At 44.5% G+C, this 144,179-nt stretch overlaps 6 protein-coding genes, 1 long non-coding RNA gene and 1 other non-coding gene across 13 annotated transcripts in view; 5 read left to right on the top strand and 3 right to left on the bottom strand.

The window, feature by feature from the left end:
• The window catches only part of LOC120056144 (insulin receptor-like), a 135,989-nt gene extending 131,013 nt beyond the window's left edge, over positions 1–4,976 (top strand). For 2 of the 3 annotated variants that reach the window (XM_039004347.1, XM_039004350.1), the window contains one exon: positions 2,176–4,976. In XM_039004347.1, the coding sequence (XP_038860275.1) occupies positions 2,176–2,602 (427 nt within the window). In that variant the 3' untranslated portion in view covers positions 2,603–4,976. The remainder of the gene's footprint in view (positions 1–2,175) is intronic. The other variant, XM_039004348.1, reaches the window with a different exon arrangement.
• A 264-nt stretch (positions 4,977–5,240) lies between these two features.
• On the top strand, positions 5,241–10,913 carry LOC120056145 (insulin-like growth factor 1 receptor). Its single transcript, XM_039004351.1, has 3 exons — positions 5,241–6,290; positions 8,158–8,320; positions 10,780–10,913. Exons 1-3 carry the CDS (start codon positions 6,165–6,167, stop codon positions 10,911–10,913), a joined length of 423 nt encoding a protein of 140 aa, XP_038860279.1. The 5' UTR covers positions 5,241–6,164.
• Positions 10,914–28,959: 18,046 nt separating this feature from the next.
• Positions 28,960–29,032, bottom strand: trnaa-ugc. Its single transcript has one exon. It is a non-coding gene; the product is annotated as a tRNA-Ala (tRNA).
• Positions 29,033–31,886: 2,854 nt separating this feature from the next.
• LOC120056147 (rho guanine nucleotide exchange factor 18-like) lies at positions 31,887–67,205 on the top strand. Of its 2 annotated transcripts, none has more exons than XM_039004352.1 (22): positions 31,887–32,111; positions 40,818–40,888; positions 41,187–41,324; positions 41,538–41,678; positions 43,409–43,530; positions 43,698–43,808; positions 44,039–44,282; positions 52,430–52,684; positions 53,022–53,101; positions 53,214–53,392; positions 53,764–53,837; positions 53,995–54,180; positions 54,906–55,118; positions 55,774–55,853; positions 56,124–56,171; positions 56,869–57,051; positions 57,973–58,125; positions 60,647–60,769; positions 60,875–61,252; positions 63,015–63,216; positions 65,073–65,177; positions 66,351–67,205. In XM_039004352.1, exons 3-22 carry the CDS (start codon positions 41,219–41,221, stop codon positions 66,521–66,523), a joined length of 3,156 nt encoding a protein of 1,051 aa, XP_038860280.1. In that variant the 5' UTR covers positions 31,887–32,111; positions 40,818–40,888; positions 41,187–41,218; the 3' UTR covers positions 66,524–67,205. The 2 variants fall into 2 exon arrangements, with proteins under 2 accessions (XP_038860280.1, XP_038860281.1); XM_039004353.1 differs by having other exon boundaries at positions 41,212–41,324.
• Positions 67,206–72,909: 5,704 nt separating this feature from the next.
• On the bottom strand, positions 72,910–103,527 carry LOC120056148 (signal peptide peptidase-like 2B). 2 transcript variants are annotated; one of them, XM_039004354.1, is made up of 16 exons: positions 103,462–103,527; positions 102,823–102,939; positions 102,372–102,554; positions 101,247–101,336; positions 100,529–100,668; positions 93,347–93,489; positions 92,432–92,528; positions 92,013–92,129; positions 86,637–86,718; positions 84,241–84,315; positions 83,034–83,096; positions 82,800–82,899; positions 82,250–82,327; positions 75,517–75,677; positions 74,305–74,453; positions 72,910–74,198 (listed from the first exon to the last, which is right to left on the bottom strand). In XM_039004354.1, exons 1-16 carry the CDS (start codon positions 103,507–103,509, stop codon positions 74,054–74,056), a joined length of 1,788 nt encoding a protein of 595 aa, XP_038860282.1. In that variant the 5' UTR covers positions 103,510–103,527; the 3' UTR covers positions 72,910–74,053. The 2 variants fall into 2 exon arrangements, 1 of the variants encoding a protein (XP_038860282.1); XR_005477757.1 differs by lacking the exon at positions 72,910–74,198 and having other exon boundaries at positions 74,340–74,453; positions 75,427–75,677.
• A 14,351-nt stretch (positions 103,528–117,878) lies between these two features.
• lsm7 (LSM7 homolog, U6 small nuclear RNA and mRNA degradation associated) lies at positions 117,879–122,681 on the top strand. The gene is made up of 4 exons (XM_039004355.1): positions 117,879–117,942; positions 121,301–121,403; positions 121,618–121,689; positions 121,987–122,681. The coding sequence occupies exons 1-4, from the start codon at positions 117,937–117,939 to the stop codon at positions 122,127–122,129; spliced, it is 324 nt and encodes a 107-aa protein (XP_038860283.1). The 5' UTR covers positions 117,879–117,936; the 3' UTR covers positions 122,130–122,681.
• A 284-nt stretch (positions 122,682–122,965) lies between these two features.
• LOC120056150 (death-associated protein kinase 3-like) lies at positions 122,966–137,756 on the top strand. Its single transcript, XM_039004357.1, has 12 exons — positions 122,966–123,051; positions 124,032–124,127; positions 128,183–128,312; positions 128,437–128,528; positions 128,742–128,880; positions 129,157–129,286; positions 130,032–130,080; positions 130,199–130,225; positions 130,515–130,667; positions 130,931–130,976; positions 136,383–136,594; positions 136,712–137,756. The coding sequence occupies exons 2-12, from the start codon at positions 124,066–124,068 to the stop codon at positions 137,025–137,027; spliced, it is 1,356 nt and encodes a 451-aa protein (XP_038860285.1). The 5' UTR covers positions 122,966–123,051; positions 124,032–124,065; the 3' UTR covers positions 137,028–137,756.
• Positions 137,757–143,711: 5,955 nt separating this feature from the next.
• Positions 143,712–144,179, bottom strand: part of LOC120055663 — a 2,691-nt gene continuing 2,223 nt past the window's right edge. For both annotated transcript variants that reach the window (XR_005477710.1, XR_005477709.1), the window contains 2 exons: positions 144,018–144,179; positions 143,712–143,897 (listed from right to left, as the gene is read on the bottom strand). The exon at positions 144,018–144,179 is cut by the window's right edge and continues 29 nt beyond it. This is a non-coding gene — a long non-coding RNA (uncharacterized LOC120055663). The remainder of the gene's footprint in view (positions 143,898–144,017) is intronic.

The following is a 144,179-nucleotide window of genomic DNA, read 5'->3' on the forward strand; positions in this document are numbered from 1 at the left end:
TGATACTGGGGATATTGGTGATCATGATATTGGGGATATTGGTGATCATGATATTGGGGATATTGGTGATCATGATACTGGTGATATTGGGGATCATGATATTGGTGATATTGGTGATCATGATATTAGTGATCATGATACTGGGGATATTGGTGATCGTGATACTGGGGATATTGGGGATCATGATATTGGGGATATTGGTGATCATGATACTGGGGATATTGGTGATCATGATAATGGGGATATTGGTGATCATGATATTGGGGATATTAGTGATCATGATACTGGGGATATTGGTGATCATGATATTGGGGATATTGGTGATCATGATATTGGGGATATTAGTGATCATGATACTGGTGATATTGGTGATCATGATATTGTTGATATTAGTGATCGTGATATTGGGGATATTAGGGATATTGGTGATCATGATATTGGGGATATTAGTGATCATGATATTGGGGATATTAGTGATCGTGATATTGGGGATTTTGGTGATCGTGATATTGGTGGTATTTGTGAGCATGATATTAGGGATATTGGGGATGTTAGGGATATTGGTGATCATGATATTGGTGATCATGATACTGGGCATATTGGTGATCATGATATTGGGGATGTTAGGGATATTGGTGATCATGATACTGGGCATATTGGTGATCATGATATTGGGGATATTGGTGATCATGATACTGGGGATATTGGTGATCATGATATTTTTGGATATTGGTGATCATGATACTGGTGATCATGATATTGGGGATATTGGTGATCATGATATTGGGGATATTAGTGATCATGATATTGGTGATATTGGTGATCATGATATTAGTGATCATGATACTGGGGATATTGGTGATCGTGATACTGGGGATATTGGTGATCATGATACTGGGGATATTGGTGATCATGATACTGGGGATATTGGTGATAATGATATTTGGGATATTGGTGATCATGATATTGGAAATATTAGTAATCATGATACTGGGGATGTTAGGGATCACGATATTGGGGATATTAGTGATCACGATACTGGGGATATTGGTGATCATGATATTGGGGATATTAGTGATCATGATACTGGGGATATTGGTGATCATGATATTGGGGATGTTAGGGATATTAGTGATCATGATACTGAGGATATTGGTGATCATGATAATGGGGATATTGGTGATCATGATAATGGGGATATTGGTGATCATGATATTGGGGATATTAGTGATCATGATACTGGGGATATTGGTGATCATGATATTGGGGATATTGGTGATCATGATATTGGGGATATTAGTGATCATGATACTGGGGATATTGGTGATCATGATATTGGGGATATTAGTGATCGTGATATTGGGGATATTAGTGATCATGATACTGGGGATATTGGTGATCATGATATTGGGGATATTAGTGATCATGATAATAGGGATATTGGTGATCATGATATTGGGGTTATTGGTGATCATGATATTGGTGGTATTTGTGAGCATGATATTAGGGATATTGGTGATCATGATATTGGGGATATTAGTGATCATGATATTGGGGATATTAGTGATCATGATATTGGTGATCATGATATTGGTGGTATTTGTGAGCATGATATTGGGGATATTAGGGATATTGGTGATCATGATATTGGGGATGTTAGGGATATTGGTGATCATGATATTGGTGATCATGATACTGGGGTATTGCTGATCATTATATTGGGGATATTGGTGATCATGATACTGGGATATTGCTGATCATTATATTGGGGATATTGGTGATCATTATATTGGGGATATTGGTGATCATGATACTGGGGTATTGCCGATCATTATATTGGGGATATTGGTGATCATGATATTGGTGATCATGATACTGGGGTATTGCTGATCATTATATTGGGGATATTGATGACATTGGGGATAGTGGTGATATTGGTGAAATCCTGATTGAGTTGTTACAATAACTTTGATACAACATCTATCATCGCCTCTCTCCTTTTCTCTTCCTCTCCTCTCCTCCCCTCTTCCTCCTTGTCTTCTCTCCTGTCCTCTTTCTCCATTCCTCCTCCCCTCTTCCTCCTTGTCTCCTCTCCTCCTCTCCTCTTCCTCCTTGTCTTCTCTGCTTCTCTCCACCTTCTGCTCTTTCTCCCTCCTCCTCCTCTTCTCTCCTCAGACACAATCTGATGTCAATGTCCTGGCAGTACAACCCCAAGCTGCGTCCCAGCTTCCAGGAGATCATTGAGATGCTCCACGAGGACCTTCACCAGTCCTTCCAGGAGGTCTCCTTCTACTATAGCCAGGAGAACAAGCCTCCGGAGCAGGAGGACTTTGACCTGGACATGGACAACATGGAGAGCATTCCCCTAGACCCATCCTCTTACTCTCAGAGAGGGGACCACAGTTCCTCTTACTCTCAGAGAGGGGACCACAGTTCCTCTTACTCCCAGAGAGGGGACCACAGCTCTGAGCGGGACGAGGCGGGTTCGTCACTGGGGTTGAGACAAAACAACTACGAGGAACACATCCCGTACACACACATGAACGGGGGAAAGACTAACGGACAACAGACACTAGCCCTCCCTCGGTCTAGTCCCTCCTAACAGAACATTAAATGGGGTAAGGGTCTAGTCCCTCCTAACAGAACATTATATGGGGTACGGGTCTAGTCCCTTCTAACAGAACATTAAATGGGGCAAGGGTCTAGTCCCTCCTAACAGAACATTAAATGGGGCAAGGGTCTAGTCCCTCCTAACAGAACATTAAATGGGGCAAGGGTCTAGTCCCTCCTAACAGAACATTAAATGGGGCACGGGTCTAGTCCCTCCTAACATAACATTATATGGGGTAAGGGTCTAGTCCCTCCTAACAGAACATTATATGGGGTAAGGGGCTAGTCCCGCCTAACAGAACATTATATGGGTTAAGGGTCTAGTCCTCCTAACAGAACATTATATGGGGTACGGGTCTAGTCCCTCCTAACAGAACATTATATGGGGTAAGGGTCTAGTCCCTCCTAACAGAACATTATATGGGGTAAGGGTCTAGTCCCTCCTAACAGAACATTATATGGGGCAAGGGTCTAGTCCCTCCTAACAGAACATTATATGGGGTAAGGGTCTAGTCCCTCCTAACAAAACATTATATGGGGTAAGGGTCTAGTCCCTCCTAACAGAACATTATATGGGGTACGGGTCTAGTCCCTCCTAACAGAACATTATATGGGGTAAGGGTCTAGTCCCTCCTAACAGAACATTATATGGGGTAAGGGTCTAGTCCCTCCTAACAGAACATTATCCCCATGTCTTTCCCTCACACAGATGAATTGATATGAATATAGTTTTGTTGTTTTGTATAGATGATCACTTTTTTCACTTGTTCAGAGGCCTCCTGGAAGTACACATCTCAGGACATTATTGCTCTCTGTTGTCAAGATGCCACCCTCATTACACTACAGTATGTAGCCATGTTGTCCAATGTCAACCAGGAGAGAACATACAACCAACCACACGTACACTTTTTGTATTCAAGAAAGACAAACCTCCCTCTACTGCTTCTCTCTTGTACTCAACCTTTTTTTTCTTTTTTTAATATTGCCAAGTTTCCACGAATGTGTGGCGGAGGTAGAAATCAACTGTGAAAAGAATTCAACTTTGGGTCAACCTGAAGGCTGCTAACCCCAGGACTCTCCAGACTGTCCCTTCCCCAAGCTGAGGCTCTCTCCCTGGGCAGCTCAGCCCTCCCTGGGCCATGGAGGTCCCCCATGGTGTCGCTCAGTGTAAAAGTGCCCTTTTATCTCTGTCTGTGACCTGCATCTTATGTCATGGAGCTGTGTCTGTCTGACCTGCATCTTATGTCATGGAGCTGTGTCTCTGTCTGTGACCTGCATCTTATGTCATGGAGCTGTGTCTGTCTGTGACCTGCATCTTATGTCATGGAGCTGTGTCTCTGTCTGTGACCTGCATCTTATGTCATGGAGCTGTGTCTGTCTGTGACCTGCATCTTATGTCATGGAGCTGTGTCTGTCTGTGACATGCATCTTATGTCATGGAGCTGTGTCTCTGTCTGTGACCTGCATCTTATGTCATGGAGCTGTGTGTCTGTCTGTGACCTGCATCTTATGTCATGGAGCTGTGTCTCTGTCTGTGACCTGCATCTTATGTCATGGAGCTGTGTCTGTCTGTGACCTCCATCTTATGTCATGGAGCTGTGTCTGTCTGTGACATGCATCTTATGTCATGGAGCTGTGTCTGTCTGTGACCTGCATTGAATGTCATGGAGCTGTCTCTTTGTCCTCTGAAGTTGTCAAGGAACGACAGACTTTCTGAGACTTGAGAACTAGCTAACTTTTGGATTGATGAATGTGTCAAATCCATTTTCGAATCTTCGAAACAAACTTTATCGATCCACTGGAGAAGCTTGTTGTCATCTCTCCTCACACTCTGCAGTATTACAAACATCACATAAAGAATTAACATATTTCTTTGGTTATATATTTTTTATTTATTTAGGTTTCATTTTCTCATTTTGAGTTTTCACATTTACAGCTGAAGGATATTTAAAAATCTGTTTGAGGGGGGGGGAAAAACATTTTTACAAAAAGAAAACGAGTTCCTCAGATGACCAATAGATGCTTCTTTTGGTATATTTTAGTGGGTATAGAAAATATAAATATATATATATATAAATATATTATTGATGGTTTTTTCTACATAGTTGTTGACATTGTGTTTCATGAGGTATTTCCGGTCTGTAGGAAAAAAAATGTTTTTACATGTTTGTCTCTTATGTTTATTTTTTCTAATCCAGAAATCATACTAATAATCATTTGGACTTGTGATCAACAAACAGCACTTGGTCTTTCCTCTCCGTATCAGATGCACAGTAAGCGGAGGAGGAGGAGGAGCTTGGCTTGGCCCGTTGATATCAAATCAAACTGTCTGCTCTAGATAAATAAAGCAGTGTGGTGCAACATGACAACGCTCTGTCTCTGTTTCTCTCCTCATGCGTCTGTTATTGTTTACTATGTAGTTTATTACGTCAGGATGTGGTATGTGTGTACAATTGATCTCAGAGTGAGGTCTTTGTGTAATCAATATACAGTACCAGTCAAAAGTTTGGACACCTACTCATTCAAGGGTTTTTCTTTTAAGTTTACTATATTCTACATTGTAGAATAATAGTGAAGACATCAAAACTATGAAATAACACCTATGGAATCATCACCTACATCACGAAGGGCGTTACTTGCCGCTACAGTGTAAGACCTACATCATGAAGGGCGTTACCTGCCGCTACAGTGTAAGACCTACATCATGAAGGGCGTTACTTGCCGCTACAGTGTAAGACCTACATCACGAAGGGCGTTACTTGCCGCTACAGTGTAAGACCTACATCACGAAGGGCTTTACTTGCCGCTACAGTGTAAGACCTACATCACGAAGGGCGTTACTTGCCGCTACAGTGTAAGACCTACATCACGAAGGGCTTTACTTGCCGCTACAGTGTAAGACCTACATCACGAAGGGCGTTACTTGCCGCTACAGTGTAAGACCTACATCACGAAGGGCTTTACTTGCCGCTACAGTGTAAGACCTACATCACGAAGGGCGTTACTTGCCGCTACAGTGTAAGACCTACATCATGAAGGGCGTTACCTGCCGCTACAGTGTAAGACCTACATCACGAAGGGCGTTACCTGCCGCTACAGTGTAAGACCTACATCACAAAGGGCTTTACTTGCCGCTACAGTGTAAGACCTACATCACGAAGGGCGTTACTTGCCGCTACAGTGTAAGACCTACATCACGAAGGGCGTTACTTGCCGCTACAGTGTAAGACCTACATCACGAAGGGCTTTACTTGCCGCTACAGTGTAAGACCTACATCACGAAGGGCGTTACTTGCCGCTACAGTGTAAGACCTACATCACGAAGGGCGTTACTTGCCGCTACAGTGTAAGACCTACATCATGAAGGGCGTTACTTGCCGCTACAGTGTAAGACCTACAGTGTCTATAGAAGGTGATGCCACTTTACATTCACATTTGAGTAATTTATCAGCTAATGAAGGTGAGACCACATACCATGATGATCACAAGACATCTTTGTTTAAAGTGTTGGTAGCTACCGAGGTGCACGAATCAAAGCAAGCGACGGAAACTAAATGTTTCCTTCTCAGGTGCGTCTGATGGGTGTGGTCTCTAAGGGCCAGCCCACTCTAGTTGTCATGGAGCTGATGACCCATGGCGACCTGAAGAGCTACCTGCGCTGCCTCCGCCCCGACTCTGAGGTACACACACACACATTATTGGGATCCCTGTCCTGGGGGCTAGTCTAGGGGTAGAGCTGCCTCCCCCTGCAGGCAGCGGCTCTATCCACCCTGTATCTCTCTTCCCTCTCCACCCTGTATCTCTCTCCACCCTGTATCTCTCTCCACCCTGTATCCCTCTCCACCCTGTATCTCTCTCCACCCTGTATCTCTCTCCACCCTGTATCTCTCTTCACTCTCTACCCTGTATCTCTCTCCACCCTGTATCCCTCTTCTCTCGCCACCCTGTATCCCTCTCCACCCTGTATCCCTCTCCACCCTGTATCCCTCTTCTCTCTCCACCCTGTATCCCTCTCCACCCTGTATCCCTCTTCTCTCTCCACCCTGTATCCCTCTCCACCCTGTATCTCTCTCCACCCTGTATCCCTCTCCACCCTGTATCTCTCTCCACCCTGTATCCCTCTCCACCCTGTATCCATCTCCACCCTGTATCCCTCTCCACCCTGTATCTCTCTCCACCCTGTATCTCTCTCCACCCTGTATCCCTCTTCTCTCTCCACCCTGTGTCCCTCTCCACCCTGTATCCCTCTCCACCCTGTATCTCTCTTCACTCTCTACCCTGTATCCCTCTCCACCCTGTATCTCTCTTCACTCTCTACCCTGTATCTCTCTCCACCCTGTATCTCTCTTCACTCTCCACCCTGTATCCCTCTTCTCTATCCACCCTGTATCCCTCTCCACCCTGTATCTCTCTCCACCCTGTATCCCTCTCCTCTATCCACCCTGTATCCCTCTCCACCCTGTATCCCTCTCCTCTATCCACCCTGTATCCCTCTCCACCCTGTATCTCTCTCTACCCTGTATCCCTCTCCTCTCTCCACCCTGTATCCCTCTCCTCTATCCACCCTGTATCCCTCTCCACCCTGTATCCCTCTCCACCCTGTATCCCTCTCCACCCTGTATCTCTCTCCACCCTGTATCCCTCTCCTCTATCCACCCTGTATCCCTCTCCACCCTGTATCTCTCTCCACCCTGTATCCCTCTCCTCTATCCACCCTGTATCCCTCTCCACCCTGTATCTCTCTCCACCCTGTATCCCTCTCCTCTATCCACCCTGTATCCCTCTCCACCCTGTATCTCTCTCCACCCTGTATCCCTCTCCTCTATCCACCCTGTATCCCTCTCCACCCTGTATCTCTCTCCACCCTGTATCCCTCTCCTCTATCCACCCTGTATCCCTCTCCACCCTGTATCCCTCTCCTCTATCCACCCTGTATCCCTCTCCACCCTGTATCTCTCTCTACCCTGTATCCCTCTCCTCTCTCCACCCTGTATCCCTCTCCACCCTGTATCTCTCTCTACCCTGTATCTCTCTCTACCCTGTATCCCTCTCCTCTCTCCACCCTGTATCCCTCTCCTCTATCCACCCTGTATCCCTCTCCACCCTGTATCCCTCTCCACCCTGTATCCCTCTCCACCCTGTATCTCTCTCCACCCTGTATCCCTCTCCTCTATCCACCCTGTATCCCTCTCCACCCTGTATCTCTCTCCACCCTGTATCCCTCTCCTCTATCCACCCTGTATCCCTCTCCACCCTGTATCTCTCTCCACCCTGTATCCCTCTCCTCTATCCACCCTGTATCTCTCTCCACCCTGTATCCCTCTCCTCTATCCACCCTGTATCCCTCTCCACCCTATATCCCTCTCCTCTATCCACCCTGTGTCCATCGCCACCCTGTATCCCTCTCCTCTATCCCTTCTTCTCATATTGAACTATATCACAAATACCCCAAAAACATCTATATTTATGACTAGCAATTGTTGTGATCTATGCGCCCCCTTGTGGCCTGTTGAAGAATAGCCCTAGTATTAATACATGTCTTGTCAGAATAACCCTACTGGGCGCCCGCCCCCCACGCTGAGGGAGATGGTCCAGATGACAGCAGAGATAGCAGACGGCATGGCCTACCTCAACGCCAAAAAGTTTGTCCACAGAGATCTGGCCGCTAGGAACTGCATGGTGGCACAGGACTTCACTGTCAAGATAGGAGGTAGTCTACACTCACACTGTCTCTCACTCACTCACACAGTCTTTACCCTAACTTTAACCCCAAAATCACCCTAGCCTCTAAACCTAGCCTCTAACCCTAACCCTAGCCCCTGACCATGGTCCTAACCCTAGCCCCTAACCCTAGCCTCTAAACCTAACCCTAGCCCCTGACCATGGTCCTAACCCTAAACTTAACCCTAGCCCCTGGCCATGGTCCTAAACCTAACCCTAGCTCCTAACCCTAAAACTGACCCTAGCTCCTAACCCTAGCCCCTGACCCTAAAACTAACCCTAGTTCCTTAAACTAACCCTAGCCCCTAACCCTAAACCAAACCTTAGCTCCTAACCCTAAAACTAACCCTAGTCCCTAACCCTAAAACTAACCCTAGCTCCTAACCCTAAACCCAACCTTAAACCTAACCCTAAAACTAACCCTAGCTCCTAACCCTAAACCTGACCCTAGCCCCTAACCCTAAAACTGACCCTAGCTCCTAGCCCTAATTCGAACACTAATTCTAACCTTAACCCTAAACCCCCTAGATATAGCATTTGACCTTGTGGGGACTAACAACATGTCCCCAGTTGGTCCAATTTTTGTTTGTTTACTATTGTTGTGGGGACTTGTGGTCCAGTATAGTTAAACACATTCACACACACATATCAAGATAGTAGGTATGGGAACTCACTTCCTCACATATACAATGTAATACTTTTAAATACATCTACATGCATGTTTAACTGCCTTCTGCAGTCGGAAGTTTACATACACTTAGGTTGGAGTCATTAAAACTCGTTTTTCAACCACTCCACAAATTCCTTGTTACCAAACTATAGTTTTGGCAAGTCGGTTAGGACATCTACTTTGTGCATGACACAAGTAATTTTTCCAAAAATTGTTTACAGACAATTATTTCACTTATAATTCACTGTATCACAATCCCAGTGGGTAAGAAGTTTACATACGTTAAGTTGACTGTGCTTTTAAACAGCTTGGGAAATTCCAGAAAATGATGTCATGGCTTTAGAAGCTTCTGATAGGCTAATTGACATAATTTGAGTCAATTGGAGGTGTATCTGTGGATGTATTTCAAGGCCTACCTTCAAACTCAGTGCCTCTCTGCTTGACATCATGGGAAAATCAAAAGAAATCATCCAAGATGTCAGAAAAATAATTGTAGACCTCCACAAGTCTGGTTCATCCTTGGGAGCAATTTTCAAATGCCTGAAGGTACCACGTTCATCTGTACAAACAATAGTACACAAGTATAAACACCATGGGACCACGCAGCCGTCATACCACTCAGGAAAGAGACGCGTTCTGTCTCCTAGAGATGAACGTACTTTGGTGCGAAAAGTGCACCTCAATCCCAGAACAACAGCAAAGGACCTTTTGAAGATGCTTGAGGAAACCAGTACAAAAGTATCTATATCCACAGTAAAACGAGTCCTATATCGACATAACCTGAAAGGCCGCTCAGCAAGGAAGAAGCCACTGCTCCAAAACCTCCATAAAAAAGCCAGACTACGGTTTGCAACTGCACCTGGGGACAAAGATCGTACTTTTTGGAGAAATGTCATCTGGTCTGATGAAACAAAAATAGAACTATTTGGCTATAATGACCATCGTTATGTTTGGAGGAAAAATGGGGATGCTTGCAAGCCGAAGAACACCATCCCAACCATGAAGCATGGTGGTGACAGCATCATGTTGTGGGGGTGCTTTGCTGCAGGAGGGACTGGTGCACTTCACAAAATAGATGGCATCATGAGGCAGGAAAATGATGTGGATATATTGAAGCAACATCTCAAGACATCAGTCAGGAAGTTAAAGCTTGGTCACAAATGGGTCTTCCAAATGGCCAATGACCCCAAGCATACTTCCAAAGTTGGGGCAAAATGGCTTAAGGACAACAAAGTCAAGGTATTGGAGTGGCCATGACCTCAAAGCCCTGACCTCAATCCTATAGAAAATTTGTGGGCAGAACTGAAAAGCGTGTGCGAGCAAGGAGGCCTACAAACCTACAAACCTGACTCAGTTACACCATACACAAAATGTTTGACCCAATTTAAACAATTTAAAGGCAATGCTACCAAATACTAATTGAGTGTATGTAAACGTTTGACCCACTGGGAATGTGATGAAAGAAATAAAAGCTGAAATAAATCACTCTACTATTATTCTGACATTTCACATTCTTAAAATAAAGTGGTGATCCTAACTGACCTAAAACAGGGAATTATTACTAGGATTAAATGTTAGGAATTGTGAAAAACTGAGTTTAAATGTATTTGGCTAAGGTGTATGTAAACTTCCGACTTCAACTGTATTTGCCTTTTCATATAGGTCATTTGTATTTTCTCTCCTTTCTCTAAATGTTTGTATGAATTGTTGACAGCTTGTTACAATGCAGGTTCCTGTTCTGGGATAATAATAAAATATATTCTCTACTCAACCCTCAGACTTTGGTATGACCAGAGACATCTATGAGACGGACTACTACCGTAAGGGAGGAAAGGGTCTTCTTCCTGTCCGCTGGATGGCTCCTGAGTCTCTAAAGGACGGAGTGTTCACTGCACACTCTGACTGCTGGTGAGGATACGTGACTGTGTCTCTGTCTGTCTCTCTGTCGCTGTCTGTCTGTCTGTCTGTCTGTCTGTCTGTCTGTCTGTCTGTCTGTCTGTCTGTGTCTGTCTGTCTGTCTGTCTGTCTGTCTGTCTGTCTGTCTGTCTGTCTGTCTGTCTGTCTGTCTGTCTGTCTGTCTGTCTGTGTGTGTGTGTCTCTCTGTGTGTCTGTTTCTGTGTGTCTCTCTGTGTGTCTGTTTCTGTGTGTCTCTGTGTGTCTGTCTGTGAGTGTGAGCCTGCTAACTGGTTCCTCAAGTTTTTTCCCTACCTATCCACCTATGGAGTTTTTCCTTGCCACTCGTGTGTGTGTGTGTGTGTGTGTGTGTGTGTGTGTGTGTGTGTGTGTGTGTGTGTGTGTGTGTGTGTGTGTGTGTGTGTGTGTGTGTGTGTGTGTGTGTGTGTGTGTGTGTGTGTGTGTGTGTGTGTGTCCCAGGTCATTTGGGGTGGTGTTGTGGGAGATCAGTACCCTAGCAGAGCAGCCGTACCAGGGCCTGTCTAACGAGCAGGTCCTGAAGTTCGTCATGGATGGAGGATATCTGGACCGACCAGACAACTGTGCTGACCGGCTGTAAGTCTCACCTCTAGATCAATGTTTTAAATGATAATGTCTGTATAGTCCAGCTCAATGATATCACACTGTAGATATCTATGGTGTAGTCGTGGTCATTGTGGGATGGGAAGACCATTTATAGATGACAACGTTAGAACAATCACTGATTATTGCTCTTCTTTGGTGATCATGATATTGAGGATATTGGTGATCATGATATTGGTGATCATGATACTGAGGATATTGGTGATCATGATATTGGGGATATTAGTGATCATGATACTGGGGATATTGGTGATCATGATATTGTGGATATTGGAGATCATGATATTGGGGATATTGGTGATCATGATACTGAGGATATTGGTGATCATGATATTGGGGATATTAGTGATCATGATACTGGGGATATTGGTGATCATGATACTGGGGATATTGGTAATCATGATATTGGGGTTATTGGTGATCATGATATTGGTGATATTAGGGATATTGGTGATCATGATATTGGGGATATTAGTGATCATGATATTGGGGATATTAGTGATATTGGTGATCATGATATTGGTGGTATTTGTGATCATGATATTGGGGATATTAGGGATATTGGTGATCATGATATTGGGGATATTAGTGATCATGATATTGGGGATATTAGTGATCATGATATTGAGGATATTGGTGATCGTGATATTGGTGGTATTTGTGAGCATGATATTAGGGATATTGGTGATCATGATATTGGGGATGTTAGGGATATTGGTGATCATGATATTGGTGATCATTATACTGGGCATATTGGTGATCATGATATTGGGGATGTTAGGGATATTGGTGATCATGATATTGGTGATCATGATACTGGGCATATTGGTGATCATGATATTGGGGATATTGGTGATCATGATACTGGGGATATTGGTGATCATGATATTGAGGATATTGGTGATCATGATACTGGTGATCATGATATTGGGGATATTGGTGATCATGATATTGGGGATATTGGTGATCATGATATTGGGGATATTGGTGATCATGATATTGGTGATCATGATATTGGGGATATTGGTGATCATGATATTGGGGATCATGATACTGGGCATATTGGTGATCATGATATTGGGGATATTGGTGATCATGATACTGGGGATATTGGTGATCATGATATTGAGGATATTGGTGATCATGATACTGGTGATCATGATATTGGGGATATTGGTGATCATGATATTGGGGATATTCGTGATCATGATATTGGGGATATTGGTGATCATGATATTAGTGATCATGATACTGGGGATATTGGTGATCGTGATACTGGGGATATTGGGGATCATGATATTGGGGATATTGGTGATCATGATACTGAGGATATTGGTGATCATGATATTGGAAATATTAGTAATCATGATACTGGGGATATTGGTGATCATGATACTGGGGATATTGGTGATCATGATATTTGGGATATTGGTGATCATGATATTGGAAATATTAGTAATCATGATACTGGGGATGTTAGGGATCACGATATTGGGGATATTAGTGATCATGATACTGGGGATATTGGTGATCATGATATTGGGGATATTAGTGATCATGATACTGGGGATATTGGTGATCATGATATTGGGGATGTTAGGGATATTAGTGATCATGATACTGAGGATATTGGTGATCATGATAATGGGGATATTGGTGATCATGATATTGGGGATATTGGTGATCATGATACTGGGGATATTGGTGATCATGATATTGGAAATATTAGTAATCATGATACTGGGGATATTGGTGATCATGATTTTGGGGATATTAGTGATCATGATTTTGGGGTTATTAGTGATCATGATATTGGTGGTATTTGTGAGCATGATATTGGGGATATTAGGGATATTGGTGATCATGATATTGGGGATCATGATACTGGGGATATTGGTGATCATGATATTGGGGATATTGGTGATCATGATACTGGGGTATTGCTGATCATTATATTGGGGATATTGATGACATTGGGGATAGTGGTGATATTGGTGAAATCCTGATTGAGTTGTTACAATAACTTTGATACAACATCTATCATCGCCTCTCTCCTTTTCTCTTCCTCTCCTCTCCTCCCCTCTTCCTCCTTGTCTTCTCTCCTGTCCTCTTTCTCCATTCCTCCTCCCCTCTTCCTCCTTGTCTTCTCTCCTGTCCTCTTTCTCCATTCCTCCTCCCCTCTTCCTCCTTGTCTCCTCTCCTCCTCTCCCCTTCCTCCTTGTCTTCTCTCCTCCTCCCCTCTTCCTCCTTGTCTTCTCTGCTTCTCTCCACCTTCTGCTCTTCCTCCTCCTCCTTATCCTCTCTTCTTCCTCCTCCTCTTCTCTCCCTCCTCCTCCTCTTCTCTCCTCAGACACAATCTGATGTCAATGTCCTGGCAGTACAACCCCAAGCTGCGTCCCAGCTTCCAGGAGACCATTGAGATGCTCCACGAGGACCTTCACCAGTCCTTCCAGGAGGTCTCCTTCTACTATAGCCAGGAGAACAAGCCTCCGGAGCAGGAGGACTTTGACCTGGACATGGACAACATGGAGAGCATTCCCCTAGACCCATCCTCTTACTCTCAGAGAGGGGACCACAGTTCCTCTTACTCTCAGAGAGGGGACCACAGTTCTTCTTACTCTCAGAGAGGGGACCACAGTTCCTCTTACTCCCAGAGAGGGGACCACAGCTCTGAGCGGGACGAGGCGGGTTCGTCACTGGGGTTGAGACAAAACAACTACGAGGAACACATCCCGTACACACACATGAACGGGGGAAAGACTAACGGACAACAGACACTAGCCCTCCCTCGGTCTAGTCCCTCCTAACAGAACATTAAATGGGGTAAGGGTCTAGTCCCTCCTAACAGAACATTAAATGGGGTAAGGGTCTAGTCCCTCCTAACAGAACATTAAATGGGGTAAGGGTCTAGTCCCTCCTAACAGAACATTATATGGGGTAAGGGTCTAGTCCCTCCTAACAGAACATTATATGGGGTAAGGGTCTAGTCCCTCCTAACAGAACATTATATGGGGTAAGGGTCTAGTCCCTCCTAACAGAACATTATATGGGGCAAGGGTCTAGTCCCTCCTAACAGAACATTATATGGGGCACGGGTCTAGTCCCTCCTAACAGAACATTATATGGGGTAAGGGTCTAGTCCCGCCTAACAGAACATTATATGGGGTAAGGGTCTAGTCCCGCCTAACAGAACATTATATGGGTTACGGGTCTAGTCCCTCCTAACAGAACATTATATGGGGTAAGGGTCTATTCCCGCCTAACAGAACATTATATGGGTTACGGGTCTAGTCCCTCCTAACAGAACATTATATGGGGTAAGGGTCTAGTCCCTCCTAACAGAACATTATATGGGGTAAGGGTCTAGTCCCTCCTAACAGAACATTATATGGGTTACGGGTCTAGTCCCTCCTAACAGAACATTATATGGGGTACGGGTCTAGTCCCTCCTAACAGAACATTATATGGGGTAAGGGTCTAGTCCCTCCTAACAGAACATTATCCCCATGTCTTTCCCTCACACAGATGAATTGATATGAATATAGTTTTGTTGTTTTGTATAGATGATCACTTTTTTCACTTGTTCAGAGGCCTCCTGGAAGTACACATCTCAGGACATTATTGCTCTCTGTTGTCAAGATGCCACCCTCATTACACTACAGTATGTAGCCATGTTGTCCAATGTCAACCAGGAGAGAACATAAAACCAACCACACGTACACTTTTTGTATTCAAGAAAGACAAACCTCCCTCTACTGCTTCTCTCTTGTACTCAACCTTTTTTTTCTTTTTTTAATATTGCCAAGTTTCCACGAATGTGTGGCGGAGGTAGAAATCAACTGTGAAAAGAATTAAACTTTGGGTCAACCTGAAGGCTGCTAACCCCAGGACTCTCCAGACTGTCCCTTCCCCAAGCTGAGGCTCTCTCCCTGGGCAGCTCAGCCCTCCCTGGGCCATGGAGGTCCCCCATGGTGTCGCTCAGTGTAAAAGTGCCCTTTTATCTCTGTCTGTGACCTGCATCTTATGTCATGGAGCTGTGTCTGTCTGACCTGCATCTTATGTCATGGAGCTGTGTCTCTGTCTGTGACCTGCATCTTATGTCATGGAGCTGTGTGTCTGTCTGTGACCTGCATCTTATGTCATGGAGCTGTGTCTCTGTCTGTGACCTGCATCGAATGTCATGGAGCTGTGTCTGTCTGACCTGCATCTTATGTCATGGAGCTGTGTCTCTGTCTGTGACCTGCATCTTATGTCATGGAGCTGTGTCTGTCTGTGACCTCCATCTTATGTCATGGAGCTGTGTCTGTCTGTGACATGCATCTTATGTCATGGAGCTGTGTCTGTCTGTGACCTGCATTGAATGTCATGGAGCTGTCTCTTTGTCCTCTCAAGTTGTCAAGGAACGACAGACTTTCTGAGACTTGAGAACTAGCTAACTTTTGGATTGATGAATGTGTCAAATCCATTTTCGAATCTTCGAAACAAACTTTATCGATCCACTGGAGAAGCTTGTTGTCATCTCTCCTTACACTCTGCAGTATTACAAACATCACATAAAAAATTAACATATTTCTTTGGTTATATATTTTTTATTTATTTAGGTTTCATTTTCTCATTTTGAGTTTTCACATTTACAGCTGAAGGATATTTAAAAATCTGTTTGAGGGGGGGAAAAAACATTTTTACAAAAAAAGAACGAGTTCCTCAGATGACCAATAGATGCTTCTTTTGGTATATTTTAGTGGGTATAGAAAATATAAATATATATATATATAAATATATTATTGATGGTTTTTTCTACATAGTTGTTGACATTGTGTTTCATGAGGTATTTCCGGTCTGTAGGAAAAAAAATGTTTTTACATGTTTGTCTCTTATGTTTATTTTTTCTAATCCAGAAATCATACTAATAATCATTTGGACTTGTGATCAACAAACAGCACTTGGTCTTTCCTCTCCGTATCAGATGCACAGTAAGCGGAGGAGGAGGAGGAGCTTGGCTTGGCCCGTTGATATCAAATCAAACTGTCTGCTCTAGATAAATAAAGCAGTGTGGTGCAACATGACAACGCTCTGTCTCTGTTTCTCTCCTCATGCGTCTGTTATTGTTTACTATGTAGTTTATTACGTCAGGATGTGGTATGTGTGTACAATTGATCTCAGAGTGAGGTCTTTGTGTAATCAATATACAGTACCAGTCAAAAGTTTGGACACCTACTCATTCAAGGGTTTTTCTTTTAAGTTTACTATATTCTACATTGTAGAATAATAGTGAAGACATCAAAACTATGAAATAACACCTATGGAATCATGTAGTAACCAAAAAAGTGTTAAACAAATCAAAATATATTCAAAGTAGCCACCCTTTGCCTTGACAACTTTGCACACTCTTGGCATTCTCTCATCCAGCTTCAACTGGAATGCATTTCCAACAATCTTGAAGGAGTTCCCACATATGCTGAGCACTTGTTGGCTGCTTTTCCTTCACTCTGCGGGCAAACTCATCCCAAACCATCTCAATTGGCTTGAGGTTGAGTGATACTGGAGGCCAGGTCATCTGATGCAGCACTCCATCACTCTCCTTCCTGGTCAAATATCCCTTACACAGCCTGGAGGTGTGTTGGGTCATTGTCCTGTTGAAAAACAAATGATATTCCCACTAAGCGCAAACCAGATGGGATGACGTATCACTGCAGAATGCTGCGGTAGCCATGCTGGTTAAGTGTGCCTTGAATTCTAAATAAATCACTGACAGTGTCACCAGCAAAGCCCCCCCTACACCATCACATTCACACCTCCTCCTCCATGCTTCACAGTAGGAACCACACATACAGAGATCATCTGTTCACCTACTCTGCGTCTCACAAAGACGGTGGTTGGAACCAAAAATCGCAAATTTGGACTCAAAGGACAGATTTCCACCAGTCTAATGTCCATTGCTCGTGTTTCAGGGCCTAAGCAAGTCCTTTAGTAGTGGTTTCTTTGCAGCAATTCAACCAATCTCAATTGCACTCCACACTGCCCTTTCCCACCTGGACAAAAGGAACATCTATGTGAGAATGCTGTTCATTGACTACAGCTCAGCATTCAACACCATAGTGCCCATCATTAAGCTAAGGACCCTGGGACTAAACACCTCCCTCTGCAACTGGATCCTGGACTTCCTGACGGGCCGCCCCCAGGTGGTAAGGGTAGGCAACAACACGTCTGCCACGCGGATCCTCAACACGGGGGCCCCTTAGGGGTGCGTGCTCAGTCCCCTCCTGTACTCCTTGTTCACCCACAACTGCGTGGCCAAACACAACTCCAACACCATTAAGTTTTCTGACAACACAACAGTGGTAGGCCTGATCACCGACAACGATGAGACGGCCTATAGGGAGGAGGTCAGAGACCTGGCAGTGTGGTGCCAGGAAAACAACCTCTCCCTCAATGTGAGCAAGACAAAGGAGCTGATCGTGGACTACAGGAAACGGCGAGCTGAACAGGCCCCCATTAACATCGACGGGGCTGTTGTGGAGCGGGTCGAGACTTTCATGTTCCTTAGTGTCCAGATCACAAACAAACTATCATGGTCCAAACACACCAAGACAGTCGTGAAGAGGGCACGACAACGCCTTTTCCCCCTCAGGAGACTGAAAAGATTTGTCATGTGTCCCCAGATCCTCAAAAAGTTATACAGCTGCACCATCGAGAGCATCCTGACCGGTTGCATCACAGCCTGGTGTGGCAACTGCTCAGCATCTGACCGTAAGAAGCTACAGAGGATAGTGCGTACGGCCCAGTACATCACTGGGGCCAAAATTCCTGCCAGCAGGACCAATGTAATAGGCGGTGTCAGAGGAAAGCCCAAAAACTTGTCAGAGACTCCAGTCACCCAAGTCACATGTTTTCTCAGCTACTGCACGGCAAGCGGTACCGGAGTGCCAAGTCTAGGACCAAAAGGGTCCTTAGCAGCTTCTACCCCCAAGCCATAAGACTGGTGAGCAATTAATCAAATGGCCAACGGACTATTTACATTGACACCCCCCCCCCATTTGTTTTGTACACTGCTGCCACTCGCTGTTGATCTATGCATAGTCACTTCACCCCTACCTACACGTACAAATTACCTCGATTAACCTGTACTCCCGCACATTGACTCTGTACCAGTACCCCCTCTATATAGCCTCCACATTGACTCTGTACCAGTACCCCCTCTATATAGCCTCCACATTGACTCTGTACCGGTACCCCCTGTATATAGCCTCCACATTGACTCTGTACCAGTACCCCCTGTATATAGCCTCCACATTGACTCTGTACCGGTACCCCCTCTATATAGCCTCCACATTGACTCTGTACCGGTACCCCCTGTATATAGCCTCCACATTGACTCTGTACTGGTACCCCTGTATATAGCCTCCACATTGACTCTGTACCAGTACCCCCTGTATATAGCCTCCACATTGACTCTGTACCGGTACCCCCTCTATATAGCCTCCACATTGACTCTGTACCGGTACCCCCTGTATATAGCCTCCACATTGACTCTGTACCAGTACCCCCTGTATATAACCTCCACATTGACTCGGTACCGGTACCTCCTGTATATAGCCTCCACATTGACTCTGTACCGGTACCCCCTGTATATAGCCTCCACATTGACTCTGTACCGGTACCCCCTGTATATAGCCTCCACATTGACTCTGTACCGGTACCCCCTGTATATAGCCTCCAAATTGACTCTGTACCGGTACCCCCTGTATATATCCTCCACATTGACTCTGTACCGGTACCCCCTGTATATAGCCTCCACATTGACTCTGTACCGGTACCCCCTGTATATAGCCTCCACATTGACTCTGTACCAGTACCCCCTGTATATAGCCTCCACATTGACTCTGTACCAGTACCCCCTGTATATAGCCTCCACATTGACTCTGTACCGGTACCCCCTGTATATAGCCTCCACATTGACTCTGTACCGGTACCCCCTGTATATAGCCTCCACATTGACTCTGTACCAGTACCCCCTGTATATAGCCTCCACATTGACTCTGTACCAGTACCCCCTGTATATAGCCTCCACATTCACTCTGTACCGGTACCCCCTGTATATAGCCTCCACATTGACTCTGTACCGGTACCCCCTGTATATAGCCTCCACATTGACTCTGTACCAGTACCCCCTGTATATAGCCTCCACATTGACTCTGTACCAGTACCCCCTGTATATAGCCTCCACATTGACTCTGTACCAGTACCACCTCTATATAGCCTCCACATTGACTCTGTACCAGTACCCCCTGTATATAGCCTCCACATTGACTCTGTACCAGTACCCCCTCTATATAGCCTCCACATTGACTCTGTACCGGTACCCCCTGTATATAGCCTCCACATTGACTCTGTACCAGTACCCCCTGTATATAGCCTCCACATTGACTCTGTACCGGTACCCCCTGTATATAGCCTCCACATTGACTCTGTACCTGTACCCCCTGTATATAGCCTCCACATTGACTCGTTACCAGTACCCCCTGTATATAGCCTCCACATTGACTCTGTACCTGTACCCCCTGTATATAGTCTCCACATTGACTCGGTACTGGTACCCCCTGTATATAGCCTCCACATTGACTCTGTACCAGTACCCCCTGTATATAGCCTCCACATTGACTCTGTACCGGTACCCCCTGTATATAGCCTCCACATTGACTCTGTACCGGTACCCCCTGTATATAGCCTCCACATTGACTCTGTACCGGTACCCCCTGTATATAGCCTCCACATTGACTCTGTACCGGTACCCCCTGTATATAGCCTCCACATTGACTCTGTACCGGTACCCCCTGTATATAGTCTCCACATTGACTCTGTACCGAAACCCCCTGTATATAGCCTCCACATTGACTCTGTACCGGTACCCCCTGTATATAGCCTCCACATTGACTCTGTACCGGTACCCCCTGTATATAGCCTCCACATTGACTCTGTACCGGTACCCCCTGTATATAGCCTCCACATTGACTCTGTACCAGTACCCCCTGTATATAGTCTCCACATTGACTCTGTACCGGTACCCCCTCTATATAGCCTCCACATTGACTCTGTACCAGTACCCCCTGTATATAGCCTCCACATTGACTCTGTACCGGTACCCCCTGTATATAGCCTCCACATTGACTCTGTACCAGTACCCCCTGTATATAGCCTCCACATTGACTCTGTACCGGTACCCCCTGTATATAGCCTCCACATTGACTCTGTACCAGTACCCCCTGTATATAGTCTCCACATTGACTCTGTACCGGTACCCCCTGTATATAGCCTCCACATTGACTCTGTACCAGTACCCCCTGTATATAGCCTCCACATTGACTCTGTACCGGTACCCCCTGTATATAGTCTCCACATTGACTCTGTACCAGTACACCCTCTATATAGTCTCCACATTGACTCTGTACCAGTACCCCCTGTATATAGTCTCCACATTGACTCTGTACCGGTACCCCCTGTATATAGCCTCCACATTGACTCTGTACCAGTACCCCCTGTATATAGCCTCCACATTGACTCTGTACCAGTACCCCCTGTATATAGCCTCCACATTGACTCTGTACCAGTACCCCCTGTATATAGCCTCCACATTGACTCTGTACCAGTACCACCTCTATATAGCCTCCTTATTGTTGTTTTATTGTGTTAATTTACTTTAGTTTATTAGGTAAATATTTTCTTAACTCTTCTTGAACTGCACTGTTGGTTAAGGGCTTGTGAGTAAGCGTTTCACAGTAAGGTCTACACTTGTATTCAGCGAATGTGACAAGGTTTGATTTGATTTGAAGGCCTGATTCACGCAGTCTCCTCTGAACAGTTGATATTGAGATGTCTGTTACTTGAACTCTGTGAACCATTTATTTGGACTGCAATCTGAGGGGCAGTTAACTCCTCTGCAGCAGAAGTAACTCTGGGTCTTCCTTTCCTGTGGCGGTCCTCATGAAAGCCAGTTTCATCATAGAGCTTGATGGTTTTTGCAACGGCATTTGAAGAAACTTTAAAAGTTCTTGAAATTTTCCGGATTGATTGACCTTCATGTCTTAAAGTAATGATGGACTGTCGTTTCTCTTTGCTTATTTGAGCTGTTCTTGCCATAATATGGACTTGGTCTTTTACCAAATAGGGCTATCTTCTGCATACCACTCCTACCTTGTCACAACACAACTGATTGACTCAAACGCATTAAGAAGAAAATAAATTCCACAAATTAACTTTTAACTAAGCACACCTGTTAATTGAACTCCATACCAGGTGACTACCTCATGAAGCTGGTTGAGAGAATGCCAAGTGTGCAAAGCTGTCATCAAGGCAAAGGGTGGCAGCTTTGAAGAATCTCAAATATAAATTATATTTTGATTTGTTTAACACTCTTTTGGTTACTACATTAGTCCATATGTGTTATTTCATAGTTTTGATGTCTTCACTATCATTCTACAATGTAGAAAATCGTAAAAATAAAGAAAAACCCTGGAATGAGTGTGTCCAAACTTTTGACTGGTCCTGTAGATTCACATTCATCTAAAGGCTTAAAAATATTGTTATGAAAGTGCTATCCCAAGAAGATTGCATAATGATGTATGTATATCATACATACACTGTGTTGCTTTTGACCCCACGCATTGCATCGTATAGAAAGAGTCTTGAAATAGTTTGGACATTACAGTGTAAATGGAAGGGGGAAACAGAAGTTTTAAAATGCATACAGTACCAACAGCCAATTCATAGCCTGCAGTGTCTGATTTCTACCACACAGGGGCAGTGCAGTACAAGGTCAGTTCAGGGTCATCTTTACACAGTTCTGCTTACTGCAAAACAAGGTCCACCACATTACACTCAATAGATTCACATATTGGTTTTCTACTCAATAATATTCAGTCAGGTGTTGTTGCATTGGTGTCTGTTCGTGACAAGAAAAAAGGTTATTGGTGAGTAGTGACAAGTGTTTTTGTGCAACACACACACACACACACACACACACACACACAGCTGACCTATAAAAAGTAAACAAAACCCAACTGTCATCAGATGGTTTATCAGCAGATCAGAGAAGCTGAGTGCTATATAAACCTCCAGACTTGGCTCAGACACCACTGCACATTACATTTCTGTAATGCTTGGTCTCATTGGAATCCTTACTAACAAATATCAAAGCCAATAGAACAGAATTTCAAAAAGATAACCATCTGTTTATTTTCTACTCTAGTATGAAAAGGATTTTCTTGGAACTTCAGTAGGAGACTGCAGGACAAGTGATAAATACTGTGAGGTATAGGTGCTGTCCTCCCTGCTTCTCCACATCCCTGACTTCCTGTCTGTTTCCGAGTCTACTTCCTCCACTGGTCCTTCTCTCCATGGCCCTCCATCTGTCCACTGTTCCCCCTCCTCTCCTTCTTCCCCCTTTCCTCACCCTTCTGCCTCCCCCTCCTCTCCTCTTCACCCTTCTGCCTCCCCCTCCTCTCCTCCTCCTTCCCCTCGTCCCCCCAGATGATGACCTCGTCCCAGCCGTCCCAGCATGCCCAGTACTGGTCGTCAGCCCACGACACGCTGCCCGTCATGCTCACGCTCTTCTTCCGACGGAACGGCATGGGGCCTCTGTCGGCATGCAGGGGCAAGTTGCTGTACCAGCGTACCGTGTCGACCCCTCTGGGGCCCCACTGTCGTCCCCCACCTTGAGGCATAGGCGCCAGGGCTCTCTTGTCTTGTCCCTTCATGGAGCTCTGCTGATGAGCCTCTCCCTCCTGGTTCTCCCTACTGGTTCCAATGGCTTGGGACAGGGCAGGGTGGGAGGTGTATGGGGTCCACTCCTCCCTCCGCTTCAGCGGAGCCCCCCCTACACCCCTGCCTGGGGTGTTGGCTCTTTTTGCCTGTATCTCTGTTCTCCCTCCTCCAGGCAGCTTGATCACCACAGTGGACTGCTCACCCAAGGCCTCTGTGCTCTTGCAACGCAGCTCACGGCCAATCCCTGTCGCCCTGTCCACTGTCCTCCCCTCAGACCTTCTGGCCCCAGGGGCCACGGGCTCCCTCCTCAGGATGGTGACTCGGGCAGGGTCGGGGCCCCGACAGGCCTCCTGACCCCCAGCTCTGCTCCTCCTGAGGCCCACTGGCTGGTTGATGGTGTCCCCACAGCCATGCTCTGCACTGAGGCCTCTCACCAGGCCACTCATGCTCCTGGTTATGTCCATATCCCCCTGGGCTGAGTGTTTTCTCCTCTTGTCTACCCTCACCATCTTAAAGTCTCTTTGGTGCCCACCAGCCTTCTTGACCAGTGACTCCCTCTGCTCTACAGGTGGCCTACTATGGCACTCCATGTTTCACTGTCTGTCAGTCTGTCCAATTATCTGAATGAATGCACAGAAATTACTTTTTAAATTACAAATAAATTGGAAAGTTTGACAGTTGGAAAGCTAGGCCTAATTATTTTTGTTTACTTCAACAGCTAATGTTATTTATGAAAATTGTTTAGCAAGCTACTGTGGCCTAGAGAAACGTTACAGGCTAGGCTCGGCATTTCCAGTTCTTTGCATAGGGCTAACTATTTGCACATGTATATTGAACCTAAACTTAATTAACTATGTAACTTCAAACTCGCACAGTACCTGTTCATATGTCCTGATGTGGAGAGATGTTGTGATTGAAGAAAAAACTGCATCATTTCTCAATCATCTCGTTTCCATGGTCACAGACTGAGATGACAGATGTCAAGGATCGTTCCAGCACAGCTGTGGATAGTTCTAGAATGATGTCACTGGTTGACAACGCAATGCGCATTGACTCCACCCCATTTTCGAACGTTGCTATGGACACAGCAAAACAACGGAAAATATAGATTCGACTTCAGCTTTACTCCCATACTGCAGCTCGCTGATGGCAAACTTGCCATAGTAAATTATTTGATAGTCAATTTGTAGTGTATAAAAGTCAATTAAAGAAGTGTAAGTGTATAAGTGTTCATTTATATTCATTTCAGTCACGTTTGCCAACGTTAGCTAGACTTACTAGTAGGCTCGTTCTGTTGTGATAATAGCATTAATTGTGTTGTGTCTGGGTTTACTTCTGCCCATCCACCAGGCCAAGAACTATAACGATAACGATAAACTATTGGCTACATAACTATAAAACGTTGGTGGGCATCCACACTACAGGACAGTTTATGGTTATACTGTCCTACACCTGTCAATCAACGGATCAACGCATCCTACTGCAAGCTGCCTATTAATAAGGGGGTAAAACTAGACCATTCATGAGGTCTAGCGCACAGATACTGGTTCAGACCATTCAGTGCTTTCAGGGTGTGTTCATTGTCATAGTGACAACTGCAAATAATACTTCAATGTACATTTAGGCCTAATGAAAAATTATGTATTAACTCATATTTAAATATAGCAATTCAACAACATAAGAAATTTAGCCTGCGCATCTTTTAAACCAAATCAAATTTTATTGGTCACATACACATGGTTAGCGGATGTTAATGTGAGTGTAGCGAAATGCTTGTCCTTCTAGTTCCGACAGTGCAGTAATATTTAACAAGTAATCTAACAATTTCCCAATAACTACCTAATACACACAAATTTAAAGGGGTGAATGAGAATATGTACATGTAAGTATATGGATGAGCGATGGCCGAGCGGCATAGGCAAGATGCAGTAGATGGTATAGAGTACAGTATTTACATGTGATATGAGTAATGTAAGATATGTAAACATTATTAAAGTGGCATTATTTAAAGTGACTAGTGATCCATTTATTAAAGTGTCCAGTGATTGGGTCTCAATGTAGGCTGCAGCCTCTCTGAGTTAGCCATGGCTGTTTAGCAGTCTGATGGCCTCGAGATAGAAGCTGTGTTTCATTCTCTCTGTCCCAGCTTTGATGCACCTGTACTGACCTCGCCTTCTGGATGATAGCGGTGTGAACAGGCAGTGGCTCGGGTGGTTATTGTCCTTGATGATCTTTTTGGCCTTCCTGTGCTGTAGGTGTCTTGGAGGGCAGGTAGTTTGCCCCCGGTGTTGCGCCTTCTTCACCACACTGTCTGTGGGTGGACCATTTCAGTTAGTGATGTGTACGCCCAGGAACTTAAAACTTTCCACATGTAATTTACAGCATGCCATTGCCTCGTTGCGCAAGTGGTTTGTTTGCAAGTGATTTCCATTTTTCTAATGGTTGTCAATTCCTTTCGGTGTTCTTTTTCACTGTGCTCATCACTGTATGTCCTATTTGGTATTTATTAGGATTCCCATCAGTTACTCTTCCTGAGGTCCACATGAAACATGACAATACATAGTAAAGAACACTATTAGTCAAGGACTGAAATACAACTATTTGCAATGCATCAGTGCAACAATGTTATCATAACCGGCCAAAGGTGATCACACCAATGGGAGTGTGTATGTCTGAGGAGTATTTCTGTCTGTAATAAAGCCCTTTTTGTGGGGAAAAACTCATTCTGATTGACTGGGCCTGTCTCCCCAGTGGGTGGGCCCGGCTGCCAATTGGGTAGGTCTATGCCCTCCCAGGCATATGTATTTGGCAGATGATACAAAAAAAAAATTGAAAGCCATTTTGAAGTTTCTCTAGCCCTTGATGTAATTACACATTTTTCAAAGATGTCATGTTTAAATCGGAATTTGAAAAACTATGACGTTTTTGCATTGAAAGGTACTAATACCACTGAAGCTTGCTGTATTCCAGTCAAAGACACAGTGACTTATTTAGGGATAACAATTACAAAAGAAAAGGAAAGAATGAAGAACCTTAATCTTTTCCCAGATGTCTCATCTATAAAAAAATATATAAAAATAAGTTCAATTCATGGTTAGACAGAGATTTGTCCATTCGAGGAAGAGTTTTGCTGACTAAGGCTGAAGGTATGTCTAGAGTCTCCTATGTGTTCTCTTGTCTTGACAGACACAAATCTATTTGCTCCCAATTAGATAAACCACTGTTTAACTTTATATGGAAAAATAAACCTCACAAAGTGAAAAAATGTGTTCTTAAACAGAGTGTGTGAGGGCGGTCTTAAAGATTTATTGGATAAAGCGTTACTTTAAAGACCCAAACCGTTTTATTTTGTTTACAATACCAAATCTTATTTTCAATATATTTGGTGGCTTAAGTTCCCTTTTGCAGTGTCCTTATGCAGTTGAAACACTTCCTGTTAAACTGGCTGATTTCGACAAACAAATGCTTAATTGTTGGTTCCTTCTATACAAACAATTTTTCCCCTCATAAGGATGTTATATGGAATAATCTTGTCATTAAAACAAGTCACTGTTTTTAGAACATTGGTTTAGAAAGGACTTTGATTTGTGGGCCAGCTGCTCAACTCAGATGGACATCTGTAAACATACAATGACTTTTTAACAATGAAAGCTCACTGTCTCACCAAAGGAATATGAAATGGTGTGTAAAGCAATACCAGGTGATGTAGAAACAAACTGTTGTCAATGCAGATCCATCCCTTGTGAAGTCAATCATAGTAGTTAACAGTGTCTCAATTACTGATGAAAAATATATACAATTTGTTCATTAGAGAACCTTTTTATGAGTAATGTTCCAATAGAAAAATGTAGGTGGAACTTGCAATATGTTGTAAATTGGCCAAAGGTATGGACTTCATTATACAAAAATGTGCTCTCCACTAACAGAAAGTATGTGATAAATTTGATTATAATTCTTGCTAAATATCACAGCCATAAAAGAAAAAAACATCTTATTCATTCTTTTTTAAGGTAGACTTAAATAACTACGTTGCCACATTATAATATGTAAGAATAAGAAGGTATTGTAATCAATTGATACTCTTAAGCTTTTAAAATTTCTTTGAATGTAAAAACCCTACTCTATTCGTGATGTTTTATGTTACTTTTTTAAAGAAGGATGTATCGATTTTTTTGTAACACATTTGAATTTGTATCCTTCAAAATGTATAGAATTTCAATTTAACAAAACATTACAAAAATAAAAACATGCCAGGATGTGAAATCAGTAAGTTTATGATTCAATATTTGCTGTGATTTGTTGAGTCATTTTTTATATTATTATTATTTTATTGCAGAAAAACCAGTATGCATACAAGAAGTATACAAATAGACAATGATAACATATGCTAGAGGGTACAACAAATTACAGATTATACAAAGACCTTAAACACACACATTGATTGTTTTAACAGCTTTCATCTTTGAAGAATGTAGACTGGTCTTAATGTACTGCTTGAATTCCTTATAGAGAAAACAGTGTTTATTAGTGAATTTACATTTATGAATATGACATTTTGCCATTGGCACAATTAGATTTATGAGGTTAAATTGTTTTTCTTTATCCTTATGGTTAAGGAAACCGAGCAGCACATTCTCCCATTAAAAAAAGTCATCAAGAATATTAACAATTATAAAACTGAATATCTTTCTATAATTTTTTGTACATGTAGACAATGCGAAACTGTTTCTGGATGCTCAACACAAAAAGTACAGTCAATGTTAATGTCTTTTTAAAGTTTCTTCATGTAGTGATTCGCAGGGTAATACTTATGGATCATTCTGAAAGAGACCTCTTTGACCTTGTTAGCAAGCAGGTATTTGTGTGGTAATAACCAGACTTTTTTCCAACAGATATTAGTGACCAATGTATCGCAGTAAATCCCTTTGAAATAAAGCACGTATAGATCTGTTCTGACGGCGCAAGGAGAAACACATTTTCCCTATTGGAGAATCAACTGGATTAAGCGAGGGTAGGTTAAGATTAAGAAAGTGAGGTCTGGCTATACCTCTAAATAACATGAGAGTTCCAGGTGGAATAGCATCAAAGACTGGCGAACTCTAGGTGTAACAGGGATATTGTAACGGTATAAAAAAAAATCCTCATAATTGAGTAACAATCCTTCTGCATTAAAAAGTTGACTCACCTGCAGGATATGATTATTGAACCAGTTCTTTAAAAATAAAGATTTGTTGGTATACAAAATATCCTTATTGTTCCAAATGAAATACCTGTGGGGAAAAATGATGTTTATACACTGCTCAAAAAAATAAAGGGAACACTTAAACAACACAATGTAACTCCAAGTCAATCACACTTCTGTGAAATCAAACTGTCCACTTAGGAAGCAACACTGATTGACAATAAATTTCACATGCTGTTGTGCAAATGGAATAGACAAAAGGTGGAAATTATAGGCAATTAGCAAGACACCCCCAATAAAAGAGTGGTTCTGCAGGTGGTGACCACAGACCACTTCTCAGTTCCTATGCTTCCTGGCTGATGTTTTGGTCACTTTTACATTTACATTTAAGTCATTTAGCAGACGCTCTTATCCAGAGCGACTTACAAATTGGAAAGTTCATACATATTCACCCTGGTCCACCCGTGGGAATTTAACCCTGGTCCCGCCGTGGGAATTGAACCCACAACCCTGGCGTTGCAAGCGCCATGCTCTACCAACTGAGCCACACGGGACTTTTGAATGCTGCCGGTGCTTTCACTCTAGTGGTAGCATGAGACGGAGTCTACAACCCACACAAGTGGCTCAGGTAGTGCAGCTCATCCAGGATGGCACATCAATGCGAGCTGTGGCAAGAAGGTTTGCTGTGTCTGTCAGCGTAGTGTCCAGAGCATGGAGGCGCTACCAGGAGACAGGCCAGTACATCAGGAGACGTGGAGGAGGCCGTAGGAGGGCAACAACCCAGCAGCAGGACCGCTACCTCCGCCTTTGTGCAAGGAGGAGCACTGCCAGAGCCCTGCAAAATGACCTCCAGCAGGCCACAAATGTGCATGTAGACTCCGTCTCATGCTACCACTAGAGTGAGAGCACCGCCAGCATTCAAAAGTGACCAAAACATCAGCCAGGAAGCATAGGAACTGAGAAGTGGTCTGTGGTCACCACCTGCAGAATCACTCCTTTTTTGGGGGTGTCTTGCTAATTGCCTATAATTTCCACCTTTTGTCTATTCCATTTGCACAACAGCATGTGAAATTTATTGTCAATCAGTGTTGCTTCCTAAGTGGACAGTTTGATTTCACAGAAGTGTGATTGACTTGGAGTTACATTGTGTTGTTTAAGTGTTCCCTTTATTTTTTTGAGCAGTGTATATATATACACTTGCTTGATATGTTTTCCAGTTTCTTGAAATACTTAGCAAATGTAACTTATTTCTATGGTCTATTCATTCCTTTTACATTTTAGTAGATGCCCTTATCCAGAGCAACTTACAGTAGTGAGCACATAAATGTTCCCCAGTGGGAATCGAACCCACAGCCCTAGTGCTGCAAGCATCACACTCTACCAACTGAACCACATCATTACAAATCACTTGATGTCTCAATGTGTTTAAATACTCTATTGGTCATTGTTTTATCTCCATTGTGATAGAAAGTCTGCAGGTACAAACCTAGATGACCAGCCTATGTACAATACAGTAATATACATTTACATTGTGGTTTGTAAGGATGGTAAATTTAATGCTGCACAAAAATTGGTGGTTTTCCATATTATTTGATCAAGAAAAATATTTAATTTGATGTGGATGTTTTGTGTCTTTGTCCATAACTTTGCATCTTTTGATGTAAATGTTTGAGGACAGGTTTTGTTCTCTCTGGATTCCATTAGAATGACATCACAGAGAAAGGGACAAGGCAACTCTGACAATTCCAACTTTTGAATACTGCAAGATACTGTTCTTAATTATACAACCTTTTTTTTGTTTGTTTCCAAAGTAGAGATGCTGAAATGTTTTATTGTTGTTGTTGCCTGCTCTGCAGAAGTCTATATCAGCCACTGATGCAAGTAAAGGCCCAGTGCACTACTTTTATGAATAGATTATTTTTATTCAGATTTTTCTGGGGGTGCTACAGTAGCTATGTCGATAGCCCTATATTTGTATTATTATTAGCAGCTCATCGTGTCTGTTTTAATATGGTGGACAAGGCCCATTTTACTTTCTCTGGTCATAGGAACAACATGAATATGTGCCGGAGGCAGATGCAGTGCGATTTGAGTTTCACAATCAGGTGGAAGACTGTGTCCCCTCTTTCTGGTTAGTCTCACCGGAGGAAAGGAAGGAGAGAGCAGGGACCACTAGAAGCGGACCCTCTGCTGCTCTCTCCCTCCCGCCGCTGAGACTAATGCCATGTTCAAAACAACTAGGAACTCAGAAATCTCCGACTTCAGTGTATTCAAGACAACTGGAAACTGCAAAAAAACGACATCCGACTGGGGAAAATCGTTTTGCACGGTCATCCAACTCGGAAACTCGGGCATATTTCTAGAGCTCCAACTTTCCAAACTGAAGTTCACTGACGTCATGATTTTACCAAATGTTTTCAGAGTTCCCAGTTGTCTTGAAATCACCATGACCATCATGATGTTACATAGTGGCAATTTTAGCATGTAAATCTTGGTGGGACAAACTCCAAAAAGCCACAACACAACACTAAACAATACATTAATTGCACTATAGCGAGGACGGACGTAGCCAATATAACTATTTGTTTTCTGTGGCGGTCCTCACGACAGCCAGTTTCACCATAGCGCTTGATGGATTTTGCAACTGCACTTGAAGAAACTTTCTTGAAATTTTACGGATTGACTGACCTTCATGTCTTAAAGTAATGATGGACTGTCATTTCTCTTTGCTTATTTGAGCTGTTCTTGCCATAATATGGACTTGGTCTTTTACCAAATAGGGCTATCTTCTGTACACCACTCCTACCTTGTCACAACACAACTGATTGGCTCAAACGCATTAAGAAGGAAAGAAATTCCACAAATTAACTTTTAGCAAGGCACACCTGTTAATTGAAATGCATTCCAGGTGACTACCTCATGAAGCTGGTTGAGAGAATGCCAAGAGTGTGCATAGCTGTCATCAAGGCAAAGGGTGGCTAATTTGAAGAATCCAAAATATAAATTATATTTTGATTTGTTTAACACTTTTTTGATTACTACATTATTATTTCATAGGTGTGTCCAAACTTTTGACTGGTACTATATATATATATATATATATATATATATATATAATAATAATAATGCTTATCTACATTAATGTAATAAAAAATTCAAAAGCGAAATGGATGTCTCTGTAACAGGTCTAGCAGAATTAATTGTGGAATATGTTGCGTTCATGAAATAAACGAACAACATCTCCCAGAATGCTTAGAGAAGGACTGATACTGGGGCGTATTCATTACGCCGATTGTGTTGCAAAACGTTTCTTAAACGGAAGCAAACGGAACGAAACGGGGCGGGACCTACCTGCATTTATTCAATAGAAACTCTCGTCTTAGTTGCAAAACTGTTTGGACTAATGATTACACCCTTGGCTCCTTGATCCAACGCTGGACGGGAATTTTCATTGCTTCATTTTTGTTGTTTGATCACTTGTCGCATAGGAAGCGTTACTTTCCACAGTGAAACTTATGTAGCCAATACAATTGTATCACTTTCCACTGGAACTACTTAGCAGAAGATACAAAGTAAACTTTAAACATTTTTTTTACCACTGCTCGCGTTGGGCTCGAGTTGATCGAGAATGGGGTAAGAATTGATCGAGCGGTTTGATGGCGTATTTTTGTCGTTTATCTTTCACAGGGAAAGGACATACTTATTGTTGATGTACTCTGGTCAGGGTACATAGCCTACAGTATGTGAAACTGCCAAATTACATTGTTGTTCGGTTAGCTAGGTGCTACAAAAACGTTATAAAATCGGTAGCATATGATGGCTATAATTGTAAATTTCATTAACTTTCTGAAAATTCCACATGTATTTTGCTAACTGTGATTAAATGCTTTACAGGCATATACGTTGTACAAACAAATGTCCAACTTTAATGCAACATTCAAACTTTACTGCAATTTGAGACTTATCTGTTGTCAAACAAAGCTTCTGAATATGGTTGTCTCTTCGAGACATTAAAGCTTAGATGTAAACATACACCTACCTCTCTACATACTCTACTGAGCATAACACCTGCCGTTTACACTCCTGACTATTTCCTGTTACTCGGTGAAGAGGTTCTACACCTGTTCAGTCACTGTGCTGGATCCTGCCTCTGTGTTGAATACAGTACAGGACATGACATTAGAAAGACAGATCCTTGTGGATTGTTCCTCTCCTATAATTATTTGTATTTATTTAACCTTTATTTAACAAGTCAGGCAAGGCAAGTCAGTTAAGAACATATTCTTATTTACAATGACAGCCTACCCCCGGCCAAACCCGGACGACGCTGGGCCAGTTGTGCGCCACCCTATGGGACTACCAATCACAGCCGGTTGTGATACTGTCTGGATTCGAACCAGGTTCTGTAGTGAGGCCTCTATAGCACTGAGATACCACTGCGCCACTCAGGAGCCCCACGGTCAATGTGTTCTCTCCAAGAAAACAGTAACATTCCATATATTCTCTCTGTTTCCATGGATTATGGCCTGTCCTGTCTCATGATCATTGTGGACCTTGCTAGGAGACCTGACACCTCTCAGATTGTGTGTGTGTGTGTGTGTGTGTGTGTGTGTGTGTGTGTGTGTGTGTGTGTGTGTGTGTGTGTGTGTGTGTGTGTGTGTGTGTGTGTGTGTGTGTGTGTGTGTGTGTAAAAACTCTGGCCAGGCCAGCCATCAGGGAGGTTGTTTTTTGTATTTTCCAGTCTGTCCCTGCAGAACTCCTGATGGAAGCAGGTCACATGATTATAATTAGGCCTAGATAGCTGGGCCACTCAAGATCATTCACCCACATCATTCTTCCCCAGCCTGAGGATTTACACTTTCGCCATGGGGATTCGCTGCCACAGTCCACACACACAGAGAGAGGCCAGGGGAGAGGCCAGGGGAGAGGCCAGGGGAGAGGCCAGGGGAGAGTGGCGCAGCGATCTAAGGCACTGCATCTCTTGTGCTAGAGGTGTCACTACAGACCCTGGTTCGATCCCGGGCTGTATCACAACCGGTCGTGATCGGGAGTCCCATAGGGGCGGCACACAATTGGCCCAGCGTCGTCCAGGGTTAAGGGAGGGTTTGGCCGGGGGTAGGCAGTCATTGTAAATAAGAATTTGTTCTTAACTGACTTGCCTGGTTAAAGAGAGAGACATGCAGAAATATACTTTGTGTACAATGCAAAACCCAAAAAATGCACGCAGACCAGAATTAGGACTATAGCCACTAGTTATCAAAATACAGATGCCAACACATTCCACCACAAAGCCCTCGCCTACAGAGATATGAACCTACAGAGTGTCCTCTAAGCCAGCTGGTTCTGGGGCTCTGTTCACAAACAAACCCCACAGAGGCCCAGGATAGAAACACATATGAGACCCAAACAAATTATGAGAAAGCAAAAAGATAACCCTTTGAGAAACTGGAAGGAATCAACCAAAAAACAGAGCAAATTGGAACGCTATCTGGACCTAAACAGAGAGGCATGAATGACTGACCACTGTGACTGAACCCAAATTAACAAAATCCTTGACTATGTACAGCACTGGAGGCTCCTCAGAGGAGGAAGGGGAGGACCATCCTCAGTTAATTTCAGAAAAATGTAAATATGAAACATTACAAATGTTATCCTTTTTAGATAAAACTATACTAAGTATATTCACATCACCAAATACATCACCAAATAATTGATTAAAACGCACTGCAATGAAGGTCTACAGTAGCCTCAACAACACTCTAGGGTAGCACCATGGTGTAGCTGGAGGACAGCTAACTTCCGTCCTCCTCTGGGTACATTGACTTCAATACAAAACCTAGGAGGCTCATGGTTCTCACCCCCTTCCATAGAATTACACACTAATTATGACAACTTCCGGAGGACGTCCTCCAGCCTATCAGAGCTCTTTCAGCATGAACTGACATGTTGTCCACCCAATCGAAGGATCAGAGAATACATCTAGAACTGAAAGCATAAGCTACAGCTAGCTAGCCCTGCATTGTATAAAATGTGGTGAGTAGTTGACTCAAAGAGAGGGAAAGACCATAGTTGAACAGGTTTGAAGCAGGAGAGAGAGATTTCAGATTTTTTTCACTTAGCTTGCTAATGCAGCTAGCTAGTTTAGCCTACTCAAACAGAGAGGAATGCTATGTTAGCTAGCTGACTTTGGTTATCCAACACTGGAACTCTTACAAGTCAAGGTAACCTTTTGGTTTTATTAATTTATTGTCACCGGGGCCTGCCGGTGTAACTGATAAACTGCTTGCTGACTGTACACTGTACTGCATGATTGTAGCGGGTTAACTAACGTGTTCTAGTAGCTATGTTGACTTGATGTTAGCTAATATGGTGACAATGATGTGTGTAGTATTATGATATGAAGCTTTGGCTTGGAAAGGTATTTTTGCCTGGTCACAGACAGCTGATGTGTTGTGCACTGAAGTCCACAAATGAAGGGAAAAGGTGAGACGAGGAGGTTGCGTAGATGTGAGAAGGAATTATACAACAATCAAAGTGATCATGCTGTTTGTACGTGTCTGCTATGAAAGTGAACTGTGTTTGCGTGTGATCAGAGGTGTATTCAATCCGTCGATTCTGTTGAAAAACGTTTCTTATACGGAAGCAAATGGAACTAAATGGGGAACTGAATGTGTCCAATAGAAACTCTCATTTGCAACTGTTGGACTAATGATTACACCTACATCAGCTAGATGAAGGCAAGTTTGTGCAAGGCGGAACTGAATGTGTCACTCTGTCAACTTTATTACAAAACCATTATCTCGACCTGTGCACCTGCGCTGTAAACGTTCACTCGTACTGTAGGCTAGGTTGTAGCAACCTCATAATGGGTACAGGGAAAATTTGAGTATCATGTCAAAGCCTAAACATCTCGATGTTACATTGAGCTGGTTGAATGGAATATGAATGACAGTCATCCAATATGCTGTAATAGAAACCGTCCTCCCTCATTTTAAATGGCACAGACAGCCACTGATGTACAGACTCAGTGAGCATAGCCTTGCTATTGAGGGAGGCTGCCATAGGCAGTCCTGACCCTCAAGAGAAGACAGGCTATGTGCACACTGCCCACAAAATGAGGTGGAAACTGAGCTACACTTCCTAACCTCCTGCCAAATGTATGACCACATTAGAGACACACATTTCCCTCAGATTACACAGACCCATAAAGAATTTGAAAACAAATCAAACATGGATGAACTTCCATATCTGTTTGGTGAAATACAGCAGTGTGCCATCACAGCAGCAAGATTTGTGGCCCGTTGCCAGAAAAGGGCAACCAGTGGAACACAAACAACATTGTTTATTTGTTTTCCGTTTCATACTTCAACTACTTGCACATTGTTACAACACTGTACATAACAAATAATATAACGTCTGAAATGTCTATATTCTTTAAAAACTTTTGTGAGTTTAATGTTTAATAATAATGCCCTTTGAATTGGAATTGAATTGAGTGCTAGAGAGAGACAGTGAGAGAGAGGGATGGAGACAGTGAGTGAAAGAGGGAGATGGAGACAGTGAGAGAGATGGAGACAGTGAGAGAGATGGAGAGAGCGAGAGAGATGGAGAGAGCGAGAGAGATGGAGACAGTGAGAGAGATGGAGACAGTGAGAGAGAGAGAGAGATGGACAGTGAGAGAGCGAGAACAATAGAAAGAAAGAGAAGGATAGATACTGTAGCTAGCTCCTGTTAATCAGTAAACAGTGTGTCAAGGCCCCTGCCATGTGGGCATGAAGGGAGCATGTTGAACATTTACTAACTAATTGAAGTGTGCTGACTTATTTATCAAAGACAGTCAGTATTGTAGGTGAGGGTAAACACACAAACACTTTTTACGCACTATTTTATTTTGTGTGAATGTTAACACACCGTTTGTGGAAAAATGCTTTTAGAGGCTTTTGTCAATTCCTCTGGACCAGGCCAACACAGTGTGTATTTCCTGATGGTTTTAAATCAGCGTTTCTGGACATAACGAAGGGTGTCCCACAGGTATCGATTGTTGGCCCTGTTCTTTTCACTATTTACATGAACAATATTGCTCTATCTGTAAAAAAAAAAAAAAAAAAAACTTTCACCTTTTCACATGACACTTTGCTGTATGTTATTGCCCCCCAGCTGACCAGGCTCTATCAGAGCTTCAATCTGTCTTTATCGCCCTGCAGAAAGACTTTGTTGAACTGAAATTGGTACTTAATGCAGGTAAAAACCAAGTATGTTGTTTTTCAAATCAAGTAAAAATGTATCTGATTTATGCATACGTACTTTGGATGGTGTCCACATTGACCGTGTCCCACTTTATAAATATCTGGACTGATGAAAAGCGATCTTTCAAAAAAACGTGTTAATGAAATTAAGAACTTAAAGTATTCTTCTTCAATAGGAACAGCTCCTGTCTTTCATTAAATAGCAGAAAACAAATCCTTCGGTCAACATTCATACCGGTTATTTAGACTATGGTGATGTCAACTATGTGAATGCAGCTGGCACCGTATTGAAGCCATTAGATGCAGTTCATCACAGTACATTGTGCTTTATTACGAGCGATAGGTTCAGTATACATCATTGCATTTTGTATCAGAAAGTAGGCTGGCCCTCTCAGAAGTCTCGGTCTTGCATAAACATCTGCCCTACCTTACTTCATTGTTAACCTTCAGACGTATAAGTTACCAGACCCGGAGTCGAGGATGGCTAACCCTAGAGATCCCTTCACCTAGTTAGGTCAATCTAATCAGTGTATTCTAATAGTACAGCCTTATGCATTCCGGAGTCATCTTTGTCCGCCTCGGGTGCGGAATCTATCTCAGATTCGGACTCAGAGTCACTGTAATAAATCTCTGAAAGTGGGCTCTGTTCGGCAGCGGGAAGTACCCTCCCTACGGTATCTGGAAGTTGCCCGGGTGAAAGTGGGCTCTGTTCGGCAGCGGGAAGTACCCTCCCTACCGTCTCTGGAAGTTGCCCGGGTGAAAGTGGGCTCTGTTCGGCAGCGGGAAGTACCCTCCCTACCGTCTCTGGATGTTGCCCGGGTGAAAGTGGGCTCTGTTCGGTGCTTTTAGTTGTTTTGCACTTCTCATCTAAAATGATCTCCAAAACTCCTTAAAGGTGGATGTTAGAGGACCTTTTTACTGAAGAAGGTTTCATGTGATTTGTGTTTTGTTTTCATGTTTAGTGTAATTGATGTTGTATTGATGTTCATGCAGGGCTCGTCTGTAAAATAAATAAAAGGCCTTAGTTTCAGCATGAGTCCCTGCTTAAGTAAAGGTTAAATTAACAAAACGGCCTTGGTGTCAGCATGACTCAGTAAAGGTTAAATTAACAAAAAGAAGAATGCAGGGCACATTAGTCACTGCAAACAGTGATCAGTGTTTATCCACTTGTTTCTACCACTACATGACTGCAGGCTCTGGCATGACAGGTTGGTAATAAAATATAGTGGTGGGGACTGACTTAGTAGAGTAAAAAACATGAGCTGCCACACACTGCTGGGATACTTGGCTGACTTGCTCGTCTAGTTCTTCTTCTGACTAACACAAAAGGGGCTAACCTGTATTTCATGCTCCACACCTTCTCCCAGTCCTCCCCTCCCTGTTCCTCCCCTCCTACCCTGTGCACTATATATAGGGAATAGGGCCTGGGAGGACAGGGGAGGAACAGGGAGGAGAGGACTGGGAGAAGGTGTGGAGCATGAAATACAGGTCTGGCAGAGCACAGTGTTGTCTTGGCCTCGCAGCCTTAGTGATCTGTCTTGCAGAGCACAGTGTTTCTTAGCCTCGCAGCCTTAGTGATCTGTCTGGCAGAGCACAGTGTTGTCTTAGCCTCGCAGCCTTAGTGATCTGTCTGGCAGAGCACAGTGTTTCTTAGCCTCGCAGCCTTAGTGATCTGTCTGGCAGAGCACAGTGTTGTCTTGGCCTCACAGCCTTAGTGATCTGTCTGGCAGAGCACAGTGTTTCTTAGCCTCACAGCCTTAGTGATCTGTCTGGCAGAGCACAGTGTTGTCTTGGCCTCGCAGCCTTAGTGATCTGTCTGGCAGAGCACAGTGTTTCTTAGCCTCGCAGCCTTAGTGATCTGTCTGGCAGAGCAAAGTGTTGTTTCTTAGCCTCGCAGCCTTAGTGATCTGTCTGGCAGAGCACAGTGTTTCTTAGCCTCGCAGCCTTAGTGATCTGTCTGGCAGAGCAAAATGTTGTTTCTTAGCCTCGCAGCCTTAGTGATCTGTCTAGCAGAGCAAAGTGTTGTTTCTTAGCCTCGCAGCCTTAGTGATCTGTCTGGCAGAGCACAGTGTTTCTTAGCCTCGCAGCGTTAGTGATCTGTCTGGCAGAGCAGTGTTGTTTCTTATACTCGCAGCCTTGGTGATCTGTCTGGCAGAGCACAGTGTTGTTTCTTAGCCTCGCAGCCTTAGTGATCTGTCTGGCAGAGCACAGTGTTTCTTAGCCTCGCAGCCTTAGTGATCTGTCTGGCAGAGCAGTGTTGTTTCTTATACTCGCAGCCTTGGTGATCTGTCTGGCAGAGCACAGTGTTGTTTCTTAGCCTCGCAGCCTTAGTGATCTGTCTGGCAGAGCAGTTTTGTTTAGCCTCGCAGCCTTAGTGATCTGTCTGGCAGAGCAAAGTGTTGTTTCTTAGCCTCACAGCCTTAGTGATCTGTCTGGCAGAGCAGTGTTGTTTCTTAGCCTCACAGCCTTAGTGATCTGTCTGGCAGAGCAGTGTTGTTTAGCCTCGCAGCCTTAGTGATCTGTCTGGCAGAGCAAAGTGTTGTTTCTTAGCCCCGCAGCCTTAGTGATCTATCTGGCAGAGCACAATGTTGTTTCTTAGCCTCGCAGCCTTAGTGATCTGTCTGACAGAGCACAGTGTTGTTTCTTAGCCTCACAGCCTTAGTGATCTGTCTGGCAGAGCACAGTGTTGTTTCTTAGCCTCACAGCCTTAGTGATCTGTCTGGCAGAGCACAATGTTGTTTCTTAGCCTCGCAAGCCATCCTGATCTCGCACGCTTACATGAATGGTTCGCTGCACAGATAGCACAGCGGTAATCAATCTGCTATTTACAAGGCTAATTGTTTCTTGATGTGCTGTACTGCAGGAAGTATCCGTGTCTGTCTGGGTACTTAACAGGTGAGCCAGAGGTTATAGGGACTCTGTCTTTATTACCCAGCTGTGTATTACACACACACACACACACACACACACACACACACACACACACACACACACACACACACACACACACATATATAGCAAGTGGGTTACTTTTCTCTACAGTACTGTAGAGCACACTAGAGTAGAGTACAGTATAAAGTACTGTACTGAACATATCTAATTTACTGTAGTCAACTGAACTCGACTGAACTGTGCTGTACTGTGCTGTACTGTGCTGAACTGAACTGAACTGAACTGAACTGAACTGAACTGTACTGTACTGTACTGAACTGTACTGTGCTGTGATGTCCTATCTTGTGAAACATAGACGTCTATGATTGGTTCAGGTCTGGTCTGGTCCGGACCAACCAAATGTGGTCTTGTTTGGGGACCGAGTTCATTAGAAAAATAGCCAGTGTGTAGAATAATACCCAAATATGCACACAAAAAAGGATATTGCATATTTCTACCTTTTTGTGTACCTTTTCAGGAAACGTCACCATGAAGAGAATAATATTAATATCCATCATTATGTATTTCTGTGTAGTACAGATCATGGAGCCATGATGTAATTTCATTACCGAATATACATCCACTTCAGTTCAATAAACAAAAATATATTTGCTCAAAGTCCAGGTGTGATGTCATAGCTGACAGCCAGTTCTTTCTGCAGATTTCTTTACATCTTAATTCACAGCTGATATTTAAGAGTTTTTTTGGGGGGGGGAACGCAAAAAATACAAAAAACAGAATATGATCTTTCTAATGTCATTTTACATGTGACATAACGCTTTCTCCACCTATTGTATGTATGACATTTGTTTATGAAACATCTATGTAAGTCTTAAAGTGTTTATGAAGGCTTCATTAAGTTTATTTCATTTCATGCAATTTAGTTGACAGGGACAGTGCACAATATCCAAAGTTAGTAGAAGTAGTTTTTATATGTCCTGTTATGTCTTGTGTGAATTCTCTCTCTCTCGCTCTCTCGCTATCTCTCTCTCTCTCTCTCCTGTCATGTGTCTCGTCTGTAAGCCTCTCGTGCCGTCATTCTGTCAAACCAGTTTTCTCTTATTTACCTTTTATAGTTTTCACGCCACTGCTTTTCTTTCTGTTCTGTGACATAAAACCGTCTGTCAGGATTCAACACCATCTGATTCTCTCTTCCTGTCAGGGGTGTTGTTTTACACAGGCTTTTGATCGTTCCAACAAATCAACAGTAGAAACAAGTTTCACGCCACCAAGGTGAGTTGATCTCTCTGTATCCTGATGAACTGCCCTTCTGAATATTCTGTTCATGTAAATATGTCTAAACATGTCAAATTTACAGCAGGCCACAAAAAATAAAACTGTGTCTTTACATGAAACCAGACTGCCAGGACAGTGGAATTGTGACCTGGCCATGTTTCTACTCAATAGCTTTACAAGTTAGCGTTTAAATAATCTCTTTCTTTTTCTTTCGCTCTCTTCTTTCTTTTTCTTAATTTCTTTTATTTTCTTTCTGTGTTTCCGCCACCCATGAACTCCACCGCTAACACCTTAGTCCCATCCCGACCTTTAACCTCCAGATAACACATGGATGACCTGGATGCTGTCAGAGGACTCTCTCCCCGGCCCGCTCCTCCTCCTGAGGACTCGGTGTCCCTCTCCACGTCCTCCACAGACACCATCAACTTAGAAGGTACGTCACCTGGTTGCTGTAATAACAGGGGAATCTGAGCTAGAGCCTAGGCATTACTTTGGAGAGCTAATGCAAGTCTCCAGGTCACAAATCAAGTGGATGTGGTTCCTCCAAACCACCTTCATTCCAATATGGCCGTCGCCCATTTCATTGTTGATGCCCAACAGATGACCAAGTGTTATTAAGGATGTGTGTGTTATTGGGTGTGTATAGATGGCCACTACTCTGCCCTGCGAGCGGAGCTGGAGGCTGATGCTCAGGACTTGGAGGGAGAGTCCTGGAGTGTTGCTGTGGACCAGCAGTACATAAACAGCCTCCACCAAGACGCTGTAAAGAGGCAAGATGTCATCTACGGTAAGAACATAGCTCAATAGTAAGAACATACAGTACTGGAGCTGGATAGCAGGGTGGACGATGTTATCTGCAAAAGGACTGTGTGAAGGGAGATGAGACTGAGGATAATGACTACTACAATTATGCTGATAATGGGTGCCTTCGACATTGTAGCCAACTTAAAAGACGAGTTGAGACTGACTGATCTACAAATCATCTTGCATCACAAGTAACTACTCAATAATATTTCTAGATCAGTCAGTCCCAAGATGCATCACAGGTTTGATGTTTACATACACTAAGTAGACTGTGCCTTTAAACAGCTTGGAAAATTCCAGAAAAGGATGTCATGGCTTTAGAAGCTTCTGATAGGCTAATTGACATCCTTTGAGTCAATTGGAGGTGTACCTGTGGATGTATTTCAAGGCCTACCTTTAAACTCAGTGCCTCTTTGCTTGACATCATGGGAAAATCAAAATAAATCAGCCAAGACCTCAGAAAAATTATTGTAGACCTCCACAAGTCTGGTTCATCCTTGGGAGCAATTTCCAAATGCCTGAAGGTACCACGTTCATCTGTACAAATAATAGTACGCAAGTATAAACACCATGGGACCACGCAGCCGTCATACCGCTCAGGAAGGAGACGCGTTCTGTCTCCTAGAGATGAATGTACTTTGGTGCGAAAAGTGCAAATCAATCCCGGATCAACAGCAAAGGACCTTGTGAAGATGCTGGAGGAAACAGGTACAGCAGTATCTATATCCACAGTAAAATGAGTCCTATATCGACATAACCTGAAAGGCCGCTCAGCAAGGAAGAAGTCACTGCTCCAAAACCGTCATAAAAAAGCCAGACTACGGTTTGCAACTGCACCTGGGGACAAAGATCGTACCTTTTGGAGAAATGTCCTCTGGTCTGATGAAACAAAAATAGAACTGTTTGGCCATAATGACCATCATTATGTTTGGAGGAAAAAGGGGGACGCTTGCAAGCCGAAGAACACCATCCCAACCGTGAAGCACGGGGGTGGCAGCATCATGTTGTGGGGGTGCTTTGCTGCAGGAGGGACTGGTGCACTTCACAATATAGATGGCATCATGAGGTAGGAAAATTATGTGGATATATTAAAGCGACATCTCAAGACATCAGTCAGAAAGTTAAAGTTTGGCCCCAAATGGTTCTTCCAAATGGCCAATGACCCCAAGTATACTTCCAAAGTTGTGGCAAAATGGCTTAAGGACAACAAAGTCAAGGTATTGGAGTGGACTTTCACAAAACCCTGACCTCAATCCTATAGAAAATTTGTGGGCAGAACTGAAAAAGCGTGTGCGAGCAAGGAGGCCTACAAACCTGACTCAGTTACACCAGCTCTGTCAGGAGGCATGGGCCAAAATTCACCCAACTTATGGTGGGAAGCTTGTGGAAGGCTACCCGAAACGTTGACCCAAGTTAAACAATGTTAAAGGGAATGCTACCAAATACTAATTGAGTGTATGTAAACTTCTGACAAACTGGGAATATGATGAAATAAATAAAAGCTCAAATAAATCATTCTCTCAACTATTATTCTGACATTTCACATTCTTAAAATAAAGTGGTGATCCTAACTGACCTAAGACAGGGAATTGTTACCGCAAATGTTAAGAATTGTGAAAAACTGAGTTTAAATGTATTTGGTTAAGGTGTATGTAAACTTCCGACTTCAACTGTATAACAGTAGTGATAATGTAAAGATACTGTCCCCCTCAGAGTTGATCCAGACAGAGGTGCATCATGTGCGGACCCTGAAGCTGCTGCTGAGTGTTTACCAGTATGAGCTGAGACACAGCCTACATATGGAGGAGACTAGGCTTGAGAGGATGTTCCCCCAGGTATCTCCATATCTGACTCCTAAAGAGTTGACAAGTCGTTTCAATAAACCACACGGGAGTTCAGTGTGTGGACTGTAGTCTCTCTTTCCTTTTAATCACATATATTTTTTATCTCCTGCTTAAAACCAATAGATGTGTGTGTAATCGTTCCTTTATTCTTACATCAGATCGACAGCCTGCTGCACATCCACCAACACTTCCTGTGGTGTCTCATGGACGGCCGGGACAGACACAACCACCACACTGTCACACAGCTGGGAGATATCCTCATCAACCAGGTAGTGTGTGTGTGTGTGTGTGTGTGTGTGTGTGTGTGTGGTGTGTGGTGTGTGCTGAGCTAGCTAACCCATCAGGAGGACTGTGTTATGACAGGGTGGTGGTGTGGCACTGTCCTCACCAGCATGAATGGTTCCTTTGAGAAAACATTTTAAGGAAATCATGACTCTTTATACTTTCCCTTTGTCATACCTGATAAACATGTTTACCTGATGATTGTGTTGTTTTGTAGTTTTCAGGTGAGGTGGGGGAGAGGATGAAGGAGAGTTACGGCGTGTTCTGTAGTCACCACACTGACGCCGTCAGCCTCTACAAGGAACAGCTACAGAACAACAAAAAGTTCCAGAACTTGATTATGAAAATCGGTCGTTTGTCCATCGTTCGGAGGTTAGGAGTACCAGAATGCATCCTGTTGGTGACTCAGCGGATCACAAAGTACCCCGTCCTGGTGGAACGCATTCTACAGAACACTGAAGGTAACTAACTGACTCAACAAGCATTGTACTACTGACATCATACAGTTGGACTGTATCACTGAAGGTAACTGACTGACTCAACAAGCATTGTACTACTGAAATCATACAGTTGGACTGTATCACTGAAGGTAACTGACTGACTCAACAAGCATTGTACTACTGACATCATACAGTTGGACTGTATCACTGAAGGTAACTGACTGACTCAACAAGCATTGTACTACTGAAATCATACAGTTGGACTGTATCACTGAAGGTAACTAACTGACTCAACAAGCATTGTACTACTGACATCATACAGTTGGACTGTATCACTGAAGGTAACTGACTGACTCAACAAGCATTGTACTACTGAAATCATACAGTTGGACTGTATCACTGAAGGTAACTGACTGACTCAACAAGCATTGTACTACTGACATCATACAGTTGGACTGTATCACTGAAGGTAACTGACTGACTCAACAAGCATTGTACTACTGACATCATACAGTTGGACTGTATCACTGAAGGTAACTAACTGACTCAACAAGCATTGTACTACTGAAATCATACAGTTGGACTGTATCACTGAAGGTAACTAGGTGCACTTGATTAACTTGACTGGCATGCCAGATAGTTAGAATCTGCTTGGCATTTGACCCAGAGTCGGCAGTGTGACTAGATTGATGGATTTATTTGACAGTTTAAAAATACAATTCCAGCCAAGTGGATACATTGCATTTAAAGATATCAATATCAAATCATTTCTGGGTAACGGCAAGTACCTTACTGTAATAGTTTTTATTTGTTTTCTTGTTTTTTGTTGGGGGATGGAGCCAACATGTCTCCATCCAACTTCCCATCCCATTCCCCCACCCAGCCAACATGTCTTCATCCAACTTCCCATCCCATTCCCCAACCCAGCCAACATGTCTCCATCCAACTTCCCATCCCATTCCCCCACCCAGCCAACATGTCTCCATCCAACTTCCCATCCCATTCCCCCACCCAGCCAACATGTCTTCATCCAACTTCCCATCCCATTCCCCAACCCAGCCAACATGTCTTCATCCAACTTCCCATCCCATTCCCCCACCCAGCCAACATGTCTCCATCCAACTTCCCATCCCATTCCCCCACCCAGCCAACATGTCTCCATCCAACTTCCCATCCCATTCCCCAACCCAGCCAACATGTCTCCATCCAACTTCCCATCCCCTACCCCAACCCAGCCAACATGTCTCCATCCATCCAACCTCCCATTCCCCTACCCCAACCCAGCCAACATGTCTCCATCCATCCAACCTCCCATTCCCCTACCCCAACCCAGCCAACATGTCTTCATCCAACTTCCCATCCCATTCCCCTACCCCAACCCAGCCAACATGTCTCCATCCATCCAACCTCCCATTCCCCTACCCCAACCCAGCCAACATGTCTCCATCCATCCAACCTCCCATTCCCCTACCCCAACCCAGCCAACATGTCTCCATCCATCCAACCTCCCATTCCCCTACCCCAACCCAGCCAACATGTCTCCATCCAACTTCCCATCCCATTCCCCCACCCAGCCAACATGTCTCCATCCAACTTCCCATCCCATTCCCCAACCCAGCCAACATGTATCCATCCATCCAACCTCCCATTCCCCCACCCAGCCAACATGTCTCCATCCAACCTCTCTTTTTTTGTGTGGCAGTACTGCCTGCCAGCAGTAATCGTCTCTGATCGATTGAGAGATTAAAGCGTCTATCATCATTAAGTAACATAATAGATGCCGAGCATTGAATATTTATATTAATGCATTTCGATATGATTTTTTTTTTTTAAACTTTGCCCCAGAAGTATTTAACCGCAGGCCACTCCCACTTCATATGAAGGAATGTGCCTGCCTGATTTAGAGGAGACAATAAACAGTTGGGAGTTGGGGACAATTTCATTGTAAGACTTCTCCTTGGTGTTAAATACAGTCTGTGAACAAACTTAAACTGTATAAGTTGATGGTTCGTATTACGGGATGCCAAGGTGATATTTTTCCATATTATGTTCCAGTTAAAGGGTTGTTCAGATTAAATTAGATCTGTTGACCGTACTTTTAGAATGGCTTGCTCAGAATATGAGCTTTCCAAAAGTGTTGTAAATATAGAAAAAAGGACTTACATACACATTACCAGGCATCTTTCAAATCTTGGGATGTTCTCAAATCATTACTGTCCATGATATCGGCAAGGGTACAGATTCCACATTTAGATCATTGTGGGGATGCAAAAGTTCTCCCTCCACATGGCAAGGCATTATTGTGAAATATTGGGAGGTTGGTTATGCCGTTTTGATTCCCAGTTACACAGTTTTGAAATGTTGCGCCAAATAAAAATTGTGTGAGGAGTAATAAGACCAAAGTGTAGTTTACATTGTTTGAGAGATATATCAGTGGAGACCACCTCTTCCTGGTCAATAGGAGACACCATATTACATTAAGGGATATATCAGTGAAGACCACCTCTTCCTGGTCAATAGGAGACACCATATTACATTAAGGCATATATCAGTGAAGACCACCTCTTCCTGGTCAATAGGAGACACCATATTACATTAAGGGATATATCAGTGAAGACCACCTCTTCCTGGTCAATAGGAGACACCATATTACATTGTTTAAGGCATATATCAGTGGAGACCACCTCTTCCTGGTCAATAGGCGACACCATATTACATTAAGGGATATATCAGTGAAGACCACCTCTTCCTGGTCAATAGGAGACACCATATTACATTAAGGGATATATCAGTGAAGACCACCTCTTCCAGGTCAATAGGAGACACCATATTACATTAAGGGATATATCAGTGAAGACCACCTCTTCCTGGTCAATAGGAGACACCATATTACATTAAGGGATATATCAGTGAAGACCACCTCTTCCTGGTCAATAGGAGACACCATATTACATTGTTTAAGGGATATATCAGTGAAGACCACCTCTTCCAGGTCAATAGGCGACACCATATTACATTAAGGGATATATCAGTGAAGACCACCTCTTCCTGGTCAATAGGAGACACCATATTACATTGTTTAAGGCATATATCAGTGAAGACCACCTCTTCCTGGTCAATAGGAGACACCATATTACATTGTTTAAGGGATATATCAGTGAAGACCACCTCTTCCTGGTCAATAGGAGACACCATATTACATTAAGGGATATATCAGTGAAGACCACCTCTTCCTGGTCAATAGGAGACACCATATTACATTGTTTAAGGGATATATCAGTGAAGACCACCTCTTCCAGGTCAATAGGCGACACCATATTACATTAAGGCATATATCAGTGAAGACCACCTCTTCCTGGTCAATAGGAGACACCATATTACATTGTTTAAGGGATATATCAGTGAAGACCACCTCTTCCTGGTCAATAGGAGACACCATATTACATTAAGGGATATATCAGTGGAGACCACCTCTTCCTGGTCAATAGGAGACACCATATTACATTAAGGGATATATCAGTGGAGACCACCTCTTCCTGGTCAATAGGAGACACCATATTTCTCTCTATACTCAGCCAGGGGCAGATGAATCATGTCTAAACCAATTTAGGATGGGGTGAAGTGCTAGTGCTTGGAAATACAATTTAAAGTTTGGTACGGATAGTCCTCTTACGTCTTTCCCCCATTTGTAAGTTTGTTAGTTTGATCCGAGATCGTTTACCTCGTCACATACATTTTGAAACCGCATAATAAACTTTATCCCAGTAGCCAGAAGGGGGAGACATGGAAGACATTGAACTACAGAAATTCAGTCGTTGCAATATATTACATTTGACAAAAGATATTCTGCCAATCAGGCAACTGAGCTATTATTACATCTGATGAGGTCGGATTGAATTGATTCTGTTAAAGTTTCTGGTTTTATCTAAGGAATGTTAGCAGTTGATGTTATAATTTAGTAACACAGACACCCAAAGCAAATCAGAAGGAGGAAAATAGGTTTATTCAAAGAGGATAAATTATAGATGTTATGCTGAGAGGTAGATGGTCATTCCGTCCCGGTCCTCAGTGATTCTCTCCACAGAACAAAGGGACAGTATGTACATTATAACCCAGCCCTAGCCTGTGGTTGACCATTTAGAATTCCTTGCAATAAAACTGGGACAATGGCCAAATAACAAGTATCCTATTTCAGGCTTGATGCCTAGACAAATTCCTCCTATGTCTCTGAACCATTGCTCATTAATCCCCTATTACAGAAAAAACACTATTTCCATTGATTGTTAGTACTCTGTTGACTTTTAGTCCTCTTAACCTTTAGTACTGTATTGACCTCTCGATCTCTGCGTTGTGTATTTATCTTCAAAATATTCTTATACTCCCCCCTAGATCATTTAAAAAATAAATATACTTAAAATGTATTTCTAGAAAACAATTAAAAAAACATGAAAAAATTGACAGTATATTAAAAAAACATTAGCAATAAGCATAAAATCATTCACATTAAACACCTTGCCTTTCTATAAAACACAAAGGGCATATTGTACTTGCTGTTACAATAAGAAATAGATTTTAACAAAGTTATAGAAAACAAGTATTAACAGGTGTAATAATGATGTACCTTACAATTCCTACCACAGGAAAGAGGAAACTGAGGAAACTCACACACACCAAAAAAATAATTGTCTACAAGACAATAATATTCAATCATCCCATTGGCACGGTAATCATTCACCCAGTCCTTTAATTCCACACTGGTATAAGTCCCACATTTAGAAATTATGTTCTGACAGTCCTGGTTTCAAGAGAAATTGATATGTCACATAGATTTCCCCTAAGTAAGCATGTCCCGATTTTCAGGAAAACGTTGGACATTTCACCTAGATATCCCTAATATAACGACTGCGATGTACAACATAGAAGCTTATCAGGTTCTGATCATCTTACTATGCTTCTTCACTCGAGATTGCTAATCAATCAGTTCATTATTCTCCATGCTCCACTTTGTCATCAAAATGCAATGAGTGACATGTATCCATTGTGATTTTCCCTGGACTTTTACTGCTGACCTTGTTATGAGCAAAACTTGATAGAGGACCTTCCCATTTTGGCCCTAATGTCTCTATTACATATTTGTTTACCATCACCCACTGTCCTGGTACCACGTCATGTCCCCCCTCGGTAGTTATTCCCCACACCTCTTTTACTTCCCCTACTGCTTTAGAGAGTTGTAATGCAATAGTTAAGCATTGTGTCACTCATAAAGTGAACGTCTGCTTTGTGACATGGGTCGACCTGTGACAACCTCGAACGGACTCAACCATGTGGTTTTGTGTTATGTGTTGCCCGTATACTGCATAATAAGCCGTAGGCAATGCATCTGGCCATGCTATCCCTTCTCGATGCGTCTTTGACAGACTCACTTTCAAAACTGGATTTGTGCGTTCTACCTGTCCACACGATTAAGGATGATAGACTGGCAACTACACTGCCCTTATGTTCAGAAGACGAGCTACTGCCTAACACACATTTCCTGTGTAATGAGTGCCTTGGTCAGATTCTAATTGTTCCGGAAATCCCCATCTGGGAATGATTTCTCGAATCAGAATTACAGCTGTGTGTGGTGCAGTTCCTTTCTTAGTAGGGTCGGCTTCAACCCATCGTGAGAAACGATCAACAACGACCAGCACATCTTCATGTCCTTTACACTTGTGCAGCGTGATGTAGTCAAGCTGTAGATGTCTGAAGGGTCCTGGTGGGGCAGGCGCTCGTCCTGTCTGTACTTTCACTCGTCCCTTGGTGTTGTTTTCCATAGAAATGTTGTAATTCGCCACAACAGCCTCAACCTCTTCCTGCACACCAGGATTCCACCATTTACCCACAAAACAATAAACTATCTTGTCCACACCAATGTGTCCCAAAGAGTGGATCTGTGTCACCGCGTAGGGTAAGAGTGCATTTGGCGCTACACATCTCAGGTTGTATTTCTACACACCTTCTTGGTTGAGTTTGCATCCTGCAGTCATCCTTTCCCACACTTCGTCTTTTGGATCTCTGCTTTGCATATCTCTAATGTGTTTCAATGTATCCAAGGTGTGTCTCCTAATCAGTTTAGGTGACAGAGGTGTTCTCTTGGCAGCCGCCTTGGCAGCTCTGTCAGCCAGGTCATAACCTTTACTCTCGTCTGTAAAGATTTTTCCCATGTGCTTTCATTTTCAAAATGGCAACTTGTCCAGGTAACTGGAGAGCATTCAGTAGAGCCGTCACCTCTGGTCCGTCACCTCTGGTCCGTCACCTCTGGTCCGTCACCTCTGGTCCATTCTTCACAGGAGTTCCCAGTGATGTCATGAATCCTCTGTTTTTCCATATTTTTCCAAAATCATGACCTCTCGTCCTCTGTCTCTGCATTGTTTATTTATCTTCAAAATATTCTTATAGGAAGGAAGTATATCTACTCCCAAGTTTTTAAAATGGGGAACGATTGGGATTCCGTAAGTAGAGATGGAGTCCTCCATCGGGGTCTTGAGCGGCACGAGGGCTGATTTGGTTAGATTCATTTATAACTTGAGATAAAACAGAATTTACCAATCATCTTCAATGTGTTCGGGAGCGATTCTCGATGCGTTGTCTAGATATTGGAAAATATTGTCTGTGTTTAATGAGATGAAGTGATTTGAGGGAAATTGGTGTTATTCTCTTCGATTGACGAATTGCTTTGGTCAGGGGTTCCATGGATAATAGCAAAGGTGAAATTGGATCTCCTTATCTGCTGCTTCTAGTGATTCTGAATGGAGCAGAGCAGATACGGCCTCCCTATGGATGAGGGATTGGCATATAGTATTTTAAGCATATTAATGAAATTAGAGACAATTCCCATACAGACCACAATGGACATATCTCTGGTCTATCAAAAGCTTTTTCTGCATTGAGCGAGATTACAGGCCAAGGAGCTGCTGTTTCTGATGAAGCATTTATGATATGTAATAGTCGACGGAGGTTTTCTGCGCGAATTTTTTTTTTCTTAACAAACCGCTTTGGTTCCGTGTGGAGTCTCGAGACGGGATGACAACATTTTGGAAAACAGTTTCGTATGTGTTCATCTAAGATAAGGGGCGATACTGAGAACACTAGGTGGCATCCTTACCTTTAAAAAAAAAATATATAACCGAAATTAGTGTTGTGTTCACATCTCTCCCGAAATGAACCATTGTGAACGGCTGTGTTCATAATTTCAAGCTATAGTGGACCTAATTTAATCCAACATTTTTAATAGACCTCAGGAGGAATACTAACCCATCCAGGTGATTTGCCTTTATTCATCTATCCAACGCGAGGTGTCTTCTGTTGAGAGAAGTTCTTTATTATGTTAGAAAGTCTGGCTTGGTGTGGATTTACAATCAGAGGTGAACAGTTCTTTATAGAAGCAAGATAAACTTTGATTAATTTGGGGTTTGATAGTAATTCCTCTGTTTCAGATTCAATAGTTGTTATATCAGCTAATTGATCATTACTGCTTCGGCCAGTAAACGACTAGGACGATTACTATGAAAGTAATGGTTGAGTCTAACTCAATGGGAATGGCAAATTCTGTTCTCTGTTTTCTCAATAAATGTAAGTTCTGTCTTGACTTTGGAAAGAGTAATAGCTATCTGGTCTGAAAAAAGTATTTGTTTCAGAATGCTCTAATGCAGTAAATAACATGTCCAATTCTGATATCTACTTTCATTGTGATCTACTTTAATTGTGATTAATTTAACCCAGATGCAAATGCAGTTGCATTATTTTAAATAAAACCTTTTGGTGGCATCCCATAAAATCCAGGGGTTATCGAGTGAATTTTTATTGATCATTATGAATTCATTCAGTTCCATTTCAAATGCGTCACAGAATGTAGGACTTTGTAGAAATGCGATGTTGAAATGTCATCTTGTGGCTCTTTTAGTAGATTCTAAGATTTTAAGTTGGCAGTAGTACGCGTGGTGGTCAGACAATCTCTTATGTCAAATGTATATGTTCTTGATTAAAGACAATAGAGGTATAGATAATGTTTTATGCCTGTTGAGTAGAACGTGTACTTACTGGAATTGTTTTCCATTAAAGAAGTTCCACAAGTTCCATTTTGGTCGTCTGACTTCTCTCTCTGTGTGTCCTCCTCCTCCTCCCACCAGCCGACAGTGAGGAGCACGGTGCCCTGGCCCAGGCCCTGGTTCTGATCAAAGAGACCATCTCTGCTGTGGACTCCCAGGTCCATGACTATGAGAGGGCCTCCAGGCTGAGAGACATAGGCAGCAGGCTGGAGCCTCGTTCCCATGGCCGGTGGAAGGACGGCAGGGAATTCACCAGAGAGGATCTGGCTGAGGGCTTCAGAACCCTGCTCCACGAGGGGACGGTCAACTGTCGGGTGGCAAACGGACGGCTCAAAGGTGGTGACCTCTCTAATCGGCCCTTCTGGGATCTTGCCATTTTTTGGGGGGGGGATCTTTGCGGTGTAAAAGCTTGGTTTTTACTGCAGTTTTTCGGAAAATTGGCGATTGTTTCTTCTAGTAATCAGTGATTCTCATTCTGGACACCCAAGACCTCATGTGACCTATCAGGCCCTGTTATAGTCTATATCTAGAACCCATAATTCCTTCTGGTCAGGTCACACAGTCAGAACTCCTGATCGTAGTCATACTTATCTATTAGGAATGCTGTGATGATCTGTGAGGATGGTGTATTTGTTGATTTGAGTGTTTGTCTGTTTCTATCCCATGTCTTCAGACATCCATGCTGTTCTGTTGTCAGATGTCCTGCTGCTCTTACAAAAGGAAAAGGACCAGAAACTCATATTTGCTAATGTGGTGAGGGAATTTTCTCAATATAAGAGAATCTGTGTCCAGCTACTCATTTTAATTTTAAACCCATTTTAATCGTCTATCTCCTTCTCCTCCTCGTCCTCCTCTCCTTTTTCAGGACAACAAGACGTCGGTGATCTCCCTCCAGATGCTGATCGTCAGGGAGATGGCCCATGAGGACAAGGCTATGTTCCTGATCAGTGCTTCGTCCAGCATGCCAGAGATGTACGAGATACACACATCCTCCAGAGAGGACTGCAACGCCTGGATGAGCCTTATACGAGACGCTGTCAACAGGTAGGAATCGCACAGGTAGGAATCACACAGGTAGGAATGACATAGGTAGGAATCACATAGGTAGGAATGACACAGGTAGGAATGACACAGGTAGGAATGACACAGGTAGGAATGACACAGGTAGGAATGACACAGGTAGGAATGACACAGGTAGGAATGACACAGGTAGGAATGACACAGGTAGGAATGACACAGGTAGGAATGACACAGGTAGGAATGACACAGGTAGGAATGACACAGGTAGGAATGACATAGGTAGGAATGACAAGTTATTTTACTTTCTACACTTTCAACTGATTTGTAATCAGCGTATGGGTCAGTTCTTAGGGCGTATAGTAACCCCAGTGTGTTTGACTCTCTTTGTGTTCCAGTTGTCCAGTAATGGAGGAGCAGCTGAGCAATGAGCAGGAGGAGGCCAGGCTAGCCAGGCTCAGAGACTTCCAAGGTAAGAGACTCTACCAGCTCTACCAGAGAGCTTCAAAATGTCCTCAATAACAGCTGTCCAAATGTCTTCAATTCCCATTGTCAGGCCTTACGGAATGTGTTTCCAGAGCGTCTTGTGTGTTTGTTTGTTTTTTACCATAGCATCTGTGTGTTTGCAGAGCGTCTGTATGTGAAGGATTCCCAGATCATGCAGAGCCTGACAGAGAAGCTGCAGATGTTTGCTGACATGGCGGAGGCTGTAACAGGGATAGAGGATCTAGCTGCCCACTCATGTCTGCTGCTCCACGGTGACGCCTCAGACCTCCAGCAGGGGGAGACACTGCTCAAGGGGGCCATCACTGAGGGTAGGAAGGAAGCACAAATCCACTCCTAGACCATGCCCTAAGCCAGGGGTGCCCAAAACTTTTCACTCAGGCCCTCCTTCCAGCATTGGGGAACATCTTGCGCCCCCCCCCCCATGTCTATTTCTATGGGCACAAGCACTGTTCATGACTCAAACTGTTCACACCCCTATTGTTGGTGGAGAGAGAATTTTGCAGGTTTTAAAGATTTTCAGCAATTCGACACATTTTGTCATGGGGTAGAGAACACTATGCAGTTTTTAAGCTAATTTCCTTGCAATTCTACACATTTTGTCTAATGTGTATTCATGTGATATTTAAGTGATTGAAACATTATAACAAAATGGACTGGCTAAAAGCCGTTAGCTGACATGGGCTAGTTGATCTGGACATTTCTGACACGTTATAAATAGCTTTCTAAGGTCTTCCCTTAGGGGGAGCGCCCCACAGTTTGGGAACCACTGACCTAAGCAATTGTGGAGATCTGAGAGGGTTTGAGACATAGTTTGATAGGTTAAATTTGATAGGTTAAAGCAATATTGTAGTATCTCCCCCATCCCCTCTGTTTACCCCCTGACCTTGGTACTCCTGGCAGATCTGATCTGATAATAGTTCACGTCACCATCGTCTTTAGTAAATTTGTTCTAAATGTTGACCCACCATGAGAATCCAATGTCAGCTTGTCTGCCAGATAATCAGATTTTAGGTTCTTCTTCTTCTTCTCTCAGTGGAGAATCTGCAGAACCTTCTCCTGTCCGGTGTGACTGTGCGAGATCCCCATCCAGAGGACAGCCTGGGACCAGGGAGGTTCAGTTTGAGGCCAGAAGTGGTACGGCTTTGTCTAGGGGGGCTCGGCCTTGGGCGGCTGGGGAACCTGTCGGTGCTGAGGAGAGCGGAGACCTTTGGAGGTTACGACTGCTACCGTCCCACCCCCATCAAGAGTAAGTCTTTTATTTATAAAAAAATTATTAACCCATTTTTCTCCCCAATTTCGTGGTATCCAATTGGTAGTTACAGTCTTGTCCCATCGCTGCAACTCCCGTACGGACTCGGGAGAGGCGAAGGTCAAGAGCCGTGCGTCCTCCGAAACACAACCCAACCAGCCGCACTGCTTCTTGACACAATACCCACTTAACCCGGAAGTCAGCCACACCAATGTGTCGGAGGAAACGCCATACACCCGGCGACCGTGTCAGCGTGCACTGCGCCCGTCCCACCACAGGAGTCGCAAGTGCGCGATGGGACAAGGACGTCCCTGCCGATGCTGGGCCGATTGTGTGCCGCCCCATGGGTCTCCCGGTCGCGGCCGGCTGCGACAGAGCCTAAACTCGAACCCAGAATCTCTCGTGACACAGCTAGCACTGCGATGCAGTGTCTTGGGCCTCCCGAGTGGTGCAGTGGTCTATCAAGAGTAAGTCTGTCGCTCAGTCGGTCTGTCGCTCAGTCGGTCTGTCGCTCAGTCGGTCTGTCGCTCATACAGATGGACTATTATACCCATACAGATGGACTGTTATGTCCATATCTGGTCCTATCGTTCCTCATATCTCACAAATCCAGTGTTATCTTTTGAACACAGTTTAACATAATGTTTTCCAGATGTAGAGGGACGACCCCAACGTTCAAACTCTGACCCCCAGCTACAGGACCTCGACCAATCGGAGAGCCTGGAACTGTCGGTGAGTGACTGGCTATTCCAATCTCCTCGCAAGTGTGCTCTCGTTTTCTCCTCAGAGAGGAAGGGAGGTGTGGACTAGTGTTTAGTTTGTCTGGTTCATGGTTTACAAGCTGCTGAGGCACCAGAATCATACTGTAGTTCTCCCAAATCCATCCTTCCCTGAAGCCAAGATTACTCTCAATCTGAACATACAATATCTTGATGTTTAGTCTCCTGAATATCTGAAGTTAATAGTTTTTCTTGTCTCAACCTTATTTCTCTATCTCCCCAGTTCTTTTACACCGTGCTGACTCTCTCACATAGGCTCTACGGTCTGCAGGTAAGACATACACTGAGTGGACAAAACATTAAGAACACCTGCTCTTTCCATGACAGACTGACCAGGTGAATCCTGGTGAAAGCTATGATCCCTTATTGATGTCACTTGTTAAATACAGTTCAAATCGGTGTGGATGAAGGGGAGGAGACGGGTTAAAGAAGGATTTTTAAGCCTTGAGAAAATGTTGACATGGATTATGTATGTGTGCCATTCAGAGGGTGAATGTGCAACACAAAATATTAGTGTCTTTGAACAGGGTATGGAAGTACCGGTAGCTGCATGGCGCAACTCAATATTAGGAAGGTGTTTCAAATGTTTGGTATACTCAGTGTATATATTCTTTACATGCTACAGACACAGTTGTAGGTTCGTCCTGTCTTATCTTACCATTAGATTCAGTTTTAAGTGTGTCCCCTGCCACTCCCTAGTCTGAAGTTTGTACCCTGTCCATCACTGGTGTTAAGTTTGTTTCCTGCCCCTTGCTGGTGTTAAAGGAAAGATTTAACCATTTTGAATGTTACTTCATATTTGTGCATCTCTGAGCTATGTTCTATCGATTCCCAGGGTCATTTCATGTTTTCATGTGTATCTGAGCTATTCACATTCAAGCAGGAAGAAATACAGCCAGTATGATGAGTTTTGCATCATATGCCCTCTGCCTCCTGGTGTTAAGTATGTCCACTGTCCCTCTCCGTAGGCCATCGTCTCCCAGCAGGACAGCCACATTGAGCTCCAGCGTGCCTCTCTTTTGGAGCGTGAGCGTCCGGGTCGCAACCGAGGCAACATGCTCCTGGAGCAGGAGAAACAACGTAACCTGGAGAAACAGAGAGAAGAGGTGGCCAACTTCCACAAGCTGCAGACACAGCACCGCCAAAACCAGGTACAATACAGTTTATTGTGTTAGGGAAACGGAGGTAGGGAAATTCAAATTCAACTCTGGACCTCGAAGTCAGTTTTTTCTTTTCTTTTCTTTTTTCATTGTTCCCCTCTAATCAGGGACTGATTTAGCCCTAGGACACCATGTGGGTGCAATTCATTATCTGGTAGAACAGAAAACCAGCAGGACCTCTTAAGTTAAGAGTTAGATCCACTACATCAGGGGTATTCACATCTCATGTATCTGGAAGAGTACATATCTCTCTCCATCTCATATCTCTCTCTCCATCTCATATCTCTCTCTCTATCTCATATCTCTCTCTCCATCTCATTTCTCTCTCTCCATCTCATTTCTCTCTCTCCATCTCATTTCTCTCTCTCCATCTCATTTCTCTCTCTCCATCTCATCTCTCTCTCTCCATCTCATCTCTCTCTCTCCCTCTCATCTCTCTCTCTCTCCATCTCATCTCTCTCTCTCTCCATCTCATCTCTCTCTCTCTCCATCTCATCTCTCTCTCTCTCCATCTCATCTCTCTCTCTCTCCATCTCATCTCTCTCTCTCTCCATCTCATCTCTCTCTCTCTCCATCTCATCTCTCTCTCTCTCCATCTCATCTCTCTCTCTCTCCATCTCATCTCTCTCTCTCTCCATCTCATCTCTCTCTCTCTCCATCTCATCTCTCTCTCTCTCCATCTCATCTCTCTCTCTCTCCATCTCATCTCTCTCTCTCTCCATCTCATCTCTCTCTCTCTCCATCTCATCTCTCTCTCTCTCCATCTCATCTCTCTCTCTCTCTCTCTCTCCATCTCATCTCTCTCTCTCTCTCTCTCTCCATCTCATCTCTCTCTCTCTCTCTCTCTCCATCTCATCTCTCTCTCTCTCTCTCTCTCTCTCCATCTCATCTTTCATCCATCTCTATCCCCAGGCTCGCTGGGAGAAGGAGCGGGAGCGTCACCGGCTGCAGGCGGAGGTCCTAGAGGCGGAGTTAAGACGGAGAGAGGAGGAGTGTGGGAGACTGGAGGAGAAACTAGAGGCGGAGCGAGAGGAGCTGGAGAGACAGAGAGTGACGTACCAACAGGTTGCTGCTTCGTTTTCTTACAATATAATAATTTACAGGAGAAAATCTGACCTATCTGAAATGAAAATGAATGGCCCCTCCCTTCAGTGAAAATATATTTTTACCCTGCCTGATCGCTTGAAAAAGTGATCCTCCCCTATACCCAAAATAATAATTAAAACATCAAATGGATAGCAGAGAACATGCCAACCATTTACCCTCACTCCTAGGACAGACCAGAGTCTTAGATATTCAGTTTTAGAAACTGTTCTTCGTTTTGTAAGCGTTACATGGCAAAGTAGCCAGAAGGTTGTCAATTCACAGACTACCGCGGACAAGAGTAGGGGTGAAGAGATATCCATTGTAATAAAAGCACTAAATTCATCTGTCATATTTGCAGGCCAAGAAAAATTTGCCTTTTTTATAAATGCATTTCATGCAATTCTATGTCATTTCTACGTGACTGGAGACGAGCAGAATCTATTTTAATACCACAACAGAGCGTGACAACGAGCAGAATCTATTTTAATACCACAACAGAGCGTGACAACGAATGCGCGCATGCTGCAGTGCTAGATAGGTTTGATTTCTATACAGGCTAGTGTTTAAAAAACAGAGGATAGTCTAACAGTGATAAAGTTGTCAAGTGTAAAAATATATCGGAACGGAACCAGTTACGACTGAAGTATCTGATCAGCAATGAATTTCAGAAAAATACATTAATTGTTTTAACACAGCAGCCGCATATCATCAGGTAGGCCAATATACACTTGTAACCTTTTTTCATATGCAAAACTATCATTTTCTAATTCGTTTCATGATACTGTTGTTACAAAATAGATTTGTGTTGGCTGTGATTAGGGCACGGAAATATAAGAGCCTCTGCTAGGCTAAATTTATCCAACTAGGCATGCATAGCTCACCACATGATCCTCAAACCAGAGACTGGCCAAACAAATTCAAAAGGCACTGTAGAATGACTGACTGTATAGCCTAATAAGACATTTTTCATTTAATTATTATTTAATTCAAAGTATTTTTAAATGTAGTATTTCATCATATAAATAAATGTATTGGCATGTTGTTGAAATGCTGAGCGCTCCTGCTAGCTTCTAGCGTGTCTCAAATGCTTCACAATGGATTTCTTAAATGGCCTTGAAATAATAATAATAATAATAATATAGCCTAAATAATACATTTGTTTGTTCCTTCTTAGGCTAGCTGGCTTGCTCCTGACTGATTTAGAGTTAATATGTTGTTTAATAGCGTGTTGAAATATTGAATGTCAATTGATATTGACAGAATCACACATTACTTCCCAAAGCAAAGTACATGTTTTGTCTCCTCAGCTACAGAAGGTTGTAGCGCAGACTCTGAATGTGATAGAGACAAACCAAAGATATCCCATAATGCATCGGAGTCACGTCTTTCCCCAGCATTCCCCAGCTTGTTTCTAGCGTGAAGCATTTGAAAAAATATATATTTTACCTTTATTTAACTAGGCAAGTCAGTTAAGAACAAATTCTTATTTACAATGACGGCCTACACCGGCCAAACCCGGACGACTCTGGGCCAATTGTGCGCCGCCCTTTGGGACTCCCAATCACGGCCGGTTGTGATACAGGCTAGATTCAAACCAGGGTATCTGTAGTGACGCCTCTAGCACTGAGATGGAATGGAACCAGGGTGTCTGTAGTGTCTTAGACCGTTGTGATACAGCCTGGAATGGAACCAGGGTCTTAGACCGCTGTGATACAGCCTGGAATGGAACCAGGGTCTTAGACCGCTGCGATACAGCCTGGAATGGAACCAGGGTCTTAGACCGCTGCGATACAGCCTGGAATGGAACCAGGGTCTTAGACCGCTGCGCCGCTCTGGAAAATTGTGGACTAAAGCGTTGTTATATAATCAGGTCTCTAAAAAATACATCTTAGGCTAACAAAGGGGTAGGCCTATGCTTTCAGTCATTTCCTTTAACAACAGCCACAATACCCTCACGTACTGTACCCTCACATACTGTACCCTCACATAACCCCTCAATTCCAGATCTGGTTTTAACTGAACACACCAAGCTCTTCATTAAGACTGAGATATTTATAAGGAGTGCACGGTGACTGACAAAATGTATGGATAGTAGACTATAAGAAGACCAGAGGGAAGAGTGACCCCTACCTGCCCTCCAACACCACTTCCAGCAGCATCTGGTCTCCCATCCAGGGACTGACCAGGACCAACCCTGCTTAGCTTCAGAGGCAAGCCAGTAGTCAGATGTAGGGTGGTATGTTGCTGACAGTGGCAGGTAGCCTAGCAGTCAGAGCAGTGGACCAGTAATCGAAAGGTTGCTGGTTCGAATACTCGAGTCGACATGGTGAAAAATCTGTCAGTGCCCTTGAGCAAGGCACTTATCCCTAATTTGCTTCAGGGGCTCCGTACTACTATGGCTGACCCTGTAAAACAACACATTTCACTGCACCTATCCGGTGTATGTGACAAAATGTGTTTATTTAAATTAATTTCCCTTTGTCATGTAACGTACCAACAGGATCTGGAGAGGCTGAGGGAGTCAATGAGGACGGTGGAAAAACAGAAGGAACACCTCAATACACAGATGAAGTTGAAGCAGAACAAGACCAACCCTGGGAGTTTTAACTTCACAGCTCAGCAGGTGGGGATGTGGTGTGGTCGTTAAGAACTGAGGACCAATAGTGTGAGGAGCTGTTGTTGATGTATTGATGTTTACATCATCCGGACATTCTATTCTTCTCCTCAGGCTCCCCTCTCCCAGTCCTTCCGAGGGGATCCTCCCCTCTCCCAGTCCTTCCGAGGGGATCCTCCCCTCTCCCAGTCCTTCCGAGGGGATCCTCCCCTCTCCCAGTCCTTCCGAGGGGATCCTCCCCTCTCCCAGTCCTTCCGAGGGGATCCTCCCCTCTCCCAGTCCTTCCGAGGGGATCCTCCCCTCTCCCAGTCCTTCCGAGGGGATCTTCCCCTCTCCCAGTCCTTCCGAGGGGATCCTCCCCTCTCCCAGTCCTTCCGAGGGAACCTGACGGCTGATTGGATGAAGGGAAGAGAGGTGATCCAGATCCCCAAGGTCCTCGTTCCCCACAGCCTCTCTGTAGCCACCAACATTTTCCTGGAGCAGCCCCCGGAGGTGAGCCACATAGGACGTAATAGGACAGTGCCTTCAGAAAGTATTCAGACCCCTTGACTTCTTACACATTTGTTTTAACGTTACAGCCTTATTCTAAAATTGAATACATCGTTTTTTCTCTCATCAATCTACACACATTACCCCATAATGACAAAGCAAAAATAGGTTTTTAGAAATTTGAGCAAATTTTATAAAAAATTCAACTGAAATATCACATTTACAAAAGTGTTGAGACCCTATACTCAGTACTTTATTGGCACACCTGTATTTGCGGAGTTTCACCCATTCTTCTCTGCAGATTCTCTCAAGCTCTGTCAGGTTGGATGGCGAGCGTCGCTACACAGATATTTTCAGGTCTCTCCAGAGATGTTTGATCGGGTTCAAGTCCGGGCTCTTGCTGGGCCACTCAAGGACATTCAGACTTGTCCCGAACCCACTCTTGCGTTGTCTTGGCTGTGTACTTAGGGTCGTTGTCCTGTTAAAAGGTGAAACTTCGTCCCAGTCAGAGGTCCTGAATGCTCTGGAGCAGGTTTTCATCAAGGATCTCTGTACATTGCTCTGTTCAGCTTTCCCTTGATCCTGACTAGTCTCCCAGTCCCTGCTGCTGAAAAACATCCCCACAGCATGATGCGGTCACCACCATGCTTCACCGTAGGGTTGGTGCCAGGTTTCCTCCTAAAGTTCAATCTTGGTTTCATCAGACCAGAGAATCTTGTTTCCCATTGTATGAGAATCCTTTAGGTGGGCTGTGGGCTGTCATGTGCCTTTTACTGAGGAGTGGCTTCCGTCTGGCCACTCTACCATAAAGGCCTAATTGGTGGAGTGCTGCACAAACACAGGTTTTCCTTCTGGAAGGTTCTCCCATCTCCGCAGAGGAACTCTGGAGCTCTGTCAGAGTGACTATCGGGACCAGGGCCTTTCTCCCCTGATTGCTTCGTTTGGCCGGGCGGCCAGCTCTAGGAAGAGTCTTGGTGGTTCCAAACTTCTTCCATTTAATGATGAAGGCCACTGTGTTCTTGGGGACCTTCAACAATTCCCTCAACCTCATGGCTTGGTTTTTGCTCTGACATGCACCGTCAACTGTGGGACCTTATATAGACAGGTGTGTGCCTTTCTAAATCATGCCCAATCAATTGAATTTACCACAGGTGGACTCCAATCAAGTTGTAGAAACATCTCAAGGATGATCAATGGAACAAGATGCACCTGAGCTCAATTTCGAGTATCATAGCAAAGGTACTTATGTAAATAGGGTATTTCAGTTTTTTATTTGTTATAAATTTGCACAAATTTCTAAAAACCTGTTTTTGCTTTGTCATTATGGGGTATTGTGTGTAGATTGATGAGGGGAAAAATTGATTGAATCCATTTTAGAATAAGGCTGTAACGTAAAAAAAATGTGGAAAAAGTTGAGGGGTCTGAATACTTTCCAAATGCACTGTACCTACCATGGTTTTCTAGAAATCCCAGTTAGAGGATTCCTGGAATCAGGAAATAGTACTTTGTCAAGTTACCAGTATTTTTCAACCCTAACCAACTACGTGAATGTGTGCTCACTTCCCAGTGTTTTTCTATTGTACGTGTTGTTCAATAGTGTATTGATATTGTGTATTTTTCATGCTGAATTTCCATGTAAATGGACAGTAATGTTCCCATTCGGTGCACTCGGTACAACAGTTAGATCTCCATAGCTGTGTGTTGTAACTCATTTTCCAGTAGTTTCATTCAGTTATATTCATAACTTTACGTTATCGTATCTTAGGTGCCCCCTCGCAGGGAGAGCATCGGCCCCGGGCCCCTTAAACCGGAGTTCCCCATCCACCTGATCAGCAAAACCAACCAGGTTGTTCACAAACCAGTGGCCGTGCAACAGCAGATACCCACCAAGCTGGCTGTCTTTGGCAACAAGGTCAAGGAGAAGAGCAGTAAGAAGAGGTCCCACCACAAGCGAAATCACAGCGCAGGTCAGAACACGGCTCAGTAGAACACGGCTCAGTAGAACACGGCTCAGTAGAACGCAGGTCAGTAGAACGCAGGTCAGAACACGGCGCAGGTCAGAACACGGCGCAGGTCAGAACACGGCGCAGGTCAGAACACGGCGCAGGTCAGAACAGAACAGAACACGGCGCAGGTCAGAACAGAACACGGCGCAGGTCAGAACAGAACAGAACACGGCGCAGGTCAGAACAGAACAGAACACGGCGCAGGTCAGAACAGAACAGAACACTGCGCAGGTCAGAACAGAACAGAACACTGCGCAGGTCAGAACAGAACAGAACACTGCGCAGGTCAGAACAGAACAGAACACGGCGCAGGTCAGAACAGAACAGAACACGGCGCAGGTCAGAACAGAACAGAACACGGCGCAGGTCAGAACAGAACAGAACACGGCGCAGGTCAGAACAGAACAGAACACGGCGCAGGTCAGAACAGAACAGAACACGGCGCAGGTCAGAACAGAACAGAACACGGCGCAGGTCAGAACAGAACAGAACACGGCGCAGGTCAGAACAGAACAGAACACGGCGCAGGTCAGAACAGAACAGAACACGGCGCAGGTCAGAACAGAACAGAACACGGCGCAGGTCAGAACAGAACAGAACACTGCGCAGGTCAGAACAGAACAGAACACTGCGCAGGTCAGAACAGAACAGAACACTGCGCAGGTCAGAACACTGCGCAGGTCAGAACAGAACAGAACACGGCGCAGGTCAGAACAGAACAGAACACTGCGCAGGTCAGAACAGAATAGAACACTGCGCAGGTCAGAACAGAACAGAACACGGCGCAGGTCAGAACAGAACAGAACACGGCGCAGGTCAGAACAGAACACGGCGCAGGTCAGAACAGAACACGGCGCAGGTCAGAACAGAACAGAACACTGCGCAGGTCAGAACAGAACACGGCGCAGGTCAGAACAGAACACGGCGCAGGTCAGAACAGAACAGAACACTGCGCAGGTCAGAACAGAATACGGCGCAGGTCAGAACAGAATAGAACACGGCGCAGGTCAGAACAGAACACGGCGCAGGTCAGAACAGAACAGAACACTGCGCAGGTCAGAACAGAATAGAGCACGGCGCAGGTCAGAACAGAACAGAACACTGCGCAGGTCAGAACAGAACAGAACACTGCGCAGGTCAGAACAGAACAGAGCACGGCGCAGGTCAGAACAGAATAGAACACGGCGCAGGTCAGAACAGAATAGAACACGGCGCAGGTCAGAACAGAATAGAACAAGGCGCAGGTCAGAACAGAACAGAACACTGCGCAGGTCAGAACAGAACAGAGCACGGCGCAGGTCAGAACAGAATAGAACACGGCGCAGGTCAGAACAGAATAGAACACGGCGCAGGTCAGAACAGAATAGAACACGGCGCAGGTCAGAACAGAATAGAACACGGCGCAGGTCAGAACAGAACAGAACACGGCGCAGGTCAGAACTGTACAAGGCACTCCTATAATCTCAAACCTTCCGTTTATTAGTCATGTACTGAGGCACTTGTTGTGAAGTCCTACTCTTTCCTCTTGACCTCAACTGTGCTAGGGGAAATCATAACATTTACCCCATATTGATATTTTCTATGATCTGTTAAAGGAGTGGCGTATATCTCCATCACGGAGGTTGGTGGCACCTACATTGGGAGGATGGGCTCGTGGTAATGGCTGGAGTGGAATCACTGGAATGGTATCAAACACATGGTTTCTATGCATTTGATGCCATTCCATTTGCTCTGTTCCAGACATTATTATGAGCCGTCCTCCCCCTCAGCATCCTCCACTGATCTCCATAGTTCTGATGTTGTCTTTCCTACCGCAGCGTCCATAGAAATGTCTCAGGTGGTGCCGATCAGAGTCACAGGAAATGAGAGCCAGAGTCTGAGAGGGAAGAAGACTGTGAGCCCACAGAGAAACTACCAATTAGGTAAGAGCCCTCACAGAAACTACATCAGGTAAAACCCGTTACTGATGCTACCAATCAGGTAAGAGCCCTCACTGATGCTACCAATCAGGTAAGAGCCCTCACTGATGCTACCAATCATTTAAGAGCCCTCACTGATGCTACCAATCAGGTAAGAGCCCTCACTGATACTACCAATCAGGTAAGAGCCCTCACTGATACTACCAATCAGGTAAGAGCCCTCACTGATACTACCAATCAGGTAAGAGCCCTCACTGATGCATACCAATCAGGTAAGAGCCCTCACTGATGCTACCAATCAGGTAAGAGCCCTCACTGATGCTACCAATCAGGTAAGAGCCCTCACTGATACTACCAATCAGGTAAGAGCCCTCACTGATACTACCAATCAGGTAAGAGCCCTCACTGATACTACCAATCAGGTAAGAGCCCTCACTGATACTACCAATCAGGTAAGAGCCCTCACTGATACTACCAATCAGGTAAGAGCCCTCACTGATGCATACCAATCAGGTAAGAGCCCTCACTGATGCTACCAATCAGGTAAGAGCCCTCACTGATGCTACCAATCAGGTAAGAGCCCTCACTGATGCTACCAATCAGGTAAGAGCCCTCACTGATACTACCAATCAGGTAAGAGCCCTCACTGATACTACCAATCAGGTAAGAGCCCTCACTGATACTACCAATCAGGTAAGAGCCCTCACTGATACTACCAATCAAGTAAGAGCCCTCACTGATGCTACCAATCAAGGAAGAGCCCTCACTGATGCTACCAATCAGGTAAGAGCCCTCACTGATACTACCAATCAGGTAAGAGCCCTCACTGATACTACCAATCAGGTAAGAGCCCTCACTGATACTACCAATCAAGGAAGTGCCCTCACTGATACTACCAATCAGGGAAGAGCCCTCACTGATACTACCAATCAGGTAAGAGCCCTCACTGATACTACCAATCAGGTAAAATCCCTCACTGATGCATACCAATCAGGTAAGAGCCCTCACTGATGCTACCAATCAGGTAAGAGCCCTCACTGATACTACCAATCATCTAAGACGAGAACCGTGGGAGTTCCAGATACATATTGTCTGATTTTTACTGTTTTAACGTCTCAGGAACTAAATTAACACACACAATAATTAAGTTAACCGTACGCTGTTATGCCTCTTCAGATGGTTTCTTCAGTCCTCCAGAGCCCCTGTCCAGCGCTAAGCCCTCCCAGACCCTGTCGTCCAGCAGCAGCATGAGGAGTAATAACCAGAGCCACATCCCTCCACCCAAACCTCCACCCTTCCCCAAAGACATAGCAAGCAAACCAACCAAGGAACACGTTATCTACCTGTAAGGACACAGTGCGACACAGGGCGACACCAAAACCCTTAGCTAGGGCTCTGAAACTGGCGGCCCATGTGCTAAAACCGGCCCACGAGTGATTTATATTTGGCCCGCCAAAGCTCTGTTCACAGTAAAGATGTGATTATATATATCTTTTTTTTTACTGATTGGGCTTTCTAATTGCTGGTACTTATTAAGTTCCTGTTGAATTTCCACATTTCCAAAATTCATTTCTATTGTTCGGATGAGTGTTTGTCTCAACTCTCTCTGCACTCAAGTCTTTTTCTTTTTAAGCCTTTTTAAAGATGATTTAAATTCATGTTAGGAAGCTGGTTATTACTTTTAATTGTTTACAGATCTCAGGTGCCAAGCACGTTATCTCAGAGCGCATAAGAAACTATTTTTAATCCAAATTGACCTGTTCCTCGTATTGTATTTCTTCATGTCATAGAATGTATGGAAGTAAATGTTCATTTAGCTGTGAGGTGTAAAACTCTTATGGCCAGTTTACCAGACGAAGATTAAGTGTAGTCCAGGACTAAAAAAGATTCTCAATTGAGATTCTCCGTTTTTTTTTGTTGTTGTTTTTTGTCCAAGACCAGTCTTAATCTGTGTTTGGGAAATGGGCCCTTATGGTATGGGAATTATGGTGTATTTTAACACTGAATAATAATGACTACTGTACTAAAGTATGCCAATTCTACTGTGGTTTATGCCATTTTGTGATTTTTATGAAGTATACAGGAGAGGGTTTCATGACATTTTGTGGACTGTTGAACGCAGACAGCTTTCTCCACACCATATCAACATGGATTGTTGTCAGTCAAGGTTTAGTTTTACGACAGGAAAACTTGTGTGTGTGTGAGTGAAATGTTAGAACTCTCTTATGTGTGTACTTTGAACAAGAGGCAAATCTTTTTTGCCGGATGGTTTTCCTCATCGTGTAACTGTCAAAAGGTTATGTTCTGCGAACCAAGGAACTTTTTGAACAAAGTTGTTTTCTATTGGGAGGATGTTTGTAAGGATTTGTGAAGTATGTTGCTCATTGTTACAGTTTCCAGTGAACACAGTCTGGGAATAGAATTAGAACACATATGACAAAACATTTGTTTTTACTGTTCTAATTACGTTGGTAACCAGTTTATAACAGCAATAAGGCACCTCTGGGGTTTGTGGTATATTGCCAATATACCACGGCTAAGGGCTGTGTCCAGGTACTCGGCGTTGCGTCGTGCATAAGAACAGCCCTTAGTCGTGGTATATTGGCCATATACCACACCTCCTCTGGCCTTATTGCTTAAATATATATATATATGGTCTGGACATTCTGCTGTGATGTTGATGTCCTGGTAAACTGTTGTGGTTCCCATCCACAGCCGATGGAAGGAATAAAAAATAATTATGATGCCTGTAATCAGCCTTACCTGTTTGTTTCTAGAATGAGGGCTCAGTCAAGTCAGGCCGGGATTCAATCCAATAGTTTCCTTTTTAAAAGCTGCATTGGCGTAATCGGATTGAATCCCTGGCCTCAATGTCACCTCCGAATGACTCACTTCCTCCCGTCCCATGTCCAGTCTGAAATAGCAGTGAAGCAGAGCAAGGACATAGCAGTTCTGTCGTCCCCCACCAGAATAGAACAAACAGTAGCCTGTCCTGTAATAGTTAGTCATGTATGTTTTGCCTCCAGTTCAGCCCCTCAATGGGTGAATCTCAATTGTATTTCCTTGATTCCTTACATCCTCTCGCTTCAAAACCCTTGGATGAGGTCAGAGGTCACGCCCCTCTGACTGGCAACCTCAGAATTATAGTCACCATTCTTCTTCTGTTGCTAATATAAAACATTCAGTTGGTGGTATATGAACTGGCAGTGGCTAGAGTTGTACAGCTGAATATGAATGACCCTTTTTCATTCTGGCCCTGTCTCAAATAACACTCTCACAGCAGTCAGACTCTCTTAGCCTTCTCCCCACAATGTGTGGCCCCGTCTCAAATAACACCCTCACAGCAGTCAGACTCTCTAGCCTTCTCCCCACAATGTGTGGCCCCGTCTCAAATAACACTCTGACAGCAGTCAGACTCTCTAGCCTTCTCCCCACAATGTGTGGCCCCGTCTCAAATAACACTCTCACAGCAGTCAGACTCTCTTAGCCTTCTCCCCACAATGTGTGGCCCCGTCTCAAATAACACCCTCACAGCAGTCAGACTTTCTAGCCTTCTCCCCACAATGTGTGGCCCCGTCTCAAATAACACCCTCACAGCAGTCAGACTCTCTAGCCTTCTCCCCACAATGTGTGGCCCCGTCTCAAATAACACTCTGACAGCAGTCAGACTCTCTAGCCTTCTCCCCACAATGTGTGGCCCCGTCTCAAATAACACTCTGACAGCAGTCAGACTCTCTAGCCTTCTCCCCACAATGTGTGGCCCGTCTCAAATAACACTCTGACAGCAGTCAGACTCTCTAGCCTTCTCCCCACAATGTGTGGCCCCGTCTCAAATAACACTCTGACAGCAGTCAGACTCTCTAGCCTTCTCCCCACAATGTGTGGCCCCGTCTCAAATAACACTCTCACAGCAGTCAGACTCTCTAGCCTTCTCCCCACAATGTGTGGCCCCGTCTCAAATAACACTCTCACAGCAGTCAGACTCTCTAGCCTTCTCCCCACAATGTGTGCCTGCCTTCCTGGTGAGATGAGAGCCAAGGGAGGCTCTGCAGTGCTGTGTGAATCATACGTTCTGAATGGAGAGTCTGTCTGACTGGGAGAGTCACTCCGGGAGCCGGTGGAGACTTGATGCCCTGTCACTACCTGGTTGCTTGGTCCTGCCCGTTAGCGCTGATGAAGTCTCCTCCCAGTCAGACAGACTCTCCATTCAGAACGTATGATTCACACTGCAGAGCCTCCCTTGTCTCTCATCTCACCAGCAAGGCAGGCACACATTGTGGGGAGAAGGCTAGAGAGTCTGACTGCTGTGAGAGTGTTATTTGAGACGGGGCCACACATTGTGGGGAGAAGGCTAGAGAGTCTGACTGCTGTGAGAGTGTTATTTGAGACGGGGCCAGAATGAAAAAGGGTCATTAATATTCAGCTGCGGTACAACTCTAGCTACTGCCAGGTCATATACCACTAACTGAACGTTTTATATTAGCAACAGAAGAAGAATGGTGACTATAATTCTGAGGTTGCCAATGATGAAGCCATGTAGAGGATGAAATGCTTTGTTTCTTTATTTTGGCGTATTCCTCCTCAGATGTTTAAAAACCACCTGGTGACGACATCAAATAACCCTGGTGAATATCTCATCTCATTGGCTGCAAAATAGTGTGCAGATGAATCTGACAGGGCACTCTCCCTAACCAACCAGCTTCTTCCATTAAGACTCTTGACTTCTTATCTCTAACCTTTGACCTCTAGCAGACTGTTAAAACAAGGGTGTTCCTCTACTCATACGTTGTTGACACATGCCAGATCTTACGCCTTGATAGGTATTTTACACATCAGCTAACCGCATGTTATAGCACTCTGGTGCCCGACGGCACAGTCGATGACGTGGCACGCAACCATTGGTTGATGCAGGGGAACATCACCTATATTTCCAGTACTGACCAGGTCCTTCCTGTGTTTATGAACTCGTGGCTGTGATGAAATGAACGGGAACAACAAAAACCAAACATCTACTTTGTTTAGCTACGGAATATACAGTGGAGTCCAGAATTATTGGATCCCTTGATGAAGATGAGCAAAAAAGACAGTATAAAATAAATAATGCAAATACTGAGCTATATTGTATTCTCAAATTATCCTGAACAAAAATATAAACGCAACAATGTCAAAGATTTTACTGAGTTATAGTTCATATAAGGAAATCAGTCAATTGAAATGAATTAATTTGGCCCTAATGTATGGATTTCACATGACTGGATAGGGGCACAGCCATGGGTGGGCCTGGGAGGGCATAGGCCCACCCACTGGGGAGCCAGGTCCAGCCAATCAGAATGAGATTCTCCCCACAAAAGGGCTTTATTACAGACAGACATACTCCTCAGTTTCATCAGCTGTCTGGGTGGCTGGTCTTAGACGATCCCGCAGGTGAAGAAGCCGGATGTGGAGGTCCTGGGCTGGCGTGGTTACACGTGGTCTGTGGTTGGTAGACGTACTGCAAAATTCTCTAAAAATGACGTTGGAGGCGGCTTATGGTAGAGAAATTAACTTTCTCTGGCAATAGCTCTGCCGGACAGTCCTACAGTCAGCATGCCAATTGCACACTCCCTAAAAACTTTATCTGTGGCATTGCGTTGTGTCAGAACTGCAAATTTTTTCGTGATTACTGATCAATTTCTTTATACATTTATAATTAGGTTTTATCTGTTTTAACAAATCTTTTTTATTTTGTACGTATTGTATATCATGGTGTGGTTTTCATATAAGCCTACATCTATCTGCACACCGTTTTACATTTCATTAGTTTTTCTGTCTATCACTTGTTTTCTTTGGTGCAAATTTATTTTTGACTGGCCTTTTATTGTCCCCAGTACAAGGTGCACCTGTAATGATCATGCTGTTTAATCAGCTTCTTGATATGCCACACCTGTCGGATTGATGGATTATCTTGGCAAAGGAAAAATGCTCACTAACAGGGATGTTAACAAATTTGTGTACAACTTTTTTGAGAATTAAGCATTTGGTGTGTATGAAATATTTCTGGTTTCTTTTATTTCAACTAATGAAACACGGGACCAACACTTTAAATATTACGTTTTATATATTTTTTGTTTAGTATTAGGTGCCGGTACTGTTTATATTTAGGTGCAGGAAGTTAATTTTCTATCAGAGGTGCAGGAACTGAAACAGTACAAACATCTGAGGTGCCGGTATTCAGTTCCAGAGAGCTCCTGCCCAAGTTAAGCATTGGTTGCGTCCCAAATGGACCCTGGTCCAAAAGTAGTGCACTATAAAGGGAATAGGGTGCTATTTGGGATGCACACACAAATATTTAGCAAATGTGTTGAGTAAAAATTTTAAAAAGTCACTGGAGAATTGAGACAATTGATTATAAACTCAGCAAAAAAAGAAACGTCCCTTTTTCAGTTTAAACACTGTTTCCCATGCTTGTTCAATGAACCATGAACAATTAATGAACATGCACCTGTGAAACGGTTGTTAAGACACTAACAGCTTACAGACGGTAGGCAATTACGGTCACAGTTATGAAAACTTAGGATACTAAAGAGGCTTTTCTACTGCCTCTGAAAAACACCAAAAGAAAAATGCCCAGGGTCCCTGCTCATCTGTGTGATCATGCCTTAGGCATGCTGCAAGGAGGTATGAGGACTGCAGATTTCCGTACTGTGAGACGCCTAAGACAGAGCTACAGGGAGACAGGACGGACAACTGATCGTCCTCGCAGTGGCAGACCACATGTAACAACACCTGCACAGTATCGGTACATATGAAAATCACACCTGCGGGACGGGTACAGGATGGCAACTGCCCGAGTTACACCAGGAATGCACAATCCCTCCATCAGTGCTCAGACTGTCCGCAATAGGCTGAGAGAGGCTGGACTGAGGGCTTGTAGGCCTGTTGTAAGGCAGATCCTCACCGGCAACAACGTCGACTATGGGCACAAACCCACTGTCAAAAAGTGCTCTTCACTGACGAGTCACAGTTTTGTCTTACCAGGGGTGATGGTCGGATTCGCGTTTATCGTCGAAGGAATGAGCGTTACACCAAGGCCTGTACTCTGGAGTGGGATCGATTTGGAGGTGGAGGGTCCGTCATGGTCTGGGGCGGTGTGTCACAGCATCATTGGATTGAGCTTGTTGTCATTGCAGGCAATCTCAACGCTGTGCGTTACAGGGAAGACATCCTCCTCCCTCATGTGGTACCCTTCATGCAGGCTCATCCTGACATGACCCTCCAGCATGACAATGCCACCAGCCATACTGCTCGTTCTGTGCGTGATTTCCTGCAAGACAGGAATGTCAGTGTTCTGCCATGACCAGTGAAGAGCCCGGATCTCAATCCCATTGAGCACGTCTGGGACCTGTTGGATCGGAGGGTGAAGGCTATGGCAATTCCCCCCAGAAATGTCTGGGAACTTGCAGGTGCCTTGGTGGAAGAGTGGGGTAACATCTCACAGCAAGAACTGGCAAATCTGGTGCAGTCCATGAGGAGGAGATACACTGCAGTACTTAATGCAGCTGGTGACCACACCAGATACTGACTGTTACTTTTGATTTTGACCCCCCTTTGTTCAGGGACACATTATTACATTTCTGTTAGTCACATGTCTGTGGAACTTGTTCAGTTTAAGTCTCAGTTGTTGAATCTTGTTATGTTCATACAAATATTTACACATGTTAAGTTTGCTGAAAATAAACACAGTTGACAGAGAGAGGACGTTTCTTTTTTTGCTGAGTTTATTATCATGAGACAACCTCACCCCTCCCCCTCAAACATAAAAATTATCACTTATCATAGTTTAATTAAGAAACATGAATACAGTACTCTGTCTTCATAAAGCACTATGCACAGAGACATTCCAATTGTAACCATGGACACCAGTAAGGCAAAAACCCATTAAGACAATATGAATTATATAACCAAAATCGGTCATTCTACATTAGGTCTCCTTATAACCCATGTGTTCACATGGTAGTTACATACCAGTAAGTAGTTAGTGTAATTAATTAGTTACAACTTTAAAAACTGTTAAACATGTTTAAGTACTATTTTGAACCTAGCTGCCTACAATGCAATTACACCTATTTACTACTGTATGTATCTACCACATAAATACATGGGTTTTTACACCCAATGGAAAATGGGACCACAAAATCTACTAGAGAAACGGTGTGGGCAACATTAACTGTTGCACCCGTAGTATTATATAAAGACAGTGTGTAAGCTACTATATAAACCACACACTATTGTTGACAGTCTGGTCTAAACCAAACCCATAGCATGCAAAAACAATAAAAGGTCAAAAGGTCAGATTTAAACCAATCAAAAACTAGAGATAGGTTTCCCGGACACGGATTAAGCCTTTTATCCAGGATTTATAACAATTTACATGGATTCTCCATTCAGCTCGCTTTTTAGTCCACTAGGAAACTGCCCCTCGATGCCCTAAATCAATAATCATTCTATACCTTTTAGGTAGGTGAGAATCCATGATAGCACCACATGATAAAGGGTATGTACGGTAGATACTTCAGTCATCTTTCATAAACAGAGGGACAGGCCATAGTGTGGTTCTTCTTCTTCATGGTACTTGATAAAGGAGAAGAACAATTGGGAACAAGCTGACCGACAGAGCTTCTGATGGTAAGACTGCAACACATTGACTTAGTTGTGGGGATTGTTGACTGCTATTCTGCGTAGGACTGGTGGGATAAATGATGAACTGAAAAATGGAGGACAGGAGAGTTTGGAGACAGAAAATCTATTTTATGTGACAGGATGATAAAACTCACGAGAAGGGCGTTAAGTCAGCGTAGGTCGCAGTCGGGGCTGTGTATGTTGTGCTCTTTGACCTTAGTCTACAGCGCATCATCCAGGACTCCCAGCCAGTGCTGATCCTGCTGACCACAAGGTGTTTCACGCGTTGAAGAACTGCCACTGTAGGTTGAGTGCCCTCCCTCGCTCCCGTCAGTCCTTTTCTTACCCTTTTTCACACCAAGTGCACTGAAATGTTTATAATTTGTTAAGAACTTATAGAGTTCCATTGAGATCCTATGTGTCAAAAATAAAATGAAATGAATAAGAAATTGGCATCCTAGAAGTCCTTTACTCTGATTTGCTGGCCTCTTTCTCTGGAAGGGGAGTGTCCTCACTCTGATTGGTTGCATCAGGACCTTGTGGCTCAGGATTGGTGAGGGGGTCCTCTGTGGGTGGTCCTGGGGTTTGCATACAGTTGATTGGTTGCAGAACTATGGGAGGCTGAGAGGGATAAACAGAGTGGAGACATCAGACCACTGTGGAGCAAGTCTGGGAGACAGACTATTGACAACAATGGGCACACAGATAAGATTGTTTATGCAGGATGCCATCAAAATATACAGCCATTCCTCTCAACAAGTGGATCAATGGGCTAAATAAAGACTGGATGGTTTTTCTATCAGTGAGGTTGTTGTCCTTCACTAGAATCCCCACTGACTGGAGGAGTGTGTTAGCCAGCCTGGTAGACCAGAGGAGTGTGTTAGCCAGCCTGGTAGACCAGAGGAGTGTGTTAGCCAGCCTGGTAGACCAGAGGAGTGTGTTAGCCAGCCTGGTAGACCAGAGGAGTGTGTTAGCCAGCCTGGTAGACCAGAGGAGTGTGTTAGCCAGCCTGGTAGACCAGAGGTATGGCTGTACATTGAGCTAGAAAACACCTCAGATAAAACTGGTGCCCTGGGTTGGCAATACAGCACAAACATATTTGGGGACCAGGCTACCTCAGACACACAGAAGGGAAAGTTGCTTCAGAGCACCTCGTTTCACACCATATTCAAACCCAGTAGCTTATAGAAGCATCTTCACAATTTGCAGTTCAGAGAAAATGGGTGAGAGACAGTTCAGTACACTCCCCTTGTCATCACCAGATACTATTCATGTTGTCACTGTGTGAATTCATCATGACTCTACCCACCAATAGTGTTTAATGACCCTAGAAGTGTCTATTCTAACACCACAGGACAATCTATTAAGACAATATGACACTTATCTAGGAGCAGAGGAATACAATGAGAGAATACAGGCGGGTGACAGACACAGACCCTGGAGCCCTCGGCAGCAAAGCAGAGAATCCACAGTAAAATGACAGTATAGAACAGGAAGGGGCGGAGCAGAGCAGGGGGACAGGAAACAGAAACAGCATGTTGGAACGAAGAAGCTGATTATATCTAGTTAGTTTCCGGGGGTTACGGTACTCAACTTTAAAATCTAGGTTCACTTTGTGGTACAAAACACTAGAAATGTTTCTTTCCGTAGAAGAAGAAGACACTCATATCAAACTGGTAATCACCACAAATCCACTTCCTGTCCAGAATAATGGCAGCTCTTTGCGCCACAGCGCCACCGCCAGGCTGGAGAGGAGGGTGCAAGGCACCAGGTATAACAGGGCCGGCTGACCCATCTGCATCAGGGCCAGAGCTACAAAGGTGATGAGCAGCCCGATACCATAACCTTCAGAGGGGAGAGGAGAGTGGGTGGAGGGGGAGGGAGAGAGGAGAGTGGGTGGAGGGAGAGAGAGAGGAGAGTGGGTGGAGGGAGAGAGAGAGGAGAGTGGGTGGAGGGAGAGAGAGAGGAGAGTGGGTGGAGGGAGAGAGAGGAGAGTGGGTGGAGGGAGAGAGAGAGGAAGTGGGTGGAGGGAGAGGGAGGGAGAGGAGTGGGTGGAGGGAGAGAGAGAGAGGAGAGGGTGGAGGGGGAGAGAGAGAGGAGAGTGGGTGGAGGGGGAGAGAGAGGAGAGTGGGGGTGAGGGGGAGGAGAGAGGAGAGTGGGTGGAGGGGGAGAGAAGAGAGGAATTGGGTGGAGGGGGAGAGAGAGAGAGGGGTGGGTGGAGGGGAAGAGAGAGGAGAGAGAGTGGGTGGAGGGGGAAGAGAGAGAGGAGAGTGGGTGGAGGGGAGGGAGAGAGAGAGGAGAGTGGGTGGAGGGGGGAGAGAGGGATAGGGGGGAGGGGGAAGAGAGAGGAGAGTGGGTGGAGGGGAGGGAGAGGAGAGTGGGTGGAGGGGGGAGAGAGAGAGGAAGTGGGGTGGGGGGGAGAGAAGAGGAGGTGGGTGGGGGGGGAGGAGGGGAGTGGGTGGGGGGAGAGAGAGGAGGGGAGTGGGTGGGGTGGAGGGGAGAGAGAGAGAGAGGAGAGTGGGTGGGGTGGAGGGGAGAGGGGAGGGGAAGAGTGGGTGGAGGGGGAGGAGAGGGAGAGTGGTGGAGGGGGGAGAGAGGGGGTGGGTGGAGGGGGAGAGAGAGAGGAGAGTGGGTGGGTGGAGGGGAGGAGAGAGAGGGGTGGTGGAGGGGGGGGAGAGGAGAGTGGGGTGGGGGGAGGAGGAGGAGTGGGTGGAGGGGGAGGAGAGGGAGGTGGGTGAGAGGGTGGGGGAGGAGGGTGGGGGAGGGGGGGAGGAGGGGAGATGGATGGGGGGGGAGAGAGGGATTGGGTGGGGGAGAGAGAGGAGAGTGGGTGGGGGGGAGAGGAGAGGGGTGGGAGGGGGAGGTAGAGAGAGAGAGAGAGTGGGAGGGGGAGGGAGTGGGTGGGGGGGAGGAGGGGTGGGTGGAGGGGGAGAGAGAGAGAGTGGGTGGTGGGGAGAGGAGAGAGAGGGGTGGGTGGAGGGGGGAGAGAGAGGGAGTGGGTGGAGGAGGAGAGAGAGGAGAGTGGTGGGGGGGGAGGGAGGGGTGGGTGGGGGGGGGGGGGGGTGGGAGGGGGGGGGGGGAGGATGGGTGGGGGGGGAGAGAGGGGGTGGGTGGGGGGGAGAGGAGAGGGTGGGAGGGGGGGGAGGGGGGGGAAGTGGAGGGGGGGGAGGGGAGAGAGTGGGAGAGGAGGAGGGGTGGGTGGAGGGGAGGGGGGTGGGTGGAGGATAGAGGAGGGAGTGGGTGGAGGGGGAGGGGGAGAGGAGAGATGGGTGGAGGGGGTAGGGTGGGAGAGGGGTGGTGGGGTGGGGGTGGGAGAGTGGGTGGAGGGGGGGGGGAGGGGAGAGTGGAGGGGGGGGAGGGGGGGTGGGTGGGGGGGGGAGAGGGAGTGGGTGGAGGGGGAGAGAGAAGGAGGGTGGGTGGGTGGGGGGGAGGAGAGTGGGTTGGGAGGGGGAGAGGGGTGGAGTGGGGGGGAGAGAGGGGAGTGGGTGGAGGGGGGGAGAGGAGAGGGTGGTGGGGGAGAGAGAGGAGTGGGTGGGTGGGGAGAGAGGGGGAGTGGGTGGGGGGTAGAGAGGGGGTGGGTGTGGGAAGAGAGGAGGAGAGTGGGTGGAGGGGGGAGGAGGAGAGTGGGTGGAGGGGGAGAGAGAGAGGTGGGTGGAGGGGAGGGAGAGGGAGGTGGGTGGGGGGGAGAGTGGATGGAGGGGGGAGAGGGTGGGTGGAGGGAGAGAGAGAGAGTGGTGGAGGGAGGAGGAGGGAGTGGAGGGTGGAGGGGGAGAGAGAGAGAGTGGGTGGGGGTAGAGAGAGGAGAGTGGGGTGGAGGGGGAGAGAGAGAGGAGAAGTGGGTGGGGGGAGGAGGAGAGAGAGAGGTGGGTGGAGGGGGAGGAGAGAGAGAGAGGGAGTGGGTGGGGGGGGGGAGGGGAGGTGGGTGGGGGGAAGGAGAGGAGGTGGGTGGAGGGAGAGAGGAGGAGAGTGGGTGGGGGGGAGAGAGAGGGAGAGTGGGTGGAGGGTAGAGGAGGAGAGGAGTGGGTGGGGGGGAGGGGGAGGGAGAGTGGGGGGGGGGAGGGGGGTGGGTGAGGGAGAGAGGAGAGAGGAGAGTGGGTGGAGGGGGAGAGAGAGAGAGAGGAGAGTGGGTGGAGGGGGAGAGAGAGAGAGAGGAGAGTGGGTGAGGGGAGTAGAGAGAGAGAGTAGAGTGGTGGAGGGGGAGGAGAGAGAGAGAGTGGGTGGAGGGGGAGAGGAGGAGGTGGGTGGGGAGGGGAGAGAGAGGGAGAGTGGGTGGAGGGGGAAGAGGAGAGGAGAGTGGGTGGAGGGGGAGAGAAGAGAGGAGAGTGGGTGGAGGGGGAGGAGAGAGGAGGTGGGTGGGGGGGGGAGAGAGGGGGTGGGTGGAGGGGGAGGAGGAGGAGAGTGGGTGAGGGGGGAGGGGGTGGGTGGGGGGAGGAGAGGGGGTGGGGGAGGGAGGGTGGGGGAGGGGGGGAGAGAGGGAGTGGGTGGAGGGGGGGAGAGTGGGTGGAGGGAGAGAGGAGAGTGGGTGGAGGGGGAGAGAGAGGAGAGTGGGTGGAGAGGGGGGAGGGAGAGTGGGTGGGGGGGAGAGAGAGGGAGTGGGTGGAGGGGAGTGGGGAGGTGGGTGGGGGGGAGAGAGGAGGAGAGTGGGGTGGAGGGGGAGAGGAGAGTGGGTGGAGGGGGGAGAGAGGAGAGTGGGGTGGGGGGGGAGAGAGAGGAGAGTGGGTGAGAGGGGAGAGAGGAGGAGAGTGGGTGGAAGGGGAGAGGAGAGGGAGTGGGTGGGGGGGGAGGGGAGGAGAGTGGTGGGGGGGGGAGGGAGGGTGGGTGGGGGGGGAGGAGAGGAGAGTGGGTGGGGGGGGGAGGGAGGGGTGGGGTGGAGGGGGGGAGAGATGGGTGGGGGGGGAGGGGGGTGGTGGGGGGGGAGAGAGAGTGGGTGGAGGGGGAGAGAGAGGAGAGGAGTGGAGGAGGGGGGAGGGAGAGAGGATGGGGTGAGGAGAGAGAGGGGAGTGGGTGGAGGGGGAGAGAGAGGAGAGTGGGTGGAGGGAGAGAGAGGAGAGTGGGTGGGGGGGAGAGAGAGGAGAGGAGAGTGGGTGGAGGGGGAGGAGAGAGAGGGAGTGGGTGGGGGGAGAGAGAGAGAGAGAGAGAGTGGGTGGGGGGAGAGAGAGAGGAGAGTGGGTGGAGGGGGAGAGAGAGGAGAGTGGGTGGAGGGGGAGAGAGAGAGGAGAGTGGGTGGAGGGGAGAGAGAGAGGAGAGTGGTGGAGGAGGTAGGAGAAGGAGGAGTGGGTGGAGGGGGAGAGAGAGAGGAGAGTGGGTGGAGGGGGAGAGAGGAGGAGAGTGGGTGGAGGGGGAGAGAGAGGAGAGTGGGGGGGGGGGGAGAGAGAGGAGAGGAGTGGGAGGGGGAGGGAGAGGAGTGGGTGGAGGGAGAGAGAGAGGCGAGTGGGTGGAGGGGGAGAGAGAGGGAGTGGTGGAGGGGAGAGAGAGGAAGTGGTGGAGGAGAGAGAGGAGAGTGGGTGGAGGGGAGAGAGGAAGTGGGTGGAGGGGGAGAGAGAGAGGAGAGTGGGTGGAGGGGGAGAGAGAGAGGAGAGTGGGTGGAGGGGGAGGAGAGAGAGGAGAGTGGGTGGAGGGGAGAGAAGAGGAGAGTGGGTGGAGGGGGAGAGAGAGAGAGTGGGTGAGGGGGGGAGAGAGAGGAGAGTGGGTGGAGGGGGAGAGAGGAGGAGAGTGGGTGGAGGGGAGAGGAGGAAGTGGGTGAGGGGGAGAGAGAGGAGAGGAGAGTGGGGGGGGAGAGAGAGGAGAGTGGGTGGAGGGGGAGAGGAGAGGATGGGAGGGAGAGAGAGAGCGAGTGGGTGGAGGGAGAGAGGAGAGTGGGTGGGGGAGAGAGAGGAGAGTGGGTGGAGGGGGAGAGGAGAGGGTGGTGGAGGGGGAGAGAGAGGAGGGGTGGGGAGGAGCGGGAGTGGGTGGTCAGGGGGGGGAGGAGGAGAGTGGGTGGCGGGGGCTCGAGCGAGGCGCGTGGGTGGGCGTGGGACGCAGCGAGGCGCGTGGTGGCGGGGGAGAGGAGGCGAGTGGGTGGGACAGGTTGGGCAGGGAGCGGATGACTGGGTGGCGGGGTCGGGCGCAGGTCGTGGGCGTGGGTGGCAGGGGGGCGCGCGAGCAGCGCGTGTGTGTGGCGGGGGCGGGCGCGCGGCGCGTGGGGTGGCGGGGGCGCGCAGCGCGCGCCGTGGGTGGCGGGGGAGCGCGCGCCGGCGCGTGGGTGGCGGGGGGGCGTAGAGAGGAGCGTGGGTGGCGGGGGCGCGCGCGTAGCGTGGGTGGCGGGGGCCGCGCGCGTAAGCGTGGGGGTGCGGGGGCGCGCGCGGCGCGCGTGGGGCGGGCGGGGGCGGGAGAGGGCGTGGGTGGCGGGCGCGCGCGCGGCCGCGTGGGTGGCGGGGGAGCGCGCGGAGCAGTGGGTGGCGGGTCGCGCGCGGCGCGTGGGTGGGGGGGCGCGCGCGCGCGATGCGCATGGCGTGGCGGGCGCGACGCCGCGCGGCGCGTGGGTGGCGGGGGGCGAGCGACGTCGCGGCGCGTAGGGTGGCGGGGGTCGCGAGCGCGGAGGAGCGTGGGTGGGCGGGTCCGCGCGGCGCGAGCGGCGCGTGGTGGCGGGGGCGACGCGCGCGGCGCGTGGGTGCGGGGGCCGCGCGCCGGCGCGTGGGTGGCGGGGGCGCCCGCGCGGCGCGTGGGTGGCGGGGGCGCGAGCGCGGCGGTGGGTGGCGGGGGCGCGCGCGCGCGCGTGGGTGCGGGGGCCGCGCGCGGCGCGTGCGGGTGTGGCGGGGGACGCGCGTCGCGGCTTGGTCGGGGGAGGTGAGACGGGTGGGTGGCGGGCAGTCGCGAGCGGCGCGTGGGTTAGCGGGGGCGAGCGCGGCGAGTTGGGTGCGGGGGAGCGCGCCGGAGGTGGGTTGGCGGGTCGCGCGGGGCGAGTGGGTGACGGGGCCGCGGACGCGTGGGTGGCGGGGCGCCGCCAGCGGCGATGGGTTGCGGGGGGGGCGCGGCGCGAATGGGTGCGGGGGCGGAGCGCGGCCGTGGGTGGCGGGGGCGCGCGCGCGGCGCATGGGATGGGCGGGGCGCGCGCGGCGCGTGGGTGGCGAGGGGCGGGCGCGGCGCGTGGGTGGCGGGGGAGCGCGAGGCAGTGGGTGCGGGCGCGCGCGGCGCGTGGGTGGCGGGGGTCGCGCGCGCGGCGCGTGGGTGGCCGGGGGCGGGCGCGGCGCGTGGGGTGGCTGGGGCGGGCGCGGCCGGCGCGTGGGTGGCGGGGGCCGCGCGCGGCGCGCGTGGGTAGGCGGGGGCGCGCGAGGCGCGTGGGTGGCGGGGGCGCGCGCAGCCGCGTGGGTGGCGGGGGCGCGCGCGGCGGCGTGGGTGGAGGGGGCGTCCGGGCGGCGCGTGGGTGGCTGAGGGGCGCGGCGGAGACGTGGGTGCAGGGAGACGGCAGCGGAGAGTGGGGTGGCGGGGGAGGCAGCGCAGGCGGCAGCGGCGGGGTGGCGGGGAGACGCGCGGCGAGTGGGTGGGGGGGCCGGGCGGAAGGGGGCGGAGCCGGCGCAGGAGGCTTGGGTGGCGGGGCGCGTGGGTGAGGCGGGGGAGCGAGCAGCGGAGCGTGGGTGTCGGGGGCGAGCGCGGCGAGTGGGTGGCGGGGCGACGCCGAAGGCTCGTGGGTGCGGGGGAGAACGAGCGAAGCGCGTGGGTGGAGGGTCGCGAGAGGCGCGTGGGGCGCGCGCGGCGCGTGGGTGGCGGGGCGCGCGCGCGGCGCGTGGGTGCGGGGGCCGCGCGCGGCGCGTGGGTGAGCGGGGGCGCGCGCGCGGCGCGTGGGTGGCGGGCGCGCGTGGGTGGGAGGGGGCGCGCGCGCGGCGCGTGGGTGGGCCGGGGCTCGCGTCGGCGCGTGGGTGGCGGGGCGCGCGCGCGTTGGGTGGCGGGGGCGGCCGCGCGCGGCGCGTGGGTGGAGGGGGCGCGCGCGGCGCGTGGGTGGCCGGGGGAGCGCGCGGAGCTGGCGTGGCGGGGCTCGCGCGGAGAGTGGGTGGCCGAGGGCGAGCGCTTAGCCCGTGGGGTGGCTGAGGGGCGCGACGCGTGGGTCGCGGGCTGGCGCGTGGGTCGCGTCGGGCGGGCGTGAGTGCGGGGGCGCGGCGCGTTGGGGTAGCTGGGGAGCGGGACGTGGGTCGCGGGGGAGGCCGTGGGTCGCCGGGGGCGAGGCCGTGGGTCGCGAGTGGTGCGAGCGGAGACGTGGGTTGCCGGGGCGACGGAGAGAAGAGTGGGTGCGGTGGCGGGTGGAGCGGGGAAGGGAGAGAAGGAGCCTTAAGCCAGAGTCTGTTTACTGCTTGTTTGGAACAAATACTAGCTGTTATAAAAGACTCTACACACAAATGATGTTTTTGACTATCAAAAAGACAATGGAAATGTGTTGGTCTTACCGATTGTGCAGGCCAGGAAATAGAACCGTGAGGACTGCATGAGGATGTCAAACCTGTGACAGTAGGCTATCAGCAGACCTGAGAGAGAAACAACATGGTCAGCTCAGATGAGTGCAGATATCTCGCCACAGAAAGATACGATAATAGGAGTTAGATATTGTACGATAACAGGAGCAGAGTACAGTACAGTAGTAGACTATAGTACAGTACTAGAGTACAATACAGTAGTAGAGTACATTCGAGTATAGTACAGTAGTGGAATACACAGTACAGTAGTAGACTATAGTACAGTAGTAAAATACAGTATAGTAGTAGAGTACAGTGCAGTAGTAGAGTACAGTACAGTAGTAAAGTACAGTAGTAAAGTACAGTACAGTAGTAAAATACAGTACAGTAGTAGAGTACAGTACAGTAGTAAAATACAGTACAGTAGTATAGTACAGTAGTAGAGTACAGTACAGTAGAGTACAGTAGTAGAGTATAGTACAGTAGTAGAGTACAGTAGTAAAATACAGTAGTAAAATACAGTACAGTAGTAGAGTAGTATTACCTGGTACTAAGATGTCGCCAAATCCAAGCAGAGAAAAGGGCCTGTCACACAGAGCCAGAGGGGAGGAGTTGAGGCGGGGCACTTTGAGCACCATAGGAAGCTGGAGGAAGGCCAGCAAGGACAGTGAGCATCCTCCATTATTACATTATTACAGCCTTCTATTGTTACATCAGTTCAAGTGAAAGAACAACTGTCATATGAGACCTAATCAAATCAAATCGATGCCCACTGTACCTTTTCATGTGTGGAGGAGTCAGAGGGCCCAGCCGCAACCTCCACCATAATACTGTGACCACTCTGAGGAGACAGACACAGGACAACATGGTAGTGGCTTAATGCAGTGTTTCCCAAACTTGGTCCCGGGGCCCCCACTAGGTGCACGTGTTGTTTTTTGTCCTAGCACTACACAGCCGATTCAAATAAACAAAGCTTGACGATGAGTTGGTTATTTGAGTCAGTTGTGTAGTACTAGGAAGAAGAAAAAAAACACCCAAGGGGGGGCCCTAGGACCGAGTTTGGGAAACACTGATAATCTAGTCCATTTATCTAGCCAGTTAGTTACTGCTTCATGTATAGCACATACATTGCGTTCAGAAAGTATTCACACCCTTTTGTTATGGCAAGCCTAAATAAGTTCAGGAGTAAAAATGTGCTTTTAACAAGTCACATAATAAGTTGCATGGACTCACCCTGTGTGCAATAATAGTGTTTAACATGATTTTTGAATGACTAACTAATCTCTGTACTCCACACATACAATTATCTGTTAGGTCCCTCAGTCGAGCAGTGAATTTAAAACACATATTCAAGCACAAAGACCAGGGAGGTTTTCCAATGCCTCGCAAAGAAGGGCACCTATTGGTAGATGGGTAAAAATAAATTGACATTGAATCTCCCTTCGAGCATGCTGAAGTTATTAATTATCTATACACCCAGTCACTACAAAGATAAAGGCGTCCTTCCTAACTCAGTTGCCGAAGAGGAAGGAAACCGCTCAGGGATTTCACCATGAGGCCAATGGTGACTTTAAAACAGTTTCAGAGTTTATTGGTTGTGATAGGAGAAAACGGAGGATGGATCAACAACATTGTAGTTACTCCACAATACTAACCTAATTGACAGTGAAAAGAAGGAATACTTTCTCAAGGCACTGTTTAGCACCGCCTGTATAGCACCTCCTGTATAGCACCGCCTGTATAGCACCTCCTGTATAGCACCGCCTGTATAGCACCGCCTGTATAGCACCGCCTGTATAGCACCGCCTGTATAGCACCGGTCTTATCTTTTTTTTTACTAATTGGTCCTTTTGACCAATCAGATCAGCTTTTTTTGCCAATAATTGTTCAAAATATCAGAAATGTTTCCTGTAACAAAAAGCGCTTTATAATTAAAAGGTATCAATATTTCCTATTTAAAAAGGAAGGGATCCACTGTGACGTACCTTGGTAAAGAGAGGAGTAATAAAAACAAAGAAAACATCGTAGACAAACAGGGTCACCAGCAGCATGGTGCAGGCCTGGAGCAGAACACATGGAAGAAGAAGAAGACATTAAAAATGACTTTTCCAGCTTATGGATGTTGTTCAATGAGGTTAGATACAGAGGTCACTGCATGTCATAGGGTCGGAAAAAAAAACTCCTGGTCATTAACACACACATGCATGATCATCAGTACAACTCCTGGCCCTAGCTAGTTAATGTGGTCAGTACCACTTTAAAATGACACGCATATCCATTGACTTGAACGGGATAATCCCTTTCTAGTGATTCTACTTCTACGGTCAGTATCTTATATCATCGTTTAGTTAGTGCTTGTATTTGTCCTATTTCACACATGTACAAGTGTGTATTAATCCGCATGTGTTAATTGTAAATGTTTTGTTGTAATATTCCAACTCGGAGTGGGGTCGCAGCCAGGAACTGCCTTTATCAATAGAGATCCTGGAGCAATTAGGGATAAGTGCCTTGCTCAAGGGCACAAAGATTTGTTTACCTTGTCGGCTCTGGGATTCGAACTAGCGACATTTTGGTTGCTGGCCCACCGCTCGGCTACCTTCCGCCCTGTTACGCTATGATCCATCTACGTGTATTGATTGAATTACAGTTGAAGTCGGAAGTTTACATACACTAAGTGCCTTTAAACAGCTTGGAAAATTCCAGAAAATGTCATGGCATTAGAAGCTTCTGATAGGCTAATTGACATCATTTGAGTCAATTGGAGGTGTACCTGTGGATGTATTTCAAGGCCTACCTTCAAGGCCTAAACGTAGTGTCTCTTCGCTTGACATCATGGGAAAATCAAAAGAAATCAGACAAGACCTCAGAAAAAACTAATTGTAGACCTCCACAAGTCTGGTTCATCCTTGGGAACAATTTCCAAACGCCTGAACGTACCAAGTTCCTCTGTACAAACAATAGTACGCAAGTATAAACACCATGGGACCACGAAGCCGTCATACCGCTCAGGAAGGAGACGCGTTCTGTCTCCTAGAGATGAACGTACTTTGGTGCGAAAAGTGAAAATCAATCCCAGAACAGCAGCAAAGGACCTTGTGAAGATGCTGGAGGAAACAGGTACAGAAGTATCTATATCCACAGTAAAACGAGTCCTATATCGACATAACCTGAAAGGCTGCTCAGCAAGGAAGAAGCCACTGCTCCAAAACCGCCATAAAAAAGCCAGACTACGGTTTGCAACTGCACATGGGGACAAAGATCGTACTTTTTGGAGAAATGTCCTCTGGTCTGATGAAACAAAAATAGAACTGCTTGGCCATAATGACCATCGTTATGTCTGGAGGAAAAAGGGGGAGGCTTGCAAGCCGAAGAACACCATCCCAACCGTGAAGCATGGGGATGGCAGCATCATGTTGTGGGGGTGCTTTGCTGCAGGAGGGACTGGTGCACTTCACAAAATAGATGGCATCATGAGGTAGGAAAATTATGTGGATATATTAAAGCAACATCTCAAGACATCAGTCAGGAAGTTAAAGCTTGGTCGCAAATGGGTCTTCCAAATGGACAATGACCCCAAGCATACTTCCAAAGTTGTGGCAAAATGGCTTAAGGACAACAAAGTCAAGGTATTGGAGTGGCCATCACAAAGCCCTGACCTCAATCCTATAGAAAATGTGTGGGCAGAACTGAAAAAGCCTGTGCGAGCAAGGAGGCCTACAAACCTGACTCAGTTACACCAGCTCTGTCAGGAGGAATGGGCCAAAATTCACCCAACTTATTGTGGGAAGCTTGTGGAAGGCTACCAGAAACGTTTGACCCAAGTTAAACAATTTAAAGGGAATGCTACCAAATACTAATTGAGTGTATGTACATTTCTGACCCACTGAAAATGTGATGAAAGAAATAAACACTCAAATAAATCATTTTCTCTACTATTATTCTGACATTTCACATTCTTAAAATAAAGTGGTGATCCTAACTGACCTAAGACAGGGATTTTTTCTAAGATTTGTGAAAAACTGAGTTTATATGTATTTGGCTAAGGTATGTAAACTTCAGACTTCAACTGTACATATAGAATCATACAGACTATAGAATTATAGGATCTCTATACTGGTGGGCTCCCGAGTGGCGCAGCAGTCTAAGGCACTGCATCTCAGTGCTAGAGGCGTCATTACAGACACCCTGATTCGAATCCAGGCTCTATCACAACCGGCTGTGATTGGGAATCCCATATGGAGGCACACAATTGGCCCAGCGTCGTCCGGGTTTGGCCGGTGTAGGACGTCATTGTACATAAGAATTTGTTCTTAACTGACTTGCCTAGTTAAATAAAATAAAAATTAGGCGAATAGGCCTGGCATTAAAATGGTGTATGCACCTTAAACGTGGGCAGTCTGATAGTCTTGAGCATGTAGAGACAGAAGGCTATGCCCAGGGCGTCTTGTAACACCCACGCCCACCTAGGAGAGAACACAGCAGATGGCAGGAACAACAGTTAGCCAGCACAAACAAAATGCCTCAAGTAGCAATGCAAATATCACAGTACAGCTATATGGACACTCAGTCACTATGGTACTTTTTAATGGTGAGTTTACAAACGTAGATTTGAAATTTGTATCTCATTATGGTGAAATAAGTATAGCCAGTTATAACTGTAATGGCTTAGCAGATAATAAGAAAAGACGATCAGTATTTACCTGGCTAAAAGAGAAGGAATATAATATCTATTGTTTACAGGAAACTCAATCAACCATTTTAGATGCAGTTGCGTGGAAAACGGACGGACGGGCGGGGGTGAAATATACTTCTCCCACGGGCAAAGAAATTCAAAAGAGGTGATGATATTAATTAACAGTCATTTTGATATGAATGTGCAAATTGTCCAAACAGATCCTCAAGTTAGATGGATGATTTTAAATATGTTATTGGACAATAAACAGATATGGCTCATTAACCTATACAGTCCAAATAATGATGATTCACGCTTCTTTGAAAATATATATATATATTCTGTTAAAGGTCCCCAAAGCACACACATCCCTGAGTCGCTTGTCTTTTCAGTTTGCTGCAGCTAGCGACTGGAACGAGATGCAGCAAACACAACTTTTCATTCAAAGACTCCATCATGGACACGCTTACTGACAGTTGTGGCTGTTTCCTGTGTATTGTTGTCCTCTACCTTCTTGACCTTTGTGCTGTTGTCTGTGCCCAATAATGTTTGTACCATGTTTTATGCTGCTACCATGTTGTGTTGCTACCATGTTGTTGTCATGTGGTTTTGCTACCATGCTGTGTTGTCATGTGTTGCTGCTTTGCTATGTTGTTGTCTTTATGTAGTGTTGTCTCTCTTGTCATGATGTGTGTTTTGTCCTATATTTATATTTTATTGTTTTTTAAATTTATTTTTAATCCCCTGTCCCCGCAGGAGGCCTTTTGCCTTTTGGTAGGCCATCATTGTAAATAAGAATTTGTTCTTAACTGACTTGCCTAGTTAAACGAAAGGTTAAATAAAATTAAAATGTAATATCTCTATGGACTGTAAAGGAAATCACACTACAACCTATCAACCTCATGCACTTAAGGAAATCACGAATGTCATGGATATATTAGAACTAGTGGATATATGGAGGCTTAAATACCCTGACCTAGTGAGATATACAGTGGGGCAAAAAAGTATTTAGTCAGCCACCAATTGTGCAAGTTCTCCCACTTAAAAAGATGAGAGAGGCCTGTAATTTTCATCATAGGTACACTTCAACTATGACAGACAAAATGAGAAAGAAAAAATCCAGAAAATCACATTGTAGGATTTTTAATGAATTTATTTGCAAATTATGGTGGAAAATAAGTATTTGGTCAATAACAAAAGTTTATCTCAATACTTTGTTATATACCCTTTGTTGGCAAAGACAGAGGTCAAACGTTTTCTGTGGCTGACTAAATACTTTTTTGCCCCACTGTATATGCCTTAAACAACGTAATATGGTGTCGCCTATTGACCAGGAAGAGGTGGTCTCCACTGATATATGCCTTAAACAATGTAATATGGTGTCTCCTATTGACCAGGAAGAGGTGGTCTTCACTGATATATCCCTTAATGTAATATGGTGTCTCCTATTGACCAGGAAGAGGTGGTCTTCACTGATATATCTCTCAAACAATGTAAACTACACTTTGGTCCTATTACTCCTCACACAATTTTTATTTGGCGCAACATTTCAAAACTGTGTAACTGGGAATCAAAACAGCATAACCAACCTCCCAATATTTCACAATAATGCCTTGCCATGTGGAGGGAGAACTTTTGCATCCCCACAATGATCTAAATGTGGAATCTGTACCCTTGCCGATATCATGGACAGTAATGATTTGAGAACATCTCAAGATTTGAAAGATGCCTGGTAATGTGTATGTAAGTCCTTTTTTCTATATTTACAACTTAGGTCAGCTATGGAGTCCCTTGGGAAACCCAACTACCGAACCATCCAATGATGGGATTTAAAAATAAATTATCTGGGCTCCCGAAAGGACTATAATATATATATATATTTACAACGCTTTTGGAAAGCTGATATTCTGAGCAAGCCATTCTAAAAGTACGGTCAACAGATCTAATTTAATCTGAACAACCCTTTAACTGGAACAGAATATGGAAAAATATCACCTTGGCATCCCGTAATACGAACCATCAACTTATACAGTTTAAGTTTGTTCACAGACTGTATTTAACACCAAGGAGAAGTCTTACAATGAAATTGTCCCCAACTCCCAACTGTTTATTGTCTCCTCTAAATCAGTACTGTACATGGCGGAGGCTCAATCAAGCTAGTCGTCTTGACTACTTTCTTATGTCATTCTCTCTGGCACCAAAAGTTTTTAAAAAATATATAAAAAAATGTTGATATGGGACAGAATGTGGTCAGACCATCAAATAATTGGTGTATACAGTGCATTCTGAAAGTATTCAGACCCCTTGACTTTTTCCACATTTTGTTACGTTGCAGCCTTATTCTAAAATGGATTTAAAAAAACTGAAATATTACATTTTCATTAGTATTCAGACCCTTTAATCAGTATTTTGTTGAAGCACCTTTTGCAGCGATTACAGCCTCGAGTCTTCTTGGGTACAAGCTTGGCACACCTGTATTTAGGGAGTTTCTTACATTCATCTCAGCAGATCCTCTCAAGCTCTGTCAGGTTGAATGAGGGGAGTTGCTGCATAGCTATTTTCAGGTCTCTCCAGAGATGTTAAATTTGGTTCAAGTCCGGCTGGGCCACTCAAGGACATTCAGAGACTTGTCCCGAAGCCACTCCTGCGTTGTCTTGGCTGTGTGCTTAGGGTCGTTGTCCTGTTGGAAGGTGAACCTTCGCCCCAGTCTGAGGTCCTGAGCGCTCTGGAGCAGGTTTTCATCAAGGATCTCTGTACTTTGCTCCGTTCATCTTTCCCTCGATCCTGACAAGTCTCCCAGTCCCAGCCGCTGAAAAACATCCCCAAAGCATGATGCTGCCAGCACCATGCTTCACAGTAGGGATGGTGCCAGGTTTCCTCCAGGTATGACACTTGGCATTCAGGTCAAAGAGTTTAATCTTGGTTTCTTCAAACCAGAGAATCTTGTTTCTCATGGTCTGAAAGTCCTTTAGGCAAACTCCATGCGGGCTGTTATATGCCTTTTGCTGAGGAGTGGCTTCCGTCTCGCCACTCTACCATAAAGGCCTGATTGGTGGAGTGCTGCAGAGATGGTTGTCCATCTGGAAGGTTCTCCAATCTCCACAGAGGAACTCAATTTCTCAGTTTGTCCGGGCGGCCAGCTCTAGGAAGTCTTGGTGCTTCCAGACTTCTTCCATTTAAGAATGATGGAGGCCACTGTTCTTGGGGACCCTCAAATGGTACCCTTCCCAAGATCTGTGCCTCAAAACAATCCGGTCTCTGAGCTTCAAGGACAATTATTTTTTAATCTTCAATATAGAAATGCTACCAAAAATAATTTACTGAAACTTGTTACAAATGACGGAGTCACCCATGATTCACCAAATTACATTCTGAAAGAGGAAGTGAAGGACTTTAAGCATATGTTTTTGTTTCAGTATCCTCCATCTCCACTAACCGAAGCAGTATGTGGATTTGTTTTATATTAATAATGTAAAATCAACAGCTGTAGAGAAAGACTCATGTGAAGTCCTAGAAGGCCAACAGCCTAGAAGGCCAAACTTTCCACCTTCTCCACTGCTGTACCTTCGATGTGGATAGGGGGTGCTCCCTCTACTGTTTCCTGAAGTCCACGATCATCTCCTTTGTTTTGTTGACATTGAGTGAGAGGTTGTTTTCCTGACACCACACTCCAAGGGCCCTCACCTCCTCCCAGTAGGCGGTCTCGTCGTTGTTGGTAATCAAGCCTGCCATTGTAGTGTCGTCTGTAAACTTGATGATTGAGTTTGAGGTGTGCATGGCCACGCAGTCATGGGTGAACAGGGAGTACAGGAGGGGGCTGAGCACGAACCCTTGTGGGGCCCCAGTGTTGAGTGTCAGTGAAGTGGAGATGTTGTTTCCCACCTTTACCACCTGGGGGCGACCCATCAGAAAGTCCAGGACCCAATTGGGCAGGGTTGAGACCCAGGGCCTCCAGCTTGATGATGAGCTTGGAGGGTACTATGGTGTTGAATGCTGAGCTGTAGTCAATGAACAGCATTCTTACATAGGTAAAATAAAGAAAAACCCTTGAATGAGTAGGTGTGTCCAAACCTTTGACTGGTACTATATACCAAACCTTTTTTTTATATACTCAGAGGACCATTATTAGCATGTTTTAACCACTCCTATATAAATGGTAGATTATCAGACACTCAACAAGAAGGTCTGATTTCATTATTACTGAAACAGGATCCAAGTGGTAAATATAAAGATCCAGTCCATTTAAAAAATTGGAGGCCTCTTACACTTCAGTGTTGTGATGCAAAAATTCTAGCAAAATGCATAGCGCATATAATTAAAAGGTATTGTCGGATATTATGATAAGTTTACTATATTACATATTGGATCATAAAAAAATACAACTTTTACATTACCGTGTAGTTTACCAATAAAATGGTCTGACGGTGATGTGGACATACATATCCCGAAAGAAAGAAATGATCTCACTCCAATAAATTTGTATAGAAAGTTAGCAAAAATAGATAAGATCTTGCTTCCTTGGAAAGGAAGAGACCTGTCTATTTTTGGAGAAATCCCCCTGATTAACTCTTCAGTCATATATCAGTTTAATGTTGTTGCTCATTAGTTTACTCCCGTTAGGGGAGGGGTGGTAGGGTTAGTTGAAAATGTTTTAAAATGTTTAAATAGTTTTAAAAGAAATGTATGTATATATATATACACACATAAAAAATGTATATGGGGGATTGAAAATGACGCAGACAATTACATTGATGGAGGCTACAATCTATCTGCAATATTAAAGCTGATCTACCACCAAAAAAATAAAACGCCTCAGGAAGACTATGTTAGCTACAGAGCTGAAACCTGATGCCTAAGCATTCATTAGATCTGGGAGCTAAAGGCTCAAGCCAGTCTTCAGGTCTCAGGCAACATTACTCATCCCTCTAGCGTAGACAACCAGTAAGATGGTTGTAAGATTCCAGGAATCAGGAAGGAATAAGCAGGAAATCCGGAAATCCTCTAACCGGGATTTATGGAAAACCTGGGAATTTTGTAGAAGTTACTTTCCAAATATTCCGGAATTTTTGGAATTCTAATACTCACTGGTCTTCGTTGCGGAACACGCCCCAGGTGACGCTGACTCCGATGCAGAAGGCTGACAGCAGCAGCATGCGGACCTGAGGCCTCTTGTGGCAGTAAGGCAAGTTGTTCTCTGGGATCCTGCATACACACACACCAGGAAGAAGTTGAAAAAAATACTACAATAGATGGAGAAGAGTCAACTATTTGCATTGATTCAATTTCTGTTTTATTTTTTGGGGGTTGATTGTGTAATCCTCTTGTGATTTGTGTTGTTGTTAGGTTGATGGTGGACTATTTCCTGGTGATTATGAACAGTTTCTTTTTAGGTTGATTGTGGACTACTTCCTGGTGATTATGAACAGATCTTTGTTAGCTTGATTGTGGACTACTTCCTGGTGATTATGAACAGATATTTGTTAGGTAGATGGTAAGTCTCTCACCTGCACTTCCCGAAGGGGAGTCTCCTAACAAAGGGCCAGAGACAGCTGTACAGGCCAACAGACGAGGCCAGGCAGAATATCCCAATGATCATATAAACTACACAGACAGAGAGGATAGAATACCACAATGATCATAGACACTACACAGACAGAGAGGATAGAATACAACAATGATCATAGACACTACACAGACAGAGATAAGTGAATGTAGACCAGTGAGAAAGTCAGAGAGACCGGTAAAGGCGGAGAGACCGGTAAAGGCGGAGAGACCGGTAAAGGCGGAGAGACAGATAAAGGCGGAGAGACAGGTAAAGGCGGAGAGACAGGTAAAGAGTGAGAAGCCAATAGGTAGCTACAGATAGAAAATGCAGAGAAAGGTAAAGAGACAGGTAGAGATGGGTACAGGTGTATATACAGGTGGTCATAGACTAGATTAAGAGACAGGTATAGACAGGCAGAGCTGGGTACAGGTGTATATACAGGTGGTCATAGACTAGATTAAGAGACAGGTATAGACAGGTAGAGATGGATACAGATGTATATACAGGTGGTCATAGACTAGATTAAGAGACAGGAATAGACAGGTAGAGACAGGTATAGACAGGTAGAGACAGGTATAGACAGGTGGAGATGGGTACAGGTGTATATACAGGTGGTCATTGACTAGATTAAGAGACAGGTATAGATGGGTACAGGTGTATATACACAGGTGGTCATAGACTAGATTAAGAGACAGGTAGAGACGGGTATAGACAGGTAGAGACGGGTATAGACAGGTAGAGACGGGTATAGACAGGTAGAGACAGGTATAGACAGGTAGAGACAGGTAGAGACGGGTTTAGACAGGTAGAGACAGGTATAGACAGGTATAGACAGGTAGAGACAGGTAGAGACAGGTATATATCCAGGTCGTACCCAGTTGGTCGTAAAAGAAGTAGAGCAGCACCAGCATGGAGCAGCACATGACAACGAACACAGAGATCATGATGGGCGTCACGTCCACAGTCTCCTCGTCCTGCTTCTCCACGCTGTCATCACGCTTGTGCTTCAGGTAACGCCTGCAGACAGAGGGACACCACAGGGACACGTGAGGGAGGAGGGACGCCCCTGGAGGTCCGTGGGGCGACGCACAATTGGCATAGCGTCGTCCGGGTTAGGGAGGGTTTGGCCGGTAGGGATATCCTTGTCTCAGTATGTAAAATGTAATAAAAATGTATGCACTCTACTGTAAGTCGCTCTGGATAAGAGCGTCTGCTAAATGACTAAAATGTAAATGTAAAATGAGACTATCGTCAGTAACAGACCCCTCTCCATCCTGAGGCAACTGGTCTTCACCCTAAAGCTAGAGCCCCCTCCAGGTAGAAGATCTAAGATCAGCTGTAATACCCTCCCCAAATCCGGGAGAGGCTTTAACTGTAGGATGAAGACAAGTTGCTTCAGGATGAAGAGGGGTCTGTTACAGACAGTGGGAGGGTAAAAAGGGGGGGGGGGGGGGGGGGTGATGCACGGACCGGTTTGGATTTTTTAAATTTACCTTGTATAACAGTATTTAAATGTTTGGTTTGTTAAATGTGTTACGCTTCTCCGCTGTGTTTAATAATGTCAGTTTTTATGGTTTACTCCATTCGCTATGTGTCGTCGCTCTCCCTCTCCCTTCCACATGTAACAGTATAACTTTAAACCGTCCCCTCGCCCCGACACGGGCGCGAACCAGGGACCCTCTGCACACATCAACAACAGTCACCCACGAAGCGTCGTTACCCATCGCTCCACAAAAGCCGCGGCCCTTGCAGAGCAAGGGGAAACCCTACTTCAGGTCTCAGAGCAAGTGACGTAACCGATTGAAATGCTATTAGCGCTTCCCCGCTAACTAGCTAGCCATTTCACATCCGTTACACACACACACCAACCCCCCCCCCCATCACTCAAAGAGAGCAGTCCTTTATACCTCAGTAGCTAGGTTTCCATCCAATTGGCGACAGATTTTGTGGCGAATATTCTAATATCTGCATATTTTCCCACCGGTGGCGTGTTTCCACCAAACAGACTTGTCGTGGATAAAAATCAGTGTGTGATGACGTAGTGCAGTTAGTCTCAAACTGTGGGGCGCGAGGGGTTGGCAGGCGGGGCGCGGGGGCTGATGAGGCACTACCCAATTTACTCTTGAAAGTTGTAATAGTGGACGGCACAAGCTGCCATTTCTAAATTGGGTAGTGCATCATCAGTTCTTCTTGTCATGTCAGTCATTGTAGACCTTAGAGAGATATTTATAACTTGTCAGAAAGGTCCAGAACAACTAGCCCATGTCAGCTAACGTTTTTTAGACCATAGATATTGTTGTAATTTCTTTGTCACTCAAATATCCCATTAATACATATTAGACATGGCAAAATGTTTAGAATTGCTGGAAATAAGCTTTAAAACCTGCAAAATGTTCTCTCCACCAACAATAGGGGTGTGAACAGTTTGAGTCATGAACAGTGCTTGTGCCCATAGAAATAGACATGGCACGCATGCTGGAAGGAGGGCCTGAGTGAAAAGGTTTGGGAACCCCTGACGTCATGCACACAAAATGTACTTTTTCACTTAACTTTTCAAGTACCGAATAAAAAATCTATAGTTCAATGTGTTTACATCACATTTTCAACTCTACAGATAGTTTTGTCACAAAAAGAGTTAAATAGTAAATGTGTCTACTCTGGTCTGGACACTTGCTCTCGAGCCAAACGCTCAAAGATACAATGCGGGTAGGCTAGTATATATAATGAGACTTTTATGGATTAGAGAAATCATATTTTTATTTGTCAAACGGCAGTCGATCATCGATCATCATATCACTCAGACCCTTTATATTTATTGGAAAGGAGCGTCAAAATCACTGTGCACTTTCATCACCTTGTAAAATCATAATAAATGATTTAATCTGTAGCCTAATAAACTGCATGGTTTCCAAAGTCGTAGTGGAAGGACCACACACCATATCATCGCGTGACTAAATGTATTTTGATATGATGGTTATTATATCAATATTTGCGCATCAAGGCGTTTCCACCGCCATTTCTCACATAATTCATTTTACAGACACAAAAAGATCCCACCACGTCGTACAAACAAATGATCTGTCGGCATTTATTAAATTGTGCCGAAACTTCCTGTTTTCAATACAGCTGTCGTGATTTTTATTTTATTTATACAGTATGACTTTACAGGCTTAAAATCTGTGGATGGAAACGTGGTTAGTGGCTATCAAAAGTAACAACAACTACTTGCAGTGACAGTCTGCATGTTGGTCACACCGATGCTGCTTTCCACTTTCCATCTTAATATAAATCCACAAGTGTTCTATAATTACACTATTAGTGTGTGTATCTTACTGTGAATTTATCTTTTCTTAGCAAGTTGTGGCTAAAATAAATTGTGTTAGCTAATGCTAATCGCTAGTTAGCTGGCTAGCTAAATGTACTTATTCAGAGCAAACGTATCTAGCTAGCTAATACAGCTTGATACCAGTGCTGTTGTCGGCCTAGATCAGCATGTTGTTTGTGCAATGGTACGGTATATTCTAAATCAGAGAGGAATAGGCGAAGCATGAATATTTTCACTCCATCAAAGCTACAGTAAGAGAACACATTTAATGTAACATGATTTAGGGTCCACTGGGAAACACTGACCAACACTTTGATACCTACAGTGCCACAACAACCCCTCCTTTGCTTTTTCATTCGTCGTCATGTCAAACATTGTTTTATACTGTTCAATGAAACTTTGAATACAATCAGAATGGACAAAGCCCCCATTGAAATCACTTATAATGTATGTGTTGCCACCATAGGGTCATGAGCTACTCATAAAGCATATTTAGAACTTTTATTATTCAAAAACCTCAAATACCATAAATAATATTGTGATATGTTTTGGCCATATCGCCCAGCCCTTACCGAACTGACCTCTGCTCAGTATCTAGACTAGAGGCAACTTCACTCTAGCCCCGCTCTCTCTACCCTGCCCAAAGCACTCTCTTTTCCCCAGAGATGATAACCCTTGATAATTAAACCCACGGTCTAAAATAAGCCACTACTATGTGGCCTTGTAAGACTCCCCCTCCCACACTAGCTCTCATTGTAGTCTCAGACCACGCTGCTATCCACAAAGGTCTGTTGGAGTGGCCTATGGTTGTCTAGCTGTCTAAGCCGTTGCCTCCGGATCACATATACCACTGCAGCGTGGATTCGAATCTGGCCCCTGACAATTTAGCAAACTCTCTCTATCTTTTGTGTCTACCTCTGTCCTACCAAAAAAACTAAAAGTCAGGTGTCCTTTCGTGAGGGACCACTTTTTATTGTCTGTCAGACTTCTTGATGTACAGGTACTCCCACCATTACCGCTACAACTACCAGACTTCTTGATGTCCTTGCTGCTACTACTATCACCACCACTACTATCACCACCACCACCACCACTACTATCACCACCACTACTACTACTACTACTACTTTCACCACCACTACTACTACTATCACAACCACCACTACTACCACTACTATCCCCACCACTACTACTACTATCACCACCACCACTACTACTACTATCACCACTACTACTACTACCATCACCACTACTACTACTACCATCACCACTACTACTACTACCATCACCACCACCACTACTACTATCACCACCACTACTACTACTACTACTATCACAACCACTACTACTACTACTACTACTATCACCACCACTACTACTACCATCACCACTACTACTATCACAACCACCACTACTACTATCACAACCACCACTACTACTATCACCACCACCACTACTACTACTATCACCACCACTACTACTACTACTATCACTACTACTACTACTATCACCACCACTACTACTACCATCACCACCACCACTACTACTATCACAACCACAACTACTACTATCACCACCACTACTACTACTCCTTTCACCACCACTACTACTACTACTCCTTTCACCACCACCACTACTACTACTACTATCACAACCACCACTACTACTACTACTATCACCACCACTACTACTACCATCACCACCACTACTACTACTATCACAACCACCACTACTACTACTACTATCACCACCACTACTACTATCACAACCACCACTACTACTACTACCATCACCACCACCACTACTACTATCACCACCACTACTACTACTACTACTATCACAACCACTACTACTACTACTACTACTATCACCACCACTACTACTACCATCACCACTACTACTATCACAACCACCACTACTACTATCACCACCACTACTACTACTCCTTTCACCACCACTACTACTACTACTCCTTTCACCACCACCACTACTACTATCACAACCACCACTACTACTACTATCACCACCACTACTACTACTCCTTTCACCACCACTACTACTACTACTCCTTTCACCACCACCACTACTACTATCACAACCACCACTACTACTATCACCACCACTACTACTATCACCACCACTACTACTACTACTATCACTACTACTACTACTGTGACGACCCTCCCACTCTGTCTACCGTTTTCTCTCTCTTTGCTCTTGTTTCCTTGTTAGGATGCCGGTGGGCGGAGTTGGGAGGGTCGTCAGCTACATGGGAAACACCTGGGCCCACTCTCCCAGGATAAATACACCACTTCCCCATTCATGGAGGAGACTCTCTCCATGTAGACACCTTGATAGATTCGGTTATGTTTCATGGTGCTTTTTGGTTGTTTGTTTTAGCATCTTTCAACACCCTGCATTATCACATTCATGCATGCAAAACATTCACTTACACTACTGATTACTGATTACACACCCCATTGTATATTATACCTAGTTTCGTTATTTAATAAATATATTTTGTTACTCCTTTTCTCCACGTTGTCTCCCTTTTGTTACGGGCTTTGAGCCGGTTCGTGACACTACTACTACTATCACCACCACTACTACTACCATCACCACCACCACTACTACTATCACAACCACAACTACTACTATCACCACCACTACTCCTTTCACCACCACTACTACTACTACTCCTTTCACCACCACCACTACTACTACTACTATCACAACCACCACTACTACTACTACTATCACCACCACTACTACTACCATCACCACCACTACTACTACTATCACAACCACCACTACTACTACTACTATCACCACCACTACTACCATCACCACTACTACTATCACCACCACTACTACTACTATCACCACCACTACTACTACTACTATCACAACCACTACTACTACTACTATCACCACCACTACTACTACCATCACCACCACCACTACTACTATCACAACCACCACTACTACTATCACCACCACTACTACTACTCCTTTCACCACCACTACTACTACTACTCCTTTCACCACCACCACTACTACTATCACAACCACCACTACTACTACTACCATCACCACCACTACTACTACTACCATCACAACCACCACTACTACTACTACTACTACTATCACCACCACCACTACCACCACTACTACTATCACCACTACTACTACCACCATCACCACTACTACTACCACTACTATCACCATCACCACCACTACTATCACCACCACTACTACTACCACTACTATCACCACCACTACTATCACCACCACTACTACTACTACCACCACTACTATCACCACCACTACCACTACTATCACCACCACTACCACTACTATCACCACCATCACCACCACCACTACTACTACTACTATAACCACCACTACTACTACCACCATCACCACTACTACTACCACTACTATCACCACCACTACTACTATCACCACCATCACCACCACCACTACTACTACTACTATCACCACCACTACTACTACTATCACCACCACCACTACTACTTACACCACTACTACTACTATCACCACCACCACTACTACTTACACCACCACTACTACTATCACCACCACCACTACTATCACCACCACCACTACTACTTACACCACCACTACTACTACTTACACCACCACTACTACTACCCCTACTATCACCACCACTACTACTATCACCACCACCACCACAACCACTACTACTATCACCACCACCACTACTACTACTACTACTACTATCACCACCACCACTACTACTACTACTACTATTACCACCACCACTACTACTACTACTACTATCACCACCACCACTACTACTACTACTATCACCACCACCACTACTACTACTATCACCACCATCACTTCTAGTACTACTATCACCACCACTACTACTATTATCACCACCACCACTACAACTACTATCACCACCACGACTACTAGTACTACTACTACTATCACCACCACCACTACTATCACCAAAACTACTACTACCACCACCACCACCACTAGTACTACTACTACCACCACCACTAGTACTACTACTACCACCACCACTACTACTACCACTAGTACTACCACCACTACTACTACCACCACCACCAGTACCACTAGTACTGCTACTACCACCTCCTCCACTACTACTATCACCACCACCACTACTATCACCACCACTACTACCACCACCACTACTACCACCACCACTACTACTACTACTACCACTAGTACTACCACCACTACTACTACTACTACTACCACCACCACCACCAGTACTACTAGTACTGCTACTACCACCTCCTCCACGACTACCTCCTCCACTACTACTATCACCACCACCACTACTACTATCACCACCACGACTACTAGTACTACTACTACTATCACCTCCACCACCACTATCACCAAAACTACTACTACCACCACCACTAGTACTACTACTACCACTAGTACTACCACCACCACTACTACCACCACCACCAGTACTACTAGTACTGCTACTACCACCACCACCACCACCTCCTCCACGACTACCTCCTCCACTACTACCACCTCCTCCACTACTACCACCACCACCACCACTACTACCACCACCACTACTACCACCACCAGTACTACTAGTACTACCACCACCACTACTACCACCACCACTACTACCACCACCAGTACTACTAGTACTACCACCACCACTACTACCACCACCACACTTACTTCTTGATGTCCTTGCTGCCGGCCCAGTACCCTCCGATGGCCACCGTCCCAACAGCCATGAGGAAGATGATGACCATGTTGTAGTCCAGGACGGGCTCCTTGGGCGCGTACATGGCCACCTCTCTGCCCTGCCCAAACATCTGCAGGGGACAGGAAACACAGCATTTGGGTAAATTGACTAATTCATTGATTTGTTGATCTTTGTTAGTAATGTTACAAACATCAAGTTTGTTTGAACAGGGTCTCGTTTCATGAGGGTGGCAGATATAAATGTCACAAATAGAGGTGCTGACATGATTCCTATAGCCTCAATACTTACGCTACACGTCAGAGAGGCATCTCTGTTCTATATAATATATCTCTATCTAATAAACACAGGGGGTGCGTTCTGGATAGAAGAGCTGACATGATTACTTAGTTTGTAATCAATAGTTATACTACACATCAGAGAGGCATCTCTGTTCTATATGATATAGTTCTGAATGTTCCACAGCGTATCGTGTGTCCTACTGAACAGTGTGGTTGTAACGGTTGCAAAATTCCAGTAACGTTTCCCAAACTCCCAGGTAGTCCAGAAATCCTCTTGGAAGATTCTGGAATTCCTGCTTATTCATTATTTTTTCCCGATAATCTTCTAACAGGGGATTTCAGGAAAAGCTGGGAATTTGGGGAAAGTTACCGGAATTTTATAAGATGTTGGTCTCTCCTCTGCTCTCACCTTCCTAATGTCCAACATGTCAGTGTAGCTAAGCAGTGCCACAGGGATGTCAATCTCCTCATACTGACTCTTGTTTCCTGCCGGTGGGGTCTGTGATAGGAAAAACAGAAATTAAAATAGGCAAACTCTGACTGTACAGAAAGTGTTTAGAAAATCTATATTCATACACTACAGCTGTAGGATCTTAATTTGATCACCCTGTTGCAGGATAACTTTCCTACAATGCAGGAAATGTAAAACATTTGAGGTTTAAAAACGCTTCTGAAGTTTCAGACTTGATTTTCCTTTATAAAACATTTATTAATCCCTACAATAATGTCCATAAATTATAATCCTCATAATAATTCACATTTCCTGTTGCTGCAGGATTATTTTCCTGTTGTAGCAAACTGGCTCAAATTAAGATCCTACACACGATGACCTACACTGTGTATACCAAACATTATGAACACCTTCCTATTATTGAGTTTTCCCTCAGAACCAGTGGAGGCTGCTGAGGGAAGGACGGCTCATAATAAATGGCTGGAACGGAGCAAATGGAATCAAACACATAGAAACCATGTGGATGGTGGACCATTCATGATACACACGGGAAACTGTTGCGCGTTAAAAACTCAGCAGTGTTGCCGTTCTTGACACAAACTGGTGCGCCTGGCAGCTACTACCATAGCACGTTCAAAGACACTTAAATATTTTGTCTTGCCCTCGGAATGGCACACATACATAATCCATGTCTCAATTGTCTCAAGGCTTAAAAATCCTTCTTTAACCTGTCTCCTCCCCTTCATCTAAGCTGGTTAAAGTGGATTTAACAAGTGACATCAATAAGGGATCATAGCTTTCACCTGGATTCACCTGGTCAGTCTATGTCATGGAAAGAGCAGGTGTCCTTAATGTTTTCTACACTCAGTGTATATAACCTGTTTACGACAGGTGTGTTCCAATGCTCTTACTCTGCTTCTTTCCTTCCGAGCCTTTTACAACAGCACTAGTGAAGATAAGAGGGAACAGGAGAGATGGCTAAAGTACATAGACAGGTCTGGGACCACCAGGCTAATATGATAGGACATAGGCTGGTAAGAGTCAAGTTGTCTTTGATATGAATTATATGGGTTGACTCTTTACCAGTCTGTCTTTGCTGACGATGAGCAGGCCTTTAGCTCCATTGAGCTGGGCCAGGCGGACCTTCTCGTAGAAGGTGCAGTTCCCCCGCATCACCATGGGGATACGATTGGGGAAGCCACCATCGGGGACGTCTGATGGGAAACACAGGACTGACGGTGTCAGGTCATAGATCTCCAGACGAGACTAGTGGAGGCATAAAGGAGGATTGGTTAATAATGGGTCCTCTCTGAATGTTTCATCGTGTGCACACAATACACATCAGCATTCTGATGAGCTTGTCACGGCAGCCGTATTTCAAGAGTATCGGCCAGAGAGCACACACACACACACACACACACACACACACACACACACACACACACACACACACACACACACACACACACACACACAAATACCTTTGTCAGACATCTCTCAAAAAGTGACAATGACAGCCGTTTACTCCACTTACTGCTTTGTTGAGGTCCCGAGGTAGACGAGCCCACTGGGAGTTGAAGAAGATGCAGTAATCCTTTCCTTTGGCCTGGCCCTTGTCACTGAAATGGGCCATCCCATATTCCCCCACAACCTGGAAAGAGAGAATGAACGTGTATAATAGATAAAGCCTAATTGCCTCGAAGAGGGGTGAGAGCAATAGACAGAGATGTAACAGTGGCCAGAATAACTTGAGATATTTAATAGACTGGCCAACTGACTCTATCAGACTGTGCAGTACTACATCTTTCCACCAGCTAGTCAGCTTTACACTGATGCACAAGCTTTAACTAGACATTCCCAAAACTGACAATACCAGGGAGCACGATATTCATCTTAAACCACATTGACACATCAAAAAGGATCAAAGCCATGTTACAAAAGGATGTACAGAGGATGTTACTTGCAGATGGGCCCTATAGCTACGACTATTCTCAGCGCCCTAATAGGTTGTGTTCTCCGCAAGCTAACAGTCATGTAGCATCCAGGCTAACTGTTAATTATCTCGACAACAAAATACAACAAGTACTGTTAAACGTTGGATCGGACACATGCGACTTGTTTTACAGATGAATGCCACATTATTTTTGGGTGAAAAGACATGCGACCATCTCACCTGTTTTAAGAGAAAATATGTCCAAACCAGGTTTAGCAAAGCCTTCATGATGCTTGCTTGTTGTCTCCCCATCAACCGCACTGCTCTGCTCTCCAGTGCGGTCACCATCTGTTTTCACAGCTCTCGCCCACATTCTACAGTGCATTTGCCATTGGTTTATTTTGAACCAGCACTGAAGTACACGCATTATGATTGGTTTACATGATGTCAATCAAACATATCAATAAATTCCAGAGGTTTTCTGTCAGCTTCTATAATTTAGTGGTCAGCATACTAGATAACATAATTAGGCGGGTGCTTACATTTGTCCTATTTCACTCATGTACATGTGTGAATTGGAAATATATATTTTTTGTATATCCCACTCCCCGAGACTCACTTGGAGAGTGGGGTCAGAGCCAGGGATTAGCCATTATTGACCATTAGTGCCTTGCTCATGGGCACATCAGACTAGTGGGAAAAAGCCTCTTGGGGATTTGAACCAGCGACTTTTCGGTTACTGGACCAACGCTTGGGATTGCCAACTGTCCCGTATTAGCCGGGATGTCCCTTATATTGGGCTAAATTGGTTTGTCCCATACGGGACCTCTCTTGTCCCGTATATTCATCCAATCACAGTATAGCGTAAACGCACCAAATTCCTGCAAAATCATTTCTGTTGTTGTTCGGTCGGTTTGGCATATCAAGGAGATATGGATAAACCTGCAAAAAAAAGAAAAGACTGTGCAGCTACAACAAACAATGGGAAGCAAAAAAAGGCGTGGGTTATTAAGGCTGTCAGTGGTGACTCGACGAAAGCTTTCTGTACTTTATGCCGTCGGGAATTCTCAATAGGCCATGGAGGGGAGAATGATGTAACTCAGCCTGCATCCACAGAAATGCACAAGAAGGCCACGCTAGCTAAAGGTGCTAGCCATATCGGTGCATTCTTCGTGAAAATAACAAAATCGCGGAAAGTGAAGCCTCGTATGTGTACCATACGGTTAAACACGGACTCCGCTACAACAGCACCGACTGTCTTGTTAAACTCAAAGGTGCTTTGCTTCGTGACTCAAATGTTGGGAAGAAGATACACTTAGGAGGAACGAAAGTGGGGATGATTACAGTGAATGTTTTAGGACCAAATACTGTGCCGGGATATTTTGGATGATCTGTCCCCGACCGAAGGTGAGCCCGTGTATTTCTCAGTTGCCAGTGATGCCTCAAACAATGGAAATAGAAACATGTTTCCATTGTGCGTGAGATATTTCTCTGATGGAGTGCAGTGCAAGTTATTTGACTTTTATGAAGACAATGATGTAACTGCAAATGGCATACATCAAGTTCTAATGAACTGTCTGGAAAAGCATGAACTGGATATAAGACACATCACAGCCTATGCAGCAGATAATGCCAATGTCAATTTTGGAAAACACCTCTCCGTTTACCAGTTATTGAGCAGTGCCAACAATCGCATTCTGAAAGCTAATTGCCCAGCTCACATAGCTCATAATGCCTGCGAGCCACTAAGTTGCCTTGCTAGCAAAACTTGAGATTTACAATATATATATATATATATTTTATTTTTATTTTTATTATGAACACAACAAATACAAAAAAACTGAAATATACAAACAAGAGTACTTTAAAAATATATATATATTTCACCTTTTATTTAACCAGGTAGGCTAGTTGAGAACAAGTTCTCATTTACAACTGCGACCTGGCCAAGATAAAGCAAAGCAGTTCGACACATACAACACAGAGTTACACATGGAGTAAAACAAACATACAGTCAATAATACAGTAGAAAAATAAGTCTATATACAATGTGAGCAAATGAGATGAGATAAGGGAGGTAAAGGCAAAAAAAGGCCATGGTGGCGAAGTAAATACAATATAGCTAGTAAAATACTGGAACGGTAGATTTGCAGTGGAAGAATGTGCAAAGTAGAAATATAAATAATGGGGTGCAAAGGAGCAAAATAAATAAATACAGTAAGGGAAGAGGTAGTTGTTTGGGCTAAATTATAGATGGGCTATGTACAGGTGCAGTAATCTGTGAGCTGCTCTGACAGCTGGTGCTTAAAGCTAGTGAGGGAGATAAGTGTTTCCAGCTTCAGAGATTTTTGTAGTTCGTTCCAGTCATTGGCAGCAGAGAACTGGAAGGAGAGGTGGCCAGAGTAGAATTGGCTTTGGGGGTGACCAGAGAGATATACCTGCTGGAGCGCGTGCTACAGGTGGGTGCTGCAATGGTGACCAGCGAGCTGAGATAAGGGGGGACTTTACGTAGCAGGGTCTTGTAGATGACCTGGAGCCAGTGGGTTTGGCGACGAGTATAAAGCGAGGCCCAGCCAACGAGAGCGTACAGGTCGCAGTGGTGGGTAGTATATGGGGCTTTGGTGACAAAACGGATGGCACTGTGATAGACTGCATCCAATTTGTTGAGTAGGGTATTGGAGGCTATCTTTTAAATGACATCGCCGAAGTCGAGGATCGGTAGGATGGTCAGTTTTACGAGGGTATGTTTGGCAGCATGAGTGGTGGATGCTTTGTTGCGAAATAGGAAGCCAATTCTAGATTTAACTTTGGATTGGAGATGTTTGATGTGAGTCTGGAAGGAGAGTTTACAGTCTAACCAGACACCTAGGTATTTGTAGTTGTCCACATATTCCAAGTCAGAACCGTCCAGAGTAGTGATGCTGGACGGGCGGGCAGGTGCAGGCAGCGATCGGTTGAAGAGCATGCATTTAGTTTTAGTTGTATTTAAGAGCAGTTGGAGGCCACGGAAGGAGAGTTGTATGGCATTGAAGCTCGTCTGGAGGGTTGTTAACACAGTGTCCAAAGAAGGGCCAGAAGTATACAGAATGGTGTCGTCTGCGTAGAGACTCACCAGCAGCAAGAGCGACATCATTGATGTATACAGAGAAGAGATTCGGCCCAAGATAAGTATTGTTTCTTATCGATGGCGGTTAAGATATCGTTTAGGACCTTGAGTGTGGCTGAGGTGCACCCATGACCAGCTCTGAAACCAGATTGCATAGTGGAGAAGGTGCGGTGGGATTCGAAATTGTCTGTAATCTGTTTGTTGATTTGGCTTTCGAAGACCTTAGAATGGCAGGGTAGGATAGATATAGGTCAAGAGTGTCCCCCCCTTTGAAGAGGCGGATGACCGCAGCTGCTTTCCAATCTTTGGGAAGATTGAACAGGCTAGTAATAGGGGTTGCAACAATTTCGGCAGATAATTTTAGAAAGAAAGGGTCCAGATTGTCTAGCCCGGCTGATTTCTAGGGGTCCAGATTTTGCAGCTCTTTCAGAACATCAGCTGACTGGATTTGAGAGAAGGAGAAATGGGGAAGGCTTGGGCGAGTTGCTGTGGGGGGTGCAGTGCTGTTGACATGGAAAGCATGGCCAGCCGTAGAAAAATGCTTATTGAAATTCTCAATTATAGTGGATTTATCGGTGGTGACAGAGTTTCCTTTCCTCCGTGCAGTGGGCAGCTGGGAGGAGGTTTTCTTATTCTCCATGGACTTTACAGTGTCCCAGAACTTTTTTGAGTTTGTGTTGCAGGAAGCAAATTTCTACTTAAAAGCTAGCCTTGGCTTTTCTAACTGCATGTGTATATTGGTTTCTAACTTCCCTGAAAAGTTGCATATCACGGGGGCTGTTTGATGCTAATGCAGAACGCCACAAGATGTTTTTGTGTTGGTTAAGGGCAGTCAGGTCTGGAGAGAACCAAGGGCTATATCTGTTCCTGATTCTAAATTTCTTGAATGGGGCATGCTTATTTAAGATGGTGAGGAAGGCATTTAAAAAAAATAAAAAAAATAACCAGGCATCCTCTACTGACGGGATGAGGTCAATATCCTTCCAGGATACCCGGGCCAGGTCGATTAGAAAGGCCTGCTCGCTGAAGTGTTTCAGGGAGCGTTTGACAGTGATGAGTGGTCGTTTGACCGCTGACCCATTACGGATGCAGGCAATGAGGCAGTGATCGCTGAGATCTTGGTTGAAAACAGCAGAAGTGTATTTAGAGGGCAAGTTGGTTAGGATGATATCTATGAGGGTGCCCGTGTTTACGACTTTGGGGTGGTACCTGGTAGGTTCATTGATAATTTGTGTGAGATTGAGGGCATCAAACTTAGATTGTAGGATGGCTGTGGTGTTAAGCATGTCCCAGTTTAGGTCACCTAGCAGCATGAGCTCTGAAGATAGATGGGGGGCAATCAGTTCACATATGGTGTCCAGAGCACAGCTGGGGGCAGAGGGTGGTCTATAGCAGGCGGCAACGGTGAGAGACTTGTTTTTAGAGAGGTGGATTTTTAAAAGTAGAAGTTCAAATTGTTTGGGTACAGACCTGGATAGTAAACCTAACAGACAGGGGTATTACATATCAAGATTCATTTTCAATTTGTTAAATACTTTTATGGTATTGCTTTTACATTTACTGATCATTTCAAAATAATATTTAAATTCTATCTTAAATAATCTGAAGAGGGGTTTGTTCACTTCATTTTATGGACAAAGACTCTTCCATGAAAGATAAACAAATGAACAATGAAAGTTAAATCAGGGTCCATATCATTTGGATCACAATAAAACATAATATCAGAGTCTTTCAAATTAACATTAATAGTTTATTTTAAAATAAAATCTAACTCACTCCAAAATCTTTTGACATAAGAACAGTTCCAAAATAAATGGTCAAGAGTTTCTGGGTCACAACCACAAAATAGACATTTGTTATTAATAGCTATTTTAAATCTGTGTATAATAAAGGTCTTTACAGGGTAGATTCTATGAATGAGTTTGTATGATACTTCTTTCACCTTATTAGATATACAATATTTACCAGATAACAACGAAACTTTGTTCCAGTTCACTTGTCCTAGGGCTGCATTCCAGTTCACTTGTCCTAGGGCTGCATTCCAGTTCACTTGTCATAGGGCTGCATTCCAGTTCACTTGTCATAGGGCTGCATTCCAGTTCACTTGTCATAGGGCTGCATTCCAGTTCACTTGTCCTAGGGCTGCATTCCATTTCACATGTCCTAGGGCTGCATTCCAGTTCACTTGTCCTAGGGCTGCATTCCAGTTCACTTGTCATAGGGCTGCATTCCAGTTCACTTGTCATAGGGCTGCATTCCAGTTCACTTGTCATAGGGCTGCATTCCAGTTCACTTGTCATAGGGCTGCATTCCAGTTCACTTGTCCTAGGGCTGCATTCCAGTTCACTTGTCCTAGGGCTGCATTCCAGTTCACTTGTCATAGGGCTGCATTCCAGTTCACTTGTCCTAGGGCAGCATTCCATTTCACTTGTCCTAGGGCTGCATTCCAGTTCACTTGTCATAGGGCTGCATTCCAGTTCACTTGTCCTAGGGCTGCATTCCAGTTCACTTGTCATAGGGCTGCATTCCAGTTCACTTGTCCTAGGGCAGCATTCCATTTCACTTGTCCTAGGGCTGCATTCCAGTTCACTTGTCCTAGGGCTGCATTCCAGTTAACTTGTCCTAGGGCTGCATTCCAGTACATTTTAGCAGAGGGAATAGTAACATATTGACATAGTTTCCTTATATACATGTTATTACATTTATAGTTTAAAATGTAAATTCCTTCTAATTGTATTGAGGCTACAAAATCCTCAACAGTTGCACTTGGAGTACTGTTATATTCTCCTAAGAGAAGAATAGCACCTTTAGGGACAGCTCTAACAACATTTTGATACTCCTCAGGAGTGAATGTAACATTGTGTGTTCTAATAAATTCTGGATAATCATATAGTTGTCCATCATTATTCAATAATTGTTTAACCAAAATAATGTTGTTGTCAAACCAGTTTTGGAAAAATAAAGACTTGTTTTTGTATTTTATGTCTTTAGTATTCCAGAGTGTATACCTATGAGGGGAAAATTTGTGTTTGTACATGAGGTTCCAAGTTAGAAGTACTTGTTTATAAAAGTTAGCAAGCTTAACAGGGATTTCACCCATATCAAAGTTGCATTTTAGTAAGAATTCTAGACCACCAATCTGTTGGAATATTAATTTAGGGATGATAATCCAACCCTTATTTCTTAAATAGTTTTGTATCCATTTAATCTTAAATATTATATTAGAGTTTTTAAAATCCAGAGCATTCAACCCTCCCTCACTTTGGGTGCTACATATTACCGCTTTTCTTAAATAATGAGGTTTATTCCTCCATATGAAGTTAAATCATTTAGTATCAACCATTTTAGCTACTGACAAAGGAACATCCAAGGCAAGGGAGGTATAAACTAATCTGGACAGACCTTCAGATTTTGATAAAAGTACACGTCCAGATAAAGAAAGATCTCTTAATAAATCAGGAGTTAAATCTCTTTCCAATTTTCTCTACAATAAGAGAGAAATTTAAGTTGGCCCTTTCTTTCTGATCTTTGCTAACTTTAATACCAAGATATGTGATCACATCTTTTACAGGGATATTACATACTGAGTTTAAGTCACATCTTTTCAACGCAAATAATTCACATGTCCTAATATTCAGAGATAAACCTGATACATGTGTGAAGACATTAATACACTCAATAGCTTCCCTGACTTCATTATGATCTTTAAAGAAAATGGTGGTGTCGTCAGCCAATTGTGAACATTTTATCTCTTTGTCTTGTATCTGAATACCCCTAAAACTATCCTTATTTATATGAAGTGCCATAACTTGTGTGACCAATAAAAATAAGAAAGGAGAAATTGGGCATCCTTGTTTAACTCCACGTCTAATGTTAAATCTTTGAAGTTCCGTGGGATAATTTAACAGAGCTGTTACTAATATTGTAAAGTGTCTCAATTACACTTTGAAAATATTGACCAAACCCAAAAAATCAGAGTCTCAAAAAGAAAATAATGTTAAACTGTATCAAATGCCTTGTAACAGTCTACAAATAAAATAAAGCTATCTTCCATAATGTGCTCATTGTAGTCTATCAAGTCCAATACTAGACGAATATTATTACATACATGTCTGCCCTTCATAAAACCAGACTGGGTATCATCAATGATTCGGTCAAGACCTTTTTTAAAGTCTTTCTGCAAAGATGGATACAAGTAGCTTTCCATCATTGTTCATTAATGTGATTGGTGTCCAATTTTCTAACATCATAGAATCTTTGTTTGGTTTGGGTATTACAGAAATTAGGCCTTGTGTCATAGAAACAGGCAGGACCCCTAAATCAATTGTCTCCTTAAAAACATTAAATATAAATTCAATAATATCCTCCTGATAATATTTATAGAATTCACTAATAATGCCATCATTCCCTGGAGATTTGTCCTCTTCTAACTTGCTGATACATTTTTCTATTTCATTGATAGAAATAATTTCATCACAAGACTTTTGGAAGTCTTCAGCTATGAATTTTGCATAGTCTTTGACAGAGTCTAGAAATGCAGATATGTCACTAGTAGGACATGCATTACTGGTATAAAGGTTACCATAGAATTCTGAAACATATTTTGAAATATCTTTGGGGTTTTCATTTTCTTTGCCATCTATATTATATTAAGCTTATGAATAGATGTAAATTCCGAATTTTTTCTCTAAATTGTAAAAGTATTTTTTTCACCTTCCTCCAACCATCTCCTTGATCTTACAAATGCCGCTTTTGCTCTCTCTTCATACATTCGGTCCATTTCTAGTTGTAAAGAGTAGCTGTAACGATCGTCTAAGGGAGGAGACCGAAACGCAGCGTGGTAAGTGTTCATGCCTTTATTAGGAAAGTGAACACTATGACAAAAATAAAGAGATAAACGAAAATCGAACAGCACGAAACAGTTCTGTCTGGTACAGACACAAAGACAGAAAACACCTACCCACAAAACACAGGTGGGCAAAGGTATGGTTCTCAATCAGAGACAACGATAGACAGCTGCCTCTGATTGAGAACCACACCCGGCCAAACACACAGAAATAGAAAACATAGAACACAAAACATAGAATGCCCACCCCAACTCACGCCCTGACCAAACCAAAATAGAGACATAAAAAGGATCTCTAAGGTCAGGGCGTGACAATAACTGACCCTTTCCTTCTTCATCAAGGTCCTCCATAGAGATTAGAGAAAGTATTTATTTAACAAGTTTATCTTCCCACAATCTTTTAAGTTCAGAAATTTCTTTACCTCTCTTCGTGGCTGTTTGTCTTATTTCACACTTCATTAATTCCCAATATTTCCCATAAGACTTAAATAGTTGGGCTCTCCTCCAATTGTCTTGTATAATATCTTTGGCATCCATCTTGAAATCCTCTTCCAACATTCTACTATTGAGTTTCCTATAACTCTGATTCGGGTTTAACTTCAGATCCATTAATATTTAAAGATAAGAATATAACTTTATGATCAGTAAGAATTGATGGTTCAATTGATACCTTGACTACAGAATTATCTAATGAATTAGAAATCAACCAGAAGTCAATTCTCGACTGTCCTGGGTGGCGGGTGGCGCAGTGGTCTAGGGCACTGCATCGCAGTGGTCTAGGGCACTGCATCGCAGTGCTAGCTGCGCCACCAGAGTCTCTGGGTTCGCGCCCAGGCTCTGTCGCAGCCGACCGCAACCGGGAGGTCCGTGGGGCGACGCACAATTGGCATAGCGTCGTACGGGTTAGGGAGGGTTTGGCCGGTAGGGATATCCTTGTCTCAGTATGGAAAATGTATGCACTCTACTGTAAGTCGCTCTGGATAAGAGCGTCTGCTAAATGACTAAAATGTAAAAAAAATGTATGTAAATGTCCTGGATATGTCCTTGTTACTCCAAGTTAATTCCTTTTTAATCAGGCTATTTAGATCTCCAAACATCGACTAATCCAAGACCAAGCCATTGGTTATTAAACTCAGGATTAACTATGCTGGATCTGTTAGGAGGGGGATATCTGTCAATCATCACATTAGATACAGAATTAAAATCTCCACCTAAGATCATTTCGATACCCTGAAATACACCTTTCAAATTCTTGAAATAATATCCTGTTGTTTTGTTTGTTGTTGGATGCATAAATATTCCCTAATAAAAACATTTCACTGTTGAAATTTACTGTTAAAATTAACCAACGTCCAGAGTGGTGAGTCTTACTACTGATGACCTTCCCTTTAAATGCACCTCTTAAAACTGCTACACCTGCAGAGTGGTTGTTGCCATAGGATAACCAGATATCGTTACCCCATTGATTTTTCCAAAAAGATAGATCGGAAGAACAAGCATGAGTCTCTTGTAGAAAGTAAAAGTCTGCATTAAACCCTTTGCAATACAGGAAAATAGCCTTACGCTTGAGTAAATTACGAATACCCATGACATTATTTGAACAAAGAGATAAGGACATAAACTTCAACCAACAACCTTGTTATGCTAATATAATCTTTTCCTAAGGATATGTAACTCAAAAGGATTTCCATCCCATTATTAACCTCTCCAACAAAAAAACAAAAAAATATTGGTCATAAAATTACCAAAGTATTCTTACTCCCACAAGGGGGAGACATTGTGTAGACTTTACAATAAGCAGTTATTCACCTATAGTTAGTGTTCAGTTTACCAGATCTCAGGTCAGCCTTTTCTCATTCAAGTGTTTGTGTAAATATTTTATAATAAAAAGCTGTTTTTCACCTGGCAATCAGTTTCTTGGCCTGACAGTTCTGTCCGAGTTAGACTCTGGCTCTCTCTCAAATGTTCTGATTTGGCCGCATTTCTTTCCCATCGATGATCACTCTTGCACCGATTAAAAAATGCAGTTTTCCCTGCCTTTCGAGCTGCAGCCTCCATCGGCCAGTTTCTTTCTTGTCACTTTGTCTGCTGAGGTCAGATCCTCCGTGAACCTACATTTTTGCTTGATGAGGAATTCACAATTCTTCGCTCGCCTCCAGAGAAGATCCCGTGTAGATCTGTTGGTGAACTGGATGATGGTTGTCCTCGGTCTCTTGTCTTGATCCTTGAGTCTTCCCAAACGATGGACGATGTCTACATTTACCTGAAGTTTGGCTTTTGATTCGGGAATGACAGCTCCACAGATGTCAACAACTCAGCATTTGATGTTCTCACCCGCCTGCTCTGGAATTCCACGGAGCCTCAGGTTCCACCTGCGCTGGTATCTCTCCGCCTCATTCACCTTTTGCTCGAGTTCAGCCACCTTTTCATTTTCCTGACAGATAACTTCCACTTTCTTCATGTCACTTTTGAGGGTTTTCACTTCTCCAAAGATAAAGTCAACAGATTTTTTTAATGGCCTCAATTTATCGTATTCTCCCTAACCATGACCTCCAAGCCATTTGCCCTTTCATCTATCTTTGCTGTCAAAAGCATTACAATATTGTTTTGCATCTCAAGAAGTGACATACCCTCTTGGCCTCATCTTTTTCCCCTGGGGCTTGACTGGAGTGCCGGGGTCGTAAGGTAACGGCCTGAGCTGGGGACTGGAGGGGCGCAAGTTGTGAGCATTGATGTCCATGCTCACCACATTTTCATCACCTATTGCAGTATTTCCCCCCACAGTTACATTCTGAAGAGGAGTACCCAAAATCATACCATCTTTTATGGTTAATTGTCCATCTGACGATCTCTCCATTTCTTTCCTTTTGGTTCTGGTCATGGAAGTTTCCATGTACATTCGACAAGCTAGTTTTTGAGCTAGCTAGCTTATCTGGCTATCTAGTGTTGTCGCAAACTTAGTTTTAGAGGTGAATAACTTGCAGAAAGTAATCAATTACTTTGGTAAATAAACTAAACCATATTCATACAGGGTTTTATGAGAAATGATCCAATGGTCATAATTGGGTAAGGAAATCCAATAATTCCTTCAGCTACCAAAACAAATTATCTGAACTAACCGCCATCTTGCGCGCCCTCGATTTACAATATTTGTAACTGCTAAAAAGAGGCTATATTGTGAGCTAAATTTGATTTAATGTATATTATGCTAGCCTGAAACAGTTGAAAATAAATTATTATTTTGGGCTTTTCAGCAGTCAAAGGTTGTAGTTGAGGAGAAAAGGGCAAGTACCTCTGGAAAAGGTTCTATCAAGGCCATAAACTGTGCGTTTAAAAAATAGCACTGGTGTGGCCATGAGGTGAGGGTAAGATGGTGGACAGGAAAACAAGGAGAAGAGTGTTACATACAGTTGAGACCCGCCATTTTGAGCCCCGCATTTTTAGCAAAAAAATAAAAATAGATGTATTTTTTGGTGCTTGCTTGTTTTGCATGTTATTTTGGCATTAATACGTGTCACATATCAGTTTGCAAACAATGTAAAAAATAATATATATCATTGAGTTAATAAAGCCGCATACAAACATGGTCTCTTTTTTTGTTTTCTTAAGGCAGCTCCAAAATGCAAGTGTTTCAGCCTAGCTCAGTGCTTTCTGTGGTGGTGGGGCAAGCCAGCAGAAAATACGGAGCGTTGCGCCGTGATTGGCTCAGTGTTCTGTCACTCATGGGGACACTACTTCACCACAAAGTCTAAGAGGAGACCTAGAAAATTCGAGTCCTTTGGGTGCTGCCATAGAGTTACATTAGAAGTGCTCATCCAATAAGGCTCAAGGTCATTGGGCACAGATAAAATGTACAGTAGCTTTGATTGGACTGATCATGTCAACTTCATACTTTCAAAATCTTAGCTAGCAGACATCATGAATCAAGTCGACAATCTACTGGCAAATCATTTTTAATCCTTGTCATATGAAGACAAATAATTAAGAGAAATTATGGCTGTGTGGTCCCAAATCTGGGATTAAGGGGGTTAACTTTTCCAAGTTTAAAATGATAAACATTCAACATTGGCCATGCTGTCAATGAAGCATGATTTGTGCAGAACTGCAAAAACTTGACATCAGTGAGTTCCAGACAACTGGAAAGTTGGGAATAAACAAGCTCCGACTGGGAAAATAAGTTTTGAACATCCAACTCGGAATTGTAAATCTGGCCTCCAGTTGTTTTGAAAGCACCATAAATCCAGAGAATGCCAGACTTTGATGACAAAATTTGCCAACGAAGGACCGCCGCGCCAGCTTCCTGTTCAAGTGAGCACAGCACAAGGTGAGTCCAAAAATGTATTGTATGCTGCTGCATAAATTATGTAATATGCCAGGGAGATATGTATACTGTAGCTAAGAAAGTAATACTAAGTGTATGTTGTGTAGTAAGATGTTAGTAGCCCATGTGCCTCACCCTAATAATTTGGTCTATTTACCCCGCTTAATTTCACCTACTGTACTGACTTGGTGGTGCACATGTAGCCTATAACCTTTTTTAGAGAAATGTCATCAACGAATATTGTAAGAGCTGTTATTGTCTGTTTATATGCCCCCTTTATTTATCCTACGGTTCGGACTTGGTGTATAGGGAGAACACTGCAAGAACGCCCATGTTCTGATTTCAAAAGTGCTAAACAAATAGTTATATAGCTCGCTCATGAATGTCTTAATCGAAATTACGGATGACCTCTTATCGTCCCCTTATGCCATAGTTTGTTCATCTCAATTGTCATTAGAAACCACATTTGTTTAAGCAAGTCAGCTATGTTTTTTAAAAGGCAGTAAATGAGGATGAATGAACTGTTTCTCTGCCAGACAAGGCTCCTCTGATAGCCAGGAGTAGCTGTGGTAAAATGTTGGGACTGCTTTATGTAGGCCGTAACAGTTTGTGGGCACCGTTTGTCACCGCTGTAGTACAATTAATCTATTGTTTAGTGTTGTGGCTTTACTGGCATGCATCCCACTTCAAGATTTACAGGCTAAAATCGCCACTGGTTACATATAAGTAGATATGGAACACACAAGCCTTCTGAAAGATCTGATGAAAGAGAAGATGGCAGACATGGAAACAAAAGAGAAGTGGAACATGTTTTGAGTGAATATGGAGTGGTGGATCACACAGACTTTTGGAAGAGCTACAGAAGGAAATTGAACGTGACAAGAGTGAGGATGAATTAACTGCGGTGGCAAGTGCGGTGAAGACTGCCGTGTTTGAACCTAGTCCTGATCATTACCCATTGTTTCTATTTCTACTTTGCACATTCTTCCACTGCAAATCTACCATTCCAGTGTTTTACTTGCTATATTGTATTTACTTCGCCACCATGGCCTTTTTTTTGCCTTTACCTCCATTATCTCACCTCATTTGCTCACATTGTATATACTTATTTCTTTCTACTGTATTATTGACTGTATGTTTGTTTTACTCCATGTGTAACTCTGTGTTGTTGTGTGTCGAACTGCTTTGTTTTATCTTGGCCAGGTCGCAATTGTAAATGAGAACTTGTTCTCAACTTGCCTACCTGGTTAAATAAAGGTGAAATAAAAATATATATTTTTTTTTTTTACAAAGATGACTCAGGTCCAGTTGGAGTGAGATGGCAGATCCATATGTGGTGTCAGGTTGGGTGGAGAAGAGGTTGGGGAATGTGGAATTGTGTTGATTTTTTTGCATTTCTGCTGTTCAGAGGGAGCGTGAGCCCCACACCACGCAACTGGGGACAAGAACTGTGCATTCCTCTCCAGAGCACGGAGTGATAACTGGAGTGGCGTTAAGTGTTGAGGATCAACTGAAGTTGAAGAATCCCGGTGTCTGTGACGCACGCCGTTTGGTGTGGCAGACTCGTTGGAGAATGTGATGAAACAGAAGACACCGTCTGTACTACAGAGGTTTTTTTATTTTTATGCAGAGTCAGATAAAGTCAAGTCAAGATGTGTTAGTTATCCCGTGAGAACTTTTGTCCTGAGTCCATTACAGTGTTTTAGGTGCCAAGCTTATGGTCACGTGGCAGCAGTGTGTAGGAGGGGGATTCCTAGATGTGAGAAGTGTGCAGGAGGACATGAGACAAAGGAATGTGTAGTGTCTGTGGGAAAAGTTGTGTGTAAACTGTAAGGGTACCCATGATGCTGGAGATCAGAGGTGTACGGTGAGAGAAAGGCAGGTTGAGGTTGCCAGGATCAGTTAATAGTGCAGAAAGTGACGTATGCGGAGACAGTGAAGAGAGTAGTAGAAGAAAATGGGTCCAGGGTGAGGGATCCCAAGAGGATCCCTGTGAGTAGGCAGAGGCCAATAAAGAGTGATAGATGTGCTTCGGTAAGGTTGGTTTTCTGCCGTACATGTACTGCAGGAATGGAATTTAAATCACAGAGGACGGATGTGGTGGCAACTGCAGAGAAGTACTTGGGTGTACAAGATTTTACAGCAGATTAATTACAAGATGTTTAACAAAATTGTCCCATCCTCCCAAGCTGCTGGCCTGGAGTAGGTTCAGATGGGGCCAAAGTAGTGGAATAGTGGTGAGGTTTTAATGAGTGCAGGGTTAGATGGTAGGGCGCATTTTTCAAAGTGTAATGAATTCATACTACATAATAGTAGGCTGATACACAGCCAATACAATAGGTGGCGGCATGCACGTATAAATGTGTTTGCGGACCGCCATGATACCAACAAAGTAGAAGGAAAAGGTTGGAGTTCGAGAGGCGTGGCTGGAACAGTTTCAAAATGGCGGTGAGTCGATCATATCTTCCATGAACGTATCTAAAACGTCGTTATTTACTGTATTTATTATTACTTAGCAATTGCGTGCCTCTCAATCTAGCTACAATATTATGTTATCTAGCAAGTGCAAGAGAGGGCAGAGTAGGGACATTTGCAAGCGTGCTTTTCAGACAGCATCGTGTTAATGACACCGACAAAGAAAGGGAATGTCAAACAAAGAGAAATTACAAAATATCACTTGAGAAAAAAGAGCCAATACCCGATTTGGGCGGTCGAAACGGACGACAATATATTCTGCAAAACCTGCAACATTACGTTAGACTACATAGTGCATGGGCGCTAATCTACATTCCCGGTAATAAACTCGTGTTCGCCGTGGACCTGCTCGTACATAAACCATCATCCATTCAGGCTGCAAAGGCATTTACCTCCTTAATAGCTTTAATGGCGAAGAATGTGTACTTTTTTTAACCACCATTTCACGACCGTTTTCATATTTTCGGCCAATTTAGGATGTTGCACACCGCGTTGATCCAAGGGTGTCAAAAGTTCTAAATAGCCATAAAATGGTGGTAAATTAACACGCATACTAGACTACTAAAGGGTAGCCGCAAAAAATGTCGCCGAGTCGATTTCTTAAATAACTTAATCTAAAACCCAACTCCATTTGTTTTCTAGTTCTTCAAATTGAAATTCCCCTTTTTCAAATTGAACTACAGTATTCTGACCACTGCTAGCGAGATGGTGTGTTGAGATATTTGCGAGCGTTAGGTGTAACCTCGAATATATTGTTGTCAACATCAGCGTGCTAAATAATATCATGCCATGTTCGTACCCCAGTTTCTCTCCCCATAATCTTTAGACTTCATTTTAGAAACTTTTCTGTTAAATCACTTCAAACCTCGTCTTCCCTTAATCTGCTTCTTCTATTGGGGTGTAACGGCGGTTGGCATCCAATGTTAATGGTGCATTACCGCCACCAGCTGGATGAGGTATTTTAACAAGAAAATAAGAATCATAACAGGAAAGGGGAAAAAACGACAATAAGACGTTTTAAAACAAAATCCCATCCCGCTTCAATCACAGTACATTCCAAAATAGGCTCAGGGGCCTCAGAGGGTGGAACATTCAGCGACAAGATTTCTTGCAAGGCCTCGGCTGTGACAATATGAAGACCCAAGAAACATTTGGCTGCATTCACAATGATTGCGATTTTCTCCGACTTCTCCGCTTGTGCTATACAGTTTATGACCATTGCAATAAATTATACAAAGTCCACCTTTAACATTTCACGAACCCTCGCTTGATGTGGAACAGTCACTGGGTCGTGGTGGATTTACTACCCTTGTTTCTTCCCTGCCACTCAGTCGACGTGCATCAATCACTCCATCTGTCTTTAGTTATCATACTTCTTGCACCACTTCTTTTGCCACCCTAGAAATAACCCCCTCGATAGGTGCCCTGGTTCAACAATCCCTACAGGAATCATTCCACTCCAATATCTTTGAGTCTTAAAACACACAAAAAAATCTAAATAAGACTGCTTCTTGTGACACTCAGACTCCACACGCTCCAACACATTCCAGGTTTTGCAACAGAATTGGCTTAATAGTAGACTCCAGGTTTTATTTTCTACCTGATAATTGCACCCACCTGGTGTCCCAGCCAGGTCTAAATCAGTCCTTGATTAGAGGGGAACAATGACAATCAGCAGTGGAACTGGCTTCAAGGATCAGATATTAATTTGCCTGGCCTATACTGTCAATTCAAAGTTGAACATGACAGATTTGGGCACTTATAAGCACATCAATTGGAACACAGGGGTGTCAAACTCATTCCATGGAGGGCCCAGTCAGTGTCTGCACGTTTGGGGTTTTTCCTTTCAATTAAGCCCTAGACAACCAGGTGTGATGAGTTCCTTACTAATTAGTGACCTAAATTCATCAATTGCGTAAAAGGGAAGAGTGAAAACCCACAGACACTCGGCCCTCCATGGATTGAGTTTGACACCGTGCTTTACAGTAACGTGCTTTACAGTAACGTGCTTTACAGTAACGTGCTATAAATCACACCAGAGTGTGGGTTTTTACTGACAGCCACTCTGAAGATGAGCACTTCACACTACAAGAAGTTGCCCCCATCACTCTGACTAATGTTTTTGTCTGAGGGAGGGAAATGCTGTAAATGAAGAGGATCTCTTATGTATTTTGAAAGATGAGATGTTGAGGACTATAATAAATACCACTTTGTTGTCGTACAAGCAAGCCAAACACCTGTGATTCCAAATGCAATTCACATTTCCATATCATAAAACTCATGTCACATACAGTGCCAATGTTTATAATCACTATGTTTGATGTACAGTTAGATGACATCATACCCTGGGTTGTTCTGAACATAGTTATTGTCTATTGTGAAGATGATTTGCGGCCGAACACACACCTGAATGCACTCATGACTCTTTTCTATGTGCACCAAAATTTGGGTCGGTATCTCTGAATTTCCCTGTGAATGCCTAACACTGTAACATCATATTTTATAACTTAGCTAGTCATGTTGGCAATAGAACAAGCTTTCAAATGGTACCCACCTGATCCAGATTGAGATTTATAATGGGCCATTTTTGGATTGCGTAAACAACAACGGTAATTGTGTGATGGCGGGTATGCAGGGCTGTATTCGAAACGACTACCAGTGTGCTTGCTCTAGATTTCTCAACGGCACAGCTCGGAGAGCATCTATAAACAGGTGCTTTTTTTTGGGAAGACTATTTGAGTCATAAAAATGCATTGCCATTACTTAAGAGCTATGTACACTTTGGAGAGATGGGTGGCCACTTGGAAACACCAGTTAGTCCTCTCACTCAAATACCCCAACATTTCCAGGAATATTCTTATGTTACTGAATGTATTTTCAGATTTTGTTATCAACAAATGCGGTGAAAAGTACAGTAATTGTAAAATCTACATTAAAGTCAACAGTGTAATGTTTGGATTCAGTCTTTTCAGGTTAACTGTTGTTTCCTTGCCTTGGTCAATTTTTCCCATAATCTCTAAACTGTTCCCTTTTAATTACTACCATGCTTATGCATATGTTTTTCATATTTCTTCTGTAAAAAAAAAAACATTTCAATTAAGCGCTATCCATATAGGCTAATTCTCATGAGTGTAAAGGGTTAAAAAATGTCCAGCCCTGTCAGTTTTTGCCACATCAAGTACTCCTATTGAAATAATAATTATTTGTGTCAAATAAACACATCTACATTTTCAGTATACAAATTGGATAAAACTGAAAGGGCTACGGCCCTTGATGGTATGATTAGACTATAGGGTTCAATCTTAAATTCTACTCAATATTTTCCTTTCAGGACAGAAACAAGGAAGGAGAGAAGAAAAAGAAGGAGAGCATCTTTGACCTGTCCAAGTACATCGATAAACAAATCCGTGTCAAGTTCCAGGGAGGACGAGAGGGTAAATCAGTGCAGATAAAACTTAGTCCATTTCATTACTATGTTAAAACCTGAAAAAAAAAAATACTGTGGGACTTGTGGCTTCCAAAAGAGAACACTGGCAACCTTTTGCCTGTTTGGAAATGCTGTTCCATGACAGGCCACTGTCCCCATCTTCTTTACTGTTTTTCTCCTTGCTTCCATTCAAGATAATAATCCTTATTTCTTTGTGTCAGCCAGTGGAGTCCTAAAGGGGTTTGACCCCCTTTTGAACCTGGTATTGGACAGCACCATCGAGTACTTGCGAGGTATGTAGCAGAAACTAAGACTTGCTTGTATGATCTCATATCACTTCTACAATGTGAAAATGCACTCCTGGTCGGTGAGGAGACTGTTGCCCAAACAATTCAATGGAAAACATATCTGTGATGTTGCCCTTCAGTTTAAAAAAAATCGACAATGAAACCAAGGTCGTATCATTTGCCATTTTATAAAGAAGGTTCTGCTGGATCATTCATGGTGGAGTTTCACATACTATCAATTACCTCTGACCTGTATTGCCACTTCCTCCTCCAATACAATTTGGTTTGATTTGTTATTTCCAGACCCTGACGACCAGTTCAAGCTGACCGAGGACACGCGACAGCTGGGCCTGGTGGTGTGTCGAGGGACCTCAGTGGTGCTCATCTGTCCTCAGGACGGCATGGAGGCCATCCCCAACCCCTTCATACAACAGCAGGACGGATAGTCCGCCAGCCTTATTCCTCTTGATTAACTCACAGTAGCCCAGTTCCTTGGGTGAATCTTAATTGTATTTCCTTGATTCCTCAAGTGCTCTCCTTGCTTCCTTCTTTGGACAAGAATATCCGAGGGGAGGAACCTCAGATCGTTTGCTCCAATATGCTTTGAAAAGGTGTTAAGGTAGGAGGACGTGAGGAATCAAGGAAATATTATTTCGATTCACTACTATTCTCCCCTGCCCCTTCTACCCGAGGTGCATTTCACGTTCACTCCCATCTGCCCCACACACACCCCACACCTATAATCAGGAAAATTATTTTGTTGTAGTTTGATTGGTGTCACCAGCCTGAATGTTGATGTAGTAGGCAGTATGAAATGGTGTGATAAGCATGTGTTCTGTTTAGAAATGAAGAATAGTGGTTTAAATGTTATTTTGTTTGGGGGGGGGGGGGTTCTCTGACTAGATAAGTGAAAACATATTTTTGCTCTGATGGTAAACATTAAAAAAAAAAAAAAAACTTTTTACTATGGTTTTCCCTAAGTCAGGCCAGGTTTGAACGATATGGCATATTATGTTTTTACATTACAAATGTAATAAATGTACTATTTTCTTTAATGATGTGTGTCTTCAGTGTTTTGTATCGTCTTTGAACGTCTAGAATACGGCCAATTGGAGTAAATAATTGGGATTCATTGAAGCTATTTGACAGATACATTTCAGCTTTTTTTTATTGAGAAAATCTAAGTCCATTGCTCTTTCAGACAGTCATAATTGCTTTTGCGGGTTCAAACTTGTGCACGCACAACGATGAAGTCAGTATGATGTCATTCCATATGGTCCATCCTCCTGTCTCAAAGTGCTGTAATTTTCTTCAACCACCGGAAATTTGACTCAGGAGAGGAATGCAGGACCCGTAGCCAGTTATAGTGTAAGTATCTGACTTGTAATTGTTATAGACAGAGTAAGGAACGATAAACTACAAAATCGCTGTCGATTGACGTTATAAAGAAATTGATGAGCGCTAAGTTCGAATCCTGTTCGCTAGTTAACGTTAGTGAATTAGTTCATGTAGCTAGCTAGCACATTAGCTAGCTATCTAATATATAGTATTACCAGCAAGCTTTGTCAAATTTAGCTTTATTTTCTTTAGATTTTGGTTTTGCCACGACCCATTATCACGGCAAGAGTTTGGGGTTTAATGTTTGTTGTTATTTCTAGGAAAAAGTTAGCCGTATCCCACTAGCTCACTTCTCCAGACTCCGAACGGTAGCTAGCCAGTTAGCAGCTAGTTAGCTACATATGGCTAAAGTTCAGTTTTTACTTGTCAACAAAAAATACATTTTGCGGTGTAATGTTAATCCATACTATTTCCGGTAACAACACGAAACCATTGTTTCTCAATCTGAGTAGCAAACGGTTATCTAATGTTAAAACCGCAGTGAGACCCTTTAATCAGTTAGTTGATGGAAGAAGATGACGTAAGTAAGACTGCTATGCGGAGTTCTTACTCCTACTAGCCAAGTTTTCCTTCTCAACTCCACGATGTTCATCACATATGTGGGTGGAGTCGAAACCCAGCAACTCTGCGGTGTTGACTTTGGCCAAATAAGGACGACCACTTTTGAGGGGGGGGGGCGGGGTTATGCACATCATTGGTTGGGGGTGAATTTGTTCAGGGTCAAATAGTTACATCAATTTACTGTATGTGTGTAAACTGATTCTATTGACCCCCCCTTGTGGCTAAATGATGCAGCCTATGGCATTTTTATTGTCAATCTATGACGTGTAGTATGTATTTGATCTATTTTTGCTCATGTCAGCATCACATAAGTCTATCGTTGCCATGTTATGGGTCTCAATTTCCTTGGCAGGTACTAATAATCATGTTTCCCTGTTCTGTGATTCAAGATACAACTTCTATCAGCAGCAACCCAGTCAGACCATGGCTGGCTTCAGACAAGAGGATGTGGAGGCGTTCTATGATATGGGGGAGGAGCTGGGGAGGTAAGATCTGGCCTGTGTCTGTCTGTACAGTGTTGCTGGAGGAGGATACGAAGCAGACTTGATTCAGCTCTCAGTGGGCAGAATTTGTACTTTTAGGATGATTAAGGAAAACTCCTACCCAGCATGAGGCACACTGGGCCAATGCAATTAAGTGTGCCTACCATTCCATGTATTCTATTCCAGCCATTACAATGAGCCTGTCCTCCTATAGCGCAACCCACCAGCCTCCTCTGTTGCCTACTGATTCATATGTTTTTAATTAAGTGTTAGGATGTATGAGTACTAGAGGTCGACCGATTATGATTTTTCAATGCCTATGCCGATTATTGGAGGACCAAAAAAAGCCGATACCGATTAATTGGACGATTTTTATCTATATATTTGTAATAATGACAATTACAACAATACTGAATGAACACTTTTTATTTTAACTTAATATAATACAGAAATAAAATCAATTTAGTCTCAAATAAATAATGAAACATGTTCAATTTGGTTTAAATAATGCAAAAACACAGTGTTGGAGAAGAAAGTAAAAGTGCAATATGTGCCATGTAAAAAATGTATGATGTATGTAAAATGTAAAAAAGCTAACGTTTAAGTTCCTTGCTCAGAACATGAGAACATATGAAAGCTGGTGGTGCCTTTTAACATGAGTCTTCAATATTCCCAGTTAAGAAGTTTTAGGTTGTAGTTGTTATAGGAATTATAGGACGATTTCTCTCTATACCATTTGTATTTCATTTACCTTTGACTATTGGATGTTCTTATAGGCACTATAGTATTGCCAGCCTAATCTCGGGAGTTGATAGGCTTGAAGTCATAAACAGCGCTGTGCTTCAAACATTGCGGAGGGCTGCTGGCAAACGCAGGAAAGTGCTGTTTGAATGAACGCTTACGAGCCTGCTGCTGCCTACCACCTCTGTCAGACTGCTCTATCAAATATCAAATCATAGACTTCATTATAATATAATAAACACACAGAAATACGAGCCTTAGGTCATTAATATGGTCAAATCTGGAAACTATCATTTAGAAAACAAAACGTTTATTCTTTCAGTGAAATATGGAACCGTTCCGTATTTTATCGAATGGGTGGCACCCCTTAGTCTAAATATTGCTGTTACATTGCACAACCTTCAATGTTATGTCATAATTTATGTAAAATTCTGGCAAATTAACTACGGTCTTTGTTAGGAAGAAATGGTCTTCACACAGTTCGCAACGAGCCAGGCGGCCCAAACTGCTGCGTATACCCTGACTCTGCTTGCACAGAACGCAAGAGAAGTGACACAATTTCCCTAGTTAATATTGCCTGCTAACATGAATTTCTTTTAACTAAATATGCAGGTTTAAAAAAATATATACTTGTGTATTGATTTTAAGAAAGGCATTGATGTTTATTATTAGGTACATTGGTGCAACGACAGTGCTTTTTTCGCGAATGCTCTTGTTAAATCATCACCCGTTTGGCGAAGTAGGCTGAGATTCGATGATAAATTAACAGGCACCGCATCGGTTATATGCAACGCAGGACAAGCTAGATATACTAGTAATATCATCAACCATGTGTACTTAACTAGTGATTATGTTAAGATTGATTGTTTTTTATAAGCTCCTTGCTGCACTCGCATAACAGGTAGTCAGCCTGCCATGCAGTCTCCTCGTGGAGTGCAATGTAATCGGTCATAATCGGCGTCCAAAAATGCCGATTACCGATTCTTATGACAACTTGAAATCGGCCCTAATTTATCGTCCTCTAAATCAATCAAATGTATTTATATAGCCCTTCTTACATCAGCTGATATCTCAAAGTGCTGTACAGAAACCCAGCCTAAAACCCCAAACAGCAAGCAATGCAGGTGTAGAAGCACGGTGGCTAGGAAAAACTCCCTAGAAAGGCCAAAACCTAGGAAGAAACCTAGAGAGGAACCAGGCTATGAGGGGTGGCCAGTCCTCTTCTGGCTGTGCCGGGTGGAGATTATAACAGAACATGGCCAAGATGTTCAAATGTTCATAAATGACCAGCATGGTCAAATAATAATAATCACAGTAGTTGTCGAGGGTGCAGCAAGTCAGCACCTCAGGAGTAAATGTCAGTTGGCTTTTCATAGCCGATCATTAAGAGTATCTCTACCGCTCCTGCTGTCTCTAGAGAGTTGAAAACAGCAGGAGCGTACTCTAATGAGTACAGATCTCTCTTCACCTTTAACTACATTTTTTATTGTTTTTTTATTTGATTTACCCCTTTCTCTCCCCAATTTCGTGGTATCCAATTGGTAGTTAGTCTTGTCTCATCGCTGCAACTCCCCTACGGACTCGGGAGAGGCGAAGGTCGAGAGCCGTGCGTCCTCCGAAACACAACCCAACCAAGCTGCACTGAGTCTTTACACAATACCCGCTTAACCCGGAAGCCAGGCCTACCAATGTGTCGGAGGAAACACTGTACCCCTGGCGACCATGTCGCCACAGGAGTCGCTAGTGCGCGATGGGACAAGGACATCCTTGCCGGCCTAACCCGGATGACGCTGGGCCAATTGTGCACCGCCCCATGAGTCTCCCGGTTGTGGCCGGGAGACTCAGAATCTCTAGTGGCACAGCTAGCACTGCAATGCAGTACCTTAGACCACTGCACCACTCAGGAGGCCCCCACCTTTAGTAACTATTGTATGTCAAGTGAAGCACTATATTTCTACAAAGATCTTAAATATTGTTTGTTGGGCTCTCCTAATGATACAATCCAAATACCACTTAGTTGACTTGAAATCACATAGCTGGATGAAAACATCCGTTGGCAAATTCCCAGTGTGTTTGTGGGACTGTTTATTCAACAGTGTAGAGCTCTCTGTCCTGTTATGCAAGCCTGCTCTGTGTTTTTAATAACAAGTCCTTATAAACTAAACAGAGCCGGAACACTAGAATGAGTCATGTGCTTCTACAGGATTAAACCTGAATTTGTTCCAAATGGTAACCTATTCCCTACATAGCGCACTACTTTAGATCAGAGACCATAGGGCTAAAGTAGTGCACTATAAAATGAATAGGGTGCCATTTGGGACACAATAAACCTGATTTCCTACCTTTATATGGAAGTAGTTTTGTTTTCTGCAGTGTTGCAGCAGAAGAAGAATGACATCATTGCCTTTCTATGCGTTTATTTCCTCTTTATGCCCCTAGGTTTTGTCTAGCTGTTTATGAGCTGTTTTAGGCGTAGTCTAGCTGTTTGTTAGGTGTAGTCTAGCTGTTTGTTTCCTCTATGGCTCTAGGTATGGTCTTGCTGGGGGGGACTGAGTTTGCTCAGAAAGGGCTTGCAGACGTACAATAAATGGCAGAGCAGAACATTCAGTTCTGTGCAGATAGAGAGGCGCTGTAGACTTAAGTTTAGGAACGGATAGACCCTCAGGAATGCAGTATTTATGAACTCAGCAAAAAAAGAAAAGTCCTCTCGCTGTCAACTGCGTTTGTTTTCAGCAAACTTAAAATGTGTTAATATTTGTATGAACATAAGATTCAACAACTGAGATGTAAACTGAACAAGTTCCACAGACATGTGACTAACAAAAATGGAATAATGTGTCCCTGAACAAAGGGGGGGGTCAAAATCAAAAGTAACGGTCAGTATCTGGTGTGGCCACCAGCTACATTAAGTACTGCAGTGCATCTCCTCATGGACTGCACAAGATTTGCCAGTTCTTGCTGTGAGATGTTACCCCACTCTACCACTAAGGCACCTGCAAGTTCCTGGACATTTCTGGGGGGAATGGCCCTAAACCTCACCCTCTGATGTTAGGTGTAAATGTTTATAATTTAAAAAAAATTGTCTTTATCTTATTACATGAAATGAAACGGCCAGCCAGTGTGAAACGGCCAGCCAGTGTGTTGCAATGCTTCCAGTGAACACTAGCCTATACAATTTGTTGTCAATAATTTATCGCTTTAAATCAGGATTTTCCCCAGATTAGCTATCTGAATTTGGCCCAGTCACTCTTTCTTGTTTCCTATGTTTATGTACATATTATACTATCTATCATCATCATCCTCATTACCTTTCCTAGTGGACAATTCGCCATCGTACGGAAGTGTAAAGACAAGAGTTCTGGCTCGGAGTACGCCGCCAAGTTAATCAAGAAGCGTCGCCTGTCGTCCAGCCGCCGGGGCGTGAGCCGCGAGGAGATCGAGAGGGAGGTGAGAGAACCACAATGGAAATAAGAATTCAGGCTTTGCGTTTTATCCTCAATCATTGTATGTACTGGCTGGACCAGCTTTATATGCCTTTTTTAATAATCAAATAAATCAAATGAAATTCAAGGTGAACATTCTGAGAGAGATCCAGCACAGCAACATCATCACGCTGCACGACATCTTCGAGAACAAGACGGACGTCATCCTCATCCTGGAGCTGTGAGTAGAGCTACACCAGTTGATATTTGGGGTTGATCTAGGATCAGCCCCCCCCGTCCTTGTAATCTGATTCACTATGATCTAAAAGGCTAAACTGATCCTAAAGCAGCATTCGTCTGAGACTCGTTCTGAATACAGGCCCAGACCTGTACTCAAACAGTATATTGATAAAAATAGAATACTTTTTGAATACTGTTCTGTGGTGTATTCCAGAGTGTCTGGAGGGGAACTATTTGACTTCCTGGCAGAGAAGGAGTCTCTAACAGAGGAGGAGGCCACACAGTTCCTCAAACAGATCCTGGACGGGGTCCACTATCTACACTCCAAACGCATCGCTCACTTTGACCTGAAGGTGGGTAGGGTGGAGTCTGGGAAAAGAGAAGCCAGGCTGGCATTGTAAACTAAAGTTCCATCTTGACTTGACGTATTCCTTTAAACTCCTACTGGAGCGCTCCGACTCCTCACTCAATGTATAACTTGATAGACTGTTTTGAGTCATTGGAACGTCAGTGAAAACGTCCAAAAGATTTCCAGCATTTGAGAAATATAAAGTTTGGTGTCTTTAAAAAAAAAAAAAAATCTGTATTATATTATTATCTGCATTGTGAAATGTTTGTTTGTGCCGTAGCCAGAGAACATCATGCTGCTTGATAAGAACGTTCCCAACCCCAGGATCAAACTCATCGACTTTGGCATCGCTCATCAGATCAAAGCTGGAAATGAGTTTAAGAATATCTTTGGAACGCCAGAGTTTGTTGGTGAGACCATAGAGATATGTTTGTAATATGTATTAATAATATAATAATAGCAATGAAGTGTTCCACGTATATTTTGTTATGTGTGTGAGACGCTCCTACATATTAATTTTCCTTATTAAAACATACTATTATTTTTTATTTTTGGTCATTTGAACTCCTTTTTCTCCCAAATTTCGTGATTTCTATCTTGTCTCATCGCTGCAACTCCCCAACGGGCTCGGGAGAGGTTAAGGTTGAGTCATGCGTCCTCCGAAATATGACTCGCCAAGCTGCGCTTCTTTTCATCCGCCTGCTTAACCCGGAAGCCAGCCGCACCAATGTGTCGGAGGAAACACTGTTCAACTGAGGACCGAAGTCAGCCTGCAGGCGCCCGGCCCGCCACAAGGAGACGGTAGAGCACGATGAGCCAAGTAAAGCTCCCCCCCGGGCCAAACCTTCCCCTAACCCGGACACCGCTGGGCCAATTGTCCGCCTCCATATGGGACACACGGTCATGGCCGGTTGTGACTCAGCCTGGGGTTGAACCCCAGGTCTGTAGTGACGCTGCAACACTGCGATGCAGTGCCTCAGACAGCTGTGCCACTCGGGTGGCCCGTATAGCTTTAAAATAAAATAAACTTCCACAATGATCCTAATGTTATGGAATGGGGAAAATATTCCTTCATATTTGTTTCAATAAGTGGAGGTCTGTGTGTTGATCTCCCTGAAGACCATCTGGGTTCTAATAATCCTGCTTGTTTTACAGCTCCAGAGATAGTCAACTATGAACCCCTCGGACTGGAGGCTGACATGTGGTAAAATAAACTACGATTATTTTTAATGTTTTTCTGATTTTGAGAACTTTTTGTTATTGTTGTTTTTCTTTACCCTTAAGGTAAATCTCACTAATTTGATGTCCTCTTGTTTCTCCAGGAGTATTGGAGTTATCACATACATTCTGTAAGTACTGCTTCACATTATAAAGGTGTCAGTTGAGCGACATAAACCGTGTCAAACATTGTTAGATTATTTCTAAATCTACAGACATTTTTGATAATATTCTGTACCTGTTTTACAAAAATGGAGAACTACACAAGTGAATGTTATTTCTGAGCAATCCAATAATTTTCATGATGAAATAGCAAATAAGCGATTGTATTTAATATTTGGCCATGGCCTGAAAGATGGAACGATACCACTTGTTTAACCTTAGGTTGAGTGTTCTCAACATGCTGTTGGTCTTCCTCAGTTTGAGTGGTGCCTCTCCGTTCCTGGGGGAGACCAAGCAGGAGACTCTGACCAACATCTCTGCTGTCAACTATGACTTTGACGAGGAGTACTTCAGCAATACCAGTGAGCTGGCCAAGGACTTCATCAGACGCCTGCTGGTCAAGGATCCCAAGTAAGGCTGGTTTACTGTGGATACAACAGGCCCGGGAATACTTAGAACAACACAGGGACATGACAGTAACTATTTGCTTTTGTTTGTCTTGTTAGTTAATATATCATTGTAGGGACTCTAGCAAAAGATGAACGTTTACTGAATCCGCACCATAGCCTTGGAGAACTTTGGTCTTCAGTGGAAATTATATTATTGCAATTACTAAGGCATGACAGTAAAGCAGAAAGTAATAATTTATTATTTTTCATCTCTTATTTCTCCAGGAAGAGGATGACCATCGATGACAGCCTTCAGCATCCCTGGATCAAGGTAGACATCTCTCGCCACCTCACACATTTTAAATCTTACTGATCCCAAATGTTGGACTATCCCTTTGCCCTCTTTCACTTATAAAGCAACTGTTGGCTTTTAGCACCTGATTTACTGCCGCTTTACTGATGGTTTACTGTGACGCTTTACTGATGGTTTACTGTGACGCTTTACTGATGGTTTACTGTGACGCTTTACTGATGGTTTACTGTGACGCTTTACTGATGGTTTACTGTGACGCTTTACTGATGGTTTACTGTGACGCTTTACTGATGGTTTACTGTGACGCTTTACTGATGGTTTACTGTGCCGCTTTACTGGTGGTTTACTGTGCCGCTTTACTGATGGTTTACTGTGACGCTTTACTGATGGTTTACTGTGACGCTTTACTGATGGTTTACTGTGACGCTTTACTGATGGTTTACTGTGACGCTTTACTGATGGTTTACTGTGACGCTTTACTGATGGTTTACTGTGACGCTTTACTGATGGTTTACTGTGACGCTTTACTGATGGTTTACTGTGACGCTTTACTGATGGTTTACTGATGGTTTACTGCCGCTTTACTGATGGTTTACTGTGCCGCTTTACTGATGGTTTACTGTGACGCTTTACTGGTGGTTTACTGTGCCGCTTTACTGCCGCTTTACTGATGCTTTACTGACGCTTTACTGATGGTTTACTGTGCCGCTTTACTGCCGCTTTACTGTGACGCTTTACTGACGCTTTACTGGTGGTTTACTGTGACGCTTTACTGATGGTTTACTGTGACGCTTTACTGCCGCTTTACTGACGCTTTACTGATGCTTTACTGATGCTTTACTGATGGTTTACTGTGCCGCTTTACTGACGCTTTACTGACGCTTTACTGATGCTTTACTGATGGTTTACTGCCGCTTTACTGATGGTTTACTGTGACGCTTTACTGGTGGTTTACTGTGACGCTTTACTGATGGTTTACTGTGACGCTTTACTGACGCTTTACTGATGGTTTACTGTGCCGCTTTACTGACGCTTTACTGACGCTTTACTGACGGTTTACTGTGACGCTTTACTGATGGTTTACTGTGACGCTTTACTGATGGTTTACTGTGACGCTTTACTGATGGTTTACTGTGACGCTTTACTGATGGTTTACTGTGACGCTTTACTGATGGTTTACTGTGACGCTTTACTGACGCTTTACTGATGGTTTACTGTGACGCTTTACTGATGGTTTACTGTGACGCTTTACTGATGGTTTACTGTGACGCTTTACTGATGGTTTACTGCCGCTTTACTGGTGGTTTACTGCCGCTTTACTGATGGTTTACTGTGACGCTTTACTGACGCTTTACTGACGCTTTACTGGTGGTTTACTGTGACGCTTTACTGACGCTTTACTGGTGGTTTACTGTGACGCTTTACTGACGCTTTACTGGTGGTTTACTGTGACGCTTTACTGCCGCTTTACTGGTGGTTTACTGTGACGCTTTACTGCCGCTTTACTGGTGGTTTACTGTGACGCTTTACTGCCGCTTTACTGATGGTTTACTGTGACGCTTTACTGATGGTTTACTGTGCCGCTTTACTGACGCTTTACTGACGCTTTACTGATGGTTTACTGTGACGCTTTACTGCCGCTTTACTGACGCTTTACTGATGGTTTACTGTGACGCTTTACTGCCGCTTTACTGACGCTTTACTGATGGTTTACTGTGACGCTTTACTGGTGGTTTACTGTGACGCTTTACTGACGCTTTACTGATGGTTTACTGTGCCGCTTTACTGACGCTTTACTGATGGTTTACTGTGACGCTTTACTGGTGGTTTACTGTGATGCTTTACTGACGCTTTACTGACGCTTTACTGACGCTTTACTGACGGTTTACTGTGACGCTTTACTGATGGTTTACTGTGACGCTTTACTGATGGTTTACTGTGACGCTTTACTGATGGTTTACTGTGACGCTTTACTGATGGTTTACTGTGACGCTTTACTGGTGGTTTACTGTGCCGCTTTACTGACGCTTTACTGACGCTTTACTGATGGTTTACTGTGCCGCTTTACTGACGCTTTACTGATGGTTTACTGTGCCGCTTTTCTGATGGTTTACTGTGACGCTTTACTGGTGGTTTACTGTGCCGCTTTACTGCCGCTTTACTGCCGCTTTACTGATGGTTTACTGATGGTTTACTGCCGCTTTACTGATGGTTTACTGTGACGCTTTACTGATGGTTTACTGTGACGCTTTACTGATGGTTTACTGACGCTTTACTGGTGGTTTACTGTGACGCTTTACTGATGGTTTACTGTGCCGCTTTACTGACGCTTTACTGACGCTTTACTGATGGTTTACTGATGGTTTACTGCCGCTTTACTGATGGTTTACTGTGACGCTTTACTGATGGTTTACTGTGACGCTTTACTGATGGTTTACTGTGACGCTTTACTGATGGTTTACTGTGACGCTTTACTGATGGTTTACTGTGACGCTTTACTGATGGTTTACTGTGACGCTTTACTGATGGTTTACTGTGACGCTTTACTGATGGTTTACTGTGACGCTTTACTGATGGTTTACTGTGACGCTTTACTGATGGTTTACTGTGACGCTTTACTGATGGTTTACTGTGACGCTTTACTGATGGTTTACTGTGACGCTTTACTGATGGTTTACTGTGACGCTTTACTGATGGTTTACTGTGACGCTTTACTGATGGTTTACTGTGACGCTTTACTGATGGTTTACTGCGACGCTTTACTGATGGTTTACTGCGACGCTTTACTGGTGGTTTACTGCGACGCTTTACTGATGGTTTACTGCGACGCTTTACTGATGGTTTACTGCCGCTTTACTGATGGTTTACTGCCGCTTTACTGATGGTTTACTGTGACGCTTTACTGATGGTTTACTGTGACGCTTTACTGATGGTTTACTGTGACGCTTTACTGATGGTTTACTGTGACGCTTTACTGATGGTTTACTGTGACGCTTTACTGATGGTTTACTGTGACGCTTTACTGATGGTTTACTGTGACGCTTTACTGATGGTTTACTGTGACGCTTTACTGATGGTTTACTGTGACACTTTACTGATGGTTTACTGTGACACTTTACTGATGGTTTACTGTGACGCTTTACTGATGGTTTACTGTGACGCTTTACTGATGGTTTACTGTGACGCTTTACTGATGGTTTACTGTGACCCTTTACTGATGGTTTACTGTGACGCTTTACTGATGGTTTACTGTGACGCTTTACTGATGGTTTACTGTGACCCTTTACTGATGGTTTACTGTGACGCTTTACTGATGGTTTACTGTGACCCTTTACTGATGGTTTACTGTGACACTTTACTGATGGTTTACTGTGACGCTTTACTGATGGTTTACTGTGACGCTTTACTGATGGTTTACTGTGACGCTTTACTGATGGTTTACTGTGACGCTTTACTGATGGTTTACTGCCGCTTTACTGATGGTTTACTGTGACGCTTTACTGATGGTTTACTGTGACGCTTTACTGATGGTTTACTGTGACCCTTTACTGATGGTTTACTGTGACGCTTTACTGATGGTTTACTGTGACGCTTTACTGATGGTTTACTGTGACCCTTTACTGATGGTTTACTGTGACGCTTTACTGATGGTTTACTGTGACGCTTTTCTGATGGTTTACTGTGACACTTTACTGATGGTTTACTGTGACACTTTACTGATGGTTTACTGTGACGCTTTACTGATGGTTTACTGCCGCTTTACTGATGGTTTACTGCGACACTTTACTGAAGGTTTACTGATGGTTTACTGTGACGCTTTACTGATGGTTTACTGTGACGCTTTACTGATGGTTTACTGTGACGCTTTACTGATGGTTTACTGTGACGCTTTACTGATGGTTTACTGTGACGCTTTACTGATGGTTTACTGTGACGCTTTACTGATGGTTTACTGTGACGCTTTACTGATGGTTTACTGTGCCGCTTTACTGATGGTTTACTGTGCCGCTTTACTGATGGTTTACTGTGCCGCTTTACTGATGGTTTACTGTGACGCTTTACTGATGGTTTACTGTGCCGCTTTACTGATGGTTTACTGTGACGCTTTACTGATGGTTTACTGTGACGCTTTACTGATGGTTTACTGTGACGCTTTACTGATGGTTTACTGTGACGCTTTACTGTGACGCTTTACTGTGACGCTTTACTGTGACGCTTTACTGATGGTTTACTGTGACGCTTTACTGGTGGTTTACTGACGCTTTACTGATGGTTTACTGTGACGCTTTACTGATGGTTTACTGTGCCGCTTTACTGATGGTTTACTGCCGCTTTACTGATGGTTTACTGTGACGCTTTACTGATGGTTTACTGTGACGCTTTACTGATGGTTTACTGACGCTTTACTGATGGTTTACTGTGCCGCTTTACTGATGGTTTACTGATGGTTTACTGTGACGCTTTACTGATGGTTTACTGCCGCTTTACTGATGGTTTACTGCCGCTTTACTGATGGTTTACTGTGCCGCTTTACTGATGGTTTACTGTGACGCTTTACTGATGGTTTACTGCCGCTTTTCTGATGGTTTACTGTGACGCTTTACTGATGGTTTACTGACGCTTTACTGATGGTTTACTGCCGCTTTTCTGATGGTTTACTGTGACGCTTTACTGATGGTTTACTGCCGCTTTACTGATGGTTTACTGTGACGCTTTACTGATGGTTTACTGTGACGCTTTTCTGATGGTTTACTGTGACGCTTTACTGATGGTTTACTGTGACGCTTTACTGATGGTTTACTGCCGCTTTACTGATGGTTTACTGTGACGCTTTTCTGATGGTTTACTGTGACGCTTTACTGATGGTTTACTGCCGCTTTACTGATGGTTTACTGTGACGCTTTACTGATGGTTTACTGCCGCTTTACTGATGGTTTACTGTGACGCTTTACTGATGGTTTACTGTGCCGCTTTACTGATGGTTTACTGCCGCTTTACTGATGGTTTACTGTGACGCTTTACTGATGGTTTACTGTGACGCTTTACTGATGGTTTACTGACGCTTTACTGATGGTTTACTGTGACGCTTTACTGATGGTTTAGTGACGCTTTACTGATGGTTTACTGTGACGCTTTTCTGATGGTTTACTGTGACGCTTTACTGATGGTTTACTGCCGCTTTACTGATGGTTTACTGTGACGCTTTACTGATGGTTTACTGACGCTTTACTGATGGTTTACTGTGACGCTTTACTGATGGTTTACTGTGACGCTTTACTGATGGTTTACTGACGCTTTACTGATGGTTTACTGTGCCGCTTTACTGATGGTTTACTGTGACGCTTTACTGATGGTTTACTGACGCTTTACTGATGCTTTTTGACCCCCTTTATCTACTATTCATTAACGCTCCTCTCCTCCCAGGTGATCAAGAGGCGGAACGTGCGCCAGGAGGAGAGCGGGAAGAAGCCGGAGCGCAGGCGTCTGAAGACCACGCGTCTAAAGGAGTACACTATCAAGTCTCACTCCTCCATGCCCCCCAACAACACCTACGTCAACTTCGAACGCTTCTCCCAGGTGCTGGAGGAGATCGCTGCTGCTGAGGAGGGGCTGAGAGACCTGGAACAAAACCAGAGGTGAGAGGGATGAATAGATAGATGGATGGATGGATTCATAATTTTAATTTGATTATAAAAAATGCATGTATTGGATACAACATACGCATTCCATACATTCTAACCTGACTTCTCCAGGTCGTGCCGGGAGGACGTGGCTGCTCTCCTGTCTATCTACGAGGAGAAGGAGGGCTGGTACAAGGAAGAGAACCAGAGCATCGCCAGCGACCTGGGTCACATCCGCCAGGAGCTGCAGCGTACCCAGGCCCAGCGCAGGCAGAGTCAGGAGGACGCCCGCGCCACCATGCTGGCTGCTAACGCCCTCAAGAGGAAGTTTGGCCGTCTGGAGAACCGTTACGAGGTCCTGGCAGAACAGGTGGCGTCTGAGGTGCACTGGGTGGAGGAGCTGGTCAGGGGGATAGAGAAGGAGAAGGACAGCCTCGTCATGCCCTGAGGCCAGCCTGGCTACTAGTATCACTGACCTGGTCATGCCCCGAGGCCAGCCTGGCTTCTAGTATCACTGACCTGGTCATGCCCCGAGGCCAGCCTGGCTTCTAGTATCACTGACCTGGTCATGCCCCGAGGCCAGCCTGGCTTCTAGTATCACTGACCTGGTCATGCCTCGAGGCCAGTCTGGTTTGGTACAGACAACGGTCTTATATACCAGCTGTCATTAGATTCAGAACAAAGGCCCGGAGTTTTTCTGGTGAGGGAAAACTCTGGCCCCTGATCATAAGCCATGATGCTAACCCCTCAGACATTTGATTAGGAAAAATGATCCCCCCTCCCCATCTTCCCTTTCTAATGAGACTACCAACGATGTATAGAGTCCCTCCCTACTATGAATACATTTAATCAACAAAATATGTGTTTAAAGAATGTCCATTCCAGTATTTTCTCAATTATTTCATAACGTTGAAAATGGTAAAGATTGTGATTCATTTTTGCAGTATATTTGGTTAAGATGGTGATACATACATACAGGAAGGTTTTCTGCACCTGCAATAATTTTCCTATAGTTTTTAGCCCCATACTTAAAGGGATATTTATCATTAACAGCTGACTATGATTAACCAATAAGGCCCGGGGGGGTGTGGTATACGGCCAGTATACCGTGGCTAAGGGCTGTTCTTAGACACGATGCAACGCGGAGTGCCTGGACACAGTCCTTAGCCGTGGTATATTGGCCATATACCACAAACCCCCAAGGTGCCTTAAAAAAAAAAAACTGGTTACCTAAGTAATTAGAGCAGTAAAAACAAATGTTTCGTCATACCCGTGGTATACAGTCTGATATACCACGGCTGTCAGCCAATCAGCATTCAGGGCTGGAACACCCAGGTTATAAGTAACAACAACATAGTAGAAACAATAGAACGTGTGTTATAGGGAGATTCCATTTTGAAGTTAATCTTATAGACACTCAACAACCGTCTTGCTGTACTGCGAAGCTACAGACAGATGCAGATACTATACTATATATTTATACTATATAAATACTAATAGTTCTCTTACGTGTGAAGAGAGTCGTCTTAAAATGGATTGTACAAACGTATTTTGCAACTTGCACGCAGCCTGTACATTGAACACCTTATTGCCTATACATAAGCTAAATCAGGTGTGTAGTAATGTCTAAACCTCTTCATGAATAATGGAAGTCTAGTGACTGTCCCTCCAAAACGTTTTAGGCCAGTTTCCCGGACACAGATTAAGCCTAACCCTGGACTAAAAACAATGGAGAATCTCCATTGAGAAAATAGCATTTTAGTTCAGTATTTAGCTTTAATCTGTGTCTGGGGAAAACCGTCCCTTTCGAATACAACTATTGCACAGTAGCCTCATACCAAATGATCTGCATGTCTATCTGCTACTATATTTGAATGATTATTTTAGTCCGCCTTCTGTCGCTATGACCATAGCCCCACACTACAGACATTCCATGAGTTGGTCTTAAATCTATGCATCACATTCCATGTTCCACATAGAACTCTATGTACTGTACATTTCCCTAGTTTAATATACTATTTTGCACTTAAATATAGCCGTGTACCAAACTATTTCCCATTCAATAATTTCTTCTTCTTTTTTATGTACCCAAAACGTATAATGGTATGTATTGTTAAGTTTGAATGATGACATATTTAGATGGGGTTTTGTTTCAAATAAACAAACTCATAACCTAAAGGAACTTTTCTGGTGTATATTTTTTCTGTCCATTTTTGAGATTTAGCAGGTCCAGATTTCTCTGCTTTTTTTTGGACATAAAAAAAGGATCCTTCCACCTGGAGTTTATGGAACTTGTCTCTCTCTGTTTCCATAGTAACTCAGAACTAAGGAATATAATCTTTGTCATTCAACGCTACCCCTGTTCCCCTCGACAACGTGGCTTGGTCTTACAGTTAAGTCGTCCGGGACGTGCTGTAACCTGTTGATGGCAGTGCTGCTGACCCCGTGGTGTCCCTCACTGTGATGTGTGCCAGTGCAAGGTAGCCCAAAAGGTGTGTGGACCACAGTGTGCCAGGGCAAGGTAGCCCAGAACGTGTGTGGACCACAGTGTGCCAGGGCAAGGTAGCCCAGAAGGTGTGTGGACCACAGTGTGCCAGGGCAAGGTAGCCCAGAAGGTGTGTGGACCACAGGGTGCCAGGGCAAGGTAGCCCAGAAGGTGTGTGGACCACAGGGTGCCAGGGCAAGGTAGCCCAGAAGGTGTGTGGACCACAGGGTGCCAGTGCAAGGTAGCCCAGAAGGTGTGTGGACCACAGGGTGCCAGGGCAAGGTAGCCCAGAAGGTGTGTGGACCACAGGGTGCCAGGGCAAGGTAGCCCAGAAGGTGTGTGGACCACAGTGTGCCAGTGCAAGATAGCCCAAAAGGTGTGTGGACCACAGTGTGCCAGGGCAAGATAGCCCAGAAGGTGTGTGGACCACAGGGTGCCAGGGCAAGATAGCCCAGAAGGTGTGTGGACCACAGGGTGCCAGGGCAAGGTAGCCCAGAAGGTGTGTGGACCACAGTGTGCCAGGGCAAGGTAGCCCAGAAGGTGTGTGGACCACAGGGTGCCAGGGCAAGGTAGCCCAGAAGGTGTGTGGACCACAGGGTGCCTGGGCAAGGTAGCCCAGAAGGTGTGTGGACCACAGGGTGCCAGGGCAAGATAGCCCAGAAGGTGTGTGGACCACAGTGTGCCAGGGCAAGGTAGCCCAGAAGGTGTGTGGACCACAGGGTGCCTGCCTGCTTAGCAGTAAAGCTTCCCACTGGGCAAAAAACAGGTTGAATCAGCGTTTCAAAACAACCAACGTGATGACGCTGAATCAATATGGAAAACCTGAAGGGACTTATCTATTTTCAACCAATTTTAAACCTAAAGCCAATAAAGGGGGACCTTTTTTGGTTGATTTCATGTTAGTTGACAACTCAAATGTTGAACTGACATCCGTTCCCAGTGAGTTCCTCCCTCTGGGTACAAGCCTCCTGTCCAGGGGGTGTACTTGTAAAGCACACTGCCTCACACTACAGAAACAGGAGATGGACTCCAGTCCCTATGGACTGTTCTGGCTCGGATAAGGCTTACTTCTCCAAGATGTAACGTTCCCACAAGACAAACTCAAAATGACGCTCACAACAAAGAAAATCAATGCCAACCAAATAAAACAGATAGTGGTTCTTAAAGACACCCACCATGACAAACTATAAGAAAAAACACAATTTAGGACAGGGAGTAAAAAGAACTGAAGAAACACCAAAACACAGGCTTCTTTCTCACGTAAATAGGTTGAACTCGCATCACAGCTGACATAGTGTAGCTCTCCTTAACATCTCTCACGCTCAACTGGAGCACTGGGCCAGCCACTCCTAAATAGCACCTGGGACAACACAGGTTTAACACACTGACTGACGAGGTGACACCAATCGGTGCGACCTACGTGCTAAAGTCCAACCTCAAAACATAAATAAAAAACCAAAGCCTGTAACAAAGGCTTACTTCGTTTAATCTAGGTACCTCCCAGGCTACAATGTCTGTACAATAACTCAAACCAGAGCTTATCGTGTGTTTACCGGTACGATCTAAACTTCACTAAACAGGCCCTGACGGAGAAGATGGAGGGGGCAAAGGTCATGTGAGAGAAAGACCAGCAGGCCTTGCTGGAGATGATAAGGCTGAGCCAGGAGATGTTGTTGCTAAGAAACTGACAGAAACTATCATGTCCCTGAGTCTGTCTGCAGGAGAATGTGTGTTTACATTTAGCCTCCAATACCACTTTTACATGTTTGACATCCTCGTTCGTGTTCAGAATGTATACTATAGATAGATTTTGTATGCTGTTTATGTTCAGAATACACCTCTTTGGAGACAATAATATATAATAATATACTGAACAAAAATATAAATGCAGTTACAGTTGATATAAAGAAAATCAGTCAATTTAAGTAAGTTCATTAGGCCTTAATCTATGGATTTCACATGACTGGGCAGGGGCACAGCCATGTGTGGGCCTGGGAGGGCATAGGCCCACCCACTGGGGTGGGTCTGGAACCAACAGGACTCTGAAAAGCTTCTACCTCCAAGCCATAAGACTCAATGAACAAGCATTTTGCTACACCCACAATAACATCTGCTAAACATGTGTATGTGACCAATAAAGATTTGATTTGATAAATAACTACCCGGACTATCTGCATTGACCCTTTTTGCACTAACTTTGACTCATTACATAAACTGCTGTTACTGTTTATTATCTGTCACTTTATTTCTAGTTATATGTACACAAAAAGGCTTTATTACAGATAGAAATACTCCTCAGTTTCATCAGCTGTCTGGGTGGCTGGTCTTAGATGATCCCGCAGGTGAAGAACCCGGATGTGGAGGTCCTGGGCTGGCGTGGTTACACGTGGTCTGCGGTTGTGAGGCCAAATTATCAAAAATTACGTTGGAGGTGGCTTATGGTAGAGAAATTAACATTCAATTCTCTGGAAACAGCTCTGGCAGACATTCCTGCAGTCAGCATGCCAATTCCACACTCCCTCAAAACTTGACACATCTGTAGAATTGTGTTGTGTGACAAAACTGCACATTTTAGAGTGGCCTTTTAGGTGCACCTGTGTAATGATCATGCTGTTTAATCAGCTTCTTGATATGCCACACCTGTCAGGTGGATGGATTATCTTGGCAAAGGAGAAATGCTCACTAACAGGGATGTTAGAGAAATAAGATTTTTGTGCTTATGGAACATTTCTGGGATCTTTTATTTCAGCTCATGAAACATGGGACCCACACTTTACATGTTGTGGTTATATTTTTGTTCAGTACATATTGCCATTTAGCAGATGCTTTTATCCAAAGTGACTTACAGTCATGCTTGCATACATTTTACATATGGGACAAAACTTTTGGTCAAAACTATCCAATGCTAATACAACATTTCCATGTTGACTAAATTGCTCAGTTTGTCCGGGTGACCAGCTCTAGGGAGAGTCTTGGTGGTTCCAAACTTCTTCCATTTAAGAATGATGGAGGCCACTGTGTTCTTGGGGACCTTCAATGCTGCAGAATTTTTTGGGTACCCTTCCCTTGATCTGTGCCTCGACACAATCCTGTCTCGGCGCTCTACGAACAATTCCTTCGACCTCATGGCTTGGTTTTTGCTCTGATATTCCTTGTCAACTGAGGGACCTTATATAGACAGGTGTGTGCCTTTCTAAATCATGTCCAATTAATTAAATTTACCACAGGTGGACTCCAATCAAGTTGTAGAAACATCTCAAGGATGATCAATGGAAACAGGATGGACCTGACCTCAATTTCAAGTCTCATAACAAAGGGTTTGAATACTTATGTAAATAACGTATTTCTGTTTTTTATTTTGTATAAATTAGTAAACATTTCTAAAAACCTGTTTTCGCTTTGTCATTACAGGGTATTGTGTGTAGATTTCTGAGGATTTTATTTTCTTTAATCCAATTTAGAATAAGGCACATTCACAAAATGTGAAAAAAGTCAAGGGGTCTGAAAACACTGTACACTCACACACATATAATATGCACACCAACGCCACAAACACACACACTGGACACACACACACACTTTCACTCACCACATACACTGTTGCCTAGTGACTTTACCCCTACCTATATGTACAGTATATAGCTACCTCAATTACCTCGTACCCCTGCACATCGACTCAGTACTGGTACTCCCTGTATATAACCAGGTTATGTTCTACTCCTTATACTGTTTAGCAGATGTTATTGTGGGTGTAGCGAAATGCTTGTTCAAGGCTTGGAGGTATAAGCTTTTCAGAGTCCTGTTGGTTCCAGACTTGGTGCACCGGTACCGCTTGCTGTGCAGTAGCAGAGAGACTTGGGTGACTGGAGTCTTTGACAATTTTTAGGGTCTTCCTCTGACATCGCCTGGTATAGAGGTCCTGGATGGCAGGAAGCTCGGCCCAAGTGATATACTGGGTTGTATGCACTTTGGTAAATCTGACCACAACTCTATCCTCCTGATTCCTGCTTACAAGCAAAAATTAAAGCAGGAAGCACCAGTGACTCGGTCTATAAAAAAGTGGTCAGATGAAGCAGATGCTAAACTACAGGACTGTTTTGTTATCACAGACTGGAACATGTTCTGGGATTCTTCCGATGGCATTGAGGAGTACACCACATCAGTCACTGGCTTTATCAATAAGTGCATCGAGGACGTCATCCCCACAGTGACTGTACGTACATACCCCAACCAGAAGCCATGGATTACAGGCAACATTCGCACTGAGCTAAAGGGTAGAGCTGCCGCTTTCAAGGTGCGGGGCTCTAACCCGGAAGCTTACAAGAAATGCTGCTATGCCCTGCAACGAACCATCAAACAGGCAAAGCGTCAATACAGGGCTAAGATTGAATCATACAGGGCACGACAAAGCCTATTCCCCCTCAGGAAACTAAAAAGATTTGGCATGGGTCCAGAGATCCTCAAAAGGTTCTACAGCTGCAACATCGAGAGCATCCTGACTGGTTGCATCACTGCCTGGTACGGCAATTGCTCGGCCTCCGACCGCAAGGCACTACAGAGGGCAGTGCGTACGGCCCAGTACATCACTGGTGCTAAGCTCCCTGCCATCCAGGACCTCTACACCAGGCGGCGTCAGAGGAAGGCCCTAAAAATTGTCAAAGACCCCAGCCACCCCAGTCATAGACTGTTCTCTCTACTACCGCATGGCAAGCGCCAAGTCTATTAGGACCCTTACCGATCATGTGCCATGGTGAAACAACTTTGATGGGCTTCAACTCCGGCACCACATTCTTCACCCTCACACATTTCTGGCATGCTAGACAGGGTAATGACCTATAAGCACAAAGTAACATATTGAAACATTTTGTGCTCTCTGATATGACATTCATTGAACACATACTACTTTATGATATAATAGAATGTGATTGATAAACAAAAGGTTATTTCACTTACCCAGCTGTCCACCTCCTTGACAATTCCCCGTCAGAAGAAGGAAGCGTAGGTTGATTTTGGCAATCATGCGCTTCACTCCGAAATGGCCAGCATGCATCTCGGTCAGCACAACCTCTTTCTCCTCCTTAATAAAAATCACACTCCTGTGTGGCTGGCCATCCT

The sequence above is a fragment of the Salvelinus namaycush genome, chromosome 11 (assembly GCF_016432855.1).
Source record: "Salvelinus namaycush isolate Seneca chromosome 11, SaNama_1.0, whole genome shotgun sequence".
Taxonomy (NCBI): Eukaryota; Metazoa; Chordata; class Actinopteri; order Salmoniformes; family Salmonidae; genus Salvelinus; species Salvelinus namaycush.

What these genes read in the sequence shown, in the direction of transcription:
- LOC120056147 (XM_039004352.1), top strand. Translation starts at nt 41,219, where the DNA reads ATGGATGACCTGGATGCTGTCAGAGGACTCTCTCCCCGGCCCGCTCCT. An exon ending in AACTCATATTTGCTAATGTG is followed by an intron (nt 53,102 to 53,213) that starts GTGAGGGAATTT and finishes CTCCTTTTTCAG; the next exon opens with GACAACAAGACGTCGGTGAT. An exon ending in ACAGAGAAACTACCAATTAG is followed by an intron (nt 65,178 to 66,350) that starts GTAAGAGCCCTC and finishes ATGCCTCTTCAG; the next exon opens with ATGGTTTCTTCAGTCCTCCA.
- lsm7 (XM_039004355.1), top strand. An exon ending in GTTCCAGGGAGGACGAGAGG is followed by an intron (nt 121,404 to 121,617) that starts GTAAATCAGTGC and finishes TCTTTGTGTCAG; the next exon opens with CCAGTGGAGTCCTAAAGGGG. An exon ending in CACCATCGAGTACTTGCGAG is followed by an intron (nt 121,690 to 121,986) that starts GTATGTAGCAGA and finishes TGTTATTTCCAG; the next exon opens with ACCCTGACGACCAGTTCAAG.
- LOC120056145 (XM_039004351.1), top strand. Translation starts at nt 6,165, where the DNA reads ATGTTTCCTTCTCAGGTGCGTCTGATGGGTGTGGTCTCTAAGGGCCAG. An exon ending in GCCTCCGCCCCGACTCTGAG is followed by an intron (nt 6,291 to 8,157) that starts GTACACACACAC and finishes ATGTCTTGTCAG; the next exon opens with AATAACCCTACTGGGCGCCC. An exon ending in CTTCACTGTCAAGATAGGAG is followed by an intron (nt 8,321 to 10,779) that starts GTAGTCTACACT and finishes CTCAACCCTCAG; the next exon opens with ACTTTGGTATGACCAGAGAC.
- LOC120056148 (XM_039004354.1), bottom strand. Translation starts at nt 103,509, where the DNA reads ATGAAGGCTTTGCTAAACCTGGTTTGGACATATTTTCTCTTAAAACAG. An exon ending in CTTCTTTTACGACCAACTGG is followed by an intron (nt 92,529 to 93,346) that starts GTACGACCTGGA and finishes CTGTCTGTGTAG; the next exon opens with TTTATATGATCATTGGGATA. An exon ending in TTTCCTGGCCTGCACAATCG is followed by an intron (nt 75,678 to 82,249) that starts GTAAGACCAACA and finishes TCCCCTCTGAAG; the next exon opens with GTTATGGTATCGGGCTGCTC.
- LOC120056150 (XM_039004357.1), top strand. Translation starts at nt 124,066, where the DNA reads ATGGCTGGCTTCAGACAAGAGGATGTGGAGGCGTTCTATGATATGGGG. An exon ending in GCGAGGAGATCGAGAGGGAG is followed by an intron (nt 128,313 to 128,436) that starts GTGAGAGAACCA and finishes ATGAAATTCAAG; the next exon opens with GTGAACATTCTGAGAGAGAT. An exon ending in GGAGTTATCACATACATTCT is followed by an intron (nt 130,226 to 130,514) that starts GTAAGTACTGCT and finishes GGTCTTCCTCAG; the next exon opens with TTTGAGTGGTGCCTCTCCGT.